The 144,179-nt window shown below is 40.0% G+C and overlaps 4 protein-coding genes across 19 annotated transcripts; 3 read left to right on the top strand and 1 right to left on the bottom strand.

Moving 5' to 3' along the window:
- The first annotated feature begins 9,686 nt into the window (after positions 1-9,686).
- slc6a15 (solute carrier family 6 member 15) lies at positions 9,687-31,349 on the top strand. The gene is made up of 12 exons (XM_038707238.1): positions 9,687-9,822; positions 11,518-12,012; positions 18,113-18,270; positions 19,376-19,502; positions 19,659-19,840; positions 23,300-23,410; positions 25,845-26,086; positions 26,251-26,449; positions 27,044-27,236; positions 28,196-28,355; positions 28,952-29,114; positions 29,994-31,349. Exons 2-12 carry the CDS (start codon positions 11,712-11,714, stop codon positions 30,372-30,374), a joined length of 2,217 nt encoding a protein of 738 aa, XP_038563166.1. The 5' UTR covers positions 9,687-9,822; positions 11,518-11,711; the 3' UTR covers positions 30,375-31,349.
- Positions 31,350-31,543: 194 nt separating this feature from the next.
- lrrk2 (leucine-rich repeat kinase 2) lies at positions 31,544-68,586 on the bottom strand. 3 transcript variants are annotated; one of them, XM_038707236.1, is made up of 52 exons: positions 67,995-68,586; positions 66,697-66,779; positions 65,803-65,912; positions 64,334-64,422; positions 63,389-63,523; positions 62,221-62,355; positions 60,506-60,637; positions 59,787-59,906; positions 58,364-58,524; positions 58,175-58,254; positions 57,362-57,468; positions 56,955-57,084; positions 56,717-56,841; positions 55,647-55,774; positions 54,319-54,463; positions 53,954-54,093; positions 53,432-53,560; positions 52,740-52,910; positions 51,456-51,720; positions 51,048-51,248; positions 50,761-50,876; positions 50,493-50,565; positions 49,360-49,556; positions 49,015-49,265; positions 47,681-47,829; positions 46,943-47,036; positions 46,537-46,723; positions 46,160-46,341; positions 45,746-45,969; positions 45,150-45,277; positions 44,027-44,245; positions 43,743-43,944; positions 43,275-43,363; positions 42,982-43,169; positions 42,706-42,860; positions 42,441-42,587; positions 41,893-42,084; positions 41,544-41,690; positions 41,251-41,363; positions 40,871-41,061; positions 40,330-40,490; positions 38,798-38,968; positions 38,351-38,451; positions 37,908-38,117; positions 36,962-37,155; positions 35,976-36,048; positions 35,610-35,800; positions 34,305-34,457; positions 33,487-33,713; positions 32,726-32,794; positions 32,495-32,631; positions 31,544-32,248 (listed from the first exon to the last, which is right to left on the bottom strand). In XM_038707236.1, the coding sequence occupies exons 1-51, from the start codon at positions 68,128-68,130 to the stop codon at positions 32,507-32,509; spliced, it is 7,641 nt and encodes a 2,546-aa protein (XP_038563164.1). In that variant the 5' UTR covers positions 68,131-68,586; the 3' UTR covers positions 31,544-32,248; positions 32,495-32,506. The 3 variants fall into 3 exon arrangements, with proteins under 3 accessions (XP_038563164.1, XP_038563162.1, XP_038563165.1); XM_038707234.1 differs by having other exon boundaries at positions 66,697-66,782; XM_038707237.1 differs by having other exon boundaries at positions 51,060-51,248; positions 66,697-66,782; positions 67,995-68,130.
- Positions 68,587-71,624: 3,038 nt separating this feature from the next.
- Positions 71,625-82,353, top strand: LOC119894465 (proton myo-inositol cotransporter-like). 10 transcript variants are annotated; one of them, XM_038707245.1, is made up of 14 exons: positions 71,625-71,898; positions 72,108-72,577; positions 73,096-73,255; positions 75,135-75,343; positions 75,501-75,609; positions 75,827-75,990; positions 76,440-76,554; positions 77,355-77,480; positions 77,806-77,924; positions 78,208-78,360; positions 79,396-79,568; positions 81,043-81,111; positions 81,199-81,255; positions 81,399-82,353. In XM_038707245.1, the coding sequence occupies exons 1-13, from the start codon at positions 71,762-71,764 to the stop codon at positions 81,205-81,207; spliced, it is 2,013 nt and encodes a 670-aa protein (XP_038563173.1). In that variant the 5' UTR covers positions 71,625-71,761; the 3' UTR covers positions 81,208-81,255; positions 81,399-82,353. The 10 variants fall into 10 exon arrangements, with proteins under 10 accessions (XP_038563173.1, XP_038563168.1, XP_038563172.1 ...); XM_038707240.1 differs by having other exon boundaries at positions 81,043-81,255; XM_038707244.1 differs by having other exon boundaries at positions 81,199-82,353.
- A 3,093-nt stretch (positions 82,354-85,446) lies between these two features.
- On the top strand, positions 85,447-143,523 carry kif21a (kinesin family member 21A). Of its 5 annotated transcripts, XM_038705814.1 has the most exons (37): positions 85,447-85,817; positions 109,378-109,600; positions 112,652-112,834; positions 114,093-114,233; positions 114,808-114,939; positions 115,039-115,209; positions 115,992-116,107; positions 117,441-117,636; positions 117,759-117,948; positions 118,103-118,169; positions 119,181-119,384; positions 120,022-120,105; positions 121,269-121,356; positions 121,454-121,574; positions 122,103-122,291; positions 122,974-123,173; positions 123,547-123,654; positions 123,766-123,834; positions 124,007-124,152; positions 125,867-126,011; positions 128,419-128,613; positions 128,843-128,944; positions 129,365-129,530; positions 130,129-130,149; positions 130,917-130,974; positions 131,269-131,323; positions 131,413-131,615; positions 131,737-131,787; positions 132,246-132,371; positions 135,915-135,989; positions 137,503-137,639; positions 137,941-138,115; positions 138,779-138,943; positions 139,579-139,696; positions 140,066-140,236; positions 140,854-141,053; positions 141,365-143,523. In XM_038705814.1, exons 1-37 carry the CDS (start codon positions 85,774-85,776, stop codon positions 141,453-141,455), a joined length of 4,926 nt encoding a protein of 1,641 aa, XP_038561742.1. In that variant the 5' UTR covers positions 85,447-85,773; the 3' UTR covers positions 141,456-143,523. The 5 variants fall into 5 exon arrangements, with proteins under 5 accessions (XP_038561742.1, XP_038561743.1, XP_038561744.1 ...); XM_038705815.1 differs by lacking the exon at positions 135,915-135,989; XM_038705816.1 differs by lacking the exon at positions 120,022-120,105.
- Positions 143,524-144,179: the final 656 nt, after the last annotated feature.

Consider the following 144,179-nt stretch of genomic DNA (forward strand, 5'->3'; position numbering starts at 1 on the left):
ATGTTACAGTTCATGGTCAGTGCCCTAGTCCTAGTACACCATGGCACTAGCCTTTCAGGTCTCACTGATCATTGACCAGATAAATGGTTCTTTTTTGGCTCCACAGATTGAGCTGTAACCTGTTCTCTACCCCTGAAGCCACTCTACCATAGAGAATTTTTTTATCGCCTAGAGCTACACCTATCCTATTAGCAAATGCCACAGCTTTAAAATCCCTGACTACAAAAAACCTGAATCACTCATTGTAATAATACATTTAATCCCATAATTCCACTGCATCCAGTTCCCAGTGGGTTAACTTGTCAGCTTTAATGTTCAGCCTCAGTTGCAAGTTCTGTGTTCTGTTTGACTTGTCCACTACATCTTCAGTGATTGCCATGATGCATTGCTATAGGCCATGCCATGAGTTTGACATTAGTAGTTGATAAGAGTGAAATATCTTGAACTGTTGGATGGATTGCCATGAAATTTGGTTCACACATTCATGGCCCTCTCAGAATGACTTTTCATCTAGTGCCATCATCAAGTCAATTTGCCCAGCACTTTAATCTATGATCAAATACAAGACTAATGACATTCCCTCAGTTGTACTGTATGTTGAGTGCTATTTAGCAAATGTTAGCATGCTAATAAACTAAACTAACATGGTGAAATAGTAGACATTATACCTGCTAAATACCAGCATGTTAGCATTATCATTGTTAGCGTACTGAGTTAGCATTTAGATGAAAGCATCGCTGTGCTAAGAACAGCATCACAGAGTTGCTTGGCTTTACACTCTTAGTATTGTAATCCTCTATTTCATACAGGTTGTCTAAATAAATATTTCACCACTGCACACACATACTATATTGACACATATTCCAACCTGGGAGCTGACCACAGGTGCTCAAACACGCTTTAAAGGGGATAAGGACAAAAAGAACAACCGCGTTTTTCTAGCCCCAACCCCATTCCACAGTGCTACTCTCTGAACAGATGGTGATTATGCAATGATAATACCTCTCTTAAAACTTCAATGGGTGGTGGCAGGTACCTAAATAATTTATAAGTAAACTACATTGTCATCAGCCAAACAAATTATGTACGCACTAATAGAATTAACATGAGCATTGATTTTCTTTCACTGCTCTCAGGGTTTCTGTGCTACCCTGCTGATGAGATGGAGGCTATTAGCAGTAATCAATAAGTCTGCTACTGTACTTAGGCTGCTCTCACTGAGCTCCTACAGAGAGGGAAAACTGCAGCAAGCAGGCAATGTCCTGAACACTTTGTACAATGAGGGCGAGGGCTGTGTTCATGTCAGGAACACAGAGATTTATGAGGCAATGTCTGAGATACTCTTCATCCTTCACAGAGGGGAATTTTGAAGAGTAGTGATAAGGTCTATGAACTGGAAGTAATAGCATTTGTGTGCGCATCAAATACACACACTCACACACTCATTTTTGCCTGGCAAAGACCTCCTGACAACAACTGTAAGATTTCTGTAATGATGTCCTAGATGCATCTGAAACGCTGTGGATGTTCCATTATACCAGGCACTGGGGGAACTCAGGACAGAGACAGACTCCTTTGTAACGTAAACCTGGATTTTGGGAACAGAGTCCTGTACAACCAGGCCAGGAACACTCTGACTAAGGAGGTTAAAGCAGCACAGAGGTGCTACGCTGAAAAGCTAAACAGCTTTGCAGCCAACGACCCTGCATCAGTGTGGAGAGGCCTGCAGACACTCACCAACTACAGGAGACCATCCCCCTACACTGCTGGTACTCAACAACTGGCAGACGAGCTGAATGGCTTTTATTGTAGGTTTGAAAAGCCCACAGTCACGCATCTCCCCCACTCCAACACCATCTTCAAACTGTCACCTTCCCCCTCTGACACACCAACCCGGTCTCACTCCCAAGTCGTCACATATGCACGCTTGGTCAAGAGCCATAACCGTCAGTTTGTGACGCACTAGGGATCCCTTTGACGTCATAGTTCGACGTATTGAGGGAAGCCCTGTTGTGTCAGTTTTTGATGGTAAAGGCAAGTATGATATTTAAGAGAAAAGATGAAGTAAGGAGGTGATTGGGGTGGATAGAGGGCCAGAACCCGGACCTTGAAGCAGGAGAACAGGGTTTGTGTCCCGTGCGAAACAAAACATTCAATGTTTTTATTTAGGTGAGTCAGGTAAATTGACATTAACGTTAGTTAACTTAAGTCTTAATTGACATACATAGCTATTTTAACCCAAATCATGATCTTTTCCTAACCTTAACCAAGTAGTTTTGTTGCCTAAACCCAACCAAGTACTTTCTGTGCCTAAACGAAACTGCAACGTTTCACGAGTTTAATTATGCGCGTTTCAACATGGCAATGTATCGAAACGTTACGTTTTATCTTGAAAGTGATATTGCATATTTATTGTTGCTAAGCGTTGCTAACTTGACTGTGGATCCCTAAACGTCAATAATTGATGCAAAAGGGCTACCCAAGTCTTTAAAAAGCGACGACAAAGGGCCTTGACCATGCGTCAGACATTTGACGAGTAGGGAGTGAGACTGTGTTGGACACACCCCTCACCTGCACTCAAGATCTGTGAAGAGGACGTGAGCCACCTCTTCCAAAGGCAGAAGATCAGGAAGGCTCCTGGCCCAGACGGTGTGTCTCCAACCTGCCTGAAAATCTGTCCAGACCAGCTGGCCCCCATCTTCACACAGATCTTCAACAGATCACTGGAGCTGTGTGAAGTTCTCTCTGCTTCAAACGCTCCACAATCATCCCAGTCCCCCTCCTCCATCTCTGGACTAAATGACTACAGGCCTGTCGCCCTGACATCTGTAGTCATGAAGTCCTTTGAAAGACAGAAAGACTGAAGGACATTACAGGCCCCTTGCTGGACCCCCTGCAGTTTGCCTACAGGGCTAACAGGTCAGTGGATGATGCAGTCAATTTGGGACTGCATTATATCCTGCAACCTTGACTCTCCAGGGACATATGCAAGGATCCTGTGCGTGGACTTCAGCTCGGCGTTCAACACAATCATCCCGGACATCCTCAGCACCAAACTCACCCAGCTCACTGTGCCAGCCTCCACCTGTCAGTGGATCACAGACTTCCTGGCTGACAGGAGTCAGCAGGTGAGGCTGGGGAACATCACATACAGCACCTGGACTATTAGCACTGGCGCCCCACAAGGGTGTGTGCTCTCCCCCATGCTGTTCTCCCTCTACACCAACGACTGCACCTCAAGAGACACATCTGTCAAACTCCTGAAGTTTGCTGACAACACAACGGTCATCAGCCTCATCCGGGACGGTGATGAGTCAGCCTACAGACGGGAGGTTGATCAGCTGGCTCTCTGGTGCAGTCAGAATAACCTGGAGCTTAACACTCTCAAAACTGTGGAGATGATCGTGGACTTTAGGAGGAGCCCACCCACTCAGCTTCTCCCCTCTGGAAGGCGCTACAGAGCACTGTATGCCAAAACCAACAGACTTAGGAACAGTTTCTTCCCACAAGCCATTACTCTGATGAATAGCTGATTTCTGACTTACAGTGTACATACTCCTGCATCCTTTGCACTCTGCTCACTGCACTATTTGTCAATGTATATATTGTTTTTCATAGTGAGTAAGCACACCGTGAGCAATGTACAATACAGAATCAAATTCCTCGTATGTGTACCTGGCAATAAAGCTGATTCTGATTCTGATAAAATGGACCCAAAAAGATAGCACATGCCCAACATGTGCACAAAAGGCAGTTTTCCTTTACAGAAGGATTATATGAAGGTGGTACAATAGAAGTCTGACCCTGAAACTGTGATGTGATGAGAAGGTACAGTATATGAGTCCTCCTGTGACTGCACTTTCTGTTTTTTTAGTCAAAGTATTTCAGTATGAAGATTTATATTAAGTTTTCTTCCTCTTAACCTGGCCAAATACTTGCCACATAGCTTCAGTGCCTGCTCCCTGAACATTTCACTTATTTAAATGTAAGTAAACAGAAGAGGAGCTCTACATAAAAATCAAATAAAAATCAACACCACTGCTGCAATAGTACAAATAAATAAGATAATTAAATGTGGACTCTTAAACATCAGATCTCTATCATCTAAAGCTGTGCTAGTAAATGATTTACTATCAGATCATATTGATTTAGTTTGTCTTACTTAAACCTGTCTGGGTCATGAAGCATATGTAAGCCTAAATGAATCCACTCCTCCCAGTCATATGAATGTTCCTCAAGGCACTGGCCGAGGAGGTGGAGCTGCAGCCATCTTCGACTCAAGCCTATTAATCAACCCTAAATCTAAACTTAATTGTAACTCATTTGAAAGGCTTGTTCTTTGTCTTTCACACCCAACCTGGAAAACATTACAGACAATTTTATTTGTTACAGTGTATTTTTTATCTGCATTCTTTTATAAAGTTTAGTATTTAAAACTGATAATATTAATTATTGAAGGTGATTTTAATATTCATGTGGATGTCAACAATGATAGCATTATTACTGCGTTTATCTCATTATTAGATTTCAGTCAGAGTGTTCATAAACCAAAACTGTCGTTTAGGTTGGAGGACTTGTTGGAGTTTTAACCACACTTGTTCTGGCATATGGCATTGAAATTGAACATTTAATAGTTTTTCCACAGAATCTCTTTTTATCAGATGACTATTTAATAACTTTTAAATTCCTGTTATTGGACTACTTGCCATTAGGCATAACTTCCTACACTAGATATCTATCTGATAGTGCTGTAGCTAAATTAAAGGAAGTGATTTCATCTATATTTAATTCAATTACCATTTCTCAATATAACAGAGGACTCCTATGCTAACTTCAGTCCCTCCAAAACTGATCATCTTGTTAATAGTGCTGCAGGCTCTTGACTCTATTGTTCAATTTAAAGAAGATAATAATTTAAAGAAGATAGTAAAACAAAGACGGTTAGCTCAATGGTATAAACCCCATCTTAAAAGGACATGGCGTTCCACCAATCTGGATCAATCTTGTTTAGTCTGGCTAGATCGTAAAACACATAGGAAGGCTTTCTGTAATGTCAGAGAATCCTATTACTAGTCATTAATAGAGGAAAATAAGAACAACCCTAGGTTTCTTTTCAGCACTGTAGCCAGGCTGACAGAGAGTAACGGCCACATATTCCTATAGCCCTCAGTAACGACTTCTTGAGCTTCTTAAATGATAAAATTCCAATTATTAGAGACATATTTAGACTGCTTTTCTTCCATCGATCTTCAATAACAAACTTAATGATTACTTCATCTAAACCATCAGCCTGTCTCTTGGACCCCATCTCAGCTAGACTACTTAAGGAAGTTTTTCCCTTAGTTAGCACTTATTTACCGGACATGATCTGTCTTTAGTAACAGACTATGTACCACAGTCCTTTAAAGTAGCTATAATTAAACCTCTTCTTAAAAAGCTCTATCCAGGGTATTTAGCACAACTATAGACCTCGAACCTTCTTTTTCTCTCTAAGATCCTTGAGAAAACAGTCACCAATCAGTTAACTTTCTACAAAACAAGTTTATTTGAGGATTTTCAGTCAGGATTTAGAGTGCATCATAGCACAGAGACCGCACTGATGAAAATTACAAATGACTTTCTAATTGCACCAGATAAAGGACTTGTCTCTGTACTTGTTAGATCTTAGTGCTGCATTCAACACCATTGACCATCAAATCCTATTACAGAGACGGGAACATTTAATTGGCATTAAAGGAACCACTCTAAACTGGGTTGACTCCTATTTATCAGATTGATCTCACTTTGTACACATTAACAATGAATCCTCCATGCACGCCAATGTTAGTCATGGAGTTCCACAAGGACCTGGGCTTGGACCATTACTATTCACCTTATATATGATTCCTTTATGCAATATTAATAAGAAACACTCCATTAAATTTAATTGTTATGCAGATGATACCAGTTATTTGCTATATCTTATATGTATCGATCAAGCCAGATGAAACCAGATGATGAAATCAGTTAGCTAAACTTCCAGTCCATTACTCTCCCGTTGATCCAGAATGCTGCGGCACATGTACTGACAAGAACCAGGAAAAGAGATCAGATTTCTCCCACATTAGCTTCTCTGCACTGGCTCCCTGTAATATCCAAATTTAAAATCCTTCTCCTCACCTTCAAAGCCCTTAATGGTCAGGTACCATCATATCTTAAAAAGCTCATAGTACCTTATTACGCAACTAGAACCCTGCACTCACAGAATGCAGGGTTACCTGTGGTTCCTAGAGTCTCCAAAGAATAGGAACCAGAGCCTTCAGCTATGAAGCTCCTCTCCTGTGGAATCAGGTCTCACTTTGGGTTCAGGTGGCAGACACCATAAGAGTAGGCTTAAGACTTTCCTCTTTCATAAAGATTATAGTTAGGGCTGGCTCAGGTGAGTCCTGAACCAGTTATGCTGCTAATAGCCGCTAATACTTCCCATGGTGCACTGAGCTCCACTCTCTTCTTCCTGTCCATCTGGATGCATTCTTATGCCATTAATGCATGTTAACTAAAGTTCCCCTTCGAGGGAACTCGAACTGCATCGGTTACGACACTATGGGAACGCCTCTAGGCGTAGCAGGTCTGAACGTGAATGAAATCACTCCAATCCTATTGGCTTGTTGCTAGAACGGTAAGGTGTGACGGAATAACCGGAGGAGTATAAAGCACACCTGTACACACTCATCATTAGCTTTTTTCTATTCAGCAGGCGCTCTGTATGTTGTTTGAAGAAAGCTCCAGTCCTACAAGCAGTGTGTCTTACCTGAAGAAAAAGTCTACCAGCATGTCCGGCAACCAGACGTACAGAAGGTGTGTTTTTTCTTGTCCTCGGTACATCACGGATGGAAATTCTCATGAGATGTGTGTCTCATGTTTGGGGATGGAGCACGCCCGGGCAGCTCTCGAGGGGGCTGCCTGCGCCCGTTGCGAAGCCCTTTCCGTGCGGGTACTGAGGTACAGCATGGCTCTCTTTCCCAAGGATGGCCGGATGTGTTTTCCCGCTCGCGGTTTGGATCCGGAGACGCTGCAGCAATCCGACTCCGAGGAGGCGGAAGTGCTCAGCGTAGTGGACGATGACTTCCGGGTGTCGGGGCGGCGTCATCTGGCGGCGCCCGACTATGACGTGCTGCTGGAGGTGGTGACTAGAGCCGTGGCTAAGCTCAACATCAACTAGCCAAAGCAGGAGGAGCAGACACCACAGGCTAGTGGTAAGCTTGGCGGTTCGGCATCGAGATGTCGTTCTGGCTCATCTGCGGCATTTAGGGCTGAGGCTCAATGCAAAGAAGAGGCGCCCACCCAACGGACTACGTTCCTAGGGGTAGTATGGGATTCGACAACGATGCGGGCACAATTGTCTCCGGCACGTGTCGACACCATATTGGCTGCCGTTAGTTAGGCCACGCCATCACTATAAAACACTTTCAACGAGTGTTGGGTCTCCTGGCGGCTGCGTCCAGCGTAATACCATCTGGACTGCTGCACATGAGACCCCTGCAGTGGTGGCTAAGGACCAAGGATTTTTCCCCGAGGGGAAATCCTCTCCGTCTGATTTGGGTTACGCGCAAGTGTCTTCGTTCCCTATCAGTTTGGAAGGAAACTTGGTTCCTGTCCCAGGGGCCCGTGCTGGGAGGGTCTTGTCGCCGGCTGGTCATTTCGACAGATGCCTCCCTCACGGGCTGGGGCATGGTCATGGACGGCCGCTTTGCAAGGGGATCCTGGCAGGTGCATCAATCCGAGTGGCATATCAACTGTCTCGAGATGTTGACGGTGTTCCAGGCTCTAAGGAGTTTCCTGCCCGATCTCCAAGGCCACCACGTCCGGGTTCGTTCCGACAACACAGCGGTGGTGGCCTATCTGAATCACTAGGGCGGTCTGCGCTCGCGCCCTCTGTACAAACTGGCGCATCAGATCCTCCTGTGGTCCCAGCAGAGGTTACTATCGCTCAGGGCGATGTATCTCCCGGGGACGCAGAATCAGGGAGCAGACCTGCTGTCGAGGCAGGGGCTGAGGCCCGGGGAATGGAGACTTCACCCCGAAGTGGTGGAGCTCTTGTGCGAATAGTTCGGCCCCATAGACGTGGATCTGTTTACGTACTACGCACTGCCCGCTATGGTTTTCTCTCGTTCCTCCAGCCCCGTTGGGTCTGGACGCCATGGTACATTCGTGGCCGAGGCTACGTCTGTACGCTTTTCCCCCAGTCGCTCTGCTCCCGGGGGTTCTGGAGCGGGTCCACCAGGACAATGTCGGCTTACTGCTCGTAGCCCCGTTCTGGCTAACCCGGGTGTGGTTCTCGGACATCATGTCGCTCCTGGACGGCCCGCCATGGCGGGTCCCTCTGAGGAGAGACCTGCTGTCCCAGGCGCAGGGCCGGGTTCTTCACCCTTGCCCCGCCATATGGCGATTGTGGGTCTGGCCCCTGAGGGGGCACAGTACCTAGAGGCGGGTCTAACAGCCGGAGCAGTCGAGACCCTCCTCAGCTCCAGGGCCCCGTCCACACGGAGGATGTACGGCCTGAAGTGGAGTTTTCTCCACTTGGTGTAGGGAGCGGTCGGTGGACCCTGTTACCTGCCCGGTGGTTCAGGTACTTGAGTTCCTCCAGGACCGGTTCTCTGCTGGTCTTTCCCCTTCCACCCTCAAGGTGTACGTGGCAGCTATTTCATCTTTCCACACCCCTCTGAGGGAGGGGTCTTTGGGGAAACTTCCCTTGGTTGTACATTTTCTCCGTGGTGCCCGGAGGATGAGACCTGTGACTCGGTCCAAGGTTCCCACTTGGGATCTGGCGGTGGTTCTTGGGGCATTGGCTGAGGCCCCCTTCGAACCTCTCGGGGAACCAGGGTTACATACGTAACCCGAGACGATCTCTCTCCTCTCTCCTTCCATTACTTTCTGCAGGTGTTTCTGCTTCCAGAGATGCTCAACACTCAACATTATAAGTAATTATTATTATTAATAATAATATTATTATTTTTTATAGATATTTGTATTATTACCGCTACCGATACTATTTTTTTATCATTTCTAAGTGGGATTTGCACTAGGCCTATACTGTGTGTTCTCTTTCCTTATGCCCTGTTTTCCTGAAATCGAAAACTGATTCTTTCTGGTAACTTAGTCTATGCCTATAGGCCATAGCCTGAGTCAATTTTATGCTTGTGCAATAACCACTAAGGGTTGCACGGGTGAATGACGTGAAAAATGCCGACCTTGACCAAAACCTCGCTTTTTACTTGTTAAAATCCAAAATATAGTGTCCTGAAATGAAAAACAAACAAACATACAAACAAATAATTCGGCATGCCCAAATTTGACAGATCAATAAATAGACCTATCCAATGAGGGAAATTAGCGTTTATCAACAGAAGCACATTGCATTCATATAAGGAAGGGGCTGGCCGTTTCCTCGCAAGCTAGTAGTGGAGCGTACCAAGTGAAAAAAACAGGGTGATTACAGGAAACAAAGACGCTAATTTCACTTTAAACCTTAATTATGCTAACACATATCATATGCACTGTCATATAGACCACCTATATAACGTGTATGTGGTGAGATTTAGCATGGATAAGCAGTGGAAAAAATATCCGTCATCTGCGGGTCGAAGACTGAACACCCCTCCAGAAGCCTGCAGTGTATCTGGCTGAGAGCTAGAGAACTCGCTGCACCGAGTCTGAAGCAGCACACCGGCCTGACTGGTTTACATACAAACAAGTGATAATGTCTTCCCCGTGCATGTGCTCTCATAATTTCATTCCTTGAGACGCATCATTTCAGATAAGGACGACTATTATTCCACACTGGTGAGTAGCTACCAAACACAGCATCCTGTCTGGATGTATTAGGCTAATGATAAAGGCATGGCATGATGTGTGTGTGTGCGTGCGCATGTGTGTGTGTGTGTGTGTGTGTGTGTGTGTGTGTGTGTGTGTGAGGCTGACTGTGGTACCAGGGCGCAGGATGTGGCTGGGCAGCGAATGATGAAACACTTCACATGGATGTCATGAAGATTGAGCGGGAGGGAGGAAATTAATATGCGCATTTCTTAGATAACACAATGTAGAACAACGAACCACATGGCACCGGTGTGATTTGTTGTGGGGGTGTTTATACCTTGCTCCATCCGCATTATTATTATTATTATTCCGCCGTTTTTTGACTCATTCCTCAGTTATGACTGGAAAATCCTTTTTGTCTTTGTGCGTTCAGTCATCCTCAGCCTCAATGGACCCATACTGTAATGTCCATATAGGCTCATAATTGTGATGCCATTTCCTTTTCCAGCCTCCGTAATAACTGCAGTGAAGGTTATATTGTGCATCAGCGGTCCTTTTGGCTGATATGTTGCGTTCACTGGAAACGACGGCCTTTACCTCATACAGACCAGGCTAATCTGAAAGCTGTTAAGGAAATCTATTAATCACTTAATCCTCTGGGTGGTGAAAGGCAGGAGGCATGGTCGCATCGGGATATTTCCGGGATATTTTGAGCCAGTGATGCGTTTTTATGAAGATGTTTAATTAAAAAATAATGTGTGAAATACAAAACCAAGACGCCCTTGGGATGCTGCAATGTTGAAACAGGGATGTTGCGCACTAACCCCGTCTTTTGGTGGATAGTGTCCACACCCTTGAATCCCGTGAAGAATCATAGTAGGCCAGAAGTGGCCTAATAAATGCGAATAACATATGATTTCGTCTTTTACAGGACAAAACGAAACACGAACAAGTCGCCAATAACCCTATGTTTTCTCCACCCGTTGGAACCGGCGCGTGTCTGCTCCTGTTTGTATTTTTATTTTGGTTGGAAGTTGATATCTTTTCATATAGGCTATAAGGGCTTTCCCCATCTCAGATAGCTGCGGAGAGGAGTGTTTGGGTTGGTATGCAAATGGCCACCTTCCTTCAATTATTCAGGAGTCTGGAAACGTGATAGTCTCCATACCTCGACCCGTCAGTGTCCAAGTCACAACCAGGCTAATGTTCCCAGGCTTTTTTTTCAGAACAATGACTTCCTATAAAATGATCCTCATTCAAAGATTTTGCTGTCCTGACCAGCCATGTGATTTCCATGTGAGAAATAACACAAATATGCATCCAGGGGATACAACAATTCTTGTAAGCTGTTTCTTCAAGTCAGATAAAATTGTGTGGAGTAAGTAGGGACTGTAAGCTTGTGAATAATTGTTTTTTATTTAAATCAGACCGAAACAATCTACCACTTTGGTTGTTCAGTCAGTTCTTGTCTTCATTTGCAAAAGTTAGCAAGTTTTGGTTATGCAAAGTTAATTCAGGGTAAAACCTGTCAGATTGCAATTTATGAGAGGAAATTATAGGCTGACAGTAGAGACACAATACAGAAACTAAACTGATGACTAGACTCTTAGCAGAAGCTCATCAAATGTGTTTTCTCAATGAGAAAGCAGCGACACAACCTCTTTCAGAATTTTCACTTTTATTGGCTGTTTACTCATTGCAATATCCTCTTGTACCCCACAGACATTTGGTGATAATGAAGAAATCTACTTCCTGATCGCTCAATCTCCACAAACTGTCTTAAACCCAAACTACTTCAAATTTGCAGCTTTGCACAGTCAAAGTTCAAAAAGTGACTTTTCACAGACGCCAGCCCTACCCCTCCAGCCTGCCAACCAAAAAGACATTCCACCCTTCGCCCTTGTTTGCTTTATCAAATGCCCAAAAACAGCAAGGCCGTCAAGAGAGAGCTTGACGACGATGTCACAGAGTCTGTCAAAGACCTGCTTTCCAACGAGGACACATGCGACGATTCCTTTAAGAAGAGCTCGCTGATAGTCAACAACCATGAAGGGGAAGGGAAAGAGTGCAATGTGGAAGAAGGGGGCTCAGACAGCGAGGAGGAGGAACGCCCGGCTTGGAACAGCAAGCTCCAGTACATCCTGGCCCAGGTTGGCTTCTCTGTAGGCCTGGGCAACGTCTGGAGGTTTCCTTACCTGTGTCAGAAGAACGGAGGGGGTGAGTTACTTCCAGCAGTCCTTAAAGTTTCGCTGTGGGCATTTCACCTGACAGCCATACACATAGTGGGAGTGAGCAATATGGAAAAAAATTACCATGATAGTCATACTGAAAAATACTGGGTATTACTATCATTGTTTTGGCTCATAATTTCTATCAGTTATAGTAACATTTTAATCTAAATCTGAAAATGTAAAACAGCAGGGCAAGAAGCCACAAGCATCAAGATGATAAGACAAGTTTTAAACAAGTTGTATTTGGAGGTAAATTTTATTTGGAGATAAAACCAAAAGTGAGCGCACCTAAAAGTATTATATACTGTTTTATTATCCTGTATTATATACAGGAAAACTGTACTTGTATAACTATAGCAAGAAGAGTAGGTAAAAGTTGCACCAGGAAGTTTGTCTGTGAAGTGAAATGAATTTTTACAGGTTGTGCTATAAAAACTATGATTTAAGTTGTAACAAACAGGAATTATCCTATAAAGTGAGTACATTAGTAGAATATATTTCAGTTACTACAGTAAATTAGCAACATTAGAATGAACACACAGTAACCCAGCAAGCAGTTCTTATATGGAGACAGTTGGCAAACTAAGCACAAAATGTCATTATGTGACACCAGGGCATCAGGATCTCATGGGCGGGATGAACCACTGAAAAGTGCAAAGAAGATGACTACATTTCTGAAAGATCCAAGTCTGGGCACATCTGTGTGTTGTTATTACAAAAAAGTCAGTTCTATGGCCTCCTGGAGGATTAGAGCTGGGTAGCATCACTGTTTTTTAAATATTTTTATTAACAACAATAAATGTGCCTGGAGTTGGATTCCTATACTCTCAGACATAGTCTTCCTCTTTTTACTTTTTTCAGTTTTGAAAACAGATCGTGTGTGGGGCCCAGTTACACAAACTTATGATGTAGTTTTGATCATGACACTGTATTTTTACTATGTGCTGCATAAACATCTATTCAGTGTTAGATGTGAATGTGTATATCTTATTTATATAGCACCTTTCATGCACAGAATACAGCTCAAAGTGCTTTACAATTCAGCAGCAAAAACACAAACACAAAAACACAAGTTAAAACCATACACATACACAAGGGGAAAGGGAGAAGATGAGAGTTACTAGTTATAAATAGCATTTTCTTTTATAAAGATCAAAAGACTAAAAAAGACAGCTGCTAGTTATGGGCTGTATTAAAAAGATTTGAGTTTTGCGTTGTTTAAAACCGTCCACTGAGTCAGCAAGTCTAATATTTGAAGGCAGGGTGTTCCATAGTTGTAAGAGTTTTTGCTCATCCAGTCATTAATGACACAAAGTAAGTTAGATTGGACTAAATTTTTGCATTATCTGGCCTGACGAACATGTACAGCTGTGTGTCGTCAGCATACCTATGGAAGTTCATGCCATGCTGACAGATTACGGATCACACTGGCAGCTAGAGAAGATAGCTAGAGTAGATAAAGAATAACAAAGGTCCTATGACACTTACTTTGGCAACATCATAGTCAATGTTTGTTGTTTCCGAAATATGTTTCCCAATTCTTACATGGAAATTCCTTCCAGTAATATATGATTGAAACTAGCTTAGGACTGTAATAGAGAGACCAACCCATTTATCGAGGTGGCTAAGTAAAAGATTGTGTTCGGTAGTGTTGAAGGTAGTGGTAATGTCAAGGAGAATGAGAACAAGTATATTTCCACTATCAGTATTTAATCTGAGATCATTTAAAACTTTGTCAAAAGCTGTCTGTGTACTATGTTTCGCTCCAGTGCCAGATTGAACATTTTTAAGAATAACATTTTCAGAAAGACTTCTGGGGGTATTCTTTGCATTTAGTGGAGGAGGTCTGGTCTACTAAGTCTAGGGTTGAATGTGGATATAAATGCTATTTATGGTTGAATAGTATTCTGTGATTGTTTGAGTTAACTGTGATACTGTTGGAGAAAATGGTCTGTCTCTCATCTCACACTACTTTATTGTATTTAGAAAATAGTTCTTTGTGTATGTAATGGTGGACAGTCATTGGCACTTTCCTTTTCTACATTCACATTGGATAGGTCCCATGGGTCTCACCATCTGTCATTTCTTCTCCTTTATGGCTGCAGCATTGCCAAGTGCAATGAGAAAAGTGAGCTACTGGGTCATGTATGGAGAGACATGGTAGTTTGACTAATGATATCAGAAAATCTGGTGGCTGCAGAAGCATCAAACAGAACACAAAAATTATCGGAGAGGGCCAGGTCAGTGATAGCAGTAACATCAATGCCAATGCCACATGCGACGATTCCTTTAAGAAGAGCTCGCTGATAGTCAACAACCATGAAGGGGATGTAGATTGTAGATTGCGATCAGTAATCATATTTTGGATTAAAAAACTGTTGTTGGTGAAAAAAAGTTATTTTAAGCTTAGAAACTTGTTGATAATCAAAAGGAAGGAGTGTGTTTATCTATAAAGGGCCAAGTACAGACAGGCGTGAGCATTGTCTTAGTATTAAAAAGTAAAAAAGTAGAAAAGCCCAGTAGAAAATGTACCGGTGTACAAGGTGGAACCATTGTGGTAGGGGACTAGGACCGTGGGAAGATCAATCACTGATGGACCAGTCAGCACTGGACCTAATGGATGTGCATGTTGTGATGACGTGATGAGCAGGTGGACATAGGAGCATGTGGATGGTAGACACTGTAAGCAAAGGCTGGCAGAGCTTTGTTCAGATGGAGACCATCTGCACCAAAAATATGACCACTCTCCCAGACGAGACAGTGCAGCTAAAGAAATACAATTTTGAAAAAGATTATCCATATTCCTCCAAATAGTCAGAATTTATCACGAGGGAATAACTCTTGGTGACTAAATAGACTCCTCATGATAAGTCCGGAAATGCATATCTAGAATCAACATGCACCAAAAAGATGCAGGTATTTTATATGTGCATTGCATTCAGTACTGTCTGTGTAATTTTAAGTGTGTGTAAGAAAGATGGAGGAACAGAGTCCTTCCTATTTTGTACTCGTCTGTCAAAACCAGACTGCTCAGTGACCTTCAAGATCGACATGAGTGTCATGTGACCACCTGTGTCTCTGTGCAGTCTGCAACATTTCACAAACAAACTGTAAACCAGAGCTAAACCAACGACCTCACGACACTTGCTGTCATCATGCAGGAAATAATTATGTGAGCAGCTTTACATTTATTCATGTTGCTGACGCTTTTATCCAAAGCGACTTACAGCTGCTATATATGTCAGAGGTCGCACACCTCTGGAGCAACAAAGTGTTAAGTGTCTTGCTCAGGGACACATTGGTGGATGGGTCACAGGGAGGATTGAACACGGGTCTCTCACACCAAAGGCATGCGTCTTATCCATCGCCACCTCTCTCTCCCTCTCTCCCTACAATTGTTACAATGAGGATTTGCTGCAAGGTTTATACTGTAATGTGTTTGTGTCCCAGGGAAGGTGATAAGGTGTTGCACTTCCCACCTGGGGATTATGTATAGCCATTGACCGCTTCAAGAAAGCTGATTAAATGAAACAGTCTCAGACAGGTTGTCCAGACAGGATATACACCCTCAATCCTAGTCAGGTTTATATGAGTAGCCTGTTATCATTTACAATGTGTATGTGGGCTTTACTGAACCACAACAGCAATGGTATCCTGTCCATCTCTCAGAAGACGAGGAAAGGCCCCCAAATCCCAACAGTATGTAAGGAAAACAGAAAGAAAATTTTAAAGGAATCTCCACACCCTCTTTGAACGGCCAGATGTGGGATAAGTTGTTTAAAACCAATATTCATAATCTGCTTTCTCTTTACTTTTCCTTATTACATATTATATTATTATCATAGTATAATCACAAGGTAAGTAGTAGGTTAGTGATGAGGGGGGAGATCAGTGGACCGCATCAGGGTGTGTAGCTTGGAAGTAGAGTTTGATAGATTAAGGAAGCCCATCTATGTGTGTATTGGTTGCATGAGCGTATTCACATGTTTCATTTGTGTAAGATCCATCTATTAGTATGTGTTAGTCTGTGTATGTGTGGCTTCAGCTCAAATCACAACCTCTATAGTTTGGGTCATGTTTCAGGCTGTTGTGTTCAGTTCAACTCTAATTAGATTCAGCTGTGTGTGTGTGTGTGTGTGTGTGTGTGTGTGTGTGTGTGTGTTTCATCTACATCTTTTATCCACCCACATATTTATACATGTGTATGTAAATCATAGACTTTCATCTACTCACTATATATTTGCTTATATGGTTGTGTGGTGAGTACAGAGGGGTACTTTCATACTGCATATGACAAAGGAAAAAACATCAAATCTTCACATTTGAGAAGTTGGAACCATCAGGGCATTTGAAATGATACCCAGTCCTAATCAACATTTTTTAGCCATGCTAGCAATAATTTGGTGTCTGACGGAATACGTGCAAAACTAGTGACATTCCCGTCTACATCTGTAGGCTACTTTGTGTTTAGAGCTAATTAGCAAATGGTTGTTTGGTAACTTGCTAAACTAAGATGGTAAACATTATACCAAACATCAACATTTTAGTATTGTCATTGTGAGCACGTTAGCATTTAGCTCAAAGCACTGCTGTGCCTACAAAGCCTACAGCCTCACAGAGCCGCTAGCGTGACTGTAGATGCTTAGTCTTCTTTAGTCTTGTATTTCTAACTTAAGTGACTTGGGTTCTTGGGTTTGTAAATGCCACCAGATTACACTAGCTATTTCACCTTTATGTACTGTAAGGGAATTAGGAAGCTATTTTAAGAAAAGATGAAATAGACTCTTATCAGGCTGTTTGCTTTCTCAAAGTGCCATCAAAGTGTTTGAATGTCCAAAGGAGACTGTCGAGGGTTTTAAAAGACAATGGAAACCATAGGGGTTTTTGATGCTGACTGATGTCAAAGCTTCTTTCCTGAATGAACTGTGTACTCAGTGAACCAGAATTAGATGTTTTAATATTAGAAACCAGTATACTGTACAAACACAAACACACACAGGCTTAAAAAACAGACACACATTTACTTCCTCTGTGCTCACTCCCATCTAAGCCAAACCTGGGAGGGACAAAGGATGTGAAAAACGTCCTGCCAGATGAAACAATAAACACTGTTGATGCAGGGATGAAACATATCTTAAAAAACAATACATTCATTATGGAAGTTTTGACGCTGTCATCAGTGACTCACAGCAAACTTAACAGTACGTCGACCCAACAATGTTGACATTTGATGTTGTGTTTAGCCTGTGAGAGGAGGGGAAAAGAAGGTAAACTATGAAGATTATGTCTTAAAAACTTCAGCACTCACACAGGAGCTTTCATTTCACGTGAGGAAAAGAAAAGCTTCCCCACTGCATCGTGCTTTCCTTGCATTGCCAGATAGGTAACAGGAAAATAAAAGGCACATTATTTTCAAATCTGCTGCCACTGAACACATCTAACCACCAAACATTTCTTCTAAACAAAGAGTTTTAGGTTCTCTCGTTCTCTTCCAACTGTCATGTGCCCAGCAGTCTTACCACTCATGAGTACTCTGACTGTCACAAGAGATGTACCCCTCTGTATTTTAGTGCACCACCCACATTAATTTTATTCTTAATGTCAGTTATTCACTCTGAAACCTTAATTTGAGAGAGGGATGCCATCTTTGCAATGTGCCTCAAAGTAATCCCACTGTAATTTAGGTAATTTTAGACTTTGGTATCTTTCCAGTGTTTATATTAATTTGTGTGTGTGTGTATGTGTGTGTGTGTGGGTGTGTGTGTGTGTTAGTTGGGGTGATAATCAGACAGATACTGTTAAAGAGGCTGCTGTGAGTTTTTATATGCTTTTAGGCAAATGTGTCGCCATTAGGGGCACATTATGGAGAAGTATAGCTAAAGTTTAGGAGGCCGCTGTGTTTGTGTGTGTAAGTTTGTATATAGCATGTAGCAGATAGAGAGATGGAAAAACTGGTGTGTGTTTGTATTTGTGCTGCCAATGTGTCTCGGCGTGAGATGACACCTCACAGTTATCTGATGATGACTGTTTTCTTTGGTTATGTGAACTTCATCTAACTCGTTGTCTGTATTGTTTTTGTTTTGTAGGAGCGTACTTGGTGCCCTATCTCATCCTGCTGATATTGATTGGCATCCCGCTGTTCTTTTTGGAGCTCGCCGTGGGACAGCGGATCCGCAGGGGCAGCATTGGGGTGTGGAACTACATCAGCCCTCGGCTGGGGGGCATCGGCTTCGCCAGCTGTGTGGTGAGTCTGACAATGGGGCCTACCCAGACCGGTCTCATCTATGGGCATCAAATACCAACGCTTTCAAAAGTGACAAAGTGTAGTTATTTTGTTAAAGGCATCGACAACCCCCTGAAGCCCCCTAGCCTTACCATAAACGTCACAAATGTTTGTGCCTAAACCTAAGTCAGCGACTTTATGCATGTTGAGGCTTAGCCTCCTTTGTGTTGCTACAATGTAGCAAACTGCAGCGTTTCATACAGACACTGAAGGGTACCATTAGTGTCAAATACATTTATTCATTTAGCTGACACTTTTATCCAAAGCGACTTACAATTGCTATTTATGTCAGAGGTCGCACGCCTCTGGAGCAACTAGGGGTTAAGTGTCTTGCTCAGGGACACAATGGTGGATTGAACCCAGGTCTCTCACGCTAAAGTCATATGTCTTATCCATTGCGCCACCACCACCAAATAATTACACTTTGTCACGGTGTCTGAAAACGATGGTAATGACGCATTGTGGTGAGAATGCGTTGGCCTACATCAAGTCTTTTATGACATATACAATAAAGTAAAAGTGTAGCACAAGCATGAATATTTGGCAACAGCATAGTTGAAACAAGAATAATAAATAATCATTATGCTACTGTAATTAATTAAAATATAAGTAATTATAAGTATGGTTTCATAACATATTGTTTTGAGAATATATCTTGTGATTGTAAAAATTGCGCTTAAGATGGAAAAAAAATGAGGAAAAATATTACTGTTAAAAATATTACACGATAAACCTATTTGTGAACTGTTACCCCCTTGTGGCATCTCTGGTGTCTCCTGAATCTTTCTTGAGAATACAGGAAGTTATATAGTTTGTTTCCAGCAGCAGCAATAGCTGTTTGTTTATATAAAGAAATATAGTAAAAAAATACAGTTTTTAAAGGTTTTTTGTGAAACCTCACTCAAAAAAATTTAAGTCTCCTCTTGAAAAAATCAAGGTACTTAATATATGTAGATCAATGTCATGTTTAGTACTGGATATGAGAAGAGATGATCCTGGAAAATATGATCTATTCACTGTATGTGGTTTTGTGTGGCTGAAGTTAACTCGGCTCTCTTGCTTGTAGGTGTGCTTCTTTGTGGCTCTGTACTACAATGTCATCATCAGCTGGAGTCTCTTCTATTTCTCCCAGTCCTTCCAGCAACCTCTGCCGTGGCACGAGTGTCCACTCGTCAAGAACAAAACCAGTACATGTAAGACACAATCAGACATAATAAGAGCAGATTCACAGACTAAAATCATCGGTGCAGTTTAACTTTCAACTTCCTTTAGAAGGCTACCTAACTACAATTGATTTTAACAAAGAGGTACACTACAAGAGCTGGAACTTCTTCCTGTTTTGTCCATAGATGTGGTGCCGGAGTGTGAAAAGAGCTCAGCCACCACCTACTACTGGTACCGTGAGGCCCTGAACATCTCTAACAACATCTCTGAGGGTGGAGGACTCAACTGGAAAATGACCGTGTGCCTGCTGATCGCCTGGTCTATGGTTTGCCTCGCCATGATCAAGGGGATCCAGTCTTCTGGGAAGGTAAAGAGGTTGTGCTGCTCTGTTAGTATTTTTAGTTTCCATAGTATTGTCTGTGACACTTGCTCTTGTCTGTGACTCTTGTACCATTTAAGGTTTCACTAGCTAAAATAGTTGGAGAGAAGATATTTGAACAAGTAGGAAATGAGGCAGAAGAGGAGACAGTGAGTGAGAGAGAAAGAGGAAATAGCTTACTACAGCTGCCCTGCAATCCTGGCAGCTTGGCCTAGATACTCAAATATAACTCTTGTACCATAGAAATAGGGAACACTGACAGATACAAAAGGCTATTTCTTGTAAGTGTGTGTCGTCTCACTATTAGCTCACTTTAAGGCAGAAGCCAATAGAGTGCAAACTGTATTGATGCCTGCTAAGTTACTACTGTAATGTGACTTGACAATTCTTTCTAATGATACAGTCTCAGATATGACCCTGAGAGCTCATGTGATCTTTTATGGGATTTCTGGCTCAGCTTACTTTAGCAAAGCTGACAGTAGCATGACTAGCATCCGGAAGGATTAGCACCCTGGCTAAGGGTTGGCAGTTGCTTGCAAACTCACCCCGCTACTCCTCTCCTTTTTACAGGTGATTTTTTTTTTATCATTCCACACTTTCTCATATCATATGACAAGAATTAGCCAATGTACTTCCAAGGTCACAGTCAAGCTTGTGTTAATTGGGAAAATGGTTCCAGAATAAGCTTTGATGGTGAAGTCATTTGATTTTGGTATTATCCCCACTTATGTCAGGCCTGGGCTAGATTACAACAAAGTGTGGGGTCAAAATTAATACAGTATATTTTCAGTAATCGCATATTTTTCTGCAGTACAGTAAGATCTTACAGGATTTAAATGAACTTATCTCAGTGAAACGAGTCTTTGTAATATCACCACAATCATGCAGAATTAACACCCAACTCTGCTACTGAATAGGCAGTTTTAGCCCCTTTGAGCTCATTATTTTGTTTTTACAGCACATTTACTGTTCAGTCTCAGCGGCATTCATCAACTACTGTAGGCAACTGTTTCCAACACAAAAGCTCAGACAGCAGCCAAAGACTGTTTTTTCTCAGGAGTTTGTAGAGACCAAACCAGAGCTGAAAAGTGAGAAAACTGAGCATACATTTATCGGGATGATCATGATGCTCTGGGTGTGTTTTAAGGCACACACAGGGAAAATTATCCTGCTTTAAAGATAGGGTCTTCAGGTTATTAAACAATGTAGAATAGTGTGGGAATCATGGCTGCCACCAAATGAGTTTTCCCACCTTTGATCCAGACATTGTCGCTAACTCAGGTCTTATCACAGCAGCTGTCTGCTATTTGCTTGGCTCTACTCGTCTTTTGCGCCTTGGCATTCACCGCAGCAGCCGCAGACAAAACAAGATGGATGCCTTCAACAACAGAGGTGCTTTAATCTCGGCCTGTGCCAGGGTTGTTCTGCAGTGCTAGACAGTCTCATTTCCCCTGTCTGCCAGAGCCTGTCGCTTGGCGAGAAATGTCACTGATAACAACTGCCACAATCCCTATGACAACTGCCGCTCTATCACAGGTTCTGTTAACATAAATTATGTCCTTCCACTGCCATCATGAAAATAAAATTAATTTCTAAAACAAAGATTTAGAGACTAGGTTATAAAAAAAACCCTACGTTTTGTAAACAACCAAAGAGAACCACCCAAGCTACTATTTAGTTGTACAGTCTGAGCCAGATGGTCGTCCTCCAACACATTGGTGTGTCTGGATGGCCTTTTGAGTTGGCCAGAGTAGGAATGGGCATGAATTTTCCCTCGAAGGGGCCAGCTCGAAGTGTCTTTGAAGTTTAATCAGCGCTGTGTGGCACAAAAGAATATTAATGCCCTCTCCACCCATGTCCACAAAAGCCTTTTCCAAGGAATATCCCTACTGCGATCTGCAGTTCTCTCTCATTTGTGTGTGTGGGTGGGCGTGAAAGGGATCAGACTGTTTTGGTTACCATGGTTATACGCTCTCGTTTGGCTTGGCTTGATTGTCAAGAATGTGGCAAAAAAGTAGGGGGGGGGGGGGCTTACGATGGGGCAGAGACGGGGCTTGTCATGTATTTGGTAAAATAACGGTGAAATTCATCAGAAGTATTTGAAAAGTAATGCCCAATAATGAAATAAAATAACAAATTAATAACCTTTAGATTAGAGACACGTTGAAGAATCTAAACAATTAAATATCCGTCATCATGGGGAAACCTAACAGTGCCGTTTTCAGAACACGCTATCTATTGTTCTATTGTGATAGAACATAAGACCGAAGTTACAAAGGAGCAGATATCTACTTATCGCACAAAATAGCAGCCTGTTTGGCTTTGTGCAGACCAAGGACACGACTGAGCTCAATGCAGGGAGGTTTAATCACAAAAGTGCTAACCAGAGCTGCAGCTGAGAAAAGGATAAAAACTAAATTCAGAAATGTATCCCAACTATCACATTTGACTTTATATTTAGGAACACTGTGAAAGTGTAAATTTCCAGAGAACAAAACTAGGAGACAAACATCTCAGACATAGAGTCGGAGAATCACATATTAGACACTAGTTGAACTGGATTTTCAAATATACAGTATGAAAGAATCCTGCTTTAGCATGAAATGACACTGTCCTCTCTACGATAAAATTTACACTGTCTCCTTCAGAGCTGCACGTGGACCACCACGTAGGCTGAATGTCTCTGAATCACTAACTGTGCTTATGACTCAACTCCAGCCCATCTCCCAGTGCCTGCACCCACACCCCACTGCCAGTCCTATAAACCAACGTGTCACAGGGTAGCGGCTGAGTTAGGCATCTAAGTCTTTAAGTGTCACCTAGTCTACACCGAGAAGCAGAAAAAAAGACAAGAGGGCCACTTTCTAGCGTGATAATTAGACAAAGGTTCCTGCGCAGGCTCAGCAGTTACCAGATCTGCCTTGGGACTGATATTGGTTACACAAGTTTCTTTTAGTACTTTTGTATTTTTATTACTATTCCACAGGGCTGCACAATTAATTGAAATATTTTCGAAATGAAAATTTGGCCAAGTGCAATATCAAAGTCGCAGAAGCTGCAATTTTCTGATGAAGGTAAAATGTGCAACAAAGCTGTAGAGATGCCCCTGCTTACAAATCTTGTTCTCCAGATATAAGAAAACACGTTTGTTTGAGATAGACCCCAATGACACAAATCCAAATGTCCAAATGTAACATCATCATGATTGTAATAGTTTTTGTTAGTGAAAATGCTAATTGTCATTCACACTAATTGTGAATCATATTGCAAATATCTGTCAAAGTTATTGCAAAAAGACTTTTTTATTACATTATGCAGCCCTACTTTTCCATTACAAAAATAGCATTTCTCCCATTTCTCTTAAAATATGCAGAGTGGCTTTATTGAAGTACAGGCTGGCTGCAAAAGTTTGGTGCTGATTTAACAAGATGGTTTGTTTGCTTGCAGGTGATGTACTTCAGTTCCCTGTTCCCATATGTGGTGTTGATCTGCTTCCTGGTTCGGGCTCTGCTCCTGAAGGGCTCTGTGGACGGGATTCGACACATGTTCACACCCAAGGTAATATGCATTTCAAGCAAGCGTTTCTCTGAACTGATTAATTAGAAATTCAGAGAAAGGATGCTGTTTGGAGTCTGGTACTTAGCTTCAACTAACACTTATTTTCACCAATTGTTTTGTTGTTTACCTGTCCGAAAACTGTATTTTGCCAGAGAGAAATATCTTGTTTTGTCCGAGCAACAGTCCAAAACCTAAAGATATTAAGTGTATTATCATACATGACAAAGAAAAGCATCAAATCCACACATTTGAAAAGCTGGAATCACTGGAAGATTCTATTTTTTGTGTGAGAAATGATTAAAATGATAAATTGATTATTATCAAAATCGTTGCCAATTAAGATTCTGTCGATTGACTAAATGATAAATTGTCTCTGCGCTACTTGATAGAGCACCATTTGTTGGAAATGTAGAAATACTGCTGTCATTTTCTGTGTCCCCTACTGCACATTAGGAGTTTACGTCAAGGCCTTGTGTATTATCAACCAGCCACTGTCAAATTAAATCCACTCACTGTGTCTGTACTCAAAAATTAAATCTGCTCTGTAATAGGCCGGCTCCTCAGTAGCAACAGGCCAATGGCACCTCAGGCTGTGGAATCATGTCACTATGGTAACAGGAGTTACTCAGGCTTTATGTAACCAACCAGCTGAAGACGCTCATTCGCAGCAGTCAGTCTGTCACGTGTCTGTCTCGTTGGCTGACATCTTATGACTTCAAACGACTCGGTCTGCCACAATCTTCCGTGTACCTGCAGACATCAAAGTCCTGCTACATGTGTCTTCTGCTTTGAGCTCAGAACAGTTTGAGACCATTGTAATAGAAAACTGGAAACTGTCAAGATGCCAGCTGTCGTTTGGCAAAATGGTACATTGGGAGTCTGCAAAATACATGTTCATTTGTTATTGTATATTATGTTAACATATGTTAATTTTTTTTAAAAACAGATAAAATAGAGATAATGGATTGTTGGTGGGTATGTTTATTTAAAGCAACTTAGTAGAAATACGCTCATGAGGATTACTGGTCCAAAATCTCTTTTAACTCTTCAACCCTCAGCTTTAAAGAAGTCATATAATGCTTTTTGACTTTTTCCCTTTCCTTTATTGTGGTATATATCTTTTATGTGCATGTAATAGGTTTGCAAACTAAAAAATCACAGTCCATCCTAAAGGGAGTTACCATCTCCAACAAAAAACACTGCTCCTGAACTGCCTGAAAACAGCTCCATTGTAGTCCAGCCTTTACTTCTGTTAACAAGTAGCGTCACTTTGTAACTCGCGTCATATTGCTCGCCTAGCGGCTAGTGTGGCACACCCTCCAAAAAACTGGTGGAAAAACACAAGAGCTGCAGCACACACAGTGACAAGAGGTCCGCCCACTGCCTCCCCTCACCCCCATCCTCCCCACTGAACATTAGTGCACAGTGATAATGTTACGTATGAATGATAAAAAAAAAAAGCTGTTTTGGCAACATGATCAGCTGAACTGAAGCCATGTTTACAGGCTTGTCAGGACCCGCCCTACTCTGCTTCTGATTGGCTAGTAGTCGTTAACTAGGTACTGCACATATGCAACTCCCAACAAAGATCATGTGAGATGCTTCACTCGGTAGCTAAAACAAAGCGGTCAAAACAAAGGGTGAAAAGAGTGGCTGCAGCAATGTGCAGTATGATATATGGTGGTGTTGTTTTTTTTAATTAAACCATGTGAACCTATTCTGGTGCAACCCCTAAATAAAATTATGAACCTGAAAATAAGCATAATATGACCACTTTAACTTTATTGTTCCCAAAGTTTTTTCTTACAGCCAGGTGAAACAGAGACCACGCACAGACTTGAGCATAAAGCATAATAAAATACATAAAGAATATAATAAAATATTTAAAACATATGTAAAATCTCCCACACTAGCTCAAATAAAACATCAGTGACAGCATAACATCTAGCTGTTGCCTCCCTCCCTTATACTATATTATAGCTATATCTTTTACAACATGAATATATTAATTATTTATTCATTATTGTCAATTTTCTTAAATTATAACATTTCAGAAAATAGCATCACTATGTCTCATAGCTCAGGATGTCATGTTCCTTTTTAGTAAATATTCTATTTAAAATTATATTAAATAGGAAAAACGTATGTATGGCAAAATAATATCAACTCAAGGTTCACTTACTGGCTTTTCTACTCAACCACATCTCACAGTCCAATCGCAATTGGAACTGGCCTAAGTGTGCAACGTTGGTCAGGTGATGGAAGTTTTAAGTAGTGAAAATTAAGGATTTTCTTGTTGCTGTTATCATATTTGGTCATGTGTTCATGTGTTTGCAGTATTAGTCAGTGTGGTAAAGCATTTGTGTCCTTCCTTTCAAGAAATCACTGACTGTGTTACTAAACTAAGCCAATTCTGCCTGTGTTGTGTTTTCAGTTGGAGATCATGTTGGAGGCCAAGGTATGGCGAGAGGCGGCCACGCAGGTCTTCTTCGCCCTGGGCCTCGGCTTTGGCGGCGTCATCGCCTTCTCCAGCTACAACAAGCGGGACAACAACTGCCACTTTGATGCCGTCTTGGTGTCTTTTATAAATTTCTTCACCTCCGTGCTGGCCACCCTGGTGGTGTTTGCAGTGCTGGGCTTCAAAGCTAACATAATGAACAGCAAATGTGTTGCACTGTGAGTACAAGCTTCCCTATCTTTTTTTAGATTTAGATATTTATAGACTGTGTTTACTGTAGACCATCAGAGCTGATCTAGAAGTTCAGGTGTGAAAGTAGTGATACAGGCTTTTTTGAAAAGCAGAGTGTTTTAACAGTTTGGGGAAACTGCCTGTTTTTTAGGAACACCAACAAAATTGTGGCATTGTTGGGGAATGGCATTGAACAAAGCCTGATCCCCCACCACATCAACCTCACTCAGGTTAGCCAGGTCAGTACTGAGGACTACCATCATATGATAGATATCATCAAAGGGGTGAAGGAGAATGAGTACGAGGCACTGGGACTGGAATCCTGCAGCATTAAAGATGAACTCAATAAGGTAAGTGCAGCTCGTGTGGTAAATGGAAAATAATATGTACTTTTCCACCATTTTTGGCAATATACTTATTTGATTTCTTGCAGAGAGTTAGATTGATACCACTCTCGTATCTGTAAAGCTAATAGCTGTGGCTTCATATTTATGTATTCCATAAATATGAAGCCACAGCTAGCTTAGCTTGCTGTAGCTTAGCACAAACACTGGAAACCAGGGGAAAAAGCTAACCTGGGTCCAATGGTAACATAATCATCCTACCAGCACCTCAAAAGCTCACTAATGAACACGTTATTTCTCCTTCCTTGAGTCTTGTCGTCACCATAAGCTAAGCTAATCATATGCTTGTGGTAGCTTCATATTTACTGTATAGGCATTCAAGTGGTATTAATCTTCTCATCTAACTCTCAGCAAATAAGCAAATAATATTTCCCAAAATGTTACTCCCATCAGTAAACAACATACTTCTTCATTATGTTTTATAAATAATAAAGGCTCATTAGGTCCCTAAAAGTCATCTCAAATAAAGGCCACCTCAATTGGGATAAAATAAAGGGCCATTCCAATGATGTTTGACCTTTTCTTCTTCTCTCCCCCTAGGCGGTCCAAGGCACAGGCTTGGCTTTCATTGCCTTCACAGAGGCCATGACCCACTTCCCAGCCTCGCCTTTCTGGTCCGTCATGTTCTTCCTCATGCTGGTTAACCTCGGTCTGGGCAGCATGTTCGGCACCATCGAGGGCATCCTCACTCCGCTGATAGACACTTTCAAAGTCCGCAAGGAATTTCTTACAGGTTAGAGATCTTGAACTAACTCTACTTGGGGGAGGGGAGCCAGTGGATAAGACACATGCCTTTGTGTGGGAGACTGGGGTTCGATTCCCACTGTGACCCATTCACCAATGTGTCCCTGAGCAAAACACTTAACCTCTAGTTGCTCTAGAGCCATGCAACCTCTGACATATATAGCCACTGTATGTTTCCTCTGATAAAAGCATCAGCTAAAATTAATGCAATGTATTGTTCTTCAACTCATGCAAGGATCAGATGAATAATTGAATAGACACATTCTTTAAAAATAGTGACAGAAGTGCTCTGAAACAGTTTAGGAGTTTAGGAGTTCTGTAAAGGGATTGTGATCCTACATATATGGGTTGTGCAGGTCCCAACAAATGTTGTGGCTGCAGGATATATGGAGGTGGTAATGGTAGGAAATCTTGCAAAAGTGGGCAGATGCAGGATTGCAGAAAGTCTCGTGCTGACTTCTTTTACCTTGAATGTTGAGGTTAGCTTAGTTCAGCCCTAATCTCTGTATGTCTATGGAATCTGATGCAATTCCAATAAGACTGCATCTTCTCAAAAGATGGATGAGTTGTTTAATAGTAATGTACATATTTTTGTATTTATACATTTATAAATGAACAAAAACAATTATATAATGGTAAATCAAACTTTAAATCCATTTCCAGCAATGCTATGGCAAATTAATACAAAAGAAGGAGTTACAACTCTAAGTATAATTTTGCGAAATGTGTATATTATAATGTTATGTTGCCAGTACAAAGTCTTAATCCCTCAGCAACTTGGATTTTTCTATTTTGTGAGCAGCTGCTAGTTCAAGCGCTAAAGACCTACTCTATATACTAGTCATAAAGTTGGAACAACGACAGTCCCTCTTTATCTAACATTGAATGTGAACCTTCAGAATAACATGTATTATGTACAGTAACTAACAACCTGCTCCTCTCCTGCAGTGGGATGCTGCGTCTTGGCCTTTTCCATTGGTCTCCTGTTTGTTCAGCGCTCAGGGAATTACTTCGTGGCCATGTTTGATGACTACTCTGCGACTTTGCCTCTGCTCATAGTGGTCGTACTGGAGAATGTGGCAATCGCTTGGTTCTACGGGATAGATAAGTAAGTACACAACATCATCATCTGCATATTGTCTAAATGTTTTATGAATTACAGTTTGAGATACATCACCATATCATTTGGAGAAAGAAAAACTGTAGCCGCAACAACTGCATTCTACATTTACATTTACAGATTTATTTAAAATATTAAAACCTAAAATTATATATTAATGTATATTTTAAGTTAATTTTGAATAAGAGATGTAGCTGTGTTCCTACCTGGTATAAAGACTTGTGTAGCCTTAAAGGGTTATATTCTGCACTTTATTGCTTTACAGCAGGTTATTTTCTCCACTTATTTCTACATGCTTATTCCTATGAGATCAAGCTGTTACTGAATGTTGTGACTTCAGGTGGTTAACTCATATCCTTTGGCTGCCATATGCCACTGTTTCTAAAGACCACTATTTTTGGAACTACTGAATGGGGATATTGTCTGAATGAAACAATTTAAAAGGAGCCTTAAAAGCACTATATCAACAGCATATAAAGGCCATTAGGTTTATACAGCAGAAATATGAAACTATTGTGAATTCTTTACCACAAACATCTGATCTCACCTCCTGCTGCGTCGCTCTGTTTTTGCCCCTCACTCAGATTCTTTGAAGACCTGAAGGACATGCTGGGCTTTACGCCGTACCGTTTCTACTACTACATGTGGAAGTACATCACGCCCATCCTGCTGCTGGTCCTCCTGTGCTCCAGCTTCATCCAGCTGATCATGACGCCGCCCAGCTACAGTGCCTGGATACAGGAAGAGGTGAGTTAATGTCTCCGGCTCGTCTCTCCTGGGACCAGGGATCAATGGGGGTGGAAGTTGTTAAAAACCTGGAACAAGTAAAAAGTTTTCAAGGATAAACACGTGTTCAGGCGTGCTTTAACCCTCTGACAATAAACAGGATGTGCCGTCTACCACGGAGGCATTCAAGCACCTGTTTGATCACATCAATAGAAAACTAGTCATTTTAAAAGCTTCAGTAAGTAGAGCAAGGGCTGAATGAGACAAAGTGTCCCTGCATGTCCTTAATTTGTCCAAATGTATTAATAGATTCATCACCCTCTAATATATAAATGCCCTTTATTTCCCAGAACGACATTTTCATATTGCTTGTTTTGTTCAACCAACAGTCTTCAGTAACCCAAAGATATTCAATTTACACTGATACAAATAGAGAAAAGCATCAGATCCTCACATTTCGATAGAAGGTGACACATTTTTCCCTTGATAAATACATTTTCTGTTGATTGACTAATTAATAATACCTACCAGAATTGGGTAAGCAAATTATTCAAATTTTTACTGTGCTATAATTTGTAACAAAGGCTTGATATAGTGAATACTAATATCATTTTTTGCATTCAGGGAAAAGAGCAGAGGTGCCATTTACACTGTAAATTCCATATTTAATGAAAGTGGCTATAGTGTAGGGCATCATCAACTGAATAAACTGATCAGGAGATGAGCTGTGCCACACCCTGGGTGGCTTACCACCTCTGTCAAACAATTTCTTGAGGGAAACACTGTTATTGGGCCATTGTCATTTAAACTTCAGATCACCACTAGGAAATTCATACAAGACATTTCAACATTTGACACCAGTTACAAACTTGCTGCTTTTCTTGTGTCTGTCCTCCTCAGGCCAAAGAGCAGACCATGCACTTTCCTCCATGGGGAATTGTAGTCTGCATCTCCCTGGTGGTGATGGCCATCATGCCTGTGCCTGTGGTCTTTGCTCTGCGCTACTTCAACATCATTGACGACAACACCAGTGGCCTTTCCACTGTCTCCTACAAAAAAGGCCGCATCATCAAGGAGAGCGCCCGGCCGGGAGATGATGACGACACCAGCCTGATCCAAGGCAAGTCGCCCAGCGAGGCGCCCTCGCCGATGCCCGGCAACAGCATCTATCGCAAGCAGAGTGGCAGTGGTGGCCCTGATGTGGGCACTGCACCCAACGGCCGTTATGGCATTGGTTACTTGATGGCCGATGTGCCGGACATGCCCGAGTCGGACTTATAGACTGACTGATAGGAAGCCCTACCCGGCCATACCGGCTGGCCACTCCTCCCCTCACCCCCCTGCGTGCGTTTAGTTGGCCGTATCATCAATGAATATTTCACCTATACTGTATATTCTTTGTAGATATGTAGCTGCTCTTATATTTGTCGTCTCTGAACCTTATATGACTGTATACCTTAAAAAAAGGTGTGCGAATAAATGTCAACCTTGTCCAACCCTTCACCCATTTGTTTGGCTGCGTCCCAACTCATCTCTAGCTCCTGCTTCCTCCGACCTTTGCTCCCTCCTCCTTGTAGATGCTACAGGAGAGAATAGGTGTAAGCAATAAGGTGGACACTCCACCAGGCCTACTTGAACAAGAATCTGCAAAGAGGAGTCTGCAAAGGAGCGGGTTAGGGGGGTCAAGAGGTCATCTTGGGACTGTACGTGTCTGTGAGCCGTGTAAATCAAGCCAGCTTCAAGTCCTGCTGTAAAATATGGTTGTGTACATTATGACCCCTAACTGCTGGCTAACAAGTACTGAGATTAGTAGCAGTGACGCACCTCTGGGTGGCGCTACAATGCAAGACTGAACAGATTTTTCTTGAAAGTTCAGGTCAATCTTGTTCAAACAGTGGGAGGATGGTGTTTGAAAAGCACTCCCATGATTGTTTGAGACTAAAGTGTGCCTAAGTAATTTATATTTGTTTATAGAATACATGATGGATGTTGTATATTTAAGGTATTCTGTAAATATAATATAAATATTATAAATATATTTATCTTGATAGTTTGGATATCACAACACCATGTTTTTAAGGTTCAGAAGTACTTCAAATCCTTAACTCTTTGTGTCTTTGTTTTATACTAATGTGCAGTCAGTGTTTGTGAGGACTGAGTCCTCCTTGTAAATAATTTTTCCATGAAATGGCTTCAAATGCAATGTCTTTTTCCCCCCGTCAAGATTAAAGATCAAGTATGGTCCATACCCTGAAACTGATGTTTACATTTTTTTGTCTTGTCTTGTCTTCTCATTGAATTGCAGTTTTACTGAGACCAAATTTCAGCATGTTCCCAATATGTGTCATTATCCATCTGAAATATACCTTAAGAGAAATATCTTAATGTAAATGCCATAATATCAAACATACAAATACAAAATACTTAATATAAAGAAATCAGTAATCAACTTCTGTGTACAGACTTACTTTACTAAAATAACCATTTTTGTAAATAATACTCTGACAACAACATTTAAAAAAAGCCATTACAGTACATAAAATAGCATTAACTGACTTCTGTTTGACTCCATCAGAGAGAGTTATTTTAGGTAACATGACAAAAAGTATGTACAAAGCGGGCAGCATTTGAGAAGTCTTGTGTCCTGTTTTTGGAGTGAACAAGCTCAGAGGTACACACACACACACACGAGAATAAATAATCAAATATACACTTTTAGAGGCTTTTTTCCTTTGGCTTTCTTTCCATTTTGTTTTTTTTAACTTACTACAGGTAAATAAACATCACTATTCATGAGGAGCAGGAGATCTTCCTGAACATCTGCACTGCTCTCAGCCCTGATAACAACACAAATGAGACCATCTGTGTCCCTTTTAGAAAAATTTCTCTCTTCACAAATGACAGATTATCTTTATCTGGCAAAATGTGGCACATTTCATAAGTGCATCTTCCAAAGAAGAAAAAACGAAATTTCTTCAATCAAATTCTTTTGATTGATTCTCTGCAATGTGATCCCCTCTGAAGTTCTTGGTCTTCCAGGGTCGGTACACTGGAAAGTACGTATGGCTGTCAGAAAACGAGGTAAAACATCCCCTTAAATGTGTACTGCTGACACATTGATCCGTTGGAGAGTTGATCCCTTTTTGAAAAACATTCTGTAAAAAAAAAAAAATGTATAAAAAATTCAATAAAACAATGGTACTATTATCACCACCCCAGCACCACCACTAATACTACTACTACTACTACTACTACTAGTACTACTACTACTACTACTACTACTACTACTACTAGTACTACTACTACTGGTTAGGGCTGGGCAATATGGTTGAAATCATTATCAATTACCAACTCTTCATTTGTGTGTAAAGAAGAAGAAACAGCGGGTATAAAATACATACAAACATGTTGGTTCAGTCATGATGGAGCTGCTCTCTCATTTTGGCTGCGATCTGCTCTCTTTTCTCGCAGTGTCTGTTCAGGTCTTTGACTTCCATGGGCAGCATGCTGTTCCACACCATCAGCACCGACTCACTGCCTAAGAGGAGAGACAAACTCGCACTTTACACCAATGTAGAGAAACTCACACAGCGAGACAACTGTTTTTGTGTGCAACAAACCATGACACTCACCAAACTGAGTCTTGTCTTGTGGGACTCTTCTGCCCAAAACCAGCACCACATTCTTCCAGTTTAGTGTTTCTATTCATGAAAAGAAATTCTGTAATTACTGTCGACGAGACACAGAGGCTTGACACAAAAGCTTGTTTAGATGCAGCATGTTGCTATTGTATTATGTTGTTTTTACTGATTCAGCTTCCATCCTTTTTATTTAAATTAATATTCCTACTCACTAAGTGTTAGCACTGCTGCATTGTGTATGTATTTAAAGAAAAGAAACAGGTCTGCTGCTTCTTTATGAACCCAGTAAAAAGTAAAAAAGACATCTTGATCTTTTGATCTTGAAGTTTGCAAAATGCAAACAAAATGACTGAATAACTGAGCAGAAAACACAATTTCTCCAGTTAAGAGGCACCTGAGCTGCCTAATGTCCTGTGATTATCAGCAGCGCATATGAAACAACATATATACATTACATACACACGCTAATTAGGCAATTATATGAGTAAAGATTATATTAGGTAACAAAATCCCTCTATATATATATATATATATATCTCCAATGAGATCATTTAGTATAAATGGGGTGCCTGTGGTGTATTGTAATGAAGTTTCTGTCACAATACGTACGTCTCTCAACAACAACACGTCTACACACAGACAGATAAGACAAAATATCGCAGTGACTTGTATATGTGGCACCATGTTGGCATGACATAAACATAAATACATGCAAAAATAATTAAATAAATAAGTAAAAGTTAGGCACTCACCTATGAGTGCAGAGGCGATGCAGCGGACAGAAACGCAGCAGGGGCCGATGACCTGCAGCGTCTGGTGTTTGGAGAGCTCCAGCAGTAGCAGATGGCCCCCTCTAGTGCCGATCCAGAGAGTTGCAGCACTCTGCACCAGCAGGGCCTTCACTCTGGCCCAGGAGGGTGCTGCCTCAGTGGGCAGCTCCACCTCGCTGCCCTGCCTGCCTCTGCAACCAGAGTCATGTCTGCAGGGAGAGGACTGAGTCATTAACATACAGCTGCAGTCACGTGGAAAACACCTGAATCTCCAAAATGTCAGTTTCTGGAAGGCTGTAAGACTGTTACAGCACACTATGGACTAAATAGGGTCTACTATATCCTATACTATAGGGACATACTGTTACTGTCTATCTGAGGCACCGAAATATGTTTGATTTTAGATACATTTTTCTTTTGATGTTAACACTGTGTTTGTGTTGTTTCTGCACTCCAAAGATCACTTAATAGTCAAACAGTTTGTCACATCTTCAAATTTGAGAACAAAAATCAACAGATCTGTACATGGAGCTCATTCTCTCTATTCAGCCACACTGGCTATTTTTGATTATGTTAACTACTTGAATCTTTTGTTTATTCAGGTCGGGAAACACTTACTCCAAAAACAACTAAACACAGTTAAACAATACACAGCAACATGAAAGATATTGGTCAATGTGACTGAAAGTTCAACTGTGGAACAAACTTTAATTTACAAGCAGGTAATCACCAGCAGTGCACAGGTCAAAGCCACTGAGCCCTGAAATACATTTAACAAATATGTGTGTGTGTGTGTGTACCTGATGATCTGAGCACAGTCGATGCAGTCCACCATCCTCTCACTTCTCTTATCCCAAACCTCAACAGTTGTTGTCCCAGCTTTGCTTAGGTAAACGTATTTATCTACAACCATTCGAGACACACACGCTTCAGCCCCCAACCACCGCTGCTGCCTGAAGGGCACACACACACACACACACACACTGTACTGTTATACCAATGACATACTGAATGCTCTTAACTTTAAACTCATGATTCACTTTAATCCTAATTCTATACATTATTCTCATCTTGTTAGGAAAACCTACATTTATTATGTTTTTTTAATCTCTTCTCCAAACAGCAAAATTTAATTTCATACAAAGACCATTTATAATCTTTTAATACAGGAAACTGCCTTGGTAAGTATCAAAGTACAAATGCTCATTCTTCAGTCCCACCCACTAGTGTTGTAGTACCCAAGACCAGTCTTAAGACCACTTTATGATGGTCTCGTCTCTAACTCGACCGAATTTGTACTCGGTCTTGTCTCAGTCTCGGACATTGAGGACTCAGGATTTAATTTCAAGACCAGTCAAGACCATAACTTTGGGAATATCAATAAATTGCTTTTGCATTGTCTGATTTATTTGTTAACATCCTAACTTTGATTGGAGGTGAAACGTATTGCTTCAAATGCAACCAATAACCAATAACCCAATTAAAAAGGGGTGGCTGTGGTAGAGCGGGTTGCCTGTTAATCGGAAGGTTGTCGGTTCAATCAGGCTTGGGCAAGATACCGAACCCCGAATAGCCCCTGGTTCAGCCAGTGTATAAATGTGTGTGAATGCCAGTGTATGAATGTTTGAGCACAGTGAATGTAGTGTAAAGGCACTATACAAATATGGAGCATTTACATTAATGACTGTCACCCCTCCCTGCTATGGAAAGCATGGAAAAGAAGTGCTGAATAAAGATGCCTATGTTGATTTCAGTGGGTGTTTGGGAATGTGGATCTTTCAGATCAATTCGATTCTATGATCTTGTTCCACAAATTTTATTGTGTGTCATGTGGGGAAATGGTCTTTTATCTTGACTCGGTCTCACCCTCCCTCAGTCTTGGTCTTGACTTGGTCTCAGCCTCTAAAAGTCTTGTCTCGGTCTCGATAAACTATGGTCTTGGTCTTGATTAGGTCTTGGTTTGGGCTGTCTTGACTACAACCCTACCACCCAGCTCAACACACAATTTGAGCTGATTTGGACCACTAACCTTGCCTTTCCAAACCTGTTTACCTGCACGTTCAACTACAAGCTCCCTCTCATTTCCCTACATGACATGGACTCACTGGAAGATGATTTTTGGTCTGGTGTCAATGGTTTTGCAGACTTCGTAGTCGGCCGTGAAGGAGAGGATCTTGGTCCCACAGCCAGCCCACACAGACCTGCTGTCCAGCAAATGCATGGACTGGCTGAGACACATGACAGGCGTGTTGACGTTTCCCACAGTGAGAGTTTTAACTGGCTGACCGTTCTCCTGCTGGAAAGAGGAGAACAAGAGGAAAATGAAGGTCCAAATTGCTGCTGGATACAGTGTTGTACATGGGAGAATGATATGAGAGTAACAACTGAGCAAAATGACAGAACATTAAACAGCGATTAAACAAAAATTAATAAGTAATAATAATTTAAATGATTTAATATCTAATATTTACCTCGAGTACAGAGTCCTCATAAATAGTGAGAATTCCATCAGCTGTCCCAACCAGCAAGTAACTCTTTCTTTGGCTGAAAAGTAATGGAAAACAATAAAAGGTGCTATTTAAAAAAAGTTGAAGATTCAGCATAATGATCTGTTTTACATGTGCACATACCGTAATAAGTCATTTGAGGATCCAGAAGACTTGGTGACTACAGTGGTGACACTCTAATGTAATTGCCTAAACTTCTAACCATTGCCTAACAATATTAATAATCATTCACCGTTTCAGGCAGGAATATCTAAAACTATTTGCTGGATTAAAAATTTGCTGTATGCAGCACATTCATGGTATGTAGAATCTGAAATCTAATGTTTGTGTGATGCCTGATTTGTTCTAGTCTTGTTTTTGCTGCACAAAAGATATAGAAATCTTACAGGCAGATTACCAATAATTTCATAAGGCACTTTAGCTGAAAGAGCTTGAGATCCACGAGTATAGCGTTGTTTCCTCTTACATTTGATGTCTTTTACACGTTCTTTTACTATTACTATTATTATTTTGTCTTTTATGTATATATTGTTTTTATCCATAACCTTTTTCTTTTCCTTATACTAATTATTAACATTTTACTATTATTACACTCTTTATATTGAGCTGTGAGATTGTTTAGTGTTTTCCTTTCTCATTGTTCCTTTCCTCTCCTCGAGTGTTCATTCAAGGCTGGGAGACAATCTCTGTTCCCCAAAACACAGAAACCTAGACTGTGTAAATGATTATGCATCCCTTTGCTCTGGGCCAGACGCCCAAAGCTGCCCTAAGCAGCAGGTCTCTGGACCAGCTGATTTTCTGTTGTGGTTCTTCTCTGTCATTCTCTTTTTATTAATACATTCTTCAAAGACAACAGTTGGTTGTTACTAAATTATTTGCTTAATCCCTCCAAAGCAATATACAATTTCCACAATATAGTGTACATTTTTTGTGTTTTTACAGACACTTACGTGCGACGAGTGTGTGCATGGAAGTACAGTGAGGTGACAGCATCCGTGACATTCGCCAGGTGGTGCCAAGTAGACGTGTCCTGAGTACTGATGACCACTAAGGAGCCAGATTGGGTGCCAGCCACCAGCCAATCACAGGTCTCATTTGGGATTTGGACAGTCACAAGACACAAAACGGGGCTGGTGTCAATCTCCTGTAGAAGAATCAGAACCAATTCGTAAACATAAAGTATGAGCTGGAAAAGCAAACAAGTTGCAATAAAAACACACTCAAAGAGTTGAACAATTAATAATAAATGTGAAGACTTGGTGGACTGCAAAGAAAAACAAAAAAATATTGTGTGTCTGAATTCATGTCTGTCTTCAGTATCTCTGTGGTAGGTGGTTTCCTGCAAACACCATGACTTCACAAACTTTTAGCACGAGCGATCCTACTAGGATTCAAATAGCATCTACCAATCATAGGTCTCTATTAGTGCTTCACTGATACATCAGTGAGATGAGTAAATCTAGAAAGGTTCGTACCATACTTATTCACAGCTAAACAACATTTGAGCGTATTACACATTTCTATTAAAATATATATTTTCAATATGAAAATGTATTATAGTTACAATACGTCTGTGATGAAACAGGTTTGACTAGTCACGAACTTTAATGCCAAATATATAAGCAAAGGGAAACAATGCACATGTGACATGATGACACGATTATAAATTTAAAGAGCTGTTTGTACTTAACGCCCATAGATGGCACCTTATACATGGTCACATCTCTTATATTGCATGCACATTCATATGGCTGCTATGTTCACAGAATAAATGGTTAGTGGCTCACAGTGACGTGCAAGGATTTACATCTTGGTTCTTACGTGCGTTGAATTTAAAACCAAACAAAAAGGTAAATCAAGATAATATTCAGTCCTGACATTCAGTGATGTTGGTACCTGTGTAGTAGCTGTGTTGGTGTCCAGGTCCACGGCTGTGATGAAGCCATGTTTCTGGGTGCTGCTGCCTCCACCCAGCCAGGCTCTGTGGCTGTTGGAGGGCCCGTCACTGCCACAGCTCAATGTGAAGCACTCAGCATTGAACGTCCCTGAAACCACCAGCTCCCTCATCAGGCACAACATCTCCCCTGAATTCAGCCTGTCAAACACCTGCACACATTACAGAAGACAAATACTTGTTGACTGTGTGTTACATGTGCTCTGAAATCATGAAGCACGCTCTAATTAAAGCCACTATTTGTCTTGGTGCATTTTTTTATAGTCCCACTGGGGCTGTTCCACTGTAGCTTGTCTTTACACTGCTCTGCCTTCTCTAACTTTCTCAGTACAAATTAAAACACCAGCACTCTCTAAACACAGTCACACAGTCTTCAGGTCCTAACCTGTGCAGAAGTAGGTCGACCCTGAGGGCTTTCTCTCAAACAGTCCTTCATGAGTGCCTGGAAGCCCGGCCAAGGAGAGCAACCGTAGTGTTTTACTGGATCTGTGTACAAGACAGTGAACATGTCAGTAATTGTTCTCTGACTTTACTTCAATCTGTAAATAAATGTTAAACAAGAGATCTATGGCATTCATAACTTTGAACATGACAAATTTTCTTACATAAAACAAGAACAATAAATTCAATTTAACCGAAATCACCAAACGCCTTCTTCTCAGGAAAGAATTTATGTATTGTATACTTTATAAATGAAATTTAAGTATCTGGCAAACAGCAGCTTACATCAAAACATGTAGCAACAATGTACAGTAACAAGAGTTGATTTCAGGTTACAGAGACTTTCTTCAACTAATGTTTACGCTTTCAGAAAGAACTCTTTAATTATTACCTGGCAGTTTTCCCTGCACTGCAACCTCATCAAACTCACTGGGGAACTTCATGCCGTCAGAGATGCGCTCACCACAGGTCAGGAGGTCGTAGAGTAGCAGGCCGAATGAGAACACATCAGCCTGCTGGTTATAGATCACATTACCTCGGGCCACCTCTGGTGCTCGGAAACCTGCCAGACATACAGCAATCAATTTTAAAAGTTATACATATTGTAAACATACACTAGAACTTAAACAGTAGTCCTGTTTAGTCGGGGGGAATTTAAATTTAATTGAAAACTATGTAAGAATAAGCAAATCAACAGAATGACAGCTCTTCACATATTCAGCTCAGAAGTTTAATGAGCAGGATGACCTTAAATGTAATAATCTAATTTAATGATCTGAGACATATTGACACGCTATCAGAATGCATCAAGGATACTGATAACCACATGCCTAGTTAAACAGTGACATGACAGAAATCCTGGTTATTAGGGGAAAGACTAACAGACCAGAAATCTCTTTTAAATTGTCAAAATTGTAGTATCAGTAGTAAAAGTATCACACAAGTCAAAAACATTATCATCACAGACATTGTCATCCTGGACACTGACCTCACTTTCCAGAGCAACATAAACAGCACAGTTAAAAGCGGATTTTATCATTTAAGAAATACTGCAACGGTGAGAAGCTTTTTATTCCAGGAGGACGCTGAAAACATTGCGCATGTTTTTTTATTTCAGCTAGACTACTGTAAGGTGCAGCTCAAAGGAACAGCTAAATAAACATGTCGGTCGACTGCAGTTACTCCAGTATGCAGCTGCTAGAGTTTTGGAAAAAGGAAATACAACCATTTAACACATGTACTGAGATCATTACAATGGCTCCAGGTATATTTTAGAATTGATTTTAAAATTTTTTAAGATATTTCTTTTAAGGCCCTACATGGTCTGGTACCTCAATATCTATTCAGGTATGGAACAGGCTTGGTTATTCACCAGGTCTCCACAAAAATGGTGAAACTGCCTTAAGCTTTTACGCTCCAAGCCGCAGGAACTTCCTACCCATCATGTTAGGTGTGCCCCAATGCTATCATTGTTTAAGTCTGGTTTTCTTAACTAATATTTTATTTTATTCTTACTTATTCATTGGTATTAACTCACATCTCTTATTATTTGTATTGGTGAACTGTTGGTCTTAATTATCATTTGATTCTTAATTTTTTTTAATGGTTTTAATTAATGTCTTATTATTTTTTAGTGGTCAGTTGCTGGATTTAATTGTTTTGTATTATTTAATAATTTTAATCCAACTTTCCTAATGGTTTATCTTATGTCTTATCCATGTGTCTGTTTTATTATTTTTTATTTATTTTTTATAATTATTTCTATTTTATCTTTATACTATCCACATCCACGTTTCTATGTCTGCAACATCCGTGGAAGCTCCTGCTCAGTGCAGTGATTCCACCTGGAATGAAATGTGCTACATAAATAAAGTTTTGCTTGCTTGCTAATAAGGATGTTTAATGTTTGAGGAGGCGTCTAACCTGGAGTGCCCTCTGAGCTCCTCACTCCCATGCTGCAGCAGTACTGGGCGATGCCATAGTCTGTAATCTTGGCGATGATCTCAGAGTCAGTCTTCAGGTTGAACAGAAGGACGTTGTGGGGCTTAAGATCCCGATAGATGATCATGGCTGAGTGAAGGTACCTGATCACACAGATTTAAAAAAAAATATATCAAAATTTTCACACTGTAGTTTTCAAATTTGAATATAATTTGAATTGATTGAAGATCTGTTTTTGTTTTAAATTAGTCAATATCCTAATAAGAGTCCTAATGTTAATTTTGGTTAATGTTTGTCAGGATTGTGAAGACAGTAGCTCTGAACTTAGCTTACATCAAAATTACACTGTTTTGTATCATATTATAATTTGGTTACACAAGACTTTCCAAAACCTTTGTGCAATGCCCAAACTCTTTGAGGAAATAATCAACTAACTTTCCAATTATTCAATTTATTCTAAAGGAAAATTATACTGGACAGGCTAAACAAGACAAGGAATGTGAATCAATCCCTAACTTTCTACCTGAGTCCATCGGCCACCTGCAGGGCGATTCTGTGCTGGAGCTTTCGGTTGAGGCCGCCGTTCTCATGTTCAAATAGGGAATCCAGTGAGCCTCGCAGAGCCAGCTCCATCACCAGGACATGCGGAGCTGTGCCGGCTGCCAGCAGACCTACCAGGCTGGGGTGACAGAGGCGACCCAACACCACCAACTCCTGGAGAAAAGCAAACAATGAAAAGGAGTGAAGTAAGTGATTTTAGCAGTAAACTACAGGTTGGAAAAGTCTGGTGTCCAGAAAAATCACCACTTTGATTTCTACAATAATATAATAATACAATACAAACAATAATGCAATATTTCAGTGACTGCTGAGGTCTTGAGCAATGCACTGTTTCAGTTGTACCTGTCTGAGGAGTCTGTAGATGTAAAGCTCAGATGCATGCTTGTTGAATATTTTCACAGCTACTTCTTCATTTTTGTAGACACCTCGATAGACAGTCCCAAAGCCACCGTCCCCTGTAAACAAAATATGTAATATATTTATAGGTTTCATTTAACTAGCCACAAGCATAGAGCAATAACAGAAACATCAGAGAGGAAACAATGGAGATTATGGTCTTGTAACTTTATATCAAAACAGTTATTTAAAAAACATAAACACAGAAATTATACTGTGTGGGAATGACATTGGCGCACCCAGTCGGTTCTCTTTAGACATATCTACAGCCAGTTCTTCACTGTCCAGTATTGTTCCTGCAGGCTGGTCACTCAGTACCAAGTCAGGAGCAATCTGAGAGATTGGAAGTGTGCAGCGGGAGTCCTCCGGTTTCACCAGCAGAAAATCTATGATCAGTAATGTAATCATCAACATAATAGATGTTAGATAATCAGAACCATGCATGTGGAATGATTAAAGTAAGGTGCTTCTTAATACTTTTAGAAACCAAACACAATGTGCTTTGCCCCAGTTTTTATGTATTAAAAGAAAGAATATTCTTGAATTTATAATGCCAAAACGGGTTGTTTTTTGGTGTGATTTATGTACCGTTGTCAAAGCAGGTAAACAGGTCCTCAAGCAGACTCTTGCTCCACTCCTGCCCGTCCTCAAAGCTGTAGAGAGCCCACTTCTTCACCAGAGCCTCACCACTGCCGTGCATGTCAGTGTTCAGCAGGCCAGGAAACCATTCCTCCAGCAGGGAGTCGATGTGATCCACCACCTGACCCAGCAGCACCCGACCTGGCGGGAGAGAGACAAAACGTTTAACAATGCACCAGTGATGGTCATCATCACTGACGTGATCACTACTAGCAACAGAATAGTAACTTCTTCTGTGACTGCACTGGTACAAGCATTGTGATACAATCTTTTGCAATACTGTCAATACACTGGCATGGCATATTGCTATTTATAGTCATTTATTTATATGGGTTTACATATTCTCTGTTAACTTTAATCTGTGCTCACTAAGAATATGTAAAACACTCAGTTGTCTATAATATGATTAAAACTGAAGGAGCTTCATCGTCTGTCGTTCACTATGGTCAATTAAACAGGATAGTTTCTAGATATTTAGAGTTTTTAAACAATGGCACCTTTGCGTGAAGAGGGCACAGTTATCTTCACAAAGCTGGAGGGGTTCTCCTCCACTGAGGCAGCCTCCACTAGACAGTAGGCCTCTGGGGACCAGCTCAAGTACACGCCTCTCCTCCAGTAGATTCGGTTGGGTCGCAACACTTTTTCTTGATAACACACACAGCAAGATAATTCATTTAGTAAATCACTGGGTACTGTCTTTGAATTTGTAGTGGCAGCACCCCTGATGAAACAGTGACTGTGTCTGCTATACGTTCAGTTTACCTCGTCCACACAGTAAGTAAGAAGAAAACTCCAGTAAGCGACTGATCTGACGAGACCAATAATCCATGGGGAAGTATGGCATCTCATACAGACGCACAATCAACTCTGAGTTCTCACAGTGAGGGAGCTCAATCACCGGTCTGTGTTCAGACAAGCTGTAAAGAAAGAGTGGTTAGAGACAGTGAAATATTTTGATATGTTAATTAACTTATTTGGTCTCTCTACAGTGGCACAATGCAAAAACACAGACATCTGTAGCTGCAAATTTAAACAAACCTGCTGGGCACCAGAAGCTGGTCGTCGCCAAAGGGTACAGCAATCTGAAACTTCTCGAGCAGTTTGAAGAACTGTGTCAGGTGGCTTTTGGGGAAACATTTGGTCTCGAACAGAAACTTCTCCACCACTGAGCGCTGAACAACTCCTTTAGGATGCTCCCAGAAGCCACAGCTCTTAAATGTCATTTTCTAAACAGAGAACAGACAACACCTGCATCTGTGCACAGATCTTGAACAATCATGTAGGAGTGTGAACATATGTGTGATTGTCACTGTGTGTTTAGATGAGGCTACCTGAGAGATGATGTTGCACAACCACTGTGGGTCGATGAAGTAGAGCTCTTGGAGCTGAAGTGCAGGATCATCAAAGTGCAGTAAAACCCCTTCAGGGACAGAAGAAGAAAAAAAGGCATGATATATTTTTGATCCTCGAGACAATATTTAAAACGTTAAAGTAATCATGAAATTTCAGTGTGTTGTTAAATTTATACAATCACACATCTCAGAGGCATCCTGTTCTCTGCCTGCTGCATGTACCACTGCATAATTCAATTAAGTAGGTACAGCTGTGAGTCAAAGGTAATCCAGGTTATACTGCAGGGTTTTGTCAGTAGGAGTACAGTATATTATAGTATGTTGTGATGTTAAGATGGACCGCTGAGTGATAAAATCAAGATCATCTATTTCTTTTTTTTAAGTTTAAGGCCTATGTGATGTTGAATGTAGCAGGTTTTCTTTAAAGCAGCCCTGACCCAGACTGACCGGCTTCGCTGAGGAAGTGGACAGCATGGAGCAGCTCAGAATCCTCCAGCTGCAGCTGACTCTCCTGGATGAGCTGCAGCAGCTCCTGGTGCCTGAGAACAGGGAACTCTGGGGGAACCCTTGTTCTCTCCTGCAGAACCCGGCGCTCCAGCTCCACGTAGCTGTCTGGAACCAGCTGGCCCATCACAGGCTGGTCCTGGATCTGTGAATGGGAAGGGGATGAGAACGTGACGGCAGAGGAGAGGAGTCTGAACAAAAGAAATCTGCTGTTTGTGTCCTTTTACCTTGAAGCTGGTGACTTCTCTGCTGATGGCCTTGCGAAGTTTGGTCATGGTGTCCGAGTCCTCGCAGACGGAGACCATGTGGTAGTCTCTGATGGCAGGGAAGCCTTGGTGGTTCAGCAACTCCTCTCTAATCTTGGTCAGGCAGGCCTGAAGTTGCAGGTCCTCGCTCACATCTGTGTGGGTTCCCACCAGGATTACTGGGGAAAGAGGAGCCACGGCCTGAAGCAAAGACAAGAGCATGGATTTTTCAAAAGATGGAAAAAAAATCTAAACACAATTTACACAATACACAAGTCAGCTGTGAATTACAAAACCTCTTTCTCTTAAAGCTAGGGTAGGCAAGTTATTTTATATCAGAAGACTTAGGACAAATAAACGCACGTCTCGATTAAACGCCTGGTCTGGTTTTTATAGAAGTTCTTTGGATCTCTTGAACCCCGCCAGGTCGCCCACTTTAGCTGCTTCTAGGCTGCTTAGATCGTTAATACAAATATTCATTTTTAAAGGTATGATCAATATGTCAGTATGGGCATGCTACACGTCCTTAGATCGGCTAGATTCTCTACATTTCAATCGTTCAGTTCATTTAATGGAAACAACATGTGCCGACAAAAAAGTGCCGACTCACGTTACCTTAGCGCTCGTTAAGTCCCAATGTGTCCGTTCCTTGATTATTTATATTCCTTTAGACCGTAAGGGTCCACCGATCAAAAGAATCAAAACAGCTTTTCATAAAAATGAATCCAAGTTGTGAATACTGTCATGTGAAATCTATTGCTCTGCTAACTTCTGCCACACTTTTCTCATCCTGCACCCTGTTGTTGGGTATGTTTGTTTTCATTACGTTGCTGCCTACAAAATTAAATTGCATAAGCCGTCTGTCGGAGGTAGATCAAATGAATGATGTGTATTTGCTATATTTATACATGTAATATTCATACAGTTTGAAATAAATAAACTGTTTCATAGTAGCCTATTTCAGTTTTGTGCAAGAGCAATTAACGGCCTGTCCCATATGGACGCCTGTCCCAAATATAGGTAGGGTCAATTTATTTTTGTGATAAATTGCCTATCCCAGCTTCAATGAACAAGTTGTCTTGTGAATCTTTGGTGTATGACTCACTTTGATGTTGAAGAGCCAGGGTTTGAGGGCATCCACCTGACTGGCTCCTTTGCTGAGGTTGTATACCACCAGGTAGATAGCTCTGGAAGTTAGGAATTGAGAGTGAGAGCTGCTGAACTCCTCTCCACCTGTGGGGTAAAGAAGCAGGGAGTGAAACGACATCACACCAGCTGAAGGACACCCACATACCACCCTCAAATGTGTGATATATTTCAATCAGTATATTACATGCATGACTTAAGACTAGTAAGTAATAACTAATTAAGGAATTATGTACCTACACTATCATAATAATCTTGCTTTATTCCTCTTAAGAATAAGTACCTATTGTTGGTGACTTTTGATCTAACTTGTACTGGGACTATTGATAGCTTGCATTTAGAAGCAGAACAACAGAATTCAATCACTTTAGCGCTTTTTAGCACACTTAAATTCCCCATTACCATCTGGTTGGTCAAGAACTCAGGCCAACATTAAGACATGAAAATTTGCTCGCTGTGTTACCTGGCAATTTGTCCCTAAAGCAATGTCAAAAACATGTGTACATTAATTTGTACTTATTAATGAATCCATTTTAACGTCATATGTGGGCCAACCTGAGAAGTCCCAGACGTTAAGCACCATTTTCCTCTTGTCCCGTTTCCTGATGATCCAGTCCCGTACGTCAATGCCAACAGCGGTCCGCTTGGAGTTCAACTGGGAACACTTTAGCTTCATCAGCTGCTGGATCAGGGTGGTTTTCCCGCTGCCTGCATTACCCACCACAATGAGCTTCATCCGGTAGTACGGCACCGCCTTCTTAAGCCGCTGCTGCAGGAACCTTGGAGAGAGGGTGGAGGAAAGGTATAGTTTGTTCATTGTAAGACTTATTTTATTGTTTTCTTCTACAAATTCAAGACTGAGTGATCATAAACTGTAGTGAAAATAGCACATAATATGGGGTACTATTCAAAGAGCATTTAATATTAATATCTCTACAAAAAACACCTCAGCTTTGTAAAGCCTCTGACCTGACAATGTCTTTGGTCTTGTTGCCAATGAGTTTGAAGTCCAGCTGGAGGCGAAGACCATCCAGCGGCAGGTCCCACAGTCGGCTCAGTTTCCCCATCTCATCAGGGAAGGACCGCAGTTTAGCGTTACGACTCACATCCAGGGAGGTCAGGCCTTCCAACAGGCCGATCTGTGGAGGGATCTGAATAGAGATGATACAACCATCAAAGGTATATTTTTGCAGGCTCATTGACACCAGGATATATTGCACAGCATTTCATTCATAACATTCATTAATTTGATACTGATTATTAATGGTGTTACAAAAATGAAATAAGGGCTCACGATAGCTAAGAAAAATCCTGTAAACTTTTTTGGAAGGTAAAGTATTTTTTACCTCAGTAAGCCTGTTTTCACTAAGGTGGAGTTTCTCCAGTCTGGCCCATTTGTAGATCGGCCCACTCAGATCCAGAGCTTTAATACAGTTCTGACTGAACATCAGCTCTCTTAGGTTGCTGGACTCCCAGAATCCCGGGCCAGGCAAAGCAGAAATGCTGTTGGTTCTCATGTCCACTGAACGTAAGCTGGACAAATTGAAGTTTAAGAATTAAGTGTTTGTACTATAAGAGCATCCCTCTTATAGTACAAACACTTAATTCTGAGATTCATTATATATATTATTCATGAGATCTTTATCATCCAGATAAAAATCAAGCTTTGAGGGTACGTTAGCATTAACAGTTCACAAAATTGTATACTGTACATTAGAAATATGGAAATGTGAAAACTAGTATCTGACTTACTTTGGGAGATTAAGTATAGCATCAGGAATGCAAGTGAAACTGTTGTTTGCTAGCTTCAGTGTTGTGATCTTGGATGGGAGATGTGACAGGGAATCTGGAGAGGACAGCAAAGACTTTCCACGTCACAAAATATGATTGTAGAACAACTACATTTTGGAGAAAAAAAATTATTTTTCTAAAATTCAACAATGAATAACTCAAGATTATATTTTGCACCTCAGGCTTCAGATGTAGCTGCAACAACATCTAACAGAGGGATGAGAATCTAGTACACCACTTTCCTCCCACATAAGTTATTCCCCACTGTCCCCCCTCTTTGTCAATACAAGCGCCATGGCATCGAATATGATGAGCCTGAAGCTCTGTGTGGAGCCGGGACGTGTTTATACACGTGTTCTGTACTATATGCTGTTGTTGGAAAAGGAGGGATAGGCAGTTCTTTCATTGCTGTTGGTTGTTTGTCAGCAATTGTGTTTATTTTATAATTTCCAAGAATATAGTGACAGTTTTAGCAAATATGCCAAAAAGTAATTTTTTTAGAAAAGTCACCTACTGAAACTTTAAATACTGCCAAATGTTTTGATGTTTTGAAATTGTAACCTGTCCATCCGTTTCCACATAATCTTATTCAGGGTCACATGCTTGAGTGTTTTCCAGAGTACACATTAGGCATATGAAGAAGGCACAATACTTTTCAATTGCAAATTTTAAATCTCATAATCAGTTGATAGTACTCACAGATCTTGTTCATGGAGGCAGTGAAAGTTTCCAGTTTCGGGCAGCCGATCAGGAAGTCTGGAGAAATATTCTCCACACTGTTCTTGCTAACGTCAAGCAGCTTCACCTCCGGCAGACACAGAGGCACACAAAGCTCGGTTACACTGTTACTGAAAAGAGAAAGGAGAGTTGTCTTCCCTGTTCTGCAATTACATTAAATTTATTCATTTAACTGACTCTTTTATCCAAAGCAACTTACAATTGCTCTGTATGAGGTCGCACACCTCTGGAGCAACTAGGGGTTAAGTGTCTTGCTAAGGGACACATTGGTGGACATGTCAGAGTGGGGAATCAAACCCTGGTCTTTCACACAAAAGGAATGCGTCTTATCCACTGCTCCATAACTAACCAATTAAACATATGAATGCATGATACTGTCATCCTGTTTTTGCTGAGTAATCAGATTTGACATGAAGAATACAAAAGGACAAAATCTGTCAATAGAAATGACAAGCATGACGGAGAAGGAGAAGCTAATTATTGTGTTTTTAATCATGTTTATTAGTCTCTTTATTAGGGAGCAGAATATCACAAAATCATGTTGACTGTCTTGAACAAAATTTATTGGAACAGAATTTTGGTGCTGATCTAGGAAATTCTAGGAATTTTGAAGTTTAGAAACTATCGCACTTACTTGAAAAGAAAAACTGTGCACATGTATCCCATGATTAACATTAAATCAAACATTTTCTACATTAAAATAACAAAGAGGATTGTGTAGCACTGGTAGAGCTGTCAGTGCTTTCAAGTAATCCATTTCCTTGAATGCCACAGCAGTAATTTGTTTAGAACGGTATCCGAGAAATATATAGATAAAAAATTTAATTGTGTTTGGACAACCGCCAACAATCTTATAATATTGTTGCGCTGATGTGGAAGTTCATGTCAGAATACACTATTTCAAAACCCTTATTCACAACAGAAGTCATTGTACGGCTCATTAATGTGGCCCATTTCAGGAAATACTCCATTATCACTGGAGACATGACCGGCTTTCTGCTATGCAATAAATTGTTGAAATCAAATTTCATAATTTTCCACATTTCCTTCTTTCTAAAATGCAAATGTCCAGAGAAATATTATTATGTGGTTTTGTTGTTCTCACAGCAACCAAGACATTAGAGCAATGAAAGCAACAAGTGTGAGTGCATTTATTTGCTTCCTAACTGCCAGAGTTTGTTCTCAGAACTTTATACCTACCATGTGAGTGGTATATAAAAGCAATGTTGAAGTATGAAAATAACTCTTCACCAACACTTTCCCTGCTCATCTGAGTTTTCAAACCAGCAGCCTACCCTTCCATAATCAGCTCCTCCAGTTGATCCATGGCGCGGCCCAACTCGTGTGGGAATGAGGCGATTTTGTTGAAAGACAGATTGAGCTGCCGCAGTGATGGGCAAGTGACAGAGGGGTCAAAGGTCAGTAGGGGACCCACGCAGTTACGAGAGACGTTCAGCATGGTCAGTGAGTGCAGAGACAGCAGCTCCACTGGAAGCGACAGGAGCTGGTTGCCCTGCAGGTCCAGTCGAGTCAGACTCTTCAAACTCTGTGCCAAATAAAAAATAATATAAAACCCTTCTGCGTACATTTCCTCTAATCATGTGATATCTTAGTGATTACACACAGATCTGATGCACTACCTGGCAAAGAGCTGAGGGAAACTCCAACAGACTGTTGTGGCTCAGGTCCAGGCGGAGGAGATGCCCCAGCTGCTGCTGGACGAAGACATCATCCATCAGGCAGGACAGACAGTCCAACTCGTTTCCTGACAGGTCTAGCAGGTGGATCCTCTCCTTCTCTTTTGGCAGAACAGCAGAGTTCTCAGCAGATCCAAGTACTGAGGAGGTGACAAATCATTAGCTGCGATCTGATGGAAGTCCAGGAGTCAAAACTTAGGGAAAGAAGTCATAAGTCAAGAGCCCTACAAACCTTACAACTGTTTTAGCTTTAAGAGTATTTCATTACCATATAAAAGTAAATAATCCCTACTGCTATTATTATTTAATAGTACATGTCAGGACTTAATGTGAAGGTTTTGGTTTTCAGCATTTCCTGTTTTATTCTTGTTTATGCCCCATGTTTGTTAGTTTTTTATTAACTCCCGGCCGCTGTGTTTTTGTTCTGTGTTCTTGTTTAGGTTTTGTTTAATAGTAAGGCTTTTGTTCCATACTCTCTGTTTTGTTTTCCTAGATCCGTCCTTGTGTATGTGTGTGTACCTAACTTATTGTGTTATTTTGTAGTGATCGGTTTCATTTGTTTTTGTCAAGCTTTGTTTCCTGTTGAGTCTGATTAATCCCTAATGTGTTTCACCCGTTCGCTCCTTTCCTGCTCTTTTGCCTTTATCTAATGTGCTCAGCTCTGTTCAGTCCTTGTTGTGTCCTCATCGTTTATTGAGTGTCTCTGTTACCTGTGTGTTTCTCTGCCATTGGATATTTGGCAATTATAGCAGTTTGGATGTTTGTATTTTCTTTTTTGGATAATTACTGGCTACCAATATCTTCTGACTCTGTTTGGACTATTACCTACTTCCTTTGTTTGGACAAACGGTACAAGTAAGCTCTTACTGACTATTAGCATGTGTCCTACATTTGGGCCCTAAAATCTGTTTCCCTGCCTTGGCGCTGATCAAATATATATGACCCCTTTTTCAACTGTTCTATGACAATGAAAGTTACATAACCATAAACATTTTTAAGTCATGTCAAACAGAAAAGCAAAAAAAAGTTCTTACTTTTAGAAAGTGAATAAAATTTAACTAAATTGAATCTGATACCTTTTTGGCTCGAGCCCGTCATTCCATATCTCCTGTGTACATGCTCACTGTGTTCATTCTCAGTTTGACCACTCTAGAAAAGGACAAAAAACCCAGACACCAGAAAGAAGAACTGACAGTGAGGGAACAGGCGTACATTCGGGAGGATTTCTAACTATTAACTATTAACTAATAAGAAAGGGATTGCAAGGAAAATAAATCTGACTGAAAGCAAAATTTCACTATGCTTAATTTTAATTTCAACAGAACATTAATGAAATGTTTTTACCTCTGCACTGGCATGTCTGTGACGCCCCTGCTTCTTTTTGAAGGACCCACTCCTTAACTCTTCTGTCGAATTATTATGTAGCTTTGGAGACAGAACCCCTGACAGTGAATCACTCCCTACAAAAGTAAATGTACACAATGTGAGAAGAGGACATTATAATCAGAAGTTAGGGAATCATATTAATTTCAAAGACAAACAGCTATTTTTCTACTGAATGTACCCCTGATTGTGCCCTGTGTGGGATAAATGTCTGATGTCTATGAACATACTGCAAGGTTAGCCCTCACCAACATCTTTACCATCACTCTCCATGTCGTCATTGAAAAATAGGTTGTCGTCCGCTGAGACAAAACTGAAGATGGAGTCGTCGCTCTCTTCAGAAATGTAGCCAGAGGTCAGACAGGGGTCGGCCAGAGATCTAGAAGGACCACTGCTACTCTTGGACTTCTGGAAAGAGCGAATGTACCTCGCCAAACTCATACCTTTACCTTAAAGACAGAACACATTACATGGAAGTTAAGACTTGGCAGCAACTGAAAATTAATTACATATATCAACTGTTTAGTCTAGAAGATGTCAAAGAATTGTTAAATGTGCCCATCATAACTGCCTTTGAGTTACTTGTTCTGTCCAAAGCCCAAAGATTATAATTTTACAGCGTTATAAAAAAGAGACAAGCATCCACTCTTCCTCACTGTTATTGTGACGTAAACTGTATGTTCTGCCTCTTTCAGCCAGTAGGGGGCTGAGCCAGGCAGCGTCCAGACGGCCCAGCCTGAAGCCCCCAAGGCAGAGGGCGCTGTTGTTTATGTCCAGACCCAGACGGCCCAGCAGGAGAATGACTGTGGGTCCGTCGCCCTGCTTCACGCTCACAGCCAGAGCCCTGCGGACGTGCTGCTCGTGGGCACCTCGGCTGATCAGGAGCTCCACCAGTTCGAGAGGACCGCCTCTCTCACACACCTGAAAAAGACAGCACAGAGGCAATGATTGAGACTGAACTAATGATTATCCAAATTATTCATAATAATTATTCAAACAAATGAGTAGGGCTGGGTATTGAAACTGAATAAATTTTTGGTACAGTTTGAAACATCTCATTAGCATTGGGATATTTGTCTTATTAGTAAAGTATTGTTATCGGTACTGAAACTCAAGTACTGTATTTGGCACGGTATCAAACATTTTCTAACTATATGCCTAATATGTCTTATCAAAAGCATGTAAAACATATTATTCAAAATCACATTTTTAATATTAATTATAAAAAAATGAAACACAGAAACTCGGCATATCCTTTCATTGGAGGAGCAGAAACCAGGAAATGTTTAGAGTTTCTACTAAATAAATGACAAACAACCTAATTCTGCTGATTGACTGATTTTCCCATTCAGCATTTTTCTCAAATAGGAGTGTCTGTCCAAAAACTGTCCAAACAAAAGGTGTCTATAATCATGCTCTGTGTAGCTATAGCTTACTTAGGCACAGTGGTGTTTTGAGCTAAATGCTAACTTCGGCATGCTAACATGCTCACATCACAATGCGGCTGTTTTGCAGATAAAATGTTTACCATCTATGTTTAGCATGCAAGCAACACAGTAATGGACAAACTAAAATTTTGTTTACCTTGCCATTTATTACAATTCATCCTGAGGGAACATAAATTTATGTACCAAATTTCATGGTAATATGTCCAGTAGTGTCAGACATTTTTAGTCTGGACCAAAGTGGTGGACCATTCACTACTGCCATTCCTAGAGAGCCATACCATTAGCGTGAAAAAAAAAAAAATCCAAATTCCAGATCAAGATCAGATTTTTAGCTATTTCTGTTCTGAACTTTTCTGAGACAATGCTAAAAGAACAAAGACTAACAGGAGTGAAAACACAACTTCCCTTGGTTGGTAAAAGGCAATAAAAACATGACATTAACTACAAGACATTTTCTCTAATCCTGGCCTGTGAGGTTTTGTGACCTCTGACCTGGTAGATGAGAGATTCTGTTTTGGTTTTCCTGTTGATGTCTGCGCCCAGCTCGATCAGACACTCAGCTAATGTTGTGTCTCCGTCCTCACAGGCCTTTTCCAGCATGCTGTAGTGCAGCTTTGAGTCGCACCACATCTTAGAAAGAGCGAGACACACTGACTTTCGGAGCTGACAGTAGACAGAGAGGTAGAAGAGAAAGTTGAAGACTTGGTCACAAAATGAGTTTATTGAATTATTGGGAAGGCATTTCTAGCAAGGCATTTTCTAAGAACTTTCCAAGAAGTACAAGTACAAGTGGCTTACGTGCTTAATCTGAACAGTTATCAGGCCTGTCAGGTATTTTCTGAGTCTTTTTGTACTGTATGTTCCTGTGTGTGTACAGTATAGCCTGTGTTACAACATGACTGACTGCTGATACACAGTATGTGACTAAGACTGAAACTCTTTCCATTCAGTTACATCATTTTTAAAGTGATCAAACTGGAAAAGTCCAAAATCAGGGAATATGCTAGCTTTTTGTCTTTAATACTTTTTTATTTTATTTGTCTGGAACTGGAACTGCGAAATCCATTTTCAAGCACGCAAATGGCCTCTGATTTTAGTCTGATGCACAGGGAGAGACACAGAGAAAGACAAAGTGAAAACAGAGTAGGAAACTGTGGTTTGTGGTGTCAAACCGTCTAGCTCACCGGGTTGTTGCTCTGGTCAGGACTCTCGTCTCTGAGGTGTTGGAAGATCTGCCTGTCAAAGTCTTCCCTCTGCAGTTCAGCAGCTGCCGCGGAACAAGCGTCCATCATCCTCAAAGCCACCTGAAAACACTGCGGGATACACGTCCAGAGACAGATCATGAGTTTATAAGCACAAAACTATAATCAGTAACAGGAATCAAGTCAATTTTACTTACAGTATGCAGCCCAAAATCACTATATATAAATTTGCCCCGAAGTGCTTTACATCAGATAGCAGATTGGTAATAGTGGAACTACTACTGTACATGCAGAAAGTAGGGAGCAAATATAATAATAAATAAAGAAAATGTATTGGCTGGTTTTTAATTCTGAGATTGTGAAATTGTAAGATAAGAAAGTTTTAAAGCAGGGCAGGGACAATATACACATAATATGTATAATTTGTGTTTGATGGAATAAAAGTAATGCACATCTACATACCCTGTTTAAGATCATTTTATCAAAGCAAAACACTCAAGTCACCTTCAGGAGCATCTCAGAATCTTCTTTGTACTGGATAAGAGAGGCGACCACAACGGAGGCCAGAACAGGTACGATCATCCTCGACAGCTTCTTCCTGGATACGAGGTAGTTGAGCAGGGTAAGACCCCAGTAGTGTATCTCTGAATGAAGTTGGGAAGGTAGTGAAAGCACGATTAGTCTTTTTTAACATGTAGAGGTAACACTATGCTGTTCTGTTGTGAATTCCGTTTAAGACATGAGCTGCAAATCAATGTTATGAAAAAGTTTAGCAGAATTTTCCAATCCAATGCAATGACTTGACTAACAATTATCTAATTTGGGTTCATTCAAGCTACGGGCTATTAAGAGACAATAGTATACTGTACCTCGTTCCTGTGGGAACATCTGTAGTGTATGCAGCACGGTGTCGATCGCCCCCTGTTGGCACAGCAAGTCCACTGCTCCGGAGCAGTCAGCCAGAGCCGAGAGTACCTTCAGACCGCACTCTTGTATGATCGAGCTGCTGATGAACTGCACATAGACACAAACAGCACTGAATATCATGCTGGTTGAAGCTATTTATACTGTGTCTGCATCTGAATAACAAATGGTGGTAAAAATATTACAATGATATCCATATATCCGATATCCACATCTTATCATAATCTCATTAATAGAAATGGTGTGGACACAATATTGGGAACAGCTCTTAGTATAATGCGTGACCATAAGGTTACAACAGAAACTGAACATTAAAACTTTAACGATGGTAGAATTTATTGCAGGGTTGATGATTGGACTGCATAGTATTTACTGGAAGTACATCATACATTTATATCAGTTGTTATGGACTATACAGCTTTAAAAAACAACCTGAAGTTTAAGATTTAGGGTTCAGTCTGTCAAAGTGTCCTTTTGTCAACCAATCATATACTGTAAATCACTTGCTATCTTAAAATTGTTTTGATCCACCTACAGTAAATAACTGGCTTTAAATCATTAAAGAGATTACTGCGATGGAAAGACTAACTTTTCTACGATTGAGAAAAGAAAAGAAAGATATATCAAATAGATAATAGTTTTGTTGTAACAATGACAATGGCAGTTAAGACTGCCCATCTCACCTTACACTTTAATTATTCTTTAAACATAATGCTTTCCCATTCATGGATAGAAATTCACAAGTTGTATAAAGCTCCATACAGACTTGACATGAAGACTTAAAGACTTGGTTTCTTTTCTTGTTTTTGACATAAGAAAGATTGTCAAATGAAATAATGTTTTGCTGTCAATCTTTGTGTAATCTAATTTTGTAACAAAACTCTTTATATGTTAAAAAGGCAGTTAAAGTAGATGTTTTGGTTAATTACTGGCTTCACCGCTGGCATGTGATGCCTTTTTGGGGGAAAAACATGCATTCTTTCATACCAATAAGCCAAGTGGCAAATTATTTTTAGAAATTTAATTACATCCTTACAATGTTCTGGTTGCAGGACAACCTACTGTTTATTTTCTACAATGAATGGGTGAACTGTTGTTTAATTTACTACATAACTATATGTACTCGCTGAGTATTTGTACACTACTTCTCTTTTATATGCAAAATCCCATCAGGGTGTTTTTCAAGCTCTACCCTCCTGTACAAAAGCATAAAACTGTGAAGAGACTGAAAGACAATGGAGACTGTTAGAGAGATGTTTAGGGTTGGTCATACCCTGTTAAGAACCTCCAGGTAGAGGGTGTGAGCTCCTTCCACCACACACTGGTTTTTCAGGACCTTCAGCGACACATCGGCTATGTCAGGATCTCCAACCGAGACCCCGTGCTCCCTTAAACTCCTGTCTGGGAATTCACACACACAAAGGAAGTGAAGTGAAGACAAAAAGGCATACATACATGCACACACAGACAAAACCGCTCTGTTATCAATCACTAAACTAATTAGGAGCGTTACAAGTGCAGGGCTGGGAGTACAGGAAGAGCACAGTATAACTTTATTTTGTTGCTCCAGTGAACCAGGTTTGCATTGCCCTGCTGAACAAAGATAATACATGGCTGAAGGAATTATGATCTGAGTAAGCATCAGAAAATCAAGTGTATCTACCTCTGTTTGGGAGGACTGTCTTGCTGTATGTACATCAAATAGCCTACATAATGTACATGTACACTCCTGAGCTTCCTGAAAAGTAGCTAGTTATCAGAACCCACAACATGCAGAACTGTGGTTAGAGCTGTTCCCTTAAGAAGGCATTTTTAATGCCTATTATCACACCTACCTGAATAGATTTTTTGGCCACTTGGAGGTTGCAGATTTCCACAACAGACTGACAGACATAGAATCTAGCATACACTGTAATTGTATATGACTGAGGAGCACTCCTCACTCCTTTTAGCGCCGTTTCCAGAGTTTTCCACCAAATTCAGAGAAAATGATCAGTTTCTTTAGCTGCGAGATGTTCCACTTTTACTTGGTTCTGGACTAGTAGTGTACAGTGGGTTTATCAGAGCTTGTTTTCTCAAATTAGCTGCCCACTGTGGCTGAAAACGAGGTGAGACTGAACCAGACAAAACAGAGCATGCGCAGAAACAGCCACCTTGGATTACAAAAAAATATATAAGGCTGTCACCAAAATAACGTAAACTCCATCAATAAGAAATCTAACTGAAAAGAACAGCATTGAAAACAACATTTGATTCGTACCACATCTGGGCAGATCATAAACACACACAGAAAAAGCACTTACATGTTTTAAAAATTAAACAATAAAATACACTTGAGTGTACCTGGGCAGAGGAAGACCAGGCTGGCCTGCAGAGCCTCCAGCTGAACCTCTTGCTGGAAGTTGTGGACCTTCATGGCGTTGAGGATCTGACTCATGGCCATATTCAACTCATCTAGACTGGCTGTCCTACAGAGATAGAGAGACAGGTTTCACCCCCAAATCAATATTAATGCCATTATTTTATTTTTTTGTAGCCATTTTGAGAAAATATTGTTGATGGAAACTGTGTTTGTGCCCACCTTCCTTGGAAAAGCAGGTTGAGCAGCTTGCAGGCGCAGATGGAAACTTCAGCTGAGGCTGAATGTCTCTTCATCATCTCCACTAGGTTGACGTGGAGGCCACTGGACAGTAGCAGAGATCGCATTTTATCTGCAAAAGAAGCAAACATTTACTGTATGAGCCAACAAAACAGCATTTTTGAATAGTTGAACCTGTACAGATTATTAGACAAGTGGGGAATTACTTTTGTGTCTCTTTATGAAAGCTGCATTGAAACTTTGAATCAGAAACGTGTATGCTTCACTTTTAGCATTAACTTTCTAGTACTTTGTATTGTTTTATTTATGTTGACGGCATCATCAATTCTGCAACTTTGTCATATTGTAAAATAAGAAAGCCAATTTATTCTTTACTGTTGGAGACTCACTTTTTTGTGCGATGAGTGTGGCAATGGCACTAGTAGCAGCTTCAAACACACTGGGAGAGGAGGAGTGGAGCAGCATGGCCGCCATTAACTGTCTGTGAACAGGAGTCCTGAAAACAACCATGGTCATTAGATTCTCTCTCATCAGACATTTTTATATATTTCTTAAACATCCCTCATGACATGCATAGGAAGATGTGCACAACACTAAATTGATTTTGTTAGAGGTCACAGATACTTATTTATTTATTTTGAATTAATTTTCTTTGGCTTTTTAATTGTTTGCTAATAAAGTCTCCATATATGGCAATTTTTTTAAGCCACTAGATGGCGGGCCAGAACATAGTCAAAGGATAATTTAAAATGAATAGTCAGTGTACTTGGTTAGCTCAGTTGGTGAAGCATGGGACTCCCAATCTCGGGATTGTGTGTTCAATCCTGACATTAGGTGAATATCTTTTCTCTCCCTTTTCAACAAATTAATTATGACACAGTTTCACAATAAAGCCTGTGATGGAGTGTGTGAGTCCTGACGCTTGGTCCACATCCATCAACCTAAGGACAATTATTTTCATTTCCTGAGCATTTCCAAGCAGAGGAAATTCTTGCTTTTCTCATTCAGGGGAATCTAATCTCACATTTCCTGACAGGCATTTCGAGATGTGTCAAGCAAGCCAAAGACTCTTTTGAAAGTCCTTCAGAACTTTTCAAAGTAAAAGCTCTCGATTTTACATGAAATAAAGCATTGCTGCAAAAAACTGTTGTCGACCACTGGTGTAGGATGTGTTGGTGGTATTTCATTGTTTCAGTGTGTACCTCTCATTCTTTTCCTCTTCTGAATGATTCTCTCCAGCTCCATGCAGTAACAGATTGTGAATGGCCCAGCTTGCTGCTTCCTGAAACATCAGAAGTGAGTCACACAAGTTAGAGACTTTTACTTATTATTCAGACTTCAGACAGTAAAATATTTGCCATAGCCCGGGGCTCATAAGAAGTTGGACTGGCCTGTACAGCTGGCTCAGCAGCGTGGAGCTCCAGTGCCATACAGCATGCCTCCATCCAGCCCAGGCCCATGTCCTCTACCTCCTCCCTACCCCGGTTCTCCTCCTCCTCTCCTTCCTCCAGACCCTGCTCAGCCACCGCTTTGTTCTTCACGATGGTTGCAGCTGACAGAAGGAGACAGTATGGTGGAATTACTGTACCATACATGGTGCAAGATTGATCTATTTGTTACAATACAGTGTGAGTGAAATTGAGAAAATAATCTAACCATCAGATTATATTAATTGGCAATATGAGGTCTTCTGTTTTAACCAACAGTTTTGTTTCAAATTTGAATATAACTTGGCAATAAGGTTACAGGACTCTAGTTGAAACAACGTGTAAAAGCCCTGAATACCCTCACTTCAATAAACAACTTACATTCAAAGACAGAGGGAATTTGAACTTTGGTGATGCCCAGTAGCATCAAAAACTATGTGAAAGATGTTATGATCACATAAAAATTTAACACATTGGTGTTGATTTAAGCCTGGACGAAAACTGGCTTTTTTAATACCACACAGAATGCAATATAATACATTTTCCATGTCACATTAGTCAAATAATGATGGTAAAACAATATGGATAACAGACAATATGGATAATTATTAATTTTGTATTTAATTGACATTCATATTACATTTTGTCATTACTTCCAAGCTGTGTGTAACAATCATTCCTAGCAATATAATTAATCAGTTAACATGACCTGGACCTAGATAAGTTGTAGAAAAATTAGACAGATTAATAATAAAAAAATATTAATTTATTTAAGCAAATCTAAATTGTTAACTGAAATTAAAACTGACACTGAGCTTCTTTGCTACTTTGTCTAGCAGTACCAACACCGTCTGCGACAGGTCTGATTGTGCTGACTGAAACTCCACAAGGATTTAACAGCCCCCAATACACTGTCTCATCCGTCTCCATTTCTCAACAGCCGGCAACCACATACAAACAACTTTTATAACTAATGTTACTGTGTACAGAAAACAAGGAAACGTATTCAAGACTATTTAATACCTTCTAAGGCCTTTTTTGGAGAGTTTAAATCAATACCTTTTAAGTATTTTCAACACCCACAGATACCCTGTCTATTGCATAACCTGGAAACAGCAATCACCTATTTACATGTTCATGTTTAACACCCTGGAAAAAACAAGCTGGTGGTACACGGCTGACGAATTGAGTAAATCAGCCAGCACAGTCACAATATGTAGAGATGTGCTGTTTTTGTACCCTGATATAATTTATCATCTCTTGTGTAACACTTCTATGTGTTGAAGTTCAAGTCAAGGCATTGTTCTTTTGTTTCCATCACTGACCCATTTATGTGGACACAAATAAAAATGAGTTAAATATAGTATGTGTGAGTGTGTGTCCTCACTGAGGTCAGCCAGGCAGGAAAGAGCAGCGGCTTGCAGCGTGGCGTTGTTGGGGAAAGTCCGACAGGCTCTCACTGCGACCCTCTGGACTCCGTTCAGTACCAGGATGTTGTAGTAGCTCTCTACAAAATTACACAAAACAAGCGCACTCTGGATTGAACAGATGCCTCTAATGACCTCTTTGAACTTAGTCTGTCAACTGGCAAACACATTAGCTCATCAGGATGAATAAAATCCAAACACTACTGTATTGATAGTGAGGATTCATTGATTTCACAAACAGCGTTATCATCACGGACTGAACAAATGAAGACGTACTCCAAAGTTATTCATTGACGGTGCATCTGAGAGTTTACAAGTGTTGTCTGCAAGGCATTTACAATGGTTCAAGTAAACAGAGCATGCACTTTAATTTCTAACATTTTGAAATGAGAAGCTGCTATATATGCAACTTGTTACACAAAAAGGTTAGAGTAAGACTAGCCACCAAATCATACTATCCTACCCAAACTGCTACCCAAAATGTTATTGTACTAATACCTAAGGATATATGTAACTTGGTAAAGGTGGTGGGAGAAACACTCAACTTATTCACAAATTAAACTAACTGAAAAACTCTGTTACTGGAGGAGGGACAGGAATATTTAAACGAGACTTAAATACTAATACATGGTGTTAATATCTGGCTCAGTCTGTGGAAAATGTGACCCCTGGGTCTGACCTGAAGTAAACCTCCTGAACAAGCAGCAGGCCGTCTCCTGCAACTCCTCCACCTCGGGGAAGGCGTCCATGGCGGAGATGATCACACTGTAGCACCGAGCACTTCCTGACATCAGCATCTCCACGTTACTGCCTGGAAGAGAAAAGCCGATGGACTCAAAATAAATGATGAGGTAAACTAAAAAATATAAAGTGATCTTTCAGTATTACAATAAACAACATGATGGGAGACACATCAAAATATGTAATTTGAAGTCACAACTATACCATTTTAGATATCTAAACCAAAATACTGGATGTTAGCAAATTCACTATGGACAACACAAAGAAAGGAAAGACAAGCAGGTCAGAAATGTCCTTTACAAATAACAGAGAATGGTATCAACAGATAATCTGGAATCCCCCCATGGCCATGATAAATCGTACATCATTGAAAAACATAGAAAATGTCCAGCTCCATTTTTCATGCAGAAATCATCCAGCTAAATGGAATTTCAGTAAAGAGCAATGTCTCCGTTTGTTCTTAGTCATTTTACCTTTATCCTGCCTTTTCTGAAATACAGTTAATATGTAACCTACTATATTTGGCCAGTGTTGTTCAGAGAACATTTCAGATATGATGTCTGTTGTGTAACAAACTTTTAATACAGACGGAAAACCACACACACACACACACACACACACATAAAAGACTGTACTCCTAGAATGGTTAGTTTTTACCAGAATACATGAGCAACATTACAGTCACAAACATATTGATAAGTGATCAAGCTTCTTTAAACACAAGACAAGGAGCACTGTTCCTTTACAGAAAAAAGACTGGCCATAACATCAGCATGGCCAATACTTTTATACAGCGAATATGTATCAGCGAATATCATAGCCGAGATAACAAGATATTGCAATGCAAGAATGACAATGTAGACCACTGACAAGAGTATTTTACGTACATATTTTGATCTTTAATAACCAAAAGGCCAGAAAAATATAATCCTTGTAATACCAGGATTCAGGGCTTCCCTGCATTCTGATAATTGCATTTGCAGTTCCAAAAATTAAAAATAATTTTTCATGGAAATTTTTTAAGACTCCAACCCAATTATCTATTATCTATTATGGATCTGGATAGCAAACTACATAGAATCTCACTAAAGGAGTTGCTGTGTTCCTCACCATGAGGGAATTTCCATGAAGATTTGATTATTTTCAACAAACACCGCTCTCCTGTCCCACAAACAGCTGTTCTGACATTGTAACATAACATCACACATATTTACTGTCGTTTGTGGTTTAATCTGATTAACATCAAGACTGTTTGAAAAGCATTACAGTGACATCATGTTCTGGTGGTGAGGCTATAAATAGACTGTGTGAAATAAAGAAAGAAAAGGGTTGATGTTCAACATGCTTCCTTCATGATCAACATGTGGTGTAACAAATTAACCATTACTCTGAACTCTGAATGTATCCATTCACCCTCATCAGACTGAGGTTCAAACAAAACCTTTACTCATTAATTTTCCAATTCGCTTCTGCACTACGTTGAGAAATCAATCAACTGATCTGCAATCAATGTATGATATGATTCAGAAATCAGGTTTTAAGAGTGCTAACATATTAGAACTCTTAAAACTTAGCATTAATCAATTTGTAAAGTTACTATTCCAGTTATTTTCTTTCCCTCTTAGACCTCACTTGGGTGCAAAGAGGACTTACCAGGACGAGCCAGAGGAAGCAGCACCTTCATGGCCTGTAGAAGCAGCTCAGGGCTGTCAGGGAATCTCTGTAGAGCCGCCAGAACCACAACATGATCCTGGTTCTCTATAAACTCCACGAGGTGGTCATCACTTACTGGAAACACAGAAACAAGAACAGCTACTGTAAACACGCATTAGCAAAATGTTAATGCAAAGCTAGTTAAAAGTAGCTAGTAGCTAGTATTATATACTAGAATAAAAGTCAGTCAAGTGTCACTGTTGATATCTCAAATATACTGCTGAAAGACAGGAGAGGCCATAGAATATTAAAACAAAAAAATAATATATACTGTAAATCTTTCATTAATAGCCCGGGCAAACCTGCAATAGGCTACTATGAAACAGTTTATATATTTGAAACAGAATATTATTTGTATAAAAATTATCATATAATATCAAATACACGTCATTCATTCAATGTAGCTCCGACCGACAGCTTATGCGCTTTTATTTTGAAGGCAGCAACGTAACAAAAACAACAACACGGTGCAGGATGAGAAAAGTGTGGCAGAAGTTAGCAGAGCAATGGACTTCACATGACAAGATTCATAACTTGGATTCTTTTTTCATGAAAAGCTGTTTTGATTCTTTTGATCGTTGGACCCTTACAGACTAAGGGAATGGAAAGGAATGGACATATTCAGACTTAACATGCACTTTAAAGGTAACGTGAGTCGGCACTTTTTTTTCCCTTTTCATCTCTTGTACCATGCGGGTTACACCAGTAAATCTGTAAGAAATAGACTTTGGGGCTTGTTTCCGTTAAATGAACTGAACGATTGAATTGTGGAGAATCTAACCGTGTCCATACTGACATATTGATCATACCTTTAAACATTAATATTAATAATTATTATATTAACAATCTAAGCAGCTAAAGCAGGTGACCCTGCAAGGTTTAAAAAGTTTGATACATCCAAAATAAAATAAAAATGTAATATATTATATATAAAAACCAGACCAGGTATTTAATGGAGACCTGCGTTCATTTGTCAAAATGTGTTCCCACACCAGGCCAGTAAACGGGATAGGCTGCTGTTCGGGACTCGGCTATTAATTGAAGTTTTACGGTATTATAATATATATAATTGCTGGTATATATGAGGTTAGATGCTGTGTCTGCTCACCCCTTTCCAGGAGGAACTGCAGCGCTCCACAGCCTTGGAGCTGCACCTCTTCACTGGTAGGAAACCTCTTCATCGCGTGCACCACCAGGCCAAACACATCCTCCTCCTCCTCCAGCACCAGCAAAGGAGTCATGTCTACATAACCGTGAGTTAAACAGTATAAAAACAAGTCCGACACCTTAATAAGGTTGAATTCTAACAAATTTGAATTGCAATGCTTATTTCACCCTTAATGATTGATTCCTTCTATCCAACAAACTTGAACATGAATTTGAAAAAAAGCTGAAATAATTATTATTTATTTTTAAAATACAATATATTCACCAACCACTTGTCAACTATGGATTAACTATGATGTTATTTTAAAAAATGCTCCTCAGAGTCAGTTGCTTAATTATTGTCATTGGCAGTGACTAATCAAGGCAGTTTGCAGACTGTGTGATGCATGTCTTAGTTTAACCAATGCCTCATCACACAAAGCATGATAAAATATAGTTTTTTGCACATGATCATAAATAAGCATAACCAAAGAGATTATTTTTGTTGTTCTAAGTATAAACTACAAAAGACAATGAGTTTTATTGACGCAGCCTTTGAAAGGGGAACCCCTATATACCACATATAGAAAATACTGTGACATACAGATTTATGGCCAGATAATTACATGAAGATAACAGTGTTTTCCATTGTTACTCTTCTTCCTTTCTCGACTGCTTTGTGATTCATTTACTTTTGAGATTCCTCTTGTATTGATTTGATGACATTAATTCATCATCACATAAACCTTTCTATGGCTTTGAGGTCCTCATCAAATATTCCATAATGTACAATCACCACCATTCACAAACTGTGAGCTGTTAAGTCACAGAAAAGGCGATTTTTCAATCTTCTAGCACTTATGCTGGCATCATACTTAGCAGGAGTTATGCCCTAATGTGTATGTACCTGATCTAAGCAGAAGAGCCAGGGCTCTGAGTCCAACCATGGTCACACTGCACTCTGTTCTGTACTGAGATAGTACATTCAGGATCTGCCTGGAGAACAAAGTTAATTAATATACTGCATATTTTAAAATAGTTTTAATCCAGATGATGATTTACAGACCTTCGTCATTATCATTGACTAAAAACATGTTTCCTATAACCTCTTATTGTCTGAGCACCCTTGTGTACTTAGAACTGAAGAAAATCAAATAGCTTGGTGGAAGTGATTTGGAGAAAGACAGCAACACAAAAGAACAGAAAAAGTCACTTGGCAGGTGAAACTGACATTGCGTGATACCATATTACGAACACAACCGTTTACTTACAAGGAGCAGGAAGTGAAAACTGAAACTGACAGTGTAAAGTAAGTAAGTAAGTAAAAGTTTATTTCTATAGCACCTTTCACAGGTATAGGGCCACAAAGTGCTTCACAACAAAAACATTAATATCATAAAATACACACAATAAAAGCATAGACAGTACATGATCATATCAACCCACAAGTAGCTAATTGAAAGCCTGAACAAATAAATGTGTCTTTAGTCTGCATTTGAAGGCATCAACAGAATCAGAAGAGCGCATAGATGGTGGAAGGTCATTCCACAACCTAGGGGCAACAGCCTGAAAAGATCGGTCACCTCTAGTACGGTAGCGAGTGCGTGTAAACTGGACCTGAAACATTTGAGAGCCACAATCTATTAATATAAGTGAAAATGGTTGTAGATCAGGTAAAGTGGCCACACTTTGTCCAAGAGTCCAGCTCAGATGTGGAATTAATTCGTTACATAGACACATGTTGCTGGTATTATATTATGTCAATGTCAACTACATATATTTGCCCTCACACATATTCTAATAAATATTTTGTATCACCAAAGTCATTAAGATTCATCCTCTTAAGACCATGAATGTCTGTACAATATTTCATTTCACAAAATGGGACTCAGGCTGGCCAAGTAACCAAGGAATTCAGAGACTGCCCACATCTTTACAGAGACATGCTGCATCAACATCCCAGATCAAGCTCTTGACAGCAAGACTCCGGCAAGATGAGAGGAGGCAGTGTTTACATTGATGATGCTCTGTGCTCAAACACAGCCAAAGGGGATGGACACTGTTTCCCACATGTAAAACTTTTTATCTGCAGATGAAAACCATTTTGTCATCAATATATTGTTACTGCTGTTTATATTCTCCCAGTCACAAATTTAAAAAATGCACAGCAGAATTATTTCCTGGGTTTAAATGTGTATGTACATGTATGAAAATGTGAATTCACTCCTGTGCAACTATTAGATGATGAAGATGAAGAAGATACTTTTATTGACACATACATGTTGCGAAATTTGTTCTCTGCACTTTAACCCATCCCTCAAGGGAGCAGTAGCATAGTAGCAACTGGGACATCCAATAGAGTATGTTTTTACTTACTGGTGCACTCCCAGTAACTCCCAGTCCTTGGCTACCTGCAGAGGTCTGGTCAACTGGTCCAGTGTACTGGGGCATATTTCAATCAGCCGACACAGCAGTGACCAACCCACCTGCAGCAAGGAGATTACACCATCTGTCACACTTTGGCTGGAAGTGAATAGGCTAGTCAAACAGTTATAAGATAGAGAAACATAATAATTCCTAGATAGATGAAGGAAAACACTTTGAACTTCTAACTGAAATTCAAATCCGCCACTTGCGGAAATGTGCAACCTGCATGTCAGGAGCCAATGTCTATTTTACATTTAAGATGCTGAAGCAATTTTCCAGCTGAGGACCTACATATATTCAAAAACTATTTGATTCCACTGTAGCTGGGCCAAAAGCAATAACCTTCCAGAACCAATACAGAGGCTTACGGTATCTGACAAGATAAATCCCACAACTGCCTACAGCTCTTGAAGAGAAACCTCAGAATGCCTCAAACACGATTTTTTTTTATCATTCAAATGAGTCTGTTATGACTGGGCCAATACATGAGTCACACAATCTGACTTTGGGTTTGTGCCATGCAGCAAACTTACCTCTGATAGGTATTCACGAGACACCATAAACTGACTAGATCAGGCATAGGCATGTCAGCTATGGATGACTTTTAAGCTACAGTCCACAGAGCCGAAACTGTTGTAAACACTTCAACACCTGTGTGTCTAATTTAAGATGGTACACTATTTTGTTTCCCTTCAGCACATCGTTCTCTCTATTTAGGCAGACAAAGTTCAAGATGGCCCATTCTATTTTAAAGAATAACATACAACAATAAGTGCTGATGCAAAAAAGGAAAACTAAACTGCACAATCAAAGGTTTGTGAGGTGTCTGATGTCTTGCAGTACCTGCTGGACTCTTTGGCTGCTCATGTAGGATGACAACACCAGCATGAGGGGGGCATGGACATCTTTGTCTTCAAACAGTTCAGCTGCTGCATCATAGAGCAACAAATAAGAAGACATGATGTGACAAGGACGAGACTGCGTTTTTAACACTTATTTATATTTTAAAGGCATATAGAAAAGCTTGGAGAATAGTCTAGCAATAACAAGGGTTCAATTATAAGAGAGTGGCTGCCTTATGTTCATTTACAATAGATTTTTAAACTGGGCAATGCTCAATAACAGCAATGATGGAAACATACTGATAAGAATAGGCCTACATAAACAGATGAAATTAAGGTCAACTGAAGTTGAAGCAAAGGAGAAGTATGTAAGCAATACCACAATATGAAATACTCACTGGGCAACACTCCAAAACTCTCATATGTTCCTATCAATCCTCTAATTGTTTCAGTCCTAACTACAAGTCTGGATTTCAAGAGTTAAATTACATAAAAGTTCTTTAATATTATCAAAAAAGTATACTTGAGTACAAAAGGTACACATTATCATAAGTTAAGGTGTACCATTTTAAGAATCAAAACCAGATGTTGCTCTGTTTTTTTCTTCTTTTTTTTTTTTAGGTAGAATACTTTCAGAATCTAGCTGTCTCCAAGTTGCCTAGTCTAACTTTAAGAAAGTGTTTTTGAGGTACTTGTACTTCACTTTGAGTATTTCAATTCTTCCATTCTCTGCAACATCTAAAAGAAAATATTGTAATTTTTTCTGCTTTATATTTATCTTACATCAATAGTTTCTGGTTACTTTTGAGAATAAGGTCTTATCTGTTGAATTGAAATCTTTTTTTTCGAACATGCAAGAGAAAGTTTAAAAAAATAGGAGAAATTTTTTAATGAAATATGATGCACTGTTTAAATTAAAATACTGTACCATACTATAATATATTAAGATAATCAAATAAGTTCCACCAACTGCAACATTAAAAAAAATGCTTACATGTTAATGCATCAAAAATAACTCCCATAGTATAATAATAACACTAAGAGAAGTCATTTTTCTGCATAATGAGTACTTTTTTATATTTTAAGTAGCTACATTTGTGCTGATAATACTTCTGTATACGTGAGATTTTGAATGCATTTCTTTTAAAAAATATTTTAAGACTATTGTATTATTTATACTAAAGTAAAGGATCTGATTATTTTTCCCACCACTGCTCTTCAGTCAAACAAGGTCAAAGGAAATCGTGCCTGTTTATGAACGGCAGTATGATGCACATGCAGGAAAAATCTGTTTCCTACCATCGTCGGTGTGCGCCAGGAAAAGCAGATCCTGGATTATTTGAATCAGTGTGCACAGTTGTCTGTCCTCTTGCGGGGTTTTCAGCCTAACCAGGAGTTTCTTCAACCTTTGTTCAAGTTCCTCTTTGTTAACCATGGTCTTTGAAATACTCGTTTCCAGATGACGACTTCACGTGCATTTAGGTCAATCTGTAAAGTTACAGTCTGTCAGAACCGTCGAAAGGGCTTCGAGCCGGCGGCCACTCTGCTGCAGCATTGCTGCGTGAGAAGAAGAAACGGATCAAAGTGCCACCCATGTTATTAGAGCACATTTCTAAACATTAGCTATGTTACATCATATTACACTAGCTACAGTACAGCTAACTGGCTGTCAAGACTGTGGAAGATGTCAGAGTCCCAGAGTTTCTGTTCCGACGTTGACGTCGCCGTCCTCGGCTAACTTTCCTCTGGCAGAGAAACGTGTTCCTCTTTGTGGAGTTTGACACTTTCTATTGTGTCTGTGGTGGGAAAGGAGAGCGCGTCCTCTTTCTGACAGGCGTGTTCCTCCTTTCCTACAGTCGCATCATATGACTCCGGCCAGAAAAACTCCCCGTTTGTTAAAGAGGAAACTGGAAACTCATACCGCGTAGCACCACATGGTGGAAGGGGACGGGGTCTGCCGCAGTCGCAGTCTGTCAAGTGCACGCATATTCTAACCTTTATGGTAAAAGTACTGAAACAGCACACAGCGAGCTGCCAGCTGACAGGCAGGGTTAGTGACTTTATTCACTGTATGTAGTCATTTTCTCACTTTCCAAAGACATGTGTTGCAGTATAAAAGTTTTACCGCAATTTTACGCGACGCGGGCACCAAATATGCTACAATATAAGTAATTAAATTGCGTCGGACTTTAGCGCAACGTCCGGTTTTCATTAGGCGTTAAGGCAGCAGCTCTGTTCTCTCAGCTTTGTTTTACGACACTTGAGGGTCAAATACTGTTGCCAGTTCATAATTAGGTCTTTGTAGACATTACATTAAGAATTTCGTAGATCTAAAACTCATATATAGACGGAATCAGATTTGTGCCAATTTAATCGGGCCTCTTAAATCTCAAACAAGAAAAATAATTTGAGAAAGAATGACACTAACTGAAGCAAAAACAATTTGATCATCTGTAAAAGTAAAACATAACGTGCAAGCAAGCTATTGCTCTCTATTACTCTATAGAAAATAGGCCTACGTCCTTCATTGTTTACAGTTCCCTCTGCCTTTCTCACTGATCACTGTTGCTCTCACTATCAGCAGTGCTGTCACTCAAACACTCACTAGCCAATGGGGATGCACCCCTGAAAAACCTTATTATCAACAAAGTAAAATAACAATAATTTGTTTGCTAGTTTTTTGCTTCAGTTAGTTTTATTGACTCTCTAAAATTTGTATTGTTGTTTTATTTTAAATAAGTTTTGTTCGACTAAATTGGCATTTCGGCTAACCTTTACCCCTTAACACTTAGTAGGTCTACTGGACAAATCAAACTGTGATAGCAATCTAATGAAGTTAATTTGTCAGCCGACATTCATTTAAAACCTTTATTTTAGGATAGCATGTAAGAATGGTAATTACGATACATCAACAAATTGATCAAGAACACCATATTTCCCTCTTAGTAATATTGAGAGATTAATAAAGGAGACCTTGTTAGTTCTACTGCAATAAAATAATGACTAGAAGTTCATAAAATATAAATAATTTATCACCATTGATGAACCCCACAAAGAATATGATATCGTTTTTAAACAGTACTTTGCCGTAGAAATGATTAAAATGTCTGGCAGTGTCCTCTTTAGCTGTGCAGGTTCTCAGAAAGGACGGCTCACTGGATCGCAGTTCTTCTATCATTTAATCCGTAGTCGTCTTTTTAGTTCTGCGTATATAATAGTGTAACTACGGTATTTACACTGTCTATTACATTCTTTGGCACCTCATTCGGTAATAATAGTAATATTACCATGTGTCCAACTTAGTAACTGAGACACATTTAGATTTTTTTTTTTAAATCATTATTTGCTGTTGCTTAATCTTATTTATGCAAACTTCCATGTTGGGTAAAAATGCAAACACAACTAAAGAACTTTCATTTGCATATGACAAATTAACCAAATAAAAAGAAGGCTCGTCCGATCTCCTGATTAAATGTTATAAAAGAGGGGAATTGCCCTTAACTTCCTAAATAAAATCAAAATGCATCAGTCATTGTTTAGTTTTCAAATGAGAATAAGGAACAGCTGCCTAATATCTTGGGATAGTTTGTTTAATATCTGTGTCCAGCAATGTAAATTCCTGCCGTTTTACAAGGCTTACAAAGTAAACACAGACAGTTAATCTATTCATTATGGGCGTGTTCCTTTTTTCTTGTGAAAATATCATGTGATCGGGGTAATTCAGACAAACATCCCGTATTATATGATCTGGAAACATCAGACAGACAAACTTCCGTCTGTTGAAGAGGACACCGGCTAAAGCACTGCTCCAGAATAAGCTTTTCAGGGGTATAGTTTGTGTTATTTTGCACAGACGACATCTGTGTTAAAACAGGGTTTTTGTGTGATGTTAACGTTCCTATTTCATCTGCCTGTGAGGGATTTTTGATGACTGAACATGAATACTAGGCTAGATGAGCTTGAATTACTTTTTCTAACTTTAATGTTCTGCATGCCGTTTATTACATCATTTTGACTCTATGTCGATAAATAAAGCATTACCTTGCTACTGCTCCAATACATTCTCACATTTTAGAGTTTGCTTTTGAGATAGTCTCACCACCGCCCCAAACTGCTGTGGGCAATAATGTGAACCAATCATATCTTGTCTACATAGGCATTCAGCAGTTATTAGTAGTTTCTGTGTGCCAAATTGATTGATACGACCCACTCCATATCTGAGGTTTATTTCAATATAGGCCTATATATCATTACTGATAGGCGGGGATTCACTAAATTGCTAAAACAGATATTTTGCGCTGCGTTCTAGTGAACATGTCAGTTTGTTTCTAAAATAAACAAGTAATAGTTTGAATGCTCGAAAGAGATATTTTTCCAAAAACTTGGTACATTATTTGCGTGCGGATAACACTTTTTTTAATACGCCAGGTTGTTATAATTACATGTTGTTTACATTAAAAGTCCTGGAATAACTTTTTCTTTGCTAAAGTAATGCTGCGTTCCCTGTCACAGTTGGAGGTCGGATTTCTCCCAGTGGAAATTTCCAACGCGAAACGTGAACACTGTACACACACGTTGAACCCATAGGTTGAACCCTCCGCAGTGCCCTTGCTGTATATGAAAAAGATAGCCATTTTAATTAAAAGGAGTGACATAAATATACTTATTTACTGTGTTCCCGTCGAGCTACATCGGTTGGTAATGTGCCAAAATCAGTAAATGTATATTCCCTACCGTTTTCACATTTTTAACGTTTTTCTGAATAACTAAGATGCATTTAAGAGATTGTTTACCGTATCCAGCTACCCAATCCAGGCGACATATGTTGACAACAATTTAGCTGAACCCGAGTTCACCCGAGTGGCGTTTTCATACAGTGGCGACTTTCTCGAGTTGGAGGTCGCAAACTTCCGAGTTGCCTTAAACGCAGCATCACTTTCCAGCAAGGCAGTCAGGTGACGTCACGTAGACATGGCCGCACGCAGAGCAGAGCTGTTGGTAAACAATCAGATGAACTCGGTTTGAAGCCAGTAAAGTGCACCGTTCCGGAAAATTCCTCACATGACATGACCCTGAAATCTGCCGTACTAAAGGTCAACAGCGGGGGCGTATCAAGAAACGTTTTCGTTAGCAATTATAAATTAGCTGTTAAAATCTGGACGTGTTGGCTTCTTCCCTGTTCGAGCTGCTCCTCAAAACATACGTAGGTCGGAGATTAATGTGATGCCTGGTTTTGCAGCGTTAATCTCCTTTTTTTTTTTCTTCTCAACTCTGCTAACATTACGTTTTGAGGGAGTTTTATGCGCAATGACAAATGGCACATCTTTTTTATTAAAAGAGAACTGCTACAAGGAGCTGCTATTATTAAACTAACCTCTGGTGAGCTTAATTTCTGGTTTCCCTTATGTCCAGCAGCCACGATGAGTACAGCTTGAAGTACATGAGCAACCTTATGGGCAGCAGGAGGCAGAAATCAGTGGATGGCGGCGAGCAGAGTCTCATTGTGCCTCCATCTGGGGACTCTGGTGGGGATCTCCTGGACAAAGATGCCTCCACATCGGGGTTCGTCTATATGTTGGCGTTTTTCTCTGCCCTGGGAGGATTTCTCTTTGGGTATGACACTGGGGTGGTCTCCGGGGCTATGCTGCTCCTGAAGAAGGAGATGAACCTGAACAATCTGTGGCAGGAGCTGCTTGTGTCCAGTACTGTTGGGGCTGCAGCGCTCTCTGCCCTGAGCGGAGGCTTCTTGAATGGGTGGCTGGGGCGCAGGATTTGCATCATTTTCTCCAGTTTCATCTTCAGCGTCGGAGGCATCATCATGGGTTTTGCACCGGACAAGGTGTTGCTTCTTGTGGGCAGAATCACAGTTGGTTTGGGAATAGGTGAGTTGTTGAAAAGGGGTAATTTTAATACATATAGGTTTTGTCTATCTAAGAGACGTGATAGTTTTATAGCATAAATCATCATCAGCTGTTTGGTCAGATACTTGAACATGTTTACATATTCTTTGATCAAATATTTCCTTTTGTTTATGGTTTTTAACACTGGTCCACAGAGCAGTTCTGCTTGTTTTGTTAAAGGAAAAAAGAGTAAAAAGAATAAGGTATCACAAAAGTATTGTTACACATGTTTGCTCAGGAATTCAGACCCACAGATATGTCGAGATTTTAACCTGCATGTAAGTTGTTTAAGATCTGATAGTCCGCTCCAATGCAACCTCTCACCATATCCCACCAGACCTGTTTTTCCAATACTACCATCTTGTATTTGCTTGGTTCAAGAATAGGGCTGTGGATCTAGGAGACAGTTCAGAAGTTATTGTGCCAAGATTTTGGGACAAAGGGTACAGAAATGTTTGGGCCATTCAAAATGAAATCCCTTCTTTTTTTCCTCCCATCAGGCATTGCCTCTATGACAGTACCTGTATACCTCGCAGAAGTTTCCCCTCCTCATCAGAGAGGTCTGCTGGTCACTATCAACTCCCTCTTCATCACTGGTGGCCAGTTTATTGCCAGTGTGGTCGACGGAGCTTTCAGCTACCTGAGCCATGATGGCTGGAGGTATGTGCTAGTTCTACACTACACCTATCTTGTCAGTAACTTTCCATGTCATGGGATCACTTTAGTTTTGTTTACCTTACAGTTTCTCTTTCTCTGTCTTATTTGAAGCCAACAGAGGATGTTACTCAACCACTCAGTGAACACATTGCAGCATTTAGCTGTGAAAGATCTCCATAAATGCTTTGTCTTTATAATGTCATACAATCTTAGCAGAACAGCAGCTTCGATCCTTCGTCTGTGTCTATGCAGGATGTGTTGAGGCACGGGATTGAATGTAGGTCACCTGCATTTAGGCCTCAGAACCCAGCAGACATCGACTAAAGTTATGCACATAAGACAGGAGAAAATGGACTTGATAATACTATAATAAAATACCCAGCGTTAGTCATTCTGGCTTGAACCCCACATAGATCTGACAATTGCTCACATACAGTTAATTGAAAGTGTTTGCTACTGTGTGTTGTTGTGTCCAGAGCCTGACTGATAAATCGGCATTGTAAGAGTAAGTGCTTTTCCCAGATATATTGGCAAATAGTGACAAGAAACTGCAGCACAGAAATGCCAATGGTTTGTTTGTACTAAGTCAGTGTAGCACTCACAAGTTTCACGTAGGGCTGGGCGATATGGCCAAAAATGTTATCACAATAAAAACAGTTTAAAGGCTGATTTTTGCACCTGAGTGAAAATTGAAGAAACCAGATGGATAATTATGTGGTTAAACTTTTCTTTATGGTCAGAATGTGACAAACACTTGATGCCAAACAATGGATCACTTAACAAATCTGAGGCCTAGTCCACATGAACACGGGTATTTTTATAACCAGAGTTTTTCCACCTTCGTTTAAAAAAAATCTACATCCACATGAAAACGCAAACACACGTTGTCAAGAGCGTGCCAAACCACCTTGCGCCGATATGACCCTAACCGTGAAGCCATGTTGGCCAGTCAGAGCCTAATAAAATTGTAAACAAAGCAGGCAGTGGCGCACAATCTGACAATCTGAAAATCCACACCCTGGCAGGGGTTTTGAAAAATGTTCGGTTTCAGTGACCTGATACTGCGTTTCCGTGTGGAGAAAAAAAAGTCCCACTTATGAAAATACCCGTGTTCGTGTAGACAGGGCCTGAGGTAGAACATTAAAAACTATTATGATAAAATCTTTTTCAACAAATATGATTAGTAAATGTTTTTTCAGTCCCCTTTCCTCAACAAAATTAATATTTTAGAATAGAAAAATTAAGTGCTAATTTGTTTGTGATTCAAATGAATTTAGTCAAATATTTACTGACAATAAATTGAACATTTATTATATTGTTATTGAGGAAAATTATATTGTGATAATGATCATTATTGTTTTATTGCCCAGCCCTAGTTGCAACCAGAACATACAGTATGCTGGTCACAAACTCTTTTAATCCCCAATATTGGTGGAATATTATTAGCAAAGTTTTTAAACTCTCAAATGTCAATATTAGTGCCCGACTTAAAAAAACAAACAAAAAACAACATTTGTCAGCTCCAGTTTTGTGCACTCACTTGTCACAGAACCGTATGGCTTTAGTGTCAGTGCATCAATTCTGACAGCTTGATTATGCAGGCAAAGCAATCAAAGGATCATAAATGGATTGGGCTTTATGGATCCCGTTAAAAAAAAAGCCAAATGAAACGTTTGGAGCTGAATATTAGCTCAGATTTCAATCCTGTGGATCATCTCTGGACATCCTTATTTGTGTATCTTTGCTGCTCTAATTCATGATTTAGGTTAGCTTAAAATGGACTCCTTGTCAGACCCCTGAGAGTGTTCAGACTCCAACTTGAGAATCAGCGGTGGCAAATGTCTCTTTCAGCATTTCTTCTCCCCTCCACTCCAAACTGTAGGTACATGTTGGGTTTGTCCGTTGTCCCAGCAGTGCTGCAGTTCATTGGCTTCTTCTTCCTGCCAGAAAGCCCCCGTTGGCTTCTCCAAAAGGGCCGGAACCAAGAGGCCCGACAAGTTCTCAGCCAGATCAGAGGAGGCCAGAGCGTTGATGAAGAGTACGACATTATCAAAACTAGCATTGAGGAAGAGGAGAAAGGGGCGAGTGCAGGTGAAATATTTCAGTGAAAACTGAGTTTTGTCTAGATGTCACCTAACAGCTATTTGTACAAAGTGACAAGTGACTTTGATTTAAAAATAATAAAAATAAAGGTACATGAGTTGAAGCTTTAATATTCATTTAAAATGTTTGCTTGTTTGTTCTATGGGAGGAGTTGTTATCTTGCGGATCCTTCGCCACGGTCCGACTCGCAGGGCACTCTTCGTTGGCTGCGGCCTCCAGATGTTTCAGCAGCTGGCTGGGATAAACACCGTCATGTAGGTCATCTATTTTATCTTGTAATGGCTCCCACGTTATAATCTCTGCACCCACTGTTGTAAAAGCTCAACTAATAAATCAGAGTCTGTTTTGTGTTTTAATGCCTCCTGACCTGTCTAACCGGAAACACTTGTCATGTCAGAGTTTTGAGATTTGCTTGTAGGTTGGAATGTAAATTGATTTGGCTTTTCAGTGAACCTCTTCGCTCATACCTAGGTACTACAGTGCAACCATTCTGCAGATGGCAGGGGTGCGGGATGATAAACAGGCAATCTGGTTGGCTGCTGGAACTTCTGCTACCAACTTTGTGTTCACCTTGGTTGGAGTGTGGCTTGTCGAAAGAGTGGGCCGCAGGAAGCTGATCCTGGGCAGTCTATTAGGTTTGTAATGTGGATAGTAGCATTGTTGACAGCCTGACAAATGATAGGACATTTCTCAATTTTACATCACTGTAATTAAAATATTTTTCAATACAACTTGTGATTGAGATTCACTATTTTGTAAATATTATGTATTCACATATTTTATAGCCCAATGAGAAGTCAAAACACCATCGGTATATAAATTCACAACAAAATAGAATAATAATTGCTTGCTGTAATTTCATATTTTATTTAGACAGTGATGATTTTATTATAGTTTTGAGTCATGTTACAATGGCATTTTTATTGAGGGGGACATACGATGGACAGGGAAGGTTTGTAGGATGCAATGTCTTTCTCTACATTTTAGTTGTAGTCTTGTGCAAAAATCTCTGCAGGATTTATTTATTAACATTTTTTGCTCTTTCTGAGAGCTATATTTAGTAGCTTTATTTTCTCCAATACAGGTACTGCATTGAGTCTGACTTTGCTGGCAGTCGGGTTCTTGTTATCTGCCCAGAATTCTCCACCAATCACCCTCCACCCAGTTGACTCTCAGAACTCAACCTGCAGACTATACGGGTAAGAGGTCATTTTGATCCTTACCGCCAACCATTAGTTTTCATTTTGAGACACTGGGACAAGTCTCTGATTCATCCAGATAACTGGCATATGTAGGTAATGTGTCTTCAATATTCTTTTTGTTTGATAGTTAAATAGGTTTCAGTATGTTGTACAATCCCCAAGACTAACTGTTTCTTATTAGTCTCATAATTTTGTAGTCAGAAAGTGCGCTTTCTATACTGACCGCCACAGCCTTGTTACATATTTTAGACATACACTCACATCAATCACTTTTTCTCCACAAGAAAACTTCTCACCACGCTATTACATCACTCTTTTTGCCAACACACAACCAACAGCTGAATACAGAGAGTCCATGCAGCTTTTCAAGGAGTTGTTGAAAGGCATTCTAGGAAATTGCTCACGAAAAGCGAATGTTCATTAGGGGTCTTGAAGAAAAGTAGGTTTTAACACTTGTCTAAAGAGTTACTTTAGGCTTCAAATTGTGATGTCACAATTTATGATATCAGTAAAAAGTTGCTCCTTCAGTGAGAAAAATTACATTTGTATCACAGTACTTAAATTTGACTCCTGTACATGTACCTGTGTTCAGTTGTGTAATGATCTGACCGAAAATCCTTTCATTGTTCTTCCTGCATCTGTGGACATGTGTAATTTCACCATATCTGTTGTTATCAAAGGCTCCTGTAATCACTTCTAACAGAGGAGTATGTGTGTTGCTGAGTAGTATGACGGCCCTGTGTCGGCATGGATGTAATGGTATGTGGGAGGTTTTTACATTTAGCTCTGTCCTCCAGGTTCTGTGAATTATGCATGCTGGATCCGGATTGTGGATTTTGTTATCGTGAAAACAGCACCAGTGTATACGACTCCTCCTGCGTTCCTGTCGATCAAACGTCTACTGATCACGCCGCCTGGGGAAGGTCAGACACTGACATTTCGTGTTGTCGTGTGACAGGGAGTAAATGAGAGGTTGACAAATATTTGAGATACATGAGTGTCACAGCACAAACTCCCAACACCCACATGGCTATCACCATCATCTCGTGTTACATTGCTTTGCACATGACAGACAAATGTACTAACTTTCAGCATCCTTAAAGCTGAAAATAATTTGAAAAGAGGATGCTACTGTATTGTTTTTAACAAAATGCAACACACAGAACCGCCTGCAAACCAGATTTCCTTTGCTGGATTATCAGGATTGAATTGAGACAAAACCTGTATGTTGGTTTCAATTTAATCCAGGTGTTTCAACCGTACGGAGACAGCTGACAGCCCAATCTGGGCCTACAACTTCTGTCCAACTTCCTACTCCTGGATTGTCCTGCTGGGCCTCGTCCTGTACCTTGCATTCTTTGCTCCAGGTCTGAAAATAATATTTTAATGTGTATTAATGATCTTTTTAATGTGTACATGTATTTTAACCTGTGTAAATTGTCTTTGAGGAACGTAATGCCAAAATAAAGGAATGCTACTCTACACCTGGAAAACAAAATATTTCCACTAACAAATACCCAAAGTAAAAATTATGTGTATGAACATGAAAAATAACATTTATGTATGTATTGCTACGTACCGGATATCAGGAAATTATTTGTGCAATGGATGTTACTCTTGTGAATATTAAAGAATTGCTCTGTGTGTTAGGTATGGGCCCCATGCCTTGGACAGTGAACTCAGAGATCTACCCACTGTGGGCCCGAAGCACTGGCAACGCCTGTTCAGCTGGCGTCAACTGGATCTTCAACGTCCTGGTGTCTCTGACCTTCCTTCATGTCGCTGAGTTTCTCACCTATTACGGTAAGACTTTATCAAGCCATCGGATGACGATAAATACATTGTCACATCATGAACTGTCTTTATGTGTTAGGTGAGACTTTTTATGAGAAGAGTGTGTGTTATCTGTGATGTGTGTGGCTTCCTCTAGGATACATACTGTTTTAATGTGTCGTTCCAACTCGACTACAAATCGTTCTGTGTTGCTCACAGCTCTGCTTGTGGGTAGTGTACAGATTTGCCTAGTCTCCAGTTCTGTTAGCTGATATATATATATTTTATTTAAATAGAAATAGTCAGAAAAGTAGTCAGTGAAAGCATTTCCTGCAACTTCAGAGTGAGTCTTTTGCCTTAGCCAGATCCAAAAATGTTGTTTTTTACTTGTTATGTAACCAGGCGTGGTCACTATAAACATTTACTTGTTTATAGCAACAGGACAGTGGTGAGGGAGATGAGATGAGCTTCAACTTGTTTACAAGTCCTGGTTTGCTACTAATAGAGCAGGGTGGAACTACATCAGATCATACTCTCTATACATACAGTGTAAAAAAACACAATTGTTTGGATAATTACGATTCAGTCATTTAACACAAACTGTAGGTGCCGTCTCACTGTGGATCAAGGTGACAATGAAATATACAAGCTAAGTTTGTCCTTCAACTTCCACTCATTCTGTCAGTGTCTTTGTCACATATTTATTTGCCCATGGAAGGCATGGACAAGTCAGAAACAAGCTCAAACTGCAATCGCAGTGACTCTCCAAATGTATTAATAAACAATATAATATGATAATCTAATATCACAGCATCGTGATCATGATATAAAGTGAAATGCAAAAGCCCAGTTTGCATTGTCATTTTTAAGTTACACATTGTCAGCTGAAAATGTGAGCTTATTTAACCTTAAATTTTCCTTATAATTGGGAGGATTATTCTTGGAAGAGTATTGAAATATATTTAATATAAATTTATGGACATCAATCGATTTATCGATGTCGAACAATGATAGCCACACCTCAGAACCTTACAATGAAAATGTACATGTGAATCTCTCTTCCAGGGGCGTTCTTCATGTACACGGGCCTGGTGGTGTTGGGTCTCCTCTTCGTCCAGGGCTGCCTCCCAGAGACCCAGGGCCTCCAGCTGGAAGAGATCGAGACATTGTTTACCGGTCAGCTCTGCTCCTGCGGAGCCACCTCACCCAATGACAAACGCCACATCCACTACATCCGGGTAAAAGGCAGCAACTGCCTACATTCTGACAACGATGCCTCTGATGTAGAGTAGACTGGATTTTCTCTTTCAACTGTCCTTTGGTTTGCTGATGTGGGGAGGAAGAGTAATCATGTTTCCCTCTGGTCAGTGTGATCATATATGAACAAACTAGACTTAAGCTCTTCGGTGATTGACTATAACTGGCGGTGTCACCTCACTCAGGAGTCTGTCAATCATTTCTGTTTTTTTCCATCTGCCTTTGTCTCACCTGGGAGTGCATTTTTCTCGTTCCCCGTCATTACCTCTGTTATGCAAGTGAACATTGGAGCAAGATTTTCCAGGATTATGGTGAGCAGCGTTCACAGTGTTGCTAGGATAATTAATATCCCAGGGAAGATATAGTATGTCAGTAAAGAAATGTCGCAAATCTGAAACTCAAACAGATTCTTGTGTGACAGATGGCTCATCAGCATTTTATGCACATGAACTTTGACGTATGATTTTTGTTTTTCCAGAAACAAGTCTTTGTTCAGTTGCTGACTCACCATTTCCTCAGCCTTTCTGTAACATCAAGACAATTTTCAAATAGTGTGAAGAACTGTTGGTTCACTCCAAGTATCTGTCTTTTGTAGGAACACTCATACTTCATAATTGATATACCAACATGAATGTGTTAATGAGCTGGTTTCGAACACTGTCGTAAATTTCTGTCTTATTTGGACATTTGCATAACTGTAGATTCTGTAAAACTCTTTCATCAATTTATTATGCAAACCTTCCTTCATGGCTTTGTGTAAATGCAGTGTTTGCAGTTAAGTAGATGTGCTATATATTGTGTATGTACTGCCTCAAAGACGAAGTTCTGTAAGAACAAAAAGCTATGAAACAACAAAATAAGCAAAGTTAGCTATGTTGTAAGGCAGTCTAGCAGGCTTTAAGGGGTCAGTTGAACCAAATTACAAAACTAATTAGGACTGAAACGAACATTTTCTTTATGATAAGTTAATTTGCAATTAATCTTGATGAACTAATTGAAATTTCTGTCTGTTACATGTCAGCAAGTAGTGAAAAAAATGCCCATTATACTTTTCCAGAGCCCAAAGATTGCTTGTTTTATCCAGCAAATATTCAGTTCACTATTGTTGAAAGAAATCCTCACAAATAAAATCATCACACTTTGATGTGAAATACTGTTCATCGTTCTTGAAAAACTAAAAAAGTAATTATTCAATTCTCCATTGTGCTTGGGTGGAGGCAGACATCTCAACTCATTTAGTCTTATTTGGACATTTGCATAACTGTAGATTCTGTAAAACTCTTTCAAAACTCATTCCTGTTCATGTCACTAACATGGGTTTAATGTGGTGCTGGTGTAAAACAAAATTCTTGTTGTGGGTTGCTGCTATTGTCTGCACAATGGGAGAAAGAAAAAAATGGAATTTTTATATGTCAGATTGCCAGAGCGAGTTGCTTAAAATGTTCAATTTTCTAGCAAGGTCCGGAATTCAGCTCAGCAGACTATGGAGCGGTGGGGTATGACGGTGCTATAGCTTATATAACTGTAAGTATGCTAATAACTTTTCTGCTATGCTACCACAGTGCTAAATATGCCTTTTTAATGTTCAAATTAATGTCCCTGTTTTCACAGCTCAGATAACGGTGACCTAGTAGCCATGAACAACATTAAACAGAGCACCTTTGTACAGTACGTCCGGTTTGCACTAGCATACTTTGATATATGCCATTTAGCTTTTTAGTGGCCCACTGAAAACTGTACATGATTTCTTAAAGTGTGTCTTTTAAATGTTTTCTTTAATAACAATCTTTATTTTGTTTCTTGTAATGTAGGACTCCTACAAACATCTGGGAATTTCTAAACAGTCATTTTCTGATGACTGAAACGTTTGGAAATTGCACAAAAACCTACATATTTGAAATGTTCAATATTTATAAGTACACATTTTGTGGTTACAGATCTGTAATCCTATATCATAATGTAATTTTTGTTGTGAAAACACAGTATGATAGCAATGATATTAACCAGCCACTGTTCATGTAAATCACTAGCCTGTGTGAGAAATTCAAAAGGGAACAACTAATGTACTTTGTGTTGGAAAATGTACAGATATTCTAAATACCGACACTGCTACTTTGGATAACAGACTTAATTTATTGTCGGTGGACAACGAGTGTATTGAGCAGGATGTTTGGAAAAAAAAACAACATTTTCTAGGCCATAGCTCAGTGTAATTCAGTGACATTCTATGTCTCATGCTCTGTTCTTCAGTATGATCTCTAGGAAATAAATGTACACACATTGAAGCAATTTGGTTCATTGAAACATTGTGCCTGTCTGTATTTATTATGCAAACCTTCCTTCATGGCTTTGTGTAAATGCAGTGTTTGCAGTTAAGTAGATGTGCTATATATTGTGTATGTACTGCCTCAAAGACGAATTTCTGTAAGAACAAAAAGCTATGAAACAACAAAATAAGCAAAGTTAGCTATGTTGTAAGGCAGTCTAGCAGGCTTTAAGGGGTCAGTTGAACCAAATTACAAAACTAATTAGGACTGAAACGAACATTTTCTTTATGATAAGTTAATTTGCAATTAATCTTGATGAACTAATTGAAATTTCTGTCTGTTACATGTCAGCAAGTAGTGAAAAAAATGCCCATTATACTTTTCCAGAGCCCAAAGATTGCTTGTTTTATCCAGCAAATATTCAGTTCACTATTGTTGAAAGAAATCCTCACAAATAAAATCATCACACTTTGATGTGAAATACTGTTCATCGTTCTTGGAAAACTAAAAAAGTAATTATTCAATTCTCCATTGTGCTTGGGTGGAGGCAGACATCTCAACTCATTTAGTAAATTTTGCTATATGGTAGACATCACCAGAGTTGAGTGTTTTATATAAAATTTGGGTGAACCAGTCCTCTAAATGTTTTGAAGTCTGTGGGAATTTGTGCAAACATTGTGGGACCTGTGTGTTCAAAGAGAGCTTTAGCTAAGGAGAGTCTACATGATTTGGAGTGTAAACATAACAGTAGTAGGTCTAGACACATTTAACACATTATCAAGTAACAAGCTGATAACTAACTCAGGCTGGGATGGCATATCTGACCAAACGGAGGCCCTGATCCACACAGTGCAGGTTAGCAGTGAATGAGAGCAAAATCTTGTAAATAGTCATGTTTTTTCAATTTATTTCTCTTTTATAACTGAAAGTGAAGTTAATCTTTGTTGGATATACATATAACAGCCTTTCTAAAAATAAGTCCGGTCAGGTCTTCAGTCTCTTTAGAGCAGCCAGCATTCAGTCTTTAGCATTGCTCCATTTTAATATGCACTGACATGTGTCTAGTCATTATAGTTTGCCATGCCTTGCTGCCCATGTAACTTGATAGGCTTGTAACACAAGTCCTATATTCATGGACTTATTGCCCAGCAGGAAGTGGTAGGGTGGAGTGCTGGAGGCTTTTACATTCAAACCAAACTCTAAATATGAAGCCTTGACGTGCTTTTCTCCACACCCTTTTGCTGTGGCTTATAGTTTGTTGTTCGTTTTTAAACACACAGTTTCAGTGTTTCAATACAAACACTTCACAGTGGCTACAAAATGACATACTCTAAGAGGAAATTGTGCACTCCTGTGGAAGTATAATTGAGAGAGTATCATAGCCTGCCCAAACATATATGTGTATATAATTACAGTCAGTAATGTAACAAATAAACATAATAAAATACATAAATTATAATTTTGAAAAGAAAAGAAACAACATAACCCAAAAATGTTTGCCAATTTTTATTATTACAATATATAATTTAATTTAATCCACTATATGTATGACAGTGACCAGTATATTTAAAGAATGATGTCAAAGTCTTATTAAAACATCCATATTGTTGCTTTCAGATTTGTTTCATGTCCAGCAGGTTTGTCCTGGTGGATATTATGTTCAGATTGAATTGAGTATAAAATACACAAGCTAATTTCAGCTATATGAAGGTATTTCTATGTAATCAGCGCAGCAAGATTACTATACTTGTGTTGACAATTAACAATACACAGTAAAATGTGCCAAAAGTTCTGTAAGATTTCCTATGGAAGCTCAGTGGTCACCTTAAATGACAACATTTTTGTAATGATTTTACTGTTTCATGATCTACCATTATATCCTGCAGTGGGTATCAGGCTACTGGGCCTTTGAAGATGTGGTGCCATTGTCTAACCATAAAACTCACTATTAATTCTTCTCTCAACCAAGCAAAGAGAAGGCACTCGGTGGCTTGACCCAGCCTTATATCTATATTGTCTCTGCTTAGGATAAACTGCACGTGTTGGCCCCACTGGCTTGATTAGGCCGTTTCATCTGAATGCAATGGTCTGCTCAGAAGTATACCTGTTATCTAGCCCCGCTAGTCTTTCAAATAGCAACTAGTTAAATCAGAAAATTCTGATCTAATGCACCTTTAAAGTGTCCTTGAATATCTGTATGTAATTGATGCAATCAAAAAGACAGTCTGTGTCAGCACCTAAGAAACTGTAGTTATATTCCCTGTTCTTAATGCAGTGTACTCGCTGTCCCATCACTTGTCCAGTGCCCTCACATGGTGTCATTATGATTTGTAGCCACAGGGTGGCACTAAAAGGTCACTTAAGGGAGGAACTAGTGAACTAGCATCATTTATACAGGTCATTACTTCATAGATTGCACTAACCTGCATTTATATATATTTTACAAGCATAGATTGTATAGCACTTTTTCAATACAAGTAAATCCTATCAATGTAAAACAAACAAGTCAAATACAATTTGGCATCACACTGTGGTTTACAATAATCAATATAAAAATAAAGGAAAAATAAAATACATTCCACACAGTAAAGGCTTTTTTGCCAAAATGTAAGATAAAACTAGAAAGAGACTCTGGCCTAACATCCTCTGGTAGATTGTTCCAGAGTGCAATGACATGTTACAAAATAAATTAAACAAATTAATCCATAGTTAAGTCAGATTTCCTGATGCGTTACACTAGAAAAACAATCACAGCTTGAATGAAGGGGTAATTGCATATCAATTCCAAAAATAATACTATAATAAAGTAATTATTACATAAAGATACAGAACCTTTGCCTGGAAATGGGCTGACTATAGCCATATTCTGCATAAAACAATACAGCAGGAGTTATCCCCTCTGCCATAGCACTACTCAACAAATCTACTTGCGAAGTAAGAAAGTATGTTTGATTGGCACAGTCAATATGTGTATAAATGTGCAGTTTGATGTATGATATATTAGGTGTGTTCACATTGTTTATATGTGAGGCTATGAATGGATGGTGGAAACCAATTTAGTGAAAAGGACAATAAAGAATCTGATCTAAACTAAAAAGGTATTAACAATTAAAAAAGTAAAATTTAAACAAATGAATACAATAGAACAGAAAAGGTGCCTTTGTTACTTACTACTTTGTTATGTTACATTTGGCAGTACAATTTCCATGTGTTTTATGCACCCTTGACCTTACTGGTTACTGCTGGGAAGACTTTGAACATTTGGTTTATGTATGTGGAAATTACCTGATAGTATAATCAAATTAATATTTTGAGGTTGTAGGCAACAAAGTATTCGCCACTTAATTGTAAAGAGGAGTAGTAGTAGTAGTAGTAGTAGTAGTAGTAAATGTCGTAATTATTCCTTTAAATCTTTACAAAAGTATATTCTGACTTAAACAAACAAATTACCTTGTGACGTCATCCCGCTGCCGTTTTCCCCGGAGAGGGCGTGGCTTGCTGACGCATTGCGGCTCCCTCCCCGGTGCGTAAACGGAGCAGAGTGGCACGGCCGCGCGTGTATCTGTGTGTGTGTGTGTGCGTGTGTACGTGTGTACGCGCCAGCGCACCTAACAGCAGCAACAGCGGCAGTCTGCATGTGGGCAGGAGCCGCAGTTGAAGCATCCGGGCTGAGCTGCGCAGAGATGCGGACACGCCGCCTCATCTCCCCGCTGATATCATGGTTAAAACGCCGTTAAGATATTTTTGTGTTTGTTTTGAAATGGCGGCGCTGGAGTCGAGGTGAGCAGCTCCGTTGCTCGGTGCACTCGCCAGTTCTGGGGGAGTGCTCACTTTTTTCTTGCGCTTTTGCCAGGGCAAACTGCCAACACAGATATATCCTCTTTTTGTTCTTTTTCTGTCGATTATTGTGCAAGGAATCATGACGACGGGGCAGGATGAAAGCTCAGTCCGCGTGGCATTGAGGTAAGTCACTAAAATGTTTAATCTTCCATCACTGGGTAAATGCGTAGCTGTGTCTTAATTGCCCCCGGTCCACCTGCCAGTCCGTGCCTCGGGCCCGGGCCTAGCAAGCACCTGCAGGGGCACCAGCGGCATATAGTGATCCACACGCATACACATGTACATTAGCAGCCTCATTTCATTTTCAGCACAGTGACCCAGTTCCTAACTGGTACCTCTCGGTGCTGCTACGGGCTTTACAGACCGATTGTTGTGGTTCACCTCCGCTGGGATTTGCAGTTTCTCATGTGATATGTGCTTTCAGTGTCTGAACGTAGCAAAAAAAAAAAAAAAACAACAACCCATAAAGCATCCCACCCATTGCACAGGTGCACCCACACGGGCCGTCTTCAGCACACTCTGGCATGCATGAGGAGGGATGATATCATCTATTGTAACCACGGCTGAGCTATCGGAGAAAGAAAGACAGGCAGGGGTGGGAGAGAGACAATCAGCCTGTGTGTCTCCAGAAGCCTGGCTTCTCCTCAAAGCCTCCTGCAGAAAGGCAGTTAATCGATGAAAGAAGGGCTTCACTGACAGCCAGGTTTCAAGGAAAGGACAGTGGACCGTTCACTGTCAAGTTCTCTTTGTTTGTAGACATTCAGTGCACAGCCCCATTCATGGCTGTAGTGATTTATTCTGTTCCCACCTGTTTGACTTTTCAGTAAAGAGACAGAATCGGGCTTCTTTTCCTCTAAGTACATACACTTGATGTGCTATTGTGCAGGAGTAGGCCGCTCCCACCCAGCTGGTGAGGTGGCATAATGGGAAACCAGTCTCTCTCTTACTGCCTCCCTGTATCCTCATTCAAGGCCATTCTGAGACCTTTTTGGTCTATTATGAAATGATAGATAATGGCTTTATTGTTGCCTACATCTTTCCTCTGTGTCTGTGTGTTTGCCGTCTTGTCCATGCTTGTATTTGCTCATTTGTGTCTGAGACTCATCCTCATGTGCACGTGTTCACAAAAGTGCATCATCATGTGTGTGTGTGTGTGTGTGTGTGTGTGTGTGTGTGGAGCATGTTTGTGCAGAGCTTCCTGATTCCATTTGCAGTTTGGAAGGGGAAAATCTACATTTTGATGCTGTTCCTATTGGTGATGCAGCTGGCATGTGGGCTGCTTTTGTCGCATTTAGAAATCTCTAAACATAGTTAACACAAATTCATGCAGAAAATGTTTATGTGGCTATGTTTAAATGCCGCGTTTTGATGTTTTGGATCTTAATTCAAAGAGCAAGGGCTTCATTCAAGAGATGGCATTTGTCATACAGCGTGAAATCCATCATAAAAGGGGCGGAGACACAATTTCACAACTCACAACAATTTCAACTCTTACAATTTCAATAGATGTCAATTTATTTTGAGGAAGGGGCAAAAGTTATCCAGGGACTAGTATGAAGTCACCAGGCTGCCTAACGGAAGCAGGGTAGAACATGCAGGTTGAGGGGAAAGTGAGTAAATGAAAGTGACCACTGAATTACAAAACAGTTCCTGGAGCGATCTGCACAAAGCAATAATACCTATTATCAGTGTGACCATTGTAACAGTATCTGAGTTTGGATTTAGGAGTGTCACATTCCCCTCTGGAGCCTTTAATGCTGTCAGGCGACTCTACCAACATATTGTCCAGCAGATGAACTGCTCGTGCCTTTCTGTTTGTCCCTCTGAAGCTACCAAAATTTGTCGGAAAAAACTGGTGGTAGCACCTAGTACAGCTGCACTCATGTAAGGCTGTACAATACAACAAAACCACAAACTATTGCCCCAAACTGAAACCATAGAGCTAAATAAACACCTGCCAAATACAATGTCTCTGATTTCATAACCTATATGAGGATGTGAAGCAATGCAGTGAACTGCAAAACAAATTATGGCCACTAACTAAAAACAAATATGCATGCTTCTCCAAACTGCACTTAATGTGTTTAAAATGACAGGCACCTTCTCAAAGTGTGGATGTTTTGTGGTGTGGTTCCAGGAGCTAAAATTAAAGCCTTGATTTGATTTTAGCACATTACATTTCAATTTGCCATGTGTAAAACTTATTTTTCTAAAATATATTCATAAAAGCACAGAATCTTTCTCAATAAAACATTTCGGGGCTTAAGACCTCTACTAATAATCTACAGTTATGAAGTATTCAGGACATAATGATTCCTGTAAGACAAGTGTTTAGTAATATGCGGTTTACACACCTGCTTCTTCCCCCTCTATGACACCCAGACCTAGTGATGTGTTTGCCGTGGCATGTTGTAACTGCTACCAACTGGCAAAATAGTTTGTTGACAAGTCTCACCATGCACGTGCTCAAACAGTTCAAATTGGGGTGTGACAGTTCATTCTCCCAGCTGCTTAAAATCCAAATAAACCCAACTAGCTCCTGTTTATTTAGGTACACATACACTTCAGTATGCAAGAGTGGGTGTGTGTCAACAAAAGGCCCAAAATGTAATGGATAAAAGTATTGCGCTTATCTTGGAGGCTTTAGTATGCAGTTTAAGCCATAGTGCTTGATCCTAGATAGCCGACTACCTTAAACAGGGTTGCTTAAGGACTGAGGGGTCCACTTGAGTTTTTTTAAATCGGTTTAAGACCCTAGCTTATCTCAACAGACGCCGTCCTGTTCTTTCAAACATCCACAAAGGAACACAAAGCTCAAAACATTTGCTTTAAGCTTGTATTTGCGTCCATAGGATGTTTACCCATGCACAATAAGCGGGAGAGTTGATGGTGCATTGAGAAAGAGTTACACAGTACACCTCCCTGGCTACAGTATAGATTGTACTGTAGTTGGCTTATTTGCACAGTACAAGACTTCACAATAGTTTGTCTTAAATGATAGATGTACATTCAGGGCAAGGGCTCAGGTGGAACTGAGGACTTGTTGAACCTGCCTGCTGGGGCGATTACAGCAATCATAAAAGCAGCGATCGTTTTTTTCAAAGCGGTAACAAATGAGTTGCTGTAACAACATTTTGTGCTGCATTTTAGCTGCTGAGTCATGAATATTCAGTCTTTCTTTTTCTTCTCTCTTAACGGACTTGATTTTAATGCTCAGCTGAAGGGCATAACGATGATAATGTAATGAAATACGCCCTAAACCTCTTAAGGCTTAAGTTACAGGCGTACTTTAATGTAATGACACGGCGGCATCCAGCAACTGGTATAAGGGGCTAAGACTAAGCCCCAGGTTGTAACTCGTGATAGAAAAAGCTTGTTAAAATAAGCTGCACAATTAGAGCACATAGCTACTATTACTTAATGTCCAGACCAGACCTCAAGTCAGATGAAAAGAGACAACGGATAACAAGAGACAACAGCTGACAGCAGCTTTTTGTCAGGATTTAAATCCAAAACGTAAACCAAGGTTTGTTTTCTAACAAAGTGTAAGAGTAGGCTTCTTATTTTAGCAGAAACTACTAGTAACATGGGCAAGGTCCGTAGAGGACCGGCAGAGGATCAGAGGGCTCAGATATGTGACGTTCAGATGTGTGTTCGTTTCCCATGGCATCACCATGCAAACACAAAAGCCTCAGTGGGTTTAAAGCCTCTCCAGAACTCTGGCTTTGTTCATATCCACTGAGCCAAGCCACTCTGTCAAGAGTTAGCTGCTGACCCACTGGTGTGTGTGTGTGTGTGTGTGTGTGTGTGGGGGGGGGGGGGGGTCTTGAGCTGTTCTCTATTCCCCCACATGGTTTACATCCTATTATATCCTAAATTTGCAGGTGAATATGTGTAATTTAACAGCCCGTGTTGGAAGTGGAACAATATTAAGGTATGGTGGTACCTCCTGGCATTGTCACATTCTTTTAGGAGAGCTTCTTAACTGCATTAGAGCTGAAACCAGAATGAAGTGAAGGATATACTGCAATAGCTTATTGTTCTTTCAAGCAAAAATCCAGAACATTACCTCGTTTCAGCTTCGCAAATATGAAGATTTGCTGCTTTTCTTTGTCTTGTGCGATAGCAAATGGAAATCTCTGGGCTTTGTACTGCTGATGAGACAAAACAAGCTATGTGAAGACACCCCCTTGGGCTTTAGGAAATTGTGAAATTGTACCATTTTCCGACATTTTGTAGACCGGCGTTTAAATATTTAATTGGAGAAAGTAATTGACAGATTAATTGATAAAAATATAACCTGCAGGTGGTAAAAAAGATTCCTCACTTGCAGACAAAATGTTTCAGTTCTTTTAAATATTTTTCTGTCCTTGATAGAGTAGAGTTACCATATGTAATTTGATGTTGATTGTGTCATTGAACACAACACATGGAACAACACTATTAACAAAATAGGCAGGCATGTTGAGTCAATGATTGACAGTGTCTCAGGGTACAGAGTGGTGATGGAAGGGGATCAGTCACGATGAATAGACAGACACCTTATTTATACCTGGGATGAAATTCGCAATATTTAGAACAAACAGCAGTAACCACTGTTCATGGTTGTTTTATGTGGTTCCCACCAACCCTGAATTTTTAAAATATCAGTTCAAACTGTAAAATGAGAATCAGCTTAGAAAATTCTGCTTCAGGTATTCGACCATATTGTCAATAATAGTGGATTTTCTCCTGAGGAAATCCTCTGCACTGCCACTGGGGATTATACTTTGTTGTTTTTTGCTTTGTCTGGAGCGATGAGTGTTTGCTGTGACCTTCCAGCTCTGCGTCTTTGTGCTATGATCCACATTTTTTTTCATTGGAGAAATAGCCTGAGGGGAGCAAACATTGTGCTGTATTACTTCTCCGCACATGCCACTTGTCTTTTTAAGTGTTAGCCAAAGTGTTAAAGTGTTAGCCAAGTTACCCAGACGGAAGCTATGAATAACACCTACTTTGCCTGCAGCACTAGTTGAAGGAGGAGGAGGGTGTGTTTCCAACAAGGGAGTTGGAGCTCAGCAGAGGCTTTGAATAGACTCAGCTCTTTACAGTGTAAGATAAACTGACCTTACATCACTTTGTATTTTATGGTGCTATATGTAGTGCACTCAGGCAGCCAGATAATATTATTTTATATTGTTGCCATTAGAGTTGTGATAGACGGTTGTAATCAAACCTTCTGCTGATACTACTAAAAAATGTCAGAAATGCAACAGTTACTTAGCTTAAAGTCCTTCTTTAGTCTATAAAATGTCAAAAATTTTACATCTTAGTAAGCTGAATATCTTTGATGTTTAGACTGCTGGTCAGACAAAACAGCAGAACCATCTCTGCAGTTTGGGGAGAGTTCCTACAGCAGGACATCCAATTATCACATATGCAAACTATCTTTAGTAACTGACTTTGTCATGGCAGGCTGCCCTCTAACACAGTAATTTCAGTGAACTCGAAATATTTTTCCAGTGTTTTGCCACCATGACCCTCTTTCTAGACAGAAGGCGCTTCCATTCCAGGACGATGCTAAGCATAGCCTACACTTAACTCGCTTGCCCAAAATAGACTCACGACTGGCCGCAGTATTGCTGGAAGACCTTGGTTATCTATATCACGAAGGAGTCAGCGCATTTCTTCAGACGCATCTGCACCGATGCAGAAAGACTATAACTGTGGAGTCGCACGCACCACATGTGGACACGTTTATGACAAGGAATGGATTTCCTTCTCCTCCTCCTCATCCCCTGTCATGCAGCACTTGGGAAGCAAGCAGGTCATGCAAAATCGGTGTAATTATAGAGTAGCTTACATGTTCACCACGCCCATGCAAATATGTTGTTCTTTCTGCTGCTGTTGTTTTTCCTTAGTTTTTTGTCATTTTCTTCCTCCTGGCTTGAGTTTTACCTCCAGCACTACTCAGTTTGTGTTGTCAGTCAGTGTTGTCTCCTCACTGTACTGATCTGTCCAGTTAAGGGCTCGGCTAAAATGGGTGAGGTCTAAATGTGCAATTTCTGCCACAAATAGGATGTGGATGTAACTTTACTTCCATCATCAAACTGCCAGCCGAACATCACAAATAGGCCTCAGACAGTCTCAAATAGCTCTGTTTGCATAGTGAGCTGCCACCTTGTTATTTATGTCAAGAGGCTGTTTTGCAGTTAGTTGGTAGGGGGATGTATTTTCTGTGTAAGGCGAGCTGCTGTTCTTCATGATCAGGCTGTCCGTCTGTCCATTAAATGTGATATCCAGGTCTCATCTGTGGCATCTCCGACATGACTGACCTAATTTGGATTTTTCATGTTTAACCTCCAGCCAACAGTCTAAAACCTGAAGATACTCAATTTACAGTGAGTCTTACCAGATTCATACTATTGCTAAATTAGAAACCCCAGCAGTAATTTAGTGTTTCAGTGCTAATCTCAGATTCCACTTGGTCAATTTTAATAAATGTATTGTATTGTACTAAAAAATAGCAATTTTGGCACCTTACTGTATTTATCCCTGTGTGAAATTTGAAATATTTAGTATAAATAGCAGTAACTACTGTTCATGGTTGTTTTATGTGGACCCTTGGAAAATTCTGCTTCAGGTATTCGACCATATTGTCATTATTTTGTAATGTTAAAACATTCCACACTTGTTGGATTATACCACCTGACTTCCTGAAACATTTCTGGCAGAAAGCTTTAAGAAAGCCTTTCTTTAGTTGCTAATAAATTATGCTGATTACTACAACAACTGAGCTCTCTGTCTATTAATGACAGTTGAGTTGCTCTTCTGAGTTCAGGTTAAGTTAGCCATGTTTTTCCTGAATCTGACTGCTGGCGCTGTCTCATGTGGTGTCCGAAATATGAGTTTCTGACCGTAAAGCAATATTTTAGTGGAAACAACGTGTTTGAACGCTCTGAACAATAAAATGCACATCTTTGCTGCGTCCATGTTTCCACATAAAAGCTTGGAAGAACGATTTCCCAACTTGGGAAATGGGATCATCCAAAGAGCATGCAAATGCACCAGCTTACGTATGACAAATATATGATGAAGGAAGTGTCGTGACTCCACAGAACACAACTTGACTCTGTGCCTGATTGGACTACAAGATTAAGATTAATTATCATTTATTTTGTTTAGGAGGACAGTGCCCTATTGCCTTCTATTTGCCAGCTGCCCCTTAAAGAGCTTCTTCACATACACTTCTTACACCTTATTTTTCAAATTGCGGTAGTCACGCACCTCATGTGTCAGACAGTCTTGCACCTAAAATGCAGGCGTGGATTAAAACGGTGCTGATGGCAGCATATGGAAATGAACCTTTACCACCTGCTGGCATCATGTAGCAGCTGTCTGAATCTGCATATTCATGAAGTGTTAGTAATTAGAATTTTGCTGCAGGTGTGAATACTCAACACATCTTTGTTAAACGTTTCAGTGTTGATTGGCCACCCACGGCCAAAGAATGGGGGGGAAAAAAATCATATATCTGACAGACATGCAAATAGTTAACTGTGGAGCCGAACTGACTTACACTCGACCTCCACTGGTGTGTTTACCCAACCTATTATCTGGCTGTCGTGAAAGCTGCAGATGGCGGCTAACTGATGTGTCCCTCTACCCACCCACCAGCGCGCGCACGCATAAAAACACACACTCTCTCCACATTTTCAAGGGTAGCTTTTGTGTTGCTGGCCTGTGGTTGACACAGAGATGGGACTCCTGTGTCAACACCACATGGTTGAATGACACTGCAGTCCAGGCCTGACTCTGCGATATGGGCGGTGAAGTGGAATTTTTGAGAAAATTTCCATGCAGTGTTATTCATTTTCTCTTCTTTTCTTTGTTAAATTCTAAATCATTTTATTTATGTCTGGCCAAGTGGTCTGTCATGACTGTTTAGAAGGTTTGGATTGAACCTACAGTACCTGATGTTATTTTTTTAGATCACTAGAACATGTGTTGGATATTTGCTGGTTTTTATCTGTGCCACAGTATAATCAAAGCATGATTGAAAAATACAATCATTTTGTAGTGAAGTTATATGTATAACAGATATTTTGTGCAAATAAATCTTTAAATCGAATTTTTCCAAAAAGTTGTAATTGTTTACTATGATGATGATGATGTTTGTGAATTTTGGAAAGTGACAGCTGCTTTAATAGTATTTAAACATTTGACACTAAAACTCAGCATTGAAACTTACATTAACAAAACTGCTTTTTTAAGGTAGGGTGAGCGACCCATCTATTCAATTGCATGTTCATTAGGCTTTTAAAAAATTAAGTAGTGTTAATTTAAAAATGTTATCGAAAATTGGGTCCAACTATGAACCTCAACGTCTATAACTCTTCTGCTGGATCAGCATTGCTTTAAACCAGCAAGTATGAATCACTCGTAGTTGGATTTACGGTGATGTTGACTAATTGCTAACAATAGCTAGCTGTTTTTGGTATATGGGACACTTGGTATTGTTGCATTGCCAGCCCTATATTAGTGGTGCCAGATAACTGTATACAGCAAGAGTTTATTTGTTGTGCTAGATGATCCAAATTGAATTAAACACCTCTCATATTAGGTTTAACATGTGCATGTCTGTGTTTGGGTGTGTTTCCACTCCTGAAAAGGACGCATCTTTCATAGCACACAGATGTGTCCACAAATAAGGTGTATAAACCAGGCAAAGAAGGAAAGAGTGAGGCTTTATTTTTAGTTTTCAGCAATGTGATCATTTCATAAAGGGAAAAGTCTTATCTGCAAACTCTGGCCATGTTCACACCAGGCATTGTTTGGACCAAACTCTGAGATATTTTATGCTACAGCCAGATTTGTTGTGGCAGGTGTGAACATGTGATTTAAATGTAAGGTGACTGGAGATTTTCGGTCATGGCCCTCTTCCAAGCAAATTGTACAGTATGGTTTGACTGGCACAAAATGTCTGGAAACCTGCACGTGACAAATTTTTGTGACAAATCCTTGTGAAAACAAATAGGCTAAAATGCAAAAAAGTGACGTTTTGCTTTCAGGAAGATAAACCTTTTAATTGTGGTTGTGACCAAAATATAATCAATTCATCAAACCAAATTTAGGTTGCACTGATTTTAAAATGCCTGAGGTTAACTTTCTGAATAAAGCAAGCCCTGTATTATTATCGTGTACGCATGCATGCATGCACATGTGCCATTAAGAGGAAGACAGGGTGCATGTTCTCTGCAACACTGACCCCCAGCCCACCTGCCAGTTTTTCCTCCCCATGTCGACAGCTACAGATGATCCTTTGCTGACACCTCCTGTTGCCTAACCTTCCCCTCCCCTCCTCATCCCCGATAATGATGGGGTGGTCTGCTCCCTGACCCTTGACCTGCAGGAAGCAGTAAAGCCGTTATCAGCGTGCCACGGAGACTTGTTTGTTTTTGAAAGCACATTTTCCGAAAGGCTGACAAGCTCAAGGATCAGCGGGACGTCCATGCATATCCAAAGCTTTATTAGAGGAGGAAGGACCAATAAGCTCAGGTCAGCAGCAGGGAAACCTCCATATGAGGTTTCATGTGCAAATTATAAAACACAGCCAGTGTGCCCTGGCAGAGGCCTGGGCGTTAATATAAATCGTATAAATAGTATAAAATTGGCAAATTGTGATTTTAAATAGGAAAATATCTGAATAAAGAACAAGTAAAGATAACAAATCTGACAAGAGGCCTGTACTACGAATCAGGATTTGAGGTTAGCGATGGTAGATTACTTCTTCGTTCTTACCGGCGTACCTCATCATGGTAACTTATGCTGAATGGCTAAATTGCTCTGGAGCAGGTAATGTTCGAGATCAATGCTATAAAAGCACCGTTACTGACCAATCAGTTCTCTAGGAAAATGACAGGACCATCCGTATAAGATCATGCAGACTGTTTTCATAGGCTACTTAAATATTTGTTGTGGGTGATGCAGAGCTACTTTCGAAAATATCTTGAAAGTGAGTTGAACGACGACGGATTTTAATGTCTAAACTACTAGAGGCATCTGAGTTGAAAGAATAAGGCTAAAATTGTCACACACACCATAAGAATACATCATAGCAACACACATGGGCAGCTGTGGCTCAGGATGTAGAGAGGGTTGCCTGTTAATTGGAAGGTCGGCTGTTCAATCCCTGGCTCCTCCAGGCTGTATGTCGAAGTGTCCTTGGGCAGCGCTTTGAGTGGTCAAAAAGACTAGAAAGGCGCTATACAAATACAGCATTTACATTCATATTATATGCCTGTTAACTTATTCACGCTGTCGTATTTGTCTAATATTACAGATTGCCCTTTGTTTGTAAAATATGACTCTCAGCTGCTAGTAGACTTGTCATAATGCGTATGCTCATCTGCTGCAAACACGGCCCCTTTTTATGAGAATGCGCTCCTGGCTGGATTGGGAAACCCTGGGTCGACTTACCGAGTTGATGACCAGCTTTGTGTGACCGCTTGGCGTGATTATGATTGTTAGGGTTAGTGAAACCAGATGATGACAAGATATCCAGGATTCTTGCTGTAGCTCCCCAGAGTTTACAAAGCTGTGTTTTGGGGCAAGTCTAAGTCAAATCTTAAGTCTGTCAGAGTCAATTTCAGGTCTCAGTCCTTGAGAGCAAGTCAGGTCATAAGTCTTCAGTAAGCAAATTGCAAGTCAAGATTCTGATCTTTCATATGACTATTAAATGACTCGCCATTTTAACATTGTCCTTTCAAAGAAGTGTTAATGCTGTTTTTGTTACTTGGATTAATAATTATTTACTTGTGTGGCCATGCAAGGCCTATCGGTTGTTACTGGATTTTATTTAACATTCTCAGCCAAGTCCCAAGTAAAATCTCAAGTCGTAATTTTTGTCACTTCAGCTCTGTTGAGGGAAGCCTTGGTAGCGTGGTTTGATGTGAGGACATAAAATATCGATCTTCTGTTTTATACTATTGTTGTCAGTTTGTGGCCGGCAGTAGCTCAGTCTGTAAGGACGCCGGTTAGACCAGAGAAATGGAGTGTGGAGGGGGTTTTTTTATTTTTTTTTTTAAATAAAGTATGTCTTCTTCTTCTAATAAGGGCATCAATGTCAACCCTGTTTCTCAGTAACAGGGGCATTCTGGTTTCTACAGTTCGTACGCTTTGCAGGAAGGAGTTTGGGTTTGGTTTCCTCCCACACTCTCCCTCCCCAGAGAGGGACAAGCTTTTACCTGTTTAAGGATAAGACTGTGCACTGATGTCAGATTTAGTCTCCTGTTGCCAAAACAACCTTTGTTTATGTTGAAGTGGAAAAAAAGGACTTCTAAGTTTGCATTACTGGGGTACATAAACCCTCCCACTTCCCTTTGGGTTTGGGATTCAGATGTTTGACAATTTTTAGAGGCATATTTATTCTTACCTATCTGAATTGAGAGCCTGGTGATCAAAGGTTTTGTATGTTGTACGGCTATATTGATAGTTAAAATCTACATATTTGTCAGTCTCTATAGAAATATCTTTTTTTTTTGTTTGTTTTAGCATTTATTTGTGACGTTTGATGAGAAATTGTTGATTTTGATTCAGAATTGAATCACTGTGCTGAATTAAAACTACTGACTAACTGAGGTCGTTTTACAAAACTTGATTGAATCGATGGAGCACAGTCTCTGAAGTGCTTAGATCTTCTAAGCACTTGAACCGAGGCTAACTTTCTGTTCCATCGTAGCTTTGGGATAATTAGTATTCTATATCCGCTAAATGTTTTTAACCCAGACTGAATTGGCGGCTTTGTACAATTAACAGAGTGTATAACTAAGGCTTGGCTAAGTGGTTACATTGGAAAAGAGATAAAATTATCCCTGTGGGTAAAGAATAATTATACGATAGACCCTTTTTGATGCTTATGCTTCAGTCACGGGGATGGAGCAACACAAAATATTGTGCTTTATTCAACGGTTGGGTTGACAGTGAATTAACCTGATCCTGAAGACTTTGATGGGTGGCAGGGTATTGAGCGAGTTTGTCTCTACCCCTCCTCCTGGCATCCTTTCGTCGGCCAGACCAGCGTTATATCCTGCTGGGACTGGATTATGACTTTAATTCTTGGCTTTCATTATTGGTCACCATGGCAACCCCATCCTTTATGTCACACAGAGTACAGGCTGTTTCAGTGGTGCACAGACATAAAGACATATTAGAACAGTATTAGGAAGGACTGAATCTCCACAGATATGGAGTTAAAGGCTTTATCAGTAATGGATTTGGTTCCTACTGTGGCTAGGATTGCTTGTGGTTGTGGTTTTCTGGCAGCCCGCCTGTGGCCTGGTGTTCAGTTAAAGTAGACGGTGCTCTGGGCTCTTTGTCTGGTGCAGTAGGTGGTCCTGTCTGGCTGAATGGGCAGAGCATGAAACCACTCCTAGCAGGCTTTTTGATACTAAAAATGCACCTTCTCATTGTACTTCAAGACACTTTAAAAGCATCCACCAAAGCAGCAGACTCTTTGGTGTGCATTCTGTGTTGGCACTGCAGACGGTTTTCTTTTAAATTATGTGTAGTTGGGCCTAAGATTTCTTTTTAATTTTTCTTTGTTTTGCCAGGCAGTTAGTTTGAGGCCTCAAACTGCAGTAGTCTGTATATCCAAGACTGTCTATTAATATCCACTTTGGTATATTGATGTCCTGCATCTGCACAATGAGGTGCCTCAAAATACACACAGGCCTTTAAATCTTCCACAGTTTTGTGAAACCCATATATCATTCCTGCTCCTACAGTGTTAAGTCTTTCTCTTTAAACCTGCACACAACCCTCCATTGACATACACACCAGCTGAGCTCTGTTGCACTAATCCCTTTAGGTCTAATATGCTGCCAGCATGCTGCCAGCACTGCCAGCATGCAATGTCTTTTATGTTAAGGCAGTAGAAAAGCAATAGTGTAGTACAATATAGTGCACTGAAAGTGTGACAGTAACAATATGTCATTACTTTGTGTGCAACTCCTGTGGAAATGTTTAAAACGAATTACAAAAATTCAGTAAAATATTATGTATAAAGGTGTATAATAGTGAGTTAAAAAGAAGAGTTTTAAAAAGGAACTTGATGTTATTTCAGTAAAATAAGGCCTAGAAAAAAAAATGAGCCAAATAAATATTCTTTAATTTTTAGTGGGATGTTCAGGTGAAATGAGATTTACTGTTTTACTGGTCAATGTACAATATAAGGTTTTTCTATTGTTCTGCTGTTTTTGATGTAATTATAGTGTTTGTGTATGGTGTAAGAGCGATATTGTCACTACTGTATATTTGTATTGTGTAAAAGTTCAGTAACAACGGATTCAAACAAACAATAAACAATAGCTGTGTGATGGATACAAAAATCAGTTCAATAAAACAGAGCAATATTGCCTACATCGTAGAATCAGAGCTTGATAAACGTTCATTGTAGAACATTTACTAAAGCTTTTGATCAAAATGTTACATGTAAAATCTGTCTGATACAGCAAGTGAGCTGACTGACTACAAGTTACAGATACTACTTCTCCAGTTAATGCAGCTTTTGCAGTAATTTCATATTTAGGACAATGTTATTCTCATGCAGATGCAATAAACTGTAATGGCTGATGTAGTCAGATTTAGTAGTCAAAACATTTATTGCTCTTATTTCCTCCTGATTTGGGGATCTCTGATGTCTCCCTTCTGGTGTTTGTCATTTGGGCCTTGGGTGAGAACATTATTCGAAAATACAAATTAAGGCACCCTCAGAAAAGCAAGACGTTTGGAGTTTGCCATTTTAAGATTGTGTGATTGACAGAAAGATTAAGACAAACAACAGCAAAGAGCTGCAAAGGCAATTAGTAGATGTTCCTGTAATTTGCAACTTACCTGACCTGTTCTGAATTGTCCTGATGTGTCAGACCTAAAAGGTAAACCCCGCCCTTCTGGCACATGATGTCTATTTTTTAAATGATTGTAGTGTGTCCTACAGTGAGTAAAAGGTGAGAAAGGAAACAGATGAGGACTAGCAGGCTTTCCATGCTGCAATTACAACAGCAAGGAGGCACATACAGCCGGCCTGCAGTGTCTGGCAACGAGCCAAGTGTGTGACAAAGACACAGTTTCTTTCTTATTACCTTTTCCTCTTCCTTTACACTCTCTCTCTGATCTTAACACATGCTTACTTGTCTCTTCTATGAAGGACAGTGAGACGTTATGCTTCAAGTTGAGTGGGCTGCCTAGTGGCAGGTGACATCATCCCAAGCAGCCGCACTGCTGCTCTCAGCAAATCTCCACATAAAGATCTGGCCTGTTTACTCCAGTCTGCAGTGACCGCTGGGTGTGGAGTTTTAGCTTTTGTGTGTGTGGTTTGATTTTTGGCCCTGTGTGCATGAACAAAGGTTACTCAGAATTTTTTTTTTTTACCCCTCCTCTCTATCTAAGCAGTGGCTCGTTTCTCTGCAGTACTATTCTCTCTGCAAAAACAATTAAGTGGTACAAAAACCAAAATCACAGTGAAAGAACAACAGCTTCGTACATTTCGTGTATATCATAGTATTGTGATGAGATGTTGTTGTATTTACAAGGTAATAACAGGCTTGACATAATTCAGTCTCAGGGCCACGGCCTCCAAAAAATATCTGGCATGAATTGTTAATTTCTTTGTCTTTAGATGGAAACCTGAAATATAACCTCCCAGATATAAGTTCCTGACTGCTAATAGTTCTTAAAATACCTACCTGATATGGAAGAACTGCATTTATTTGGCACCATCTATCTGTTGTGCATTTTGCATTTAAATGATTGAATACAAACTGTAGCTGTAGATGAAGCTGAAGATCATAGTCTGCAAACTCAAACTGGAGCACGCTCACATGCCAATCTCTCATTCACCCCTCCCCTGCAGTGATGTGCGGCACCGTTCATGATTTACTGAGTGCAGTGAGGAGGAGGTTTGACTGGGGTTGGAGGGATTGAGGGGTTTTAGTGGCAGGTTTGGCTTTGCTCGGTGTAAAACAGAAGCTGTGAAAGGGCAACATTGTTAGAAAGTACAGATAAAATAAAGCCTCTTTAACTGCTGTGTTTTGAATCATGTTTCTAGACCGTCTTGAACCCAAACTGTCAACATGTTGAGAGTCAGTTTAATATGGAACCCTAAATGTTTGTTGTTTTGCTCCTTTTGTATTTGCATCTGAATTCGTTAGCGACTGCCGATTCCCAGACAACAAGTCTCTGCTGCAGAGACATCATGACCCTTGACCCTGACCCTCACCTGAACTCTGACCTCGGTTCTTCCACTAAAGCTCAAAGTTCGTAGCTCCAAAAATAGACTAGTCACAACAACTGTTTTTTTTTTTTTATGGCTGTCATTGATACAGTGTGGCTCAGTTTACTGTGCATTTTACAAATTAAACCACTTTGGCTTCGATCATTATTTTTCCATCCATTTTCCATTTGAACAAAGTATTATTCCCTTGTATTTTACAAAAGAAATCTACCTATTAACAACTAATGCGCCAAGGTGCCTTATTTAGTGTGGTAAGTGGGGGTAAAAGAGATGGCTGAAATAAATATCACAATTTTATTATATATATATTTAGATTTTCCTCAAATCTGTAAAAGAAAACAACTCAGTTTTAAAAAAGATTCACCTGATATCATTAATTTGGACAACCACATTTTGTAAAACAGTAACACAATATGTTTCATGGTACAACATAGTACATCTGAAAGTTGACAATGTAATTATTATCTTGGCCAGCCTTTGTAAAAATATGTCAATATTTCTGTTATAATAAATATAAAGTTTCTGCAACTTCCCTCCAAAAACAACTAAAATGTGGCAAATTTCTAATGTAATTATTTTAGACTCAGCTATCTAAAATTATTATTTGCATTATTGAGAAGCTAATCTCCACCATGCAGATGAAAAGAGAATAAATTTGGGAAATGCCATCAGGTTCCTGGGTGTGAAAGTACTGTGGGAGTGTTGAAACAGACAGGATTACACACCCAATTAGTGAGCTAAATTGTCTGAAACAAAGACCCCCCTTGTGGTTACTGGAAAGGATTAGATTTCTCGAACACTCTTACAGGCCAAGGAAACATGTAATTGGTTGAATACAGTGAATTTGACATGGAAGCTTATGGATTTTCTGACTGGGATCACGGTTATCGTGCATTAAAACAACAGCGCCGTCGGATCCAAACAATAGAACTCGAGCTCTGAAGATTAACGGAGAAGGTTTAAAGTGGAGATTTGTTATGTTACTTTGTATATTCCCGTTTACACAGGGTTTGTATCACCTTCTTTGAGCATCACATCCAAACAGCTACTCTCACTCATACGTGAAGGACGCTCAGTAGTGTAACAGTTGCGTGTCGTTACCAGTTAGCAGCTCTACTGCAGCATGTGGTTTGCTTCTCACTATTTGCTTGTTGAAGGAAATGGCCACCACTACTCAAGACTGAGGACAGTGACTTTCTGGTTACTCTCCGGCTTCAATAAAGCTATACTGATGTAACACTGATGGCCCCAAGTGACAGCAGCTGATTCCTGTGAATCTTTGAAAAACTGAATTTGAAATCTGATCAGTATTGACAAGTGTATGTAAGATATTTGAACATCTCTTGATTTGTTTTTAAGATGTGACTAGTTAGTTATACTGAGGACACTTCAGAATCACAGAAATGTCCAGGAAATTGTTTAACTGAGGTGATAAGCCACTTCTGAAACATATTGTCTTGCTTATTAATTTAATTAGCCACAGTCAATCACTGTATGGCTAATAGCCGCTGCGTTAAATGGCACCTCAAGGTTCATGTCTTTGTATGTAATTGTGTAATGTATTTTTTTAACGATGTGAAAGTTGGTCATTGTTCCAGGGGAGGTCCCCCTGCTCTGCTGTAAAACACTGGAAAACCCTGTTGTGCCAATAACCAGAATCCTAAATAGAAAAGGATGAGTGGGACATGCCTAGACTTAAAGGTACAATGTGTAAGAATTGGCCAGAATTTTAGTCTATAACATTAAACATCATGTCAAAGACGTCTATGTATTGTGTTGCAGATGTATCTACTGAAGTTAGCACGCTAACCAGCTAGCTCTGGCCCATCCTGTGTTGTAATACCACTTGTGCCTCAAGAGCGTCCGGTCTGCCCTTAGTCCAACATGAAAGGATGAAGAAGCAGAGCTTGGCAATCAATGCTGCTGCCACCACTTTGCCGTCGATGTTGTGCCGTTTGTTATTGTGTTTTTTTATTATTACTTATTCCACATATTTGTTAGTTTTGTCTAAACAGAGTGATGAAGAGAGAGAGCAGACACACACACACAGGCAGGAGGGAAGCCTCTCAGTATAGGTCATCACACAAGGCTCTTAACTTCATTGTTGCAGAAGAAGCGACGCCCGCTAATCCAGAAAGACATACAAAGCTTAATTTTATGACCTTATCATAAAGATAAGAATGTTGCATGTGAAATGAGCAGAGGAGTGTTTAGAGAGTAGCTGAGTGGTAGGAGGAGGTGAAATGCTGGCTCATATTTGTTTGATTCATGTGACCAGGAATTACACATTGTACCTTTTAAGTCTCCTAAGTCATCTAATGTGACTTTGGTAAACTGAGCACCTAATTTACTTAAACATAACGCTTATTTTGTTGTTGTGCTAATGATAGTTTGGTGGGGGGGGCTTCTTGATATGCTGAGTTTGCTCCTTATTCTCGTTATTCAGCCGTACTTTGTCTCATGTGATTATCATGCTCACAAGTTTATATTTTTCAGTGCAGCTTCTAAGGTAACAGGGGAACAATCAAAGACATCATATTCCTGGGGTGAGATAGTGCTCTGACCCTGAGATTAGGTTAAAAGCTGCATGTGCTGAGACACTGCAGCTCACTCGGATGATACTCTGATGCGTGTGTGTCCCAGTGAGTTCCTTCTGCAGAAGACTTGAATAAAATTCACATAAAATGCCTGAGCTGTTTATTTGAAAACCTCAGGTTGCCAGCACAGCTGTCAATAAACAGTTTAGGCTGCTGCATTATCATTACATTAATGGTGGTTTCATCAAATGTCCGAGATACAAATATCTCCCAACCATTGAAGGACTTATTTATTACCGAAAACAGCCATCAGAAGAATAAAGTAAAAAATAGTTAGCATTTTAAGTTGGTATCTTTAATCTGTTACCCCACTCAGTAATAATTTTGTGTAGTTATTTGCGGACATGTCATGACCTCCAGGCAGGACATTACCTCTCCTCCCTCGCCTCTGTCCAGCAGTGTAATCCTGCAGCCGTGGCGTTGGGATCCAGTGTCACACAGACTGACACAATGGCCACACTGTACTCCCCTCACAGCATTGTTCTCCCCTGAACTTGGAGGCACAATGGGGCCTTTATCCACACAGGACAGAGAGACCAGCAGGCCCGCTGTCAGGTGCTTTTCTTCCAAGCTTGTTTGTGAGCTGACCCCATAAGGAGAGTTTATCTTTTATTCTTTTTTAATTTTTTTTTACCACACAGTGATGAGGAGAACGTAGATGCTGAAATTAGTCATTTATTGCATGCTTACACCTGACATTGTGATGTAAAGGTACAACAACAAGCAAAGTAGTGATATTACATTGTTGGACAACGGTTTTATCCCTACAGACCCTTTCCAGAAAATGAGTTCTCATGTTCTCATCATCTCTAACCAACTCATACTCTGAGGAAGGTCTGAAGGGACTGAAACGTTTGATGTACTAATTCAATAAATGTCTTGAATTTAAGAACAGTGTGCAGATGCTGAGCTTCTCCCCAGTGAACCTGCATAACAAATAATGTAATAATTTGGTGATGTTGGACACTTGGTATGCATCTCCTGCCACCAGAATTCCCCAGCATTTTTCTTTTCCAGGCTAACATTCACAAAGTGCCTTCGTTTCTTTTGTCTATATCCTTGAATGCAACCCCCTCTGTGTGTGAGTAACACTGTTGCTTACACTATCTTTCTTTCACAAAAGAAATAAATGCAGAATGAGCACACACAGTGCCACTGTCATGTCTTTTCTCTCTCCTTCCTCTCTCACATCCCCATTAAACTAGTTAATCCCTGCCAGATTTTAGTTGGCCAACGTTCAGGATTACTAACATTCAGCATTTCAGCTTTGTCAGACTAAAGCAGAACATATTAACCCAGCTGGCAGGTTTTAAGAGACAAAGTATTGGGTCAGAGTAGGATGTTGACTAGGGCTGAAAGATTATTTGCATTTGCGATATTATCGTGATGTGGTAAAACAAGATTTTACATTCTGGTAAATTGGTGGTGGTGGGTGAACTTGTCGGACCATCTGCCACTTTGGCGGACAGGAAAAGTGCACAACAGAAAGACACGTGTGGTAAGGGGGGACTCCGGTGTTGTCTGAGAATTACTAAGCTTTTCTGTTAAACATGAGAGGTGTCACTTGGTTTTATTTTCGTTGGCCAACTTTTGAATTGAACCTCAAACTGAGTATTTTTTGTTTGCTTACTGGGATATAAAAAGATGGAGTCCTAGGAGATTTGAACCGGGATAAGGACTCATTAATTGGTGGTTGAACTGTGGGTTTTGTATTGAGCGCTTACTGTATAACACACTGTGGTGAAATTAGTTTTTCTTGTGGTCTGTAGGTAGGCCGATCTGATGATACTATATTATTATTTAATGCCATGACTTGTCTCAAATTATTTTTCTCATTATTAAAATTTGATGCTTCTTCTCCACCATTGCTCATAATAATAATTCATGCATCACCTAATTTCATCATAACACAGGTCTGACCTCTATCTAGTATTGTGTTGGTCATACTATACACTGATTTGTCCATTTTGAATAATAGGTAAAGAGCTTAAAAATGAATCGCATTTTAAATGGCAATCGCAATATTGGTAAAAAAAAGACAAAAAAATTATAAAATAAAGAAACAAATTCAGTATATTCCTGTGATTTAAAATGGTCGAAATAACATTGGCTTATCACACAAGAACCAGAGAAAGTCAAATATAAACTTACTGGACTTCTTAATGCAATTTAGAAGGAGGTTTCTTTTAGTGTGTTTCTAATGGCTGGGTGCCAAAAATATGCCAATGCTGCGCTATAATCACCACTCTGTCTCCAGTTAACTGCTTAATGAAGCCGCTAACTACTTATTCTGTAGCAAGGTTAGAAAGATTGCAATGTTCCCAGGTTTGATCCCAACAGCATCTATTGGGCTTGTCAGGAGCTACAGTAACTGTATGTTAATGTGTCGTTGAACATAAGAAGGGAACACTACCCACTCAGGTGTGAATTGTTCTAAACTAGACTGTTAAAAAATAAATGTGTTGCCGATGTTTGCAGTTGTTAGTAAGACATTTTTGTATTCAGATGAAGACTGATCCCCTCCAAGTACCCTCTGCTGTTCTCTAAAATGTTTTAAAATCCCTTTGTTGAATGTTAATAATCAGTAATGTGGTATTGGTGGAGAGTTGTTTCTGTGCTTTGTTTTCCTTGATAAGTTATTTTTGTTAATGCTATAAAATCAACAGGTGGCTTAGGAAATTGAAATTAACAGCTCGACACATACTTGTGTAACAAACAGGGATGGTCCTGATTGAGTTTTATTTCTCTGATCCGAGTTCTTTAATACTGAGAATCTGTTGATACAGAGTGAGATCCGATACTTTTATTTACTTAAATGTTGATTTTTTTTGTGGACTCATAAGGAGTGTTAAGCTAATACCTTATTTTCACAAGCTATATCCAATACTGTCTGTTGGAGTTGTGGGAACTAAAGAAAAACTCTGCGTACTGCAGATCCCAGCTATACAGGAGAGTAGCGCTGCAACACTAGCAGACTGATGAAATGCAGTAAAGAGAGGATTGGCTTTATTTTAGTTGATACCTATCCATTAGAATATGCCCAGATCGGCCCAGATACAGATTCTTATGGATTACTGACTTTTGAAGGCCATCTGTAATTGAATACTGATTTGATTTGATATCTTTATTTTGAACATGTAAATAAAAAAAATAAATTAAACAAAAATAGTGGTAAAAAACAAATGAACAACAAAGAAAAACTCCATACTTTCCAGTACTTAAAAACCTCTATTTACATGTGCAAAAAAGAGTAGGAAGAAGTAAAACTTATGTACTCCGACTCCTTTATACCCTTACTACCATATTTAAGGAAATAACTCAAAATAATAACTCTAAATAGATAATAAATCTATAATGAATGAAAATATATATTCAAAAGTTCTATTCACATACAGATATTACCCATACACGACAATATTTATACATACTACAAATTCTTCAGTATAAGCCCAGGTTATTATCAGCACTGTTTTTCTGTACCTCTGGAAAATAATTTCTTTGAACATCTTTTTAAAATGGAAAATATTTGGACATTGCTTTAATTTATTATTAAGTTTATTCCACAACTTAACACCACTGACAGATAAACAGAAACTTTTCCGAGTAGTTCAAAAACTGGGAGTCTTAAAATGTGACTTTCCTTTTCTGTACATTGCCAGGCAATAAATTGTTTCTAGCCTTGAACATAATTACTGCTGTTTGAAATTCAACTAGATCAAATAGTTTTAATGCTTTAGACTGTGAAAATAATGAGTTGGTGTGTTCCAAATATCCTGTGTTATGAATTATTCTCATTGCTCTTTTTTGAAGTATAAATAACGATTGCAATGAATTTTGATATGTGTTACCCCAAACCACTACACAGTAATTTAAATACAATAACACCAGTGAACAATACAAAATGTGGAGTGATCTATAATCTAGAATGTGCTTAGCTTTAGCCAGGACTGAAATACTTCTAGATAGTTTTGTTTGGATATGTTTTATGTGAGATTTCCAGCAAATCTTGTCGTCTATAATCACTCCAAGGAATTTTATTTCATGTACTCTTTCTATATTAACACCCTCGATCTGTAACTGAACTTGAATGATTGATTTACAATTGCCAAATATCATGAATTTAGTTTTGCTCAGATTTAATGATAACTTGTTTGTGCCAAACCACTGTTTTATTTTTCTGAAGTGATTAAATCCAGGAGTTGCTGTAAATTCTGACCAGAAGTAAAGATGTTTGTGTCGTCTGCAAATAATACAAATTTGAGTAGAACAGATACTTTACATACGTCATTTATGTAGAGGATAAATAATTTTGGTCCCAACACTGACCCCTGGGGTACACCACATCTCAATGTCCAAACATTGAGATGTGTAATCTCCCAACTTCACAAATTGTTTCCTGTCTTTTAAATAACTGCTTAACCACTTCAGTACAATTCCTCTGATCCCGAGCCTTTCCAGTCTATTCATTAGTATGTCATGATTAATTGTATCAAATGCTTTTTTCAAATCAATGAATGCCGCAACTCCATATTGTTTTTGGTCAGTGGAATTTGTAATTTCTTCAATGAGTTCAATTAAAGCTAGTGATGTTGACCTATTTTTTCTGAATCCATACTGGCTGTCAGTAAGCAGTTTGTGTTTATCTATGAATTTGTCCAATCTGTCATTAAAGAGTTTTTCTAGAGAGAGACAGGCCAGTAATTTCTGAAGTGGTGTTTATCTCCAGTTTTGTACAGAGGTATGACTTTTGCTGTTTTCATTTTTGTTGGAAATTGACCAGTTTGGAATGACAAATTTCCCCTCAATTTCAGTTTTTACTATCTTCATATCTATTTTGTTACAATCAGTGGATGCTTTAGTTTTGCATTTTCTAACAATGTCTATTATTTATTTTTCTTCTACAGCTTTAAGAAACATTGAACATTGATTTCACTGCAACTCTGAGAAGCAACTAAAATGGTGTTACACAAATTATTTGAAAGTTTACTCCAGTCCCCAAAGGAGCATCAAACCTTTTTATGTTCCCTAGTGTTTGTTTTCTTATTTCCTTACTTTACTCACTGTAATCTTACTGATTTTGCATACACAGGGCAAGAACTACAGTTTATCCTACATTATTTACCTTATTTCCCTTCCTGATGGTATATAACTATTAAACACGACCCTACATTCCATATTTACAAACAAAATGTTCTATTATTTTACACCAATCAGATTTGTCCCTAGAAATTTATCCATATTGATTTTTTTTTTTTTATTTTATTTTATTTGGCTCAGTGGTTTGGGTGTGGGTTGGAATTTTCCTCCACTGCTGAATGTGTGATGCCAAGAATTTCTACTGCTTTAGGCTGCATTTTTCTTTACTTTCCTTGCCTAGATTGAATTAACATAAGCTCTCAGGAATGAGTTATGGAAGCGTACAAGGGACAGTAGTTGTGTTTAGTAACAAAAGGGCATTTAAAATGTTTTAAATTATTGAGGGGCATTATTTATTTTATTTCAATAAATATTTTAATATGTATCCTTCATAACACCCTGCATTATATTGAGGTGTTTCTAAGGTTTCGCCCACCCCATCTACAAACATGGTGGGGGGTATAACACAGTCTAATACAATAACACCGCTAACTACAACCTCAGCAATAAACATAAAGTTGAATTAACACTACTTAGAAAGTTTTACAAAAACTGGCCAATGTGTGGCAGGTCTGTTATACTGGGTTTCATTTGACCGCATAGGTATACTTAATAATATATTAATTATATAATATTCCTCATTGTGTAACTCAAGCCCTCATTTCTGTGTTTGCTGTAGGATTCGTCCTCAGCTGGCCAGGGAGAAGATAGAGGGATGCCACATCTGTACATACGTGATGCCTGGGGAGCCTCAGGTGATCCTGGGGAAAGACAAAGCCTTCACTTACGACTACATGTTCGACATGGACTCCCAGCAGGAAGACCTCTACACCACCTGCACAGAGAAGCTGATCGAGGGCTGCTTCGAGGGCTACAACGCCACCGTTTTTGCATACGGACAGGCGAGTCTTTGTCCTAAGCTGCAGTGCTGATGGAGCTTTATAGCTGGGGGATGTAGGGAAATAGACTCTGTGCATTTGTGTGTTTGAGGAGAGAAAGAGAAGGCGGTGTTTGAGAGATGGAGAGTGTTGCCATCAGAGGATAATTCTGTTGTGGCATTTGAACCTCTGTAACTGTGTATTTCTTCAACCAGTTTTTAACCAGTCTTATTTGCTTTCTTGCTGAGAGTTGGATCAATGAAGAAGATCAATGCTACCCTCACATCTGTACACTTAATATGAAGCTACAGACAGTTGTCAGTTAGATTAGCTTAGCATAAAAACTGGAAACGGGGGAAACTGCTAGCCTGTGTCTTGTCTGTAGATAAAAAAAAGTGAAGAAAAAAGTTTTTTGTACGGAACAACTTATAATAAGTTTCTTAGTAAGCTTTCCAGGCACTTGTAGACATATTTCTGTAACCTTTGGAAAGAGCCAGGCTAGCTGTTTGCCCTGTTTCCAGTTTCTATGCTAAGCTAAGATAACTGGCTGCTGGCTCAAGCTTAATATTTAACTGATAAGAGAGTGGCATTGACTGTCTGTCAGCAGGAAAGAGAATAAGTGCATTAAACTATTCCTTTATATGAATGTTTTCTGATTTCAATATGTATGACAAAATGGCGATTTTTATTTTATGATTTATTTTATTTTTTTATTTAAACAACTCCAGCATTGAAAGGAAACAGAGGCCTCATGAAGACCAAAAGAGGTGGATCCCCGTCCAGGATGAATAAACACGCAATGGGAGTACACAGAAGTAGCAGTTGTAGAATTACAATAGAGCAGTAAATCGCAACCAGCCGTACTTGCCCCCCTTGGGGTACTTCATCAGTTGTCAAGGCATATGTGGAAAAACATTGGAGTAGGTCTGCTTATTAGGGAAAAATAAGTTGACTATGTCATCTTGACCTTTGGGAAATTCTCATGGGCATTTTTAAATTTCAGACATCAAACGATTAATTTAGATAACAATATGCAGATTAATGGGTACTGAAAAATTATCATTAGCTGCAGTCCTACTCTCCCACTCTTTTTCTTCTTTGACTCCCGCTACTACTCCCTCTGTCTTCGTTTGCTTCACCAAGTTCGCCACATGGAAATAACATGCAAGTTTGGGCCTCATAGCTCCCCTCCTCCCCTAGTGCTGTGGTTGCTGTGGCGACCGAGCTCCTTCTGTACGGCACTCGCACGATTCCAAGTGAAGTCAAGTGCACACACACCTTTTAGACAGCAATACATTTTTAATGTGTGTCCATATGAACACATATCTCCCCAGTTACTGCTTCTGTGACTGCTGGCCTACTTCTGAAAGCACATTCACCCACGCCGCGGTTGGCTTGACCTGGATCAGACCTGTTTGCCTCTGTGGCTTTACAGGGACTAATCTAGATTTAGATCGACCCACTCGGCTGCATCACAAGAACTCTGCCCGGTTGGGTTGCAGATATAAACAGACAGTAAAGATGTGGAGAGTAGAGAGTAAATGTTCCCTTATCGAAAGATGTGTATAATTTTAAAGAAGAAAAGGAGATACCAGTTGGTAAAATTCTGTTTAATTTTTTTGCAATGCTAAATTTAACATGCTATATGTTAGCGTGTCTGTTTGTTGTTCTAAAAAAAACAAACAATACATTTTAAAAGTGTAGAGCAAAGGAAAACTAGTAAGTAAATAGTTACCAAGCTTTCTACTGACAATAGCCTCGGAAGTCACCTTTTTTCTTGACTGGAAAAACTTGTCCAATCACTGTAAATGCAATGAGTTCATGTCTGTGCCTAAGGGATGTGGAAAAATTCTAGAAAGTGAAAAAAATCCCATTGAACTTGATGCACTCTTTATTTGTATAGATCTTTTCAAAAGCTGGTATACCCTACAAAGTGCACTTTAGAGAGCAGAGGCAAAATACACTACATGTCAAAATGTATGTGAACATTTATGTTTCATCACTGGCTCTTTTTATGGTTTGGGGCCCTTAGTTCTTGGTGAGTGAAGTATTAATGCTACTGCATACAATGATATTTTAGACAATGGTTTTCTTCTAACTCTCTGACAAGTTTGAGGAAGGCCGTCGTCTTGTTTTGGCATGACTAGGTGTGCGCAAGGCCAGATCAATTCAGAAATGGTTTCCCCAGCTTTGTGTGAAGGAACTTGAATGGCCTGCACAGAGCCCTGACCTCAACCCCATTTAACACCTTTGGGATGAACTGGAACGCTGACTGTGAGCCAGGGCATATCGCCAAACATCAGTGGCCAAATCCCTGCTGTCAGGTTCCAACATCTGGTGGAAAGCCTGAAACCAGAGGCGTGGACACTGCTGCAGATTAATGCCTATGGTTTAGGACTGAGATGTTCGACATTTATGTAATGTTCGGGAGTCCACGTACTTTTTGTTGTATGTTTGAAAATACTGCTACCAACTGTTTTTACCTTTTTTAAGAATACTTTTATCAAGTTAGAAATAATAAGTCTTAAGTTGAGATCTGAAACCTTTTTCTCGTCTGGAAAGTCATCCCGAATCCCTTTTAACAGAGTACTCCACCGATTCAGCATTGCACCTCTATAATATTGCAGATCTCATAGTTGACAGAGATATCGTCTTTTTTATTCCACACAGTCTTCCTTCTCGACACCAAACGCCTTCTTTACCCACAATACACCTCTACGACTGACTGTTTGGTTTGAGATGCGGGTGTGTTATGCTAGCAGTGGCTAATGAAGCCTTAAGTAGGGATGAGGAATAATAAACTTCTTTCTAACTCCACAACATAGATTTTTAGAGAACTTGTAGTCCTGAGCCCCAACTGACGCTGACTCAAGTGACATCACTTGAGGCAATTTATGGTGAAGCTCCCTCTGACGCCACAAAAAGACTGTAATCAACTTTTTTCATACATGCAGTACTCTCCAAGACCTGTAAGCAGACTATGATGTGTATAATCGGTAGAATTCCTTCATTAACAACTTTTTTTTGGTTCTTTTGTATCTATATGTATTATATTTTTCTCACCTCCCTATCCAGACGGGTTCAGGGAAGACCTACACCATGGGTACGGGCTTTGACGTGAACATCGTTGATGAGGAGCTTGGTATCATCCCGCGCGCCGTCCACCACCTCTTCAAGGGCATCGAGGAGCGCCGACAGGCCGCCCAGGAGCAGGGACGCCCTGTGCCGGAGTTTAAGATTAACGCCCAATTCCTCGAGGTACACACAGCTTCACTGCATCATAAATAATGTTTTCTTATTTTACCTCAAAGTATAAATTAAATAAGACAAAGAATATGTAATCCTTCTTTCACTAGTATTAGGACCGGCTTTACAGAGATGTCATAGGTCATGCTGAAATTGTTGACACGGTTCCATTTAACAAGCTTTGTAACCAGCGCTCCATCGTTTGAAAATGTCCACCCTAACAATTGAACTGCAGCAGCTGTCATCAGGGGGTTAGGAGGTGTTGGGGTTGATGGTGGTGTCTCAGTGAGGACAGGAAGAGTTAACAGGAATGATGTGAGTAGACAGTTGTGCCTGTCCATCAGACTGTGACAATGTTCACATTACTTGAGAAGAACTGGAGAGGAGGAATATTTGTGAAAGATGGATATGCACAGAAATCCAACACTGGGCAGATAGTGATAGTTTCCAACAGTTATTACTATTTCTAACTGTTCATATGTTCATTTTTATATAAACATTCTTTAAAGTTTTATTATTTTTCCAGATTTTCTATGCAAAAGACTTTTTTTGAATAAATAAATAAAAAAGAAAATGAGATGTCACTGCAGGTTTTACAGATTCTTTATTTAGCAGGGAGAAGGCTCCGATGATTGGCCGATAGCTTGGATTTACTCAAACACTTCAGTTTAACACAATTTTTAGCTCTACTATCTATCATAGATTAGTTACCTGAATTTTTTTGTTACGTTCTGCATCAGTGCACTGGGAGACGTTGTTCTTCGGGTAATATTTTTATTTACAGTTAATGTTCTCCTAAAAATAAAGGAACTGAATGTCGGTCAGAGACGATAGAGTAAAGCACAGTGCCCTTTGTAGTAGTAAATATGCAAATACAACATTAAATCACAAAGTTTCAGGTGTTTTTAAAAGGAAACTTAAAGGGATTAAGGATTATTGCATTAACAATACAGAGGTTTACATAGCATGCTTTGTCATACTAGCATTATTGTATTTTTTACACTATGCAGGGGCATGTTTCTGTATGCCCCCTCATACAGCGGGGTTAGTAGTTCTGTATGTTCTCTTTTCAAAGTAGACATGAGCGTGGCATCGCTGCATTTCTAGGTGTCCACTTTTAATTTCGCCAATCCTTTCTAGTCAAAAATTAGCTGGAGTTGTTGGTGTTGCTTCTCTTCTTCAGATATTGTGTGAATTGTTATGATTTAATCCATGATTTAAATCTGCCCGGTTAATATTTTGTGTGCATTTGTGTTTCGGCTCCCTGTAGCTTTATAATGAGGAAGTTCTGGACTTGTTTGACTCCACACGAGACATGAAGCAGAAATCTCACATCAAGATCCACGAAGACGCCACCGGGGGAATCTACACAGTAGGAGTGACCACACGGACCGTGTCCTCCGAGGCTGAGGTAAAGCAGCGTGTGTTTAACAAACATCTCGCCCGTTGTGACTGCCGTTGTTAATGCAGTAGAGTTTGAATAGGTTCTTGAGACTTTTGGTGGACATGTGCCTGATAACTACACAAAGATGGACAATTGAATAAAACATTGTTGCTGCTCAAATCTATAAACAAGAACTTTCTGTCAGTTTTCAAATATAGGAGGGAATAACATTCGATTGTAATACTAAATCTCAGCTATTAATAGAAACTTAATCATTCATTAGTTAACTTTGTTAGTGGACGATATGGTTCTCAGACGGCACTGGTTTCATCTTGATGATAAATTAACAAAGATGTTAAAGTTATAATAATGCAATTCTTTTCGTACTCCATTTAAGTTTTTAACGTGATGTTTATTTATGTTTATTATTAATAGCTCTACACTCTTGAATGTGCACCTCCTTTACTACCACAAGGCCTTTACAAATACAATTTCATTCATTCATTATTCATATATTATTCATTCCTACACTGAAAGTATTTGTGTCAAAGTGAGTTTGACCAGTGTGTTGATATTTAAAGCTTTTTCTCTGCCTGTTTAGATGATACAGTGCCTGAAGCTGGGGGCTCTTTCTCGCACCACAGCCAGCACTCAGATGAACGTCCAGAGCTCTCGATCCCACGCCATCTTCACCATCCACCTGTGCCAAGTTCGCGTCTGTGCCTCTGACAATGTTAGTACAGTCTCATTGTTCTGATAAATGACAAGGGTACTGCAAGGGTAGCACAGTGCTGTGTAACTAACAGTGTCTGTGTGTGTCATTGTCACTCAGCAAGAAACTGAGACTGATAACAGAGTCTCCAACGGAAACTCTGAGATGGACGAGTATGAGACGCTGACCGCCAAGTTTCACTTTGTGGACTTGGCCGGTTCTGAGAGGCTGAAGAGAACTGGAGCGACAGGTGATCGCGCCAAAGAGGGCATCTCCATCAACTGTGGACTGGTGAGCTTGTCCTTCCTCTGCATAGAAGCCCGATATTCTATAGTTTGACTGCCATCTAGTGGCAGAATTTCATAAATGTCCATCCGGCACACAAAGTGTATTAGGTCATCAACTATGCAACTAGAAAAGAACAAAGACAAACGCAAACCTTTTCCATTTAACATGATCTCTGCTGTTTTACCCAACAACACACACAAGCTTCAGTCTGAAGCTCTGTCAATACCAATGGATTTGGATCTGTTACTTGCAGAAAGTCTAAGTAAAATTTTGTTGCAGCGTCAGTGTAGATTTTTAAGTATTTTAAATAATTCCCTGTTCCCTGTAACTATCCCTGTCATTCCAGGGTTTCCTCTATTTACTTTTATTTCTGGAGTATTTGAGATGTGTGAGCACAATTAATACATTTAGTGGTAAAGGCAGGGACAACCATCAAACTTTACAAATGGATCACCAGGAAAAAATGTACACATTTATTGAATCTAATAGTAATTTATTTTAAACCTATCCCCTGGTGATGAAAACCATGATTGCTTCCACCAGACTGAAAACCATTTAAAACATACAAATCACTGACGGGCCTGATTTGGTAAATGATTTAAAAGAAATGGCATAAAAAGAAAAGAACATTTTTTAAGTGATGAGCAACATGTTCATATGTTGTCTTTTTATTGTGTCCTTCTGTATATAAATTATAGTTTCATTCTGTACATAGTAAACTGCTGCAGCACCTTGAAACTGTTGAAACTTTTTTCTTCGCTTTGCTCCCCTCTCTGTTTCTGCAGCTCGCTCTGGGGAATGTAATCAGTGCTTTGGGTGACCGTGGCAAGCGGTCTTCACATGTGCCTTACAGAGACTCCAAACTTACCCGACTTCTACAGGACTCATTAGGAGGAAACAGGTTGGTGGACAACTGATTTTACCTTTTTTCCTCAAGTAGGGTGTAATTTCCCTGTTAACCCTTGGAGTCTTGATAGTCGAGGCTTTTTTTGAAAATGTCTTTCATTTAAGGAAAATAGGAAATCAATCCCATATTACTGCAAAAAGTAATTATAAAAGAACATATAAGGATCTCTTCCCCTGATCCTTGTAATGCATATGCAAAACAGTGGGTGAAATATACAGGTATTTGAGAATAATGCAGGCAAACTATTGATATAAATCCAATGGAAGACCTTTTAAGATGGCTCATTAATAATGTACTGAACAGAAAATATTATCACTGATTCTTCCACATTTGAAAATGGAAGATCCACTTTCTAGAGCATACCTACACCTAAGCTTTTATGCTTTAAAGTAGTTTTTTTGTATTCTTATTTTTCAAATGTTTCAAATTGTAATGTATCATACATCAAGTTGTATCAGTTTTTGTCAGAATTGTGCAGCTGAACCACACATTAAAGAGGTGGTATTATGCTTTTTAGCTTTTTCCCTCTTTCCCTCTGCTTTATTGAGCTATATTTCTGTTTTGTGCATGTAATTGGGCTTTTTCACTTTGCTAACCTAAGTCCAGCCCAAAGTGAGTTCCCATCTCCCTCAGAAAACTCTGCTCTGAACTGCCTGAAAACAGCTCAATTGTAGTGCAGCCGCTTCCCTTCCATCCCTGTGACAACACAGTAAAATGCAAAACAGTCATAACGCTCGCCAAGCGGCCAGTCCGACACGCCCTCAAAAACACCGGTGGAAAAACACTGAGCTGCAGCACACAGCTCTCCTCTCCCTTCCAAACACTAGCTACCCTCCAGGCAGTCAGTGGACATAAAGTTGTTCCTGTGATGTAGAGACAGCGCTCAGTTAAAACTTTGTGGATGAAAGATACTTTTGTTACAGATTAATAACTCACCACTCAGAAACTCTTGCTCCAGTCCATGTTGATAAGCTGGTAAGGGGATATACAGTTGAACCTAAGCCTGTTTACCAGCTTCTCGGGGCCCGCCCTACTCTGCTTCTGATTGGCTAATAGTCCTTTACAAAGAACTGTGCATGTGCAACTCCCAACAAAGATCATGTAGAGGCAAGATCATGGCATCACACCATAGCTAAAACGAAGCCTTCAACACACAAGTTGAAAAGAGGAGCTGTAGCAATGTGCTGAATGACAAAAAAATATGTTTTTTTTTTTGAAAATGAAACCATGTAAACCTGTTCTGGTACAACCCCTAAATAAGATTATGAACCTGAAAATGAGCATAATATGACCCCTTCAATAAATATCCGCCTCCTTCTTGTCTCAGCCAAACAGTGATGATCGCATGCATCAGCCCGTCTGACCGTGACTTCATGGAGACTCTGAACACATTAAAGTACGCCAACCGAGCCCGGAACATCAAGAACAAGGTGATGGTGAACCAGGACAAAGCCAGCCAGCAGATCAGCGCTCTGAGGACAGAGATTGCTCGACTGCAGATGGAGCTGATGGAGTACAAGACGGTAAGCAGAGAGGAGGAGTTCAGAGGTCAGGGATTGCATTGAAAAATGAAATTAAAATAATTAACCTAATATTTCATGTCAAAGGGAGGAGTCAAAAACATGTCTTGTCCTCCCCCCTGCAGGGTAAACGCATGTCGGGTGAGGATGGTGTTGAGAGCTTTAGCGACATGTTCCACGAGAACTCCATGCTGCTGACAGAGAACAGCAACCTGAGGGTGAGAGTGAAGGCCATGCAAGAGACCATTGATGCCCAGAGGGCACGGCTCACCCAGCTGCTCAGTGACCAGGCCAACCAGACCCTCGCCAGGGCAGGTAAGCTGGAACACGCAGGCTTTTGAGTATTGGAAAATAAGTGTTCTGCCAGATAATTTTGTTACCTGTTATGAAGGAAAGATATTTAGTTTGGTTAGAAAAGCCATTTTTCTTTTCCTTTTTCTCATCTAAAATTGTCTTGATTCTCTTCCAGGTGAAGGCGGAACTGAAGAAATTGGAAACATGATTCAGAGTTACATCAAAGAGATTGAAGACCTCAGGTAAACAACTCTAACAGTAGTTTTTGTGAATGCTAACTGTGCCTCAGTTCTATTGTAGGCACTTACTCTGTGGGGTATAATAGAGTTATACTTATTTATAATTTATACAGGTTATTTGTTAGTTTGTGCACAAAACATTTTTGTAAATTTTAAGATTTATTGCTTTGGGGGTTTTTTTGTTTTCTGTAGAGGTCAACTTCAGCAACACTTGGTGGACAAAGAACAACTTGTTTCAGCTTGTTGCCTGATGAAGTCAGAACACAGTGGTTTGACTAAAAGTCGTTCTTCGTGCTACAAGTGTTGCTGGAGTTTTGACATCTTCAGACTTCTAGACACTAGTGTGGGACAATAGTGTCCACCAACAGGATAATTTTCTGTGCATTTCAATGTCTTTGATTATACTTAACTTTGTTACTTTTCCAGTACGAATGCACTGCATACGAAATGTACATAGATGTAGTATGTTGCATGGAGCTGGAACACAGTTGATGCAGTTTTTTTGTCCCATTTGCTGTTTCTCTTTTGCCTTATACTGGATATACAGTTGGTTACACGATCCACTTATGGACCAAGGCCTCCTCCTCTCAAATTACTCTTTAAATGTTTTATGACTTGTAAGCAAATATAAAAGATGTGTCAAATTGTTAATAGTACTTACATTGATTTAACGTGCGCTGATTATGAAAGAAGTGGGTAGGAGACGGAAAGAAAAGAAACAAACATTTTCAAAAACTTTGCTGAAATCCCATTGGCCTTTCAGCCCAATGTGCTTCATACTTCAGTCTCTAGAGTATTTTTGGACTGTAAGTCATAAATATGTACCTTTTTAGTGAGAGACATAAAGGAGTGCAAGAGGAGGCATGGAAATAATAGAGACAACATTTTTGGAAAATGCTTTTGGGCTCCTCCTTAAGAGTATGTACGAATAACAATACTGATGGTATATTTTCAAATTCTACCCTTGGTCATATGTGTGTTCCTCCTGTTTGTGTCCATGGATTTCACCCTCAGGGCCAAACTCCTGGAAAGCGAGGCTGTGAATGAGCATTTGAGGAAGAATCTGTCTCGTGCCTCCAATCGTCAGTCGTTCTACGGAGGGACCGGCTCCTTCTCCTCCACGGTGCTGGCCCCTGAGAAGGAGACTTCTGACATCATTGAACTTGCCAAGAAAGACCTGGAGAAACTAAAGAAACGAGAAAAAAAGAAAAAGAAAAGGTAATAAGACTGATGTAGACATACTGTCATTTGTCACTGATCTAGAATTGTTTTTTTCTGAGTGGATGTGGTGTTACAGGTGTGCATACATCTGAATACGTTTCAAACTGATATTATCTTGTGATTTTTATCCTAAACCATTCCAAATATTTCAAAAACATATCACTGAATGTTTCACCCAGAAGTCAGTTTGACTTTACTAAGAAATAGGATTTTATGCATTGGAACATCCATATTTAAAGGCCTGTGGACCATTAGTCATAATTTCTAAACTGAGACACAGTGCAGCTAATAAGTGCTTAAATGAAATTTTTGACTTCATTTATAGACATGAAGCATTCAATAATCTACTAATTTAAAATTTTTAATGTAGATTAATTAATTAGACCGTATTGTAGTGCTGATAAACGTCAATGCAAGGAGTAATTCATCATGAGAAATCTACAACAGTATTAAAGACTGATCAGAGGTTCCAGGTTACAAATGATCAAATTTGTGCTGTGGGGCACTTTAGGGGGGATACAGGGTGGGATTTCCAGTACACAGAGCTTCCTCTGACCATTCTTCCCTCCATTCTTCCTTCCTTCGTTCATCTCTTGCTTCCTTCTCTCGTTTGACACTTCACCCCTCCCTGAAGACTCCAGCAGCTGTTGGAGGAGAGAGAGAGGGAGGAAAGGGAGGAGGTGGTGGTGGTGGTGGTGGAAGAGGTTGAGGATGCCAGGTTTGTCAGAGCTTCCACCCTCCTGTTGCCGTTGCCATTCCCATCCTTTGTTTCCCCTAATTCGATATTTTATTTGACTTTTTATTTATTTTGGGCAGGTAATTCCCCACCAGGAGTGAGACTTGCTACCATAGAAGCACTTCCCCTCCATTAAACACCATAAGCCCTTATCTCTCTTTAGATCTTCTGTGTGAACCCCTTAGCTCATTCATTGACCCATCACGCTACATCCTTGCTTTCTATTGCATCTTTCTTTTGTGTTTTCACTGACTTTTTAATAGGTGTTAAAGTCAACCTGGAACTTGAAAGTGTGTTATGAGATATTTTCAACACAACATGGTCAAGGCTCATAAACACTCTTGTTCATGTTTTTATTAAAACATTTTTCCACTTATATTATTAGCGCTGAAGGTTTGAAATTTCAAAAAATGTGTTGAAAGCACCTTAAGGTCGAGTGCATAGGCAAAATATGTATCTTCTTCCATTTTGGTTATCCAGATGATTTTGTGCGAAACACCACCTAAACACTGCTAACTCTCTGGTTTGGATAAAATATTTATCCAACAGATCTGCTTCATGGACTTGATTCACAATTTTCTTTTGCGCTGCAACCTACTTCCATAGTTTTTTGCTTTTGCTGGTTTTGTTAGGATTCTAATGAGATGTCTCCCTTTTTTATAGAAAAATACACTGTCTTTTCCACAAACAAGCTCATGAAAACGGAGCAGTGTCATCTCGTGCTCAACTTTATAGTTCCCCATGTCATGAGCTCACGCTGAAGGATTTCTGCATATGTTTTATAATACATGTAAACAAGAAAGTTTGTCTACAAATACAGTATATCATAATAAATTATGTCCTTAACAGCTACCAGCTTTATTGCTGCACAGTGGGTGAGGCCCATGGAAAAGCTTGTTTTCCAAAAAGACAGTGTAAATCCTTGGTGAAAAATGTGCTATGTATTATGCAATTTACAAAACAAAGCTCTGCCAACCTAAAAAAAAATTAAACAATGCATTTATTACTCACAGATGTTTTGTTTGAAATATGCTTCTTGTTTACATGCGTGTGAAGGGGTACCATGTGTGCACCATGTGTTCTGCTCAGTAAATATTCATGGCATAATCAAGAATTTGATTCTTAACCATGTCTGATTCTTTCAGTGCCACCAAGGATGAAGTTCCTGACAATGATCAAGAAAAGGGCACCGAGAAGGAAATGACAGAAAGGGTCAATGAGGATGCAGAAATGGTATGACTGCCTCAGGTTTCATCTTGATATTGAATCTGCATTGGAATACATTGAAGAGTGCCTTCAGATATTAAGTTATGGGTATGTTATCATGTAGGAGGTCCAGGAAGGCAGCGACCATGAGGAAGGAGAAGGAGAAGAGGAAGAAGAGGAGGATGAAGAAGAGATGGATGTGGAAGAGAGCTCAGAAGATTCTGACTCGGAGTCAGATGAAAAAGGTATGAGAGACTGTGTGGCATCTCTCGCTCGTTCCCCTTAAGGGGCTGCTGATTGTCCACAAGGGGGAGCTGTTCAACCATTAACAGACCAGTTTCACACAAGCCCACCAGCACCACATTCACGCCTATGTTTATAGCTGACCACATTAAGGAAACTCAGAAACGGTTAGGGAAATAAAGTGCTGAGTAATGGGCAAAAGAAAAGTAATATTTTTTAAATTGCGATGAGATGTTTACAGACTTAAATGAATTTGTCCCAAACACAGCAAAAGTAGAACCCAAATACTCAAAATGATCTATTCACTAAATCTTGTGGGAAGGCTGTTAGTATAAGGATCTAAACACTTAAAGAACAGAAATGAAGTAATTAATGAGACAAAAGACAATGATTTAGAAAATTACATCCCCCCTTTTGGAGTGATTTTATGTAAAAGTGTCTTTTGCACAGAAAACAGAATATACTTCCATTTTGTGACCGTAATCTCACTGCGGACGTGAAAACTTAATCTGATCATGTGTGTCGAACAGAGAACTTCCAGGCCGATCTGGCCAACATCACCTGTGAGATCGCCATCAAGCAGAAGCTGATCGACGAGCTGGAGAACAGCCAGCGGCGTCTGCACACACTCAAACAGCAGTACGAACAGAAGCTGATGATGCTGCAGTGCAAGATCAGGGACACCCAGCTGGAGAGGGACCGTGTCCTCCATAACATGAGTAAGACAAGGATGCCATTGGGGGGGGGGGGTCATGTATTGCTCAGTGGGAAGAGTAATGCACTCTACTGATATACTGTACGTCATTTATCCACTCTTGCTCAGGCGGTTGGATAAAAACATCCACCAAAAGGCAGATGTGGGTTTGGCTTTTAAAGCCCAGTGCCTTTCAATAAGTTTATTTCAGTTTTAAAGGGATGTATATTTAAGTTCTTGCTTGTTCTACTTGTATTTGGAAGAATTTATATCTTACCCTGCATGTTTGATCTTGGTTTTTGTTCTTTAGTAATAAAAAAAACCGAAACTATTCAGAACGCTTCAGAACGCTTTATACTTTATGTAGTTCAGAGAATCCTTTAAAGTCCGTTGAGAATGTGTTCCGCCAGCAGTCAGACGAAGACAGTTACATTTATGTTTATCAGCACTAATGGATCAAAGTATTGTCTGATGGGCAAGTTTTCAGCTAAAAAAAACAACAAACCACGATACTTTTTGACAGCTGAAGATCAAGTTTGTGATAAGCAAAAATGTGTTTGTAACACAGTGTGAGCGCTACATGTGAAACTCTACCAATTAAAAGCGATTGTGTTTTTTACCATTTTTAAAAAGTTTTACAGCATTATTGCATTCTGTCTTTTTACGGAAGATCAGTTTTCCATGAGTTTTGTGGTGCATACTTTCAGCATCAGTAGAAAGCGGCACAGAGGACAAGGCTCGCAAGATCAAGGCTGAATATGAAAAGAAGCTGAGCGTCATGAACAAAGAGCTTCAGAAGCTACACTCTGCTCAGAAGGAGCACGCCCGACTCCTGAAGAACCAGTCACAGTACGAGAAACAGCTGAAGAAGCTTCAGCTGGATGTGGCGGAAATGAAGAAGACAAAGGTATGATTGCTTACAGTAGATGTCCACTTTGAGGTTGATTGTGATAATACTGTATTGTAATGCTATTGGGGAAATTTGTCATCTTTTGATTATCATTTTTCCTACATTACCCTTTGTGTATGTCCCCCCCCCCCCCCCCCCCAGTTAAGTATGTTTGGAAGGATTTACTACAATTGAGATTAATATAAAATTGACCAAAAACCATTGACTGAGAACTTATAGGTCACGTTAGGGTAGCATCAGAAGCATGCTGCCCCATGAGATCAGCAGCTTTAAATCTACATAATTTACTCAATTTGCTCGACCAAATTTTGACTTGCTTTCTCGATAGTTTGTGTATATAATAGAAATATTTTTAATTTGATTGCTCCAGGTCCGTCTCATGAAGCAGATGAAGGAGCAGCAGGAGAGGAACAGGATGAACGAGTCTCGCAGAAACCGAGAAATTGCTTCATTAAAGAAAGACCAGCGCAAGCAAGAGGTCAGTGACAGCGATGGCCTCTACATCCTCTTTGTCTGTAATTACGTCTTAATCAATCTGTACCACGAGCTTCAATATCATCATTGAACTGTTACTGTAACTGTGTTACAGCACCAACTAAAGTTACTGGAGGCTCAGAAAAGGCAACAGGAGCTGATTCTGAGGAGAAAGACCGAGGAGGTGAGCAGTGGCAGAAAAAGAGAGTATGGATTGTACTATACATAATGTATGCAGAAATACTTGTGATCAATAATGTATGCTGAAACATGTGTGATACATAATGGATGCAGAAATACACTGGTATGCTGTAGTGTTCACCTGTCATTACTTTACTGTTTGCAATGTGTGTCAGGTGACGGCTCTGAGGAGGCAAGCCAGGCCCACCTCAGGTAAGGTCATCAGGAAAGTCAATCTCCCAGAAACAGTCCAGGACTCCCCCCACAGACCTCCATCTGGACGCATGTACTCGTCCGGCAACGCTGCTCCCAACGGCACTCGGTGAGTCTGTGTGTGCACAAAGGGTGTGTTCAGTACACATTAATGATTCCAGAGAAGCAAAAACCCTATACGATCCAATACCAAGTAAAACCCAGGCTGGTATTGCCGATACTGATACCAATACTTCTTACATATTTTATTTCTAGTTTAATCCTTTTTCTGTATTTATGAGGGAAATAAAGAGTAGGCTTTATAGGCTTACCAATTCCAAATAATAGCTGCATAAGACATCACACTAAATGTAAAGGGCTGCAGTGGCTTGCTTCAAAGAAGCTTCTTCACAGAGATGTAGCTTTGACAGGTGGAATGAGAAGTAGTTCTTATCAACAGAGTATAATTAGTCCTGGTAACAGTAAGATGTGTGTGTGTGTGTGTGTGTGTGTGTGTGTGTGTGCATGTTGTTGTTAGTACGTGCGACTCTACATTTACATCTGTATGGTAGATATTCTTATAATTTCAGGTATTTACGCAAATATCACCTTATGCTATCCCACAATTGTAGGTGGTGTATTATATACTGATTTCCTGCCTCTACTGCAGACTCCTTGTCAACCAGCTCCAGAAAATGTTCATGAGCTCTTTTACATCATCCCTGAATGTGATCAAAAGTGTTAAAGTGGTGGTATTATGCTTTTTGGCTTTTTCCCTCTCCTTTATTGAGTTATATACCTTTTCTGTGCATGTAATAGGTTTGCAAAGTGAAAAAGCCCAAAGTCCAGCCCTAAGGGAGTTCCCATCTCTCACAGAAAACTCTGCTCTGAGCTGCCTGGAAACAGCTGTTTGTAGTCCAGCTGTTTCCCTTTCATCCTTGTGACGACACAGGGATGAAAGCTGAATGCACCTCATATAGCTAGTCCGACACGCCCTCAAAAACACAGGTGGAAAAACATTGAGCTGCAGCACACCTCTCCTCTCCCTTCCAAACACGAGATACCCTCCAGGCAGTCAATGGACATGTTTCTGTGATGTAGAGACTCAGTTAAAACTTTATGGACGAAAGATACTTTTGTTACAGATTAATAACTCACCACTCTTGCTCCAGTCTATGGCTACGTTCAGACTGTAGGCCAAAGTGACCCAAATCGTTTTTTTTTTTTTTTTTGCCCATATGTGACTCAGATCTGATCTTTTTATGACTGTGTGAACAGGGCGTCACATGGAATCTGATCTTTTCCAGTTCGGAATTGGGCCACTTCCATATGTGGTCCAGATCTTTTTAAATGCGACCTCAGTCTGGACACACAGGTTGCATTTGAGCGAAAAAGCTCCACAAATGCCATTATTAAACATGTGGCTCTCTTCCTCCTCTACCTCGCTATCATCTGCTCACAAATTCCCTTTCTTACACCTGAAATCCACCGGACCGCAGCCGTGTTTGCTTCTCACTGACCCGCCCTTCTCTGCTTCTGATTGGCTAGTAGTCCTTAACTAGGAACTGCGCATGTGCAACTCCCAACAAAGATCATTTAGAGACAGGATGTATCACTCCATAGCTAAAACGAGGCGTTCAACACACAGGGTGAAAAGAGGAGCTGCAGCAATGTGCACTATGACAAAAATATGGTGTTTTCAGAAAATTAAACCATGTAAACCTGTTCTGGTACAATCCTTAAATAAGATTTTGAACCTGAAAATAAGCATAATACCATCTCCTTTAAATCCTTTTGACAAATCAATCATTCACATTATTGTCTTACGCTGTGTGTGTGTGCAGGTCTTCCTACAGGCGCACAGTGGGTGTTTACTCCACCAGAGTCGCCCGCAATAAATGGCAGTCTCTGGAGCGACGGATCTCTGACGTCATCATGCAGAGGATGACCATTTCAAACATGGAGGCCGACATGAACCGCCTCCTCAAGGTAAAGCTACAGCAGTACGTTGGTATGTTGGTGTTACTTTGTCTTGATATATCAATTACAGAACGAAAGACGCATAATGACCAGAATATTATCAGCTCGAAACTTTGACACCAGCAAGAAACTCCTGTAAAGGCAACCTCAATATCGACTGTCAACCTGCTGAGTGTAGCTTCTTGTAGGTGGAAGCAGTGAAAAACTTGGCCAGTCTGAGGTTGTAATAAATATGACTCTACTGTACTTACAGTGGGGCCAAAAGTATTTAGTCAGCCACTGATTGTGCAAGTTTTCCTACTTAGAAAGATGAGAGAGGTCTGTAATTTTACACTTTAACTATGAGAGACAAAATGAGAAAAGAAAATCCAGGAAATCACATTGTAGGATTTAAAAAATTTATTTGTAAATTATGGTGGAAAATAAGTATTTGGTCACCCACAAACAAGCAAGATTTCTGGCTCTCACAGACCTGTAACTTCTTCTTTAAGAAGCTCTTCTGTCCTCCAATCGTTACCTGTATTAATGGCACCTGTTTGAACTCGTTATCTGTATAAAAGACACCTGTCCACAGCCTCAAGCAGTCAGACTCCAAACTCAATCACGGCCAAGACCAAAGAGCTGTCGAAGGACACCAGGAAGAAAATTGTAGACCTGCACCAGGCTGGGAAGAGTGAATCTACAATAGGCAAGCAGGTTGGTGTGTATAAATCAACTGTGGGAGCATTTTGTAAGAAAATGGAAGACATACAAGACCATTGATAATCTCCCTCGCTCTGGGGCCCCACGCAAGATCTCATCCTGTGGGGTCAAAATGATCATGAACGGTGAGCAAAAATCCCAGAACTACACGGTGGGACCTGATGAATGACCTGCAGAGAGCTGGGACCAAAGTAACAAAGGCTACCATCAGTAACACACTACGCCGAGAGGGACTCAAATCCTGCAGTGCCAGGCGTGTCCCCCTGCTTAAGCCAGTACATGTCCAGGCCCGTCTGAAGTTTGCCAGAGAGCATATGGATGATCCAGAAGAGGATTGGGAGAATATCATGTGGTCAGATGAAACCAAAATAGAACTTTTTGGTAAAAACTCAACTTGTGTTTAGAGGAAGAAGAATGCAGAGTTGCATCCCAAGAACACCATACCTACTGTGAAGCATGGGGGAGTAAAACCTCATGCTTTGGGGCTGTTTTTCTGCAAAGGGGACAGGAAAACTGATCCGTGTTAAGGGAAGAATGAACGGGGCCATGTATCGTGAGATTTAAAGCCAAAACCTCCTTCCATCATTGAGAGCCTTGAAGATGGAACGTGGCTGGGTCTTTCAGCATTACAATGATCCCAAACACACTGTGGCTCCATAAAAAGCATTTCAGGGTCCTGGAGTGGCCTAGCCAGTCTCCAGACCTCAACCCCATAGAAAATTTGTGGAGGGAGTTGAATGTCCGTGTTGCCCACTGACCGTCCCAAAACATCACTGCTCTAGAGGAGATCTGCATGGAGGAATGGGTCAAAATACCAGCTACAGTGTGTGCAAACCTGGTGAAGACTTACAGGAAATGTTTGACCTCTGTCATTGCCAGCAAAGATTGTTACAAAGTATTGAGTTGAACTTTTGTTATTGACCAAATGCGTATTATTCCACCATAATTTACAAATAAATTCTTTAAAAATCCTACAATGTGATTTCCTGGATTTAATTTTTTTTTTTTTCTCATTTTGTGTCTCATAGCTGAAGTGTACCTATGATGAAAATTACAGACCTCATCTTTCTAAGAAGGCGAGCTTGCACAATCATTGGCTGACTAAATACTTTTTGGCCCCACTTTATGACACTGATATTACCAAAATGGCATACAAAGTACAAAACCACAATATACCTTCCAAATAGTATTACATTCATGTTGGCTATTCTGCTGTTTACATTTGTTTTGTACAGTAAAATGCCAAAACAGAAGTATACATAATAATACATAATTCTGTTGCTAATAATTTTCCACTAAATTCTGAATCAAATGGTCTGGAATTGGAGAAGCGTCTGGCAGATGACTGAGGGGGCTGTTGACGTGTCTTTGTGCCATATTTCCAGTCTCTACTGTTGAGTCAGTAAGAACTGAGAGGTTGTTTTGGAAAAATGGCATCAAAACCTGACCTTGGAGGAGGCTTTAATTACTGCTACATCATCTTGTTGTTGCATGATTCATCATGATCAGTGGGTAACAAAAGCAAAACCTGGAATAATTTTGTGTTGAAAGTGTCTGTTACTTCCTGGTTTCCATTTTTTTTAAAAATAAATTCAAGATCCTTTCTTGTTATTCCACAGCGGTTTATCATGTATACATTTAGAAATAACTCCATGGACTGAAATCTGTTTAGTTCTGTTGATTTTCTTACAAGTCAGTGTGTTTCTGATCATAGCAACGAGAGGAGCTGACCAAGCGCAAAGAGAAGGTCATCAGGAAGAGGGACAGGGTGCTCAGGGAGGGGCCAGAGGCAGAGAAGGCAGTGCTTCCCCTAAACGAGGAAGTGGATGCTTTGACGGCCAACATTGACTACATCAATGACAGCATCGCAGACTGTCAGGCCAACATCATGCAGATGGAGGAAACCAAGGTGAGACAGACTGAGAATATTGGGAATTGGAAAATTGAAAAAAAAAAATGTTTTAGCTGTACTGGCTGGTTAAATAGATTCAGTAAAAATGATGGAGGAACAGCTTAACAGGGGTTTCTAATTCGCCAAACTTTGATGTGATGAAAGTGTTCTTAGCACATATCCAGCACGTTTATTTTATTTATTTTTTGTTGAAGTTTTATAAATTCACTTTTTTGTTTTTATCCAGGAGGAAGGCGACACAGTGGACATCTCTGCTGTTGTTGGTTCCTGTACCCTGACAGAAGCTCGTTTTCTATTGGATCACTTCATGTCAATGGCTATCAACAAGGTACCAGCCCTAATAACAGTGTTCATTGGGAATAATCACCACTGTCTGTGCTTATAACAGCTTTGCAACCTGAAACGTGAATAAGAAAGCCAAGAATTCTTGGGTACATACAGACTGATTTTTCAACCTGAATCAGGCAATTTTACTTTTTTAACATCATCCTAGTCAGGGACTGCAGAAGAAAATTTGCCGTTTGGATAAATCTGATACATTTACATCATAATGATGCTATTTAATAAATATAGTCCTGATACATTTTTGCCATTTTTTAACATTGTTATTACTGCATAAGTTTTGAAACCGATACATGACTCTATATTTGCAGTTATTAAACCATATGCAAGATGTCGGTGTGATTTTGAGATGGACAGTGAATAACACTATAAACATTGTGTAATGTCTACGCTCTCACCCCTTCAGGGTCTCCAGGCAGCACAGAAGGAGTCTCAGGTGAAGGTGATGGAGGGCAGGCTGAAGCAGACCGAGATCACCAGCGCCACACAGAACCAGTTGCTCTTTCACATGCTGAAGGAGAAGGCCGAGTTTAACCCAGAGCTTGACGCGCTGCTGGGGAATGCACTGCAAGGTAACAAAAGAGTTCTGTTTGGGTTGAGATAGAAGTGGAGACAAGGACCCAAAATACGGACCAGACCCCTAGTTTAACCCAGTCCACCTCCTGTGAGTGTCATTAATATCATGTAAAGTAAAACTGGGATTCAGATTGTATTCTGGGATGATGATGTAAGTCTTTCCACGTATCTGTTACAAAGCATTTGACCTTTCAGGAAGTGGACTGGATTACTGGTCAGTTGCATGATTGGGCCCATTGACATGCTCCTGCCTGTTGTCTTCTGCTGAATAGAAGCTGGCCTAATTATTTTATAACTGATACATAATTCCCCTGTTAAACTCTGGTACAAAGATAGTTTTACTGTTATCCAAATTCCTAAAAACATTTACATTTATAGGCTACAGAGTTGGTTTTATCGCCAATGTTTGTGTTGTGATTGTAAAAGTATTTCTGCCAGCCTCTGTTCAGTAGGAGACTCTTGTTTACTGTAGCTGCACTTTATTTTCTTTTTGTTTGTTTGTTTTTTAGAATTTTGGGGGACTAAGTTTTGATTTGTGTATTGCCTTTTCTGTTCCCCCACGTTTTTCTTTTTTGTTTTCTTATGTTTTTGCAGAGCTAGGTAACATCCCGGCTGGTAAGTGAAACCATATAAGACTCTTATCTGTGTTATGAATGCATGGTTCCTTCCCTTTGACTTTTGAAAACTAACTAAACATAACATGAACAGGTGCATGAGGTGCAATGCAACAAGGCTTCCCTCCATCTGTCTGCTGACCTCTCCTTCCCGTCCCTTCATCTGGATACACTCTACCTCCTCCTGCTGCTCCTCCTAGCTCACCATGTGCTACAGCCTCCATGCTTTAGCACCCCGCTAACCCCAGACCCTTCCACAGGAACCATACACCGTGGATATTATAGCTCTGTTGGACCCTGTAGGTCAGCTGACCCCACCTGGAGCAACGGACTAATGATTCTTCACACTCCTCCACCTTATTGTCTCATATCAGGTCTTTTACCTTTGCCCCAACTCGTCCACACATCTCTCTTTATATCCCTCCCCACCTGACTGCTCTCTGACCCCTCACCCTTTTCAATCCATCTGATTCCATTGAGTGAGGAGCAAGTTTCTGTTTGTCGATAAAACAGCATGGCGCTGTGCTGACATCGCCCTCATCTGCTTCACTTGTTCTTTCCTATATCCATTTTGTGCAGCTATTTAATGAAAGACAAACAAATTGCTTCACACAACCCTTTAGCGAAAGTGAGCTGAAGGATAAATTATTTAGTCGTAGGCAAGGTGTACTTGCTAAGAACCATTTTAGAAAGTCATAAGCAGTCATCTCAGTCGGCCAAGATGGTTTTCTTTCAACTCTTATGTTATTCATTGATCTCATTTGACAGAAAATGGGGATGATAGCAGCAGTGATGAGTCTGCCCAGAGCCCTTCTGCAGAGGGAAAGTGAGTTTATTTTATTTTATGTTGTGCTTATGTTATGCTGACTTATGATGTACTATGCTATGTATGTTGCTTTGCATTATGTTATCATTATGTTTCTTATTTATTGTTACTTATCTTTATATAGCTTATGAAATGTTTATATTATGCTATGTTACATTATTTTGTGTTTATGTGTTATGTTTTATGTTGTTTAGTTCATATCTTTGTTGTGTTCTGTTTTGTGTTGTTTTATGCACTGTGTGTTTTTACAAAAGTCCATAATACTCGTATATAAAACTCATGTCTTCCTCCCAGCACCTTGGCATCAGATCTCATGAAACTCTGTGGTGACACCAAAACGAGAAATAAGGTATTACAATGTTTAATGGCTTAATGTGTCATATACTAGTTTTTCCCCAATTACTTCCTGTCTTAATTTCACTTATCTGTGCTGTACAGGCTCGTAGAAGAACCACCACTCAGATGGAGCTGCTGTACGCAAACAGTGACTCCGCCCCCGACGCACCCACTGCAGACTTCTCCAGTCCGATGCTGCCCTTAGCTGAAACACCAGATGGGGGAGGAGACATGGACTCATCAGGCTCATCAGTCAGGGACTACACAGCTCTCTCCCCCGGCTTTTCCTCTAAAATGGGCAGCATGTAAGTCTAGGCCCGGCACTCTTCTGCTAACACAGTGATTGCTACTTCCTTCCTTCCTGCATGTTTGATGTTGCTGCTATGTCCTCCGCTTTATTTAATTTTGTTTTACATTATTCATTAGCATCCTTACATCAAATGGCTATACCTTCCTCCAACTGATGAGTCCTTTGAGGTAAAGGGGCCAATATTAACATTTATATGGCTCATTTATTACTGTTCCCTGCACAAAGTGCCTTTCTAATTCCTCATTACAGCTTAGTTGCACGCTGAAAGCAAAGATACTAACCAGACTGCTTTAACTGACCTGCAAAAGACCCTGCTTCTAAGTGCACATTGACTTGTATATTTTTTTTAAAGAGCCTTGGCTGACAGCGCATCAGCAAGTAAAGTAATAGAATTATATTTTAGTGTAACGCAAAATCTACACAGTCCTGAGTAGTTAAAAATGAGCTTGGCGAAGAACCACCACTGTTTTGGGACTTTAAATATCAGGTAACTGTGTTTCTATGTGTACTGCATGCTCATCTCTTCATTGTTACCATTATTTTATGTTTGGTTTCACATTCTTCTGTTGTTTTATTATTATTCTTTGTGTCGTTTGTGGGTAACTATATGAAACTGAATGGTCAGTTCTGGCTCCAGAACTTCGTCTGGGGTGGAAAAGCGAGCGCCGGAGCCCTCCCCGCTCTCTCGCAGGAAGACCTACGACAAGGCACACGCAGCTGCCGACAGGGCAAAAGTCAAGGAGATTAAACAGTAAGAGCTTGATGCCGACATTGTGGCTGCAAAGCTGAAAAATATAAATAACTTCACTTCAACTCTACTAATAATACTCCTCTCGGTTTCCTGCTTTAGAGAAGCATGTGGTCTCTAAATCAACTAAATCAAAAATGCTCTGTGCCTGGTGGGATAACCTTTCACCTGCCAAGTTCTATGTTGAATGTTGAATCGTATTATTCTTACCTAACTTGGATATTATGTCTCTTTATTGAGCCATAATGGGGACGTTTTCTTTTTTCACTCCTAATGGTTTTGACTCAAATTGGTGCTAATCAGTGTTTCTGCTGTTGATCTACTAAAGATAAGCATTCTACTTATTGAAGAAACCACTGAATTTTTCCTTTCTTGGTCTTATCAGTAAATTCTTGTGTGTGAGACTGAAATGGAAGAACGTGCTGAGTAAGCTGTTTTTGTAAAATTTGCTGTGTGCTATATATGATCTCAACGCGTATTTACATGTCAAAAACATTTCTAGTCCCTGACGTCCTGTCTGAAGATATATAGTACTGAAATACTGTAGATTAATTTATACAGCTGATAACTGAATCTTACATTGGTGATGACTATTGACAATAGTTACTAATCGTCTTAATATTTGAGTTTTTAGGCTTTCCTTGGCAAGATGTGCAAACATATTTTTGCCCACTTGAAACTACATTTTCTTTACATTCACTCTGCACTCATGGGTCTGTGTGTGTATGGGGTTGATACGAGTCCTGACTATCGCTGCATTCATGTCATATGGCAAAGCCAGTTGATGGCATTTTCTATACAGAGAAAAAACTGTCAATGTCAAATCTCCAGTGGTTAACACTATTTGGAAACTCTGTCTGACTTCATGCCTTCAGAGCGCCTCCATCACGGAGTGTGATTTCTTTATTTACATAGAACAAACAAAAGAAATACATTTCATTGCTTGTCATTTTCTGATGGCACGGATGCATGTTTATTCCTTTTTTTTTAAAGATGTTTTTTAGCCTTTATAAACAGCAGGTAGTAGAGACAGACTGGAATCTTGAGTTCCTGACTAGAATTGAACAAGTGATGATGAAATACGTTTTTTGACCACTAGGCTACCAGGACAACCCAGAGGAAAGGAACCCTTTAGGTTACAACATGGCATTTAATCTGCCCCACACCCTCAGGCTAGATGTGAAGGATAAGAATCTAATTTCTAGTCTCTCTTAATTTTCTTGTGTGTGTGTGCATTAAAACTAGCTTTGCTTTAGATTTAAGTGGCTGATAGAAGATACTTTGAAATAAGGTACAATATGCTAGTACTATTTTCATACCAAAAATTGGTAAACAATTTTCTGTTTACAGTTAAAAGCCTCCAAAAGAAGATTTACAATATTAAAAAAGGGTTCAAGGGTAGTATGTTAATAATAATTTGTGATTTTGGGCTATTTAACTAAAGTTGAATTGACTTAATGCATTTCACTGTAACCAGGATACTACATCCCTCGGATAAGTACTGTAAATGTAAATGTATTAAGAAATGTTTTTCTGCAACTCTGGTGGGACAGGAACTTTCATATCTTGACAGAATTATCCTGGCCTGAAATATCCACAGGCTGAAAAATCTAGTAAACCACATTGAACAGGAAAGCTTCTCCCTTTATAGCTCTTTATAGCTTCAGATGAGTATGAACACGTGAACACTCTCCTGTCAAGCTGTCCTGACAGTTGCTCCCATGGCATGAATGCAGCATATGCGTCTCCCTTCTGTCCTCATGCAGTCCTCCCACACTCCTGCCAGTAGTGTGTAAACAGCTTAGCACACACTTTAATTATGCTGCAGCTTAATTGGCAGCCCTACTGTCTTCCTTCACAGCCCAGTCATCAGGAGCCTGAAGAGCAGCCCACCACTTCCCCTCTCCCCAACCGCTCGTCCCTGTAACCACATTGCTGTGTTTAGCAGTGTGACAGGGTATTTGGGGCGTACTGCAAATGCCTTGCAGGATAAGTAAGAACCAGAGATAAGTACAATTGACACAAACCTGCCAGAGAGTCAGATTAAAGTCTGGGGAAAATTCCAGGATGAGCGGCAGCATTGCACTGCAAAATCTGTCAGTTTGTCTTATTTCCCAAGTTACAGTAGGTACTGTATGTCCTGTTAATGTAGACACGAGACATACATGTAGATCTGTAGCAGTACGAACACATTAATATAGTTTTTGGAGTGTTATGATAAAAACTAGCTTTCTCAAGGTAGTATTATCATTTTGATTGCTATTTTGTAGAAATCCAAAGTGCACATTGTATCAAAATGGACCCTAAAAATATCATAAAACTATTCAAGATCATACTAGTGGTATAGCAAAGTATTGGTATTGTTTGACTCTTTCAATGCACATGACTACTGACCATTTTGCAAAGCATACTGTAGGATTGAATCTTTGTTTTCCACCTTCCATGTAGCCATTACATTTCCATTTCAGTTCAGTGAATAGAAATGAAAATCTATTTGCACAGATTTGTTGATGACAGGTAATCCATTAGCCGTAAATGTCTTGTTTTCTTCATGTTACATTGTTGCATAGTAGTAAGTAAGCAAGGATTGTGGTCTTTATTGGAGCATTCAAGCATTTTAAAGTCAGGGTGCCAGAAGGCATTTTCTATCCAAGAAACAGTCAACTTCAGATTGTCCTTCTAATTACATTTGCTTGTTGTTTTTCCTGCTGGATTTGATTTCCTGATTACACACCAACTTCTCAATGCGACAATGCAGTGTTTCTTTGCAGGCAGCCCATAAATTCAGAATGTAGGAGTGTTTTCAAAATAAGGTGTTCTCTACTTGCAAATGCATTACCGTGGTTGTGTCTGAAATCACTCCCCTGTTCACTCAATCACTATTCTAAGCACTCAATAGTTTACTAGTTGGGATTACATTGAGATTCCGAACGCACAATCACTGAGAGGTACAGCAGTGCATAACTGTAATTTACATATCTATTAAATTTAAAACATTGCATTGTGGAATTTGTAGCTAAAGGTAATGTGTATATACCATGGATGTCACTTTATAGTGCATATATTCTAAACTTAGAGATTAGACACTCAAATGAAATAACAGGGTTAACAAATAAATACATACAAAATTTCAAATAGGAACTGATTTTGGGCACGGCCTGTGTGACATGACACAAAAAATGTAATGTACATGGATGGAACATAAATTCACCTGAGTTTAAACTTTCACCATGATGATTTTCAAACTGGATACATGGAAGGTAGAAAATATCTTTTGCTAAGGCATGCTAAACCACTGGTATGGCTTTTGATTATATACAAGGAGTGACATTTTGTCAGACTAAAGCTACATGATTATTGTATATGCTTTCCCCTCTCATGAGTACATGGTTTCACTCTAGAATTAGCTCTTCTTGAAGTTAAGTTGGACCCAATATGGAATTATGTAAAAACAATTAAGGATTTTGATAAAAATGGGAACTAATTAGCATTTAAGTCAATAGTTAATCAGGTCTCGGGAATATCTTATATTCTTTTCCCCTCCAGGACGGATGGATGTCACCACTTGTCCTCCAACCGCATCCTCCGTTCTGTTTCCCCTCCTCTCGCCGGTCCACCCAAGTACAACTTTTTGTTTTTTATTTGTCATATAGTTCACTAAAATTTCACCTTTTGGTGTACAGAGCAAAGGTGAATCTGAATCACAGACGCACGTGGTGTGGAATCTTTTTCTTATCGTGACCTACACTGTTTGCGTTGACAAATCATAAGACTAACAAAACACTAGATTTAACCAGACATGAACGGTTAAAGTGACTTAAACATCAGAATCAGCTTTATTTGCCAGGTATATGTACACATACGAGGAATTTGACTCTGGATTGTAGAATGCTCACGATGCGCTTACTTATACATTAACACAATAATAACAGTAATTAAATCACACACAGGCTGCAGTATAGAGAACACATATATTGACACTATAAACAGAACAGACAGATTGAGACAATAGTGCAGTCGTGCCATGAGCAGAGTGCAAAGGATGCACGAGTAAATTATTACCATTATTATGTACATGTCAGATGTGGATGTGATATACAGGTGCACATACAAGCATACATGTACACAGTGGGATGAGTGCAAAGGATGCTGGAATATATAAGTATTATGTGTGGTGTTATGTACATGAGGTAGGTGGATTTGGTATACAGTATAATATACAATATGAACAGTAAGAACAGCTCTGAAATAGAGAATGATAAATAAATAAATGGTAAGTGGTAGCCAGTAAACAGGAATTATTGCACAGAAATTGTTCCTGACATGTGAGTCAGAGTCAGCTGTTCCTCAGACTTATGGTTTATGGGAAGAAACTGTTCTGAGTCTGTTGGTTGGCGTACGGTGCTCTGTAGCGGTTACCAGAGGGGAGAAGTTGGAACAGGTTGTGTCCAGGGTGAGATTATCTGTAATTGTGCGTAGGTAGTTAGGTAGTTACGCTCGCTCGGATCAGTAGACAATTACAATAAACCTAAACAGTGTCATCTTGTCAAGCTTATTACTGATAATGAATCTGAACCCTCAATAATCCTCTCTTTTCATTAGTTTTTATTCTGCACACAGGAGGCCTTTTTAAAGCTCATTCAATCAACTCCTGAATATTGATGTCTGGATCTGTGCCACACAATCAGCTCATCCTGCTGCTCCACTGATACTGATAGCTACAACTGTTAGAGAGTAGTAATTGAACAATTACACTACTAGATGCTAATTTGCCAACACAACCAGCCAATTAATGATTGATCTAGGCTGTGGTCCCTTATGAACACCACTTTATCCAGTTATCGTCTGTCTTTGCATCATTGGGTGTTTTTATCTATTCTGGACTCAAAGAGAAGCTCCTTAAGGAATCTTGGCTTTTCTTTTCTTCTAACGGTGACTCTGTTCCCAGTGTCCACTTTTTCTCTAAGGACTGTTACTGTCATCTCTTTGTGTTTTTGGTTTGCAGCATCGTCCTAATCAGCCACGGGAGTTGCATGCTGTGCATAACTCTGGTTATGTGGGTGTGCACTCAGATTATTAGACAAAGTTGTGTCCGTGCTGCATCTATTGATGTGTGTGTGTGTGTGTTTTCCAGGGGCGTCATTAACCCGGTGCCAGCTACTAAGAGCAGTCGGCAGGCGACATTACAGTGTGTCCATGTGGCAGAGGGCCACAGTAAAGCTGTTCTCTGTGTCGACTGCACTGATGACCTTCTCTTCACCGGATCCAAAGGTTAAAACCCACAATCCTCCCTCCTACCGTCCTCCCTTCACTTCTTCACGCTAATTAGTATTCCTCACGTCTGCTAGTTATGGCGCTGGCAATTTATTACACTTTGACATGCTGTTATATAACGACAAACAAAACCTGACAGGGATTAACCAAGACTGCCGTGTGCACAGTATGTGGATAAATCAGTCTTGGTCTGTTCTCTGTTGCTCGAGTTTTTACTTCTTTCTCAGCATGCTCCCTGTGCTTATAAATATATATATTAACTGGTGATGTAGATGACATACTGCCTGTCCTCCTGTAGACCGGACCTGTAAGGTGTGGAATCTGGTGACGGGTCAGGAGATAATGTCCCTGGCTGGTCACCCGAACAACGTGGTGTCAGTCCGCTACAGCTCCAGTTTGGTTTTCACCGTCTCCACCTCCTCTATCAAAGTCTGGGACATCCGGGACTCAGCCAAGTGCATCCGAACACTAACGTGAGTGTGACCACCTGAACGGGTTTTAGGCTGCTGTGTTTTGGCCTGACCGAAGGAGCTTAATCTGTCGAAATTGAAATGAAAAATGGCTATAAATTGAAGAAACATTTTTTTCTTCTTCATGCGTTCTTCACTCATTGTACATGTGGTAGAACTTGTGTTTCACATAATGTATTATGCATTTGTGTTGTTTTGCACACATGTATTACACTTACATTTTAGCTGACGCTTTTATCCAAAGCGACTCAGAATTGCTATATATGTTAGAGGTTGCATGCCTCTGGAGCAACGAGGGGTTAAATGTCTTGCTCAGGGACACATTGGTGGATGGGTCACAGTGGGATTCGAACGCAGATCTCTCACACCAAAGGCATGCGTCTTATCCACTGCTCCATCACCACCTCTGATCATCCAAGGATTTTCGTTTTAAGTAGGCCTCAAATGACCTTTTTAGAAGTAGCTAATTCCTAAATGTAGATTTAAAAATACCACTGAAATTCATCAGTATGCTTCAGCTCTGTCTGTCAAAGTATTAATACTTCACATCTGTTATGTAAATCTGTAATGGGATTCTTTTTGCACAACAGTTTTTACCTATTTCATAAGGATTTCTTGACAGACAAAACATTTTGTATTTTACATATCTCATTCATGTATCTTCAGGTCGTCTGGTCAGGTTAGTGTTGGGGAAGTCTGTGCGTCTAACACCAGCCGAACGGTCACCATCCCAGCAGGAGAGAATCAGATCAACCAGATCGCTCTCAACCCTAACGGGACGGTCCTGTACGCTGCCGCCGGAAACTCAGTCAGAGTCTGGGATCTACGAAGGTAAGAAGAGGGGCTAAATTTAAATGACTGGTCAGAAAAGGTTCAGTGATACTGCATAGTGATCATTTGGGCTTTAGACCAACTGACTTAGTAGATTTGTTCAGTCAAAATAGCTGCAAAGTCAATTTAAGATTAACTATTGTCCAGTCACAAATGAATCCATGATGCCAATCTGTTTCATCATTCCCTGATTTTTTATTTATTTATTTATTTTTTTACTGTGCTCATTCTGACACTGCTGCACTATTTTGAGATGCATAACACACGCCGCGAGTTAAATCAAAGCCCGATTTCTTGATGTTGCACACTTGAAAGACCTGATTCAATGTGAAACCTGTCAGGTATCCAATTCAAAGCTGTCCAGCTGGTATACATTTTGATGAATTGCCTCTTTGTAAACAGTTGATAACCTGAAGTCTGGCTGATTGAATGCTCTGAACTCAATTAACAGACTCCCAACACCAACAAGACACTTTTTTACATGAGTGAATTATTCATGAAATAAGTCAGTGTAGGCGCCATAACCTTTGGACGTCTGATATAATTTAATGTAATTCATGGTAGTGACCCAAACTTACAGACTGGGAGTGAAATGATTGACTCTTTTTTTTATAAATAATTTGTCTCTTTGTCAGATTTGCATCCACAGGGAAACTTACTGGTCACCTCGGTCCAGTGATGTGCCTGACTGTGGATCGGTCTGGAAACAACCAAGACCTGGTGATCACTGGGTCCAAGGACCACTACATCAAGGTGTGTTTTGTTCTCCTCTCTGTGTCCTGTATTTACATATTACAGCACATACTCTGGAATTAACATAATGATTCCTGTGAGCCCTGTCTAATAAAGATAAGATTATTTATGTGATTATGACGTATGATCTGTTCAAGCATTCAGGGACACAATATCAAGACTGTGGGAGTTATTCATTCTTGTCAGATTAACCTATCATGATTACCTTGGGTATTAAAAAAATAATATTCAATCCTCTTTGAAAATACAGAAATTGCTGCAGGTGTGTGTGTGTGTGTGTGTGTGTGTGTGTGTGTGTGTGTATAATATATAAAATTTCACAATAAAGTGCAATACACCTTTTAACATGCAACACTCTGGCTGTTCCAGCTGTTTGATGTGACTGAAGGCTCTCTGGGGAGCATCAGCCCAACACACAACTTTGAACCTCCCCATTACGATGGAATCGAGTCACTGGTGGTCCAGGGGGACATTTTCTTCAGCGGCTCTCGAGACAACGGTATCAAGAAGTGGGACCTGGATCGCAAAGACCTGCTGCAGGTACTGGATACATTACAAAGACTGCGGAGAAGCTGATCAGTAGGGATGCAATGAAATATTTTGGTGTTTGATGCACAGTTCTGGATTGAAGGTTGAGGAAGGCAGTGTAGGTTTATTTGCGTCATCTTTCAACAACGCCATTGAAGTGCTTTACATAACACATGAAAAGGCATTAAAACAAGATACAAAAGAAACGCAAAGCAAAAAGACCCATTAATATGCTATATATGTACGTATGTGTGTGTATATTGTGTGTGCCACCATGACTCCTTCATATATCTTCTTGTGAATCTGCGATTTTTTTTTAAAGTATTAAACAAAGTGGAGGGTGTATTTTCTTTAAAAGAGCAACTCCACTTAAAGCTTTTGGTTTGGTGTATGTCCGACAGAATTTGGTAAGTTTAATGAACCAACTATAACCAGGCTGAGAAGGACAATGTCAACCACATGAGCATTACTACAAACGTCATCTGCAGAGAGACTTGTTTAGTTTATCTGTCCTACTTATGAGAGTACCAAGCCCTCACAAGTCAGGGTAAAGTTTAAGAAACTTAGTGTCATTCATGCAAATTTTCAGTAGACCCTAGAGTAAAATCTTTAATCATTCTCGCCAACAGCAAGTCCCGAACGCCCACCGTGACTGGGTGTGTGCGCTGGGTGTTGTCCCTGGGTCCCCAGCCCTGCTGAGCGGCTGCAGAGGTGGGGTGCTCAAGCTGTGGCACACAGACACTCTGGGGACTCTGGGGGAGCTGAAGGGTCACGAGAGCCCCATCAACAGCATCTCTACCAACAGCAGCCACCTGTTCACCGCCTCAGAGTGAGTCTCGCACACACACCAACACACAATTTCTATGTCTGTTATTTTTAGGATACATTTCTTGAGATATGCTTGTTGGAAACTTGTTCTGACTGGATTTTGGTGTTTTCATGGGTATATCGAGGCTAGTAAAAGGTACTCGATGTGTGTGGTGTCGGCTTTTGTTCTGTAATAAAAATACATCCATTTAAGTCAACAGAGACTGACCAGAGTTTTATTCATCAACTAGGGTCTGCAAGATTATGTAGCATCAAACAAGTAGCTTGCTATCTGTGTGCATCTGAATTATGTTTCATGTTCCTGTCTTCCAGTGACCGGACTGTGAAGATCTGGCGTGCACGTGGTGGACTGGACAGCACCATAGAGGTGGTTGACAATGCGGACGAGGTGGCCAGTAACTGAACACAGCGCCACCTGCCGGGTTTGATTCTGGAAGGATATTAACAGCATCTTTTGATGCTGCTGCCCTGCACTTTGACTCCTAACTTATCAAGCCCAATGCTGACTCCTAAAACGCGTACCTTCTATGCCATGTAACCTGTATGACTGACCCAACAGGACATTAAACATTAAACTAGCATAATAATTCTTTTTCTTAGACTCTGTATGCTCAGAGGGTCGTGGTAATCAGTTGCCGTTCACCATAGTGTTAATGACTCTTTGCAGCATAAACTCATCTTTTTGTCTTTTGCGCTGTAGACAATATGTCACTGTGGATCATGATAAGAACTTTTAGAAGAGTTGAACCCGACAAACACACTATCAATAGCTATGCTGCTCAGCTCTGTTTAGCGCTGTAGCAGGATAAAGTACACCTGCAGACACACTGTTACCCCGGAAAAGGGTAGCAGTGTGTTTTGTTAGATTAGGGAAAAATAGGGAGTAAGTGTTAGAGGAGAAAAAGGTGACAGAGCTAACGGGTTGGTAGCTGGTCTTCGCAACCCAGTTCTCTGGTTTCTTGGGATTGTTGCACTCGAAGCAGAACCAATGTCCCTGTGCTCCCTTTCTCCACCATATAACACAAGTGGCTTTACTGTATGTGAAAAAGACAAATCACCGTTCCCCTTAACTTTCCTCTCCTGCTTTTGTGCTGCTCAATTTCTGCAGCTGTTTAAGATCAGCGACCAAAATTGTGAAAACTTGTCGTCTTTGCTGTCCTGCACTGCACTCGTGAACAGAACACACTGAACATTAACAGTCCCACTTAAAGCAAAGATTTGACATTTTGGGAAATACACCTATTTGCTTAATTGATGTGAGTTTGACGATACACATCAGACTGTTAAATATAAGGCTGCAATCAGCAGCTGGTTAGCTTAGCTAAGCATAGAGTGTGGAAACGTGGAAACGGCTAGCTTGGTTCTTCCAACACATTTGACCAACAGCACCTCTAGAGCTCACTAATGATTGTTTGATCTGTGCAGATGACAAATGACAATTTCTGGATTAAACAAACAAGATAAGGAGGTGCTGCTAGGCAGATTTTGTTACCTTCAGCCAGAAACAGGCTAGTTGTTTCCCATTTGCTTCCAGTCTTTAAGCTAAGCTAAGCTGACTGACTGCTGGCAGAAAGCAAATAAGCGTAATTCCCAAAATGTCAAACTATTCCTTTAACTCTTGCGCACTTGTGAAAACCGACATAATTAGTCTTTGAGATACAATTAATCCTTCTTAAATGTGAGCAGGTTCAATGTTTGAGGATATTCTACACTTGTTGTCTATGTTATTTCATCCTATGTAAAAACGTATGCTCACTCTTCACATGTTGCAGTTAGCACTCACTGAACCTACACTACTGACTTGTCGTCTAACACCCATGCTGCGCTCACCTTCTTCAACCCTATGAGAGGGCTTCTTTTCATGGACTCCGGGTGAAGTCCGCTCAGTACCGAGCAATGTGTATATATATGTAATAGTATCTTTTTGTTTTTGGAGAGGAGAGGCCTTCAGACTCTGCCAGTGTTGTAAGCCCAGCCATGTTGACCGATGTCTGTCTCCCAGTTCAGATCCTTGTGGGGACTTCCTGGAGACACTTGTGGTCTCCCTGATGTAACTGATCTGTTTATTGCGATTGTGTGCTGTCACTTATGAATGTTCAGTGAAACAGCAGTTGTAGGCATTATTGGGGTACATATCTAGTGTATGTAAACAATGTATTTTTAAAAAAAAAAATCTGACTGAATGTTAGTTTTGTGGGACCACCGATCTGAACGCAGTCTCACACGAGAACCGAGAGGTGCTTTAAAAAAGTGGACGGACCTTTTCCTCCAGTGAGGTGGCAGATTATGTTTAGTGGCCTACGGTTAGTTATGTCCCCCACCCTCTCTGTTTTGTTTGTTATGCTGTCCCTGTTCCACATATCCTGGGAATTTCCCCTCTGGAGTTTTAGTAGCCATTCTCAATTGACAGACTCTGTAGCGATTCTAATGTCAGATGCCTGGTGAGAATAAATGTCATCTGTCAAAAACAACCAACTCTGTGCATTTTTTCCTACTTCTATCAGTGATTTAAGGATTTATCGCTGTTGTTATATCTGCAGCTTACTTACTGAAATATCCACAGTCAAATGTGTCGTGTTGTTTTTACAAATCTGTCTAAGAAAAGTAGTTTCACATTTGTTTGACACTGTGCTCATTGATGCAGTGTCAACAGTTTTAACTTGTATGAAGACATTTTATTACAACTGTTTTACTGTATCATTATTTGTTTGTACACTAGCCGCCTCTTATGGGCACAAACATGAGTTATTGCTGTTGACGGATACATTAATAATGAACAATTATATCTGCTACTGGATCCAGATATAATGTCATTTTAGGGACTGTTTTCCATTACTCCCAACATCAGTTTTTCATTCAAATGTTTTAGTCTGGGAGGTTCCATTTTTTTTTCTGCAGCCAGTAGATTTTAACCGAGATGAAGGCTTCTTCTTAATGCTACTTCATCCGTTATCAATCAGAGATGAAATATGTTGCTGTTCTTGATGATCTCATAATCTAAATGTCTCTTGAGGTTCTCCCAAAATATCTTAATCTTTTCACATGGCCAGATGATTTGCAAATGATTTTCAAATATGTGCCCAGACACCTCCAACACTTCTGTTAAGAGCTCTTCATTTAAATTTTT

The sequence above is a fragment of the Micropterus salmoides genome, unplaced genomic scaffold, assembly GCF_014851395.1.
Source record: "Micropterus salmoides isolate LMB-PRFRI ecotype aquatic unplaced genomic scaffold, ASM1485139v1 Ms_hic_scaffold_8, whole genome shotgun sequence".
Taxonomy (NCBI): Eukaryota; Metazoa; Chordata; class Actinopteri; order Centrarchiformes; family Centrarchidae; genus Micropterus; species Micropterus salmoides.

Bases quoted from the DNA above. Each gene is read 5' to 3' on its own strand.
- slc6a15 (XM_038707238.1), top strand. From the start codon at position 11,712: ATGCCCAAAAACAGCAAGGCCGTCAAGAGAGAGCTTGACGACGATGTC. The intron at 23,411-25,844 runs GTAATATGCATT...TTGTGTTTTCAG, and splicing joins GACACATGTTCACACCCAAG to TTGGAGATCATGTTGGAGGC. The intron at 26,087-26,250 runs GTGAGTACAAGC...CCTGTTTTTTAG, and splicing joins AACAGCAAATGTGTTGCACT to GAACACCAACAAAATTGTGG.
- lrrk2 (XM_038707234.1), bottom strand. From the start codon at position 68,130: ATGGTTAACAAAGAGGAACTTGAACAAAGGTTGAAGAAACTCCTGGTT. The intron at 63,524-64,333 runs GTACATACACAT...ACGGTTATGTAG, and splicing joins GGCTCTTCTGCTTAGATCAG to ACATGACTCCTTTGCTGGTG. The intron at 51,249-51,455 runs GTGAGGAAGAGT...TCTGTCTTTAAG, and splicing joins CAGTTTACGTCACAATAACA to GTAAAGGTATGAGTTTGGCG.
- LOC119894465 (XM_038707240.1), top strand. From the start codon at position 71,762: ATGACCCTGAAATCTGCCGTACTAAAGGTCAACAGCGGGGGCGTATCA. The intron at 71,899-72,107 runs GTAGGTCGGAGA...CCTTATGTCCAG, and splicing joins AGCTGCTCCTCAAAACATAC to CAGCCACGATGAGTACAGCT. The intron at 75,344-75,500 runs GTGAAATATTTC...TTTGTTCTATGG, and splicing joins GGAGAAAGGGGCGAGTGCAG to GAGGAGTTGTTATCTTGCGG.
- kif21a (XM_038705814.1), top strand. From the start codon at position 85,774: ATGACGACGGGGCAGGATGAAAGCTCAGTCCGCGTGGCATTGAG. The intron at 123,835-124,006 runs GTGAGCAGTGGC...AATGTGTGTCAG, and splicing joins TGAGGAGAAAGACCGAGGAG to GTGACGGCTCTGAGGAGGCA. The intron at 131,324-131,412 runs GTATTACAATGT...TGTGCTGTACAG, and splicing joins ACACCAAAACGAGAAATAAG to GCTCGTAGAAGAACCACCAC.